The sequence below is a fragment of the Myxine glutinosa genome, chromosome 2, assembly GCF_964187855.1.
Source record: "Myxine glutinosa chromosome 2, kmMyxGlut1.1, whole genome shotgun sequence".
NCBI classification, from domain to species: domain Eukaryota; kingdom Metazoa; phylum Chordata; class Myxini; order Myxiniformes; family Myxinidae; genus Myxine; species Myxine glutinosa.
Window position 1 is genome coordinate 167,159,055 of NC_136262.1, and position 144,179 is coordinate 167,303,233.

Genomic DNA, 144,179 nt, shown 5'->3' on the forward strand with positions numbered 1-144,179 from the left:
TCCGGGATAGAATTCCCTAACATTCCCAAAATTCCCAAATTTGGAATTTCCTAACATTCCCAATTTTTTTCAAAAATTGGAATTTTTTTTGGTGTGAAGGTTAGCAGGTGCTAACTGATAGTCACCATGGTGTTTGACGCAGAAAAGTTTGCGGTGTCCCATAATGAGGCACAGCTCCATGCGTTAACAAGATCGGAACTCATGATATTGGCAAAATATTTTAACTTGGAGTTCCGAGTTAGTATGAAGAAAGCAGAGATGCAGACATTGGTGGTGGAGTCTCTAGTGGGACAAGGAACATGGAAAGAGGTAGCCTTGGATTGGTTACCAGAGGAAAAAGGAAATGTGGAGCTCCGGAAAATGGAAATGCAACTGCAGAGCCAGGAAAGGTTAGAAGAGAGAAGAGCCGAGGAAAGGAGAGCTGAAAAGGAAAGAGCAGAACAGGAACGAGAACTCCAGGAGAGAAGAGCAGAGGAAAGGAGAGCTGAAGAAGAAAGGAGAGCAGAGGAAAGGAGAGCCGAAAGGGAGTTAAAGGAACGTGACATGGAGTATCAGAAGGAACTTAAACTCAAGGAGCTGGAATTACTGGGGGAACGGAGAGAAGTAGTATCCATGCCGGCTAGTTCGAGAAATAGTCAGAACTCTTGGGATGTTGGTAGGCATGTGAGGCTGGTTCCACCCTTCAATGAAAAGGAGGTAGCCAAGTTTTTTTTTTACACTTTGAGAAGGTGGCTCAAATGTTAAAATGGCCTGTGGGGTCCTGGACTATGTTAGTGCAAAGTGTTCTGGTGGGTAAAGCTCAAGATATCTATTCGGCTTTACCGATTGACCAATGTGCAGATTATGAGATAGTGAAGAAAGCCATTCTCCAAGCCTATGAATTGGTCCCTGAAGCTTATCGGCAAAAATTCAGGAATGGCAGGAAGAGGGAGAGTGAGACCCATGTGGAGTTTGCCAGAATGAAGGAAACCATGTTTGATAGGTGGTGTGACTCGAAGGAGATTGGGAAAGACTTCAACCTTTTGCGACAATTGATCTTGGTGGAGGAATTCAAACAGTGTGTTCACGTGGACATTAAAGTACATTTGGATGAAAAAAAAGTACCGGAGTTGTATGAGGCAGCAACTGTGGCAGATGACTATGCCTTGACACACAGGATGGGGTTCCACAAACCTAACTTCCCACCTAGAGTTAGCCAGGGGACTTACGGCAAATCAGGTTTGGAGAACAAATTTTCATGGAGGCGGCCTAGAGAGGACTGTGGGGACAAATCTGATACCACAACTTTTAGGGATCAGAAGACTGCAGTTCCAAGACATACCTATCTTCCGGGGGGCCCGAGGCACACGAAGAGTTTTTCCTCCGGGCCTACTTGCACTTTTTGCAAGAAACCTGGGCATTGATGTCCCAATGTTACCCCCTGAAAAGGAAAAATCAGGAGCGGAGTCAAACTAGTGCAACTCCGAATGCATTGGCCAATGCGAGAAATCGTTCTTGGAGGACAGTGCCTTGTGAAGGTTCCCGTGCCAAAGTTACTGCATCACAGAACGACCTTGTCCAAGAGGGTTACAAACCTTTTATTTCCGAGGGGTTTGTGTCACTGGATGGGGACTTAACTAACCAGAGACCTGTTAGGGTATTGAGGGACACAGGAGCACATCAATCTTTGATGCTTGAGGGCATTTTGCCATTGTCAAAGAAGATGGCAACTGGTGTTAGTGTTCTTTTACAGGGGGTTGGTGGCTATGTTAAAGCTCCTCTTCATGTCATCCATTTAGAGTCTGAGTTTTTGTCAGGACCGGTCACCGTAGGTTTACAAGCCACTCTTCCTGTAGAGGGAATCTCTTTTATTATCGGGAATGATTTGGCCGGTGGTCGAGTTTCTGGTAAGCCAATGTTGGTTGAAAAGCCCAGTATGGAAAATAACACCGCAAAGTTAGAGCAGGAGATTCCAGGTATCTTTACATCCTGTGCAGTGACTCATGCTATGGGTAGGAAGCGCTCTGAAGAGAAGGAGAAGGAAGGCAATGTGGATTTGGGTTCCTTAGAGGTATTGGAGGAAAATTCTGAAATAGGTAATAGGAAAGGGAGTGACATCAAGGAACATAAGGAAAAGGTGTCATCTGGAACAAAAGAGGAAATGGAGTGTCCGTTGGAGACATCTGGGAACGAGGTTGAACAAATGGTGCTGGTCCGAAAAAGACTTGTTGAAGAACAACACAGAGATTCGGAGCTCCCGAGTTTGATTGATAAAGCCGTTACAGAGGAAGAGGCTATGAAGATACCTGTTGGTTACTTCATGAAAGGGGAAATACTCATGAGAAAATGGAGACCACCGGAGGTGCCAGCAAATGATGAGTGGAGAGTTAATTACCAAATTGTGGTGCCACCGCCGCTTGGAGTGAACAAGACGTGTGACAGAATATTGGTACATTTTTTCTGGCCAGGATTGCAACGTGATGTGGCGGAGTTCTGTAAATCTTGCCGCTCTTGCCAGCTGGTGGGAAAACCTAATCAGGAAGTCCCATCCGCACCTTTAAAACCAATTCCAGCTTTTGAAGAGCCATTCTGCCGAGTCATTATTGACTGTGTAGGCACTTTACCTAAAACTAAGGCTGGACATCAGTATTTGCTGGACCATCATGTGCGCTTCCACAAGGTTCCCAGAGGCAGTGCCTCTTAGAAAAATTACTGCGGCAGTTATTGCGAAGGCCTTGATTAAATTTTTCACTTTGGTTGGCCTAGCTAAGGTCATCCAGTCTGATCAGGGGTCAAATTTCATGTCAATGCTTTTTCAGCAAGTGGTACACCTGTTGGGAGTGGAGCAAGTAAGATCGAGTACTTACCATCCCGAGAGCCAAGGGGCCTTGGAAAGGTTTCACCAGACATTGAAGAATATGATCAGAACGTATTGTTTTGAATATGACAAGGATTGGGATGAAGGAATACCCTTATTGTTGTTTGCTATGAGGGAATCTGTTCACGAGCCATTGGGATTCAGTCCTTTTGAACTTGTGTTTGGACACGCAGTTCGAGGACCATTGAAATTGGTGAAAGAACAGTGGCTACAGGAGGAGTCACAGTCAACAGTGGCGGAGTATGTGTCAACGGTTAGGCCCAAATTGGCAAAGGCTGGTGAAGTTGCGAGAAGAAACTTGAAAGTGACACAGGATAAAATGAAAGTGAGACATGACAAGATATCTCAGATAAGAAATTTCAGTCTTGAGGACCGAGTGTTCATGTTGCTTCCTGTTCTAGGTCAGCCACTACAGGTTAGGTATTTTGGTCCCTATGCAATCGAAAGGAGGGTTAATGAAACAGATTACGTGGTGACAACTCCCGACCGATGGAAAAAGCGGCAGCTGTGTCATGTCAAACGACTGAAGAAATATTATGAGAGGAAGCCTGTGAAAAAAATGGTTCCTGTCTCACCTGTCGTACCTGTAGTCGGGGTGCAAGATAATCCAGAGTTAAAAGTCTTCACTGATCACATCCCCTTAACCTTCATTCAAAAAATGAAAAATAAAAATCAGAGGTTGATGAGATGGAGTTTGGCTTTGCAGGAGTTCAATTTGGAAATTGAGCATGTAAAGGGCAGGGACAATGTCGTTGCTGATGCTTTATCCAGAGTGAACTAACTTTCAAAATTCCTGTAGGTTGTTTGGAAGTTTTGTTGCTTTATTCTGGGGAATATTAATTCTTGTTGCTCACGTGAATTGATCCTTTGGGTGTGAGTTTTACTTTTGTTTGTTAAAAGGGTTTTTGTATGAAAAGAAAGTTTTCACTATGTTCAAACTTTCTTTCTTGAGGGGGGGAAGTGTTACGGATTCGTCACTTCCGTTGTTGTGGTTTTCATCCACTGTAAACATTTTTGGTTCCATGTACTATTATTGTTATCGTTTAAGTGAAATGGAGATAACTGTTTTCAAAAGGTAAAAAAAATTAATGTTTTAAAAGAAACCGGAAACGGGATCGAGAGAAAACCGGATGAAGAAGAAAAGGAAAAAAGAGGCGGAGCAAGTGAGGTCGAGAAGAAGCCGAGCTGCTTTGTGGTCTTGAGCAAACGCTGGCGAACGGGGGTCACGAGTGAACTTTGGGTTTCCTGGGAAAGGGATTCCTGCGACAGAGTGGTTATCGCTGTGACAGATAAACCTGCGTGACAGGTTTTGCGGTTGATTCCGAAGAGAATCGTTGGAGTGCAGTTACGCCTCGATTACAGGCCCATCGGCCATTTTGCCTCACTCCCGATTTCGCATCGCTCCAGGCTTTTCACCTCGCTTCAACCATTTCACCGCATCCAGACGTTAACCTGGTTTGCGTGTGTGACATGGATTTTGAGTGGGAATTTGCGGTTCGCTGTTTGGGAGCCGTTGAACGTCAATACCCGAAGGTGTGATTTCCCAGTCGCCTCTTGAGGGCACCTTTGCCCATCTTTGGCAGTGTGACTGTCAACCAAATGGGATTCTGGTCTCGATACGACATCGTTCTGACGATCACCGGAGCGTGGATCGACTTTGGCTTGAAGCCGGGACAGAGACATTGGGAATGTTCTTTTCGCTCACTTGGAGCACAGTGAGTTATATTGTACGAAACTGATGGTACCATCATAGGAATGATATATTGGTTGTACAATTGATTAATATTGTTCTTGTGCTGTTATTCTTGTGTGACCTTAACACAATATTTGTTTGTTGGTAACAATTGGTGTGGTTTCACCATTGATCTTTGACACACAGAATAACACACCTTTCTCCCGTGACTCCTTTCGGGGCAGTACACCGTGACCGGGGTTTGGGGAGGAGCACGTAACAGGAGTATTCATAAATATGTAGTGGGTTGGGCGGTGAATTGGAAGTAGGTCAGCGTAAAACTTTCGTGACCCCCCCCCCCCCCCACCCCAGGGGGGGTACCAGGGGCAAGCTTTTTCTCCCCCACCCATCAGCAAAACTTTATTGCCCAACCCGCTCACCTAACTTAGTCAAGAGTATCCCTCACCTTTTCCCCTGACGACTTGTCGTAAATAAGACACTGTTTTAGTAATCTAATTTATCAATTATAATACATAAATAATCATAAAATACGTGTCAGACGGAGGACACGGCAGGAAAAGTTCGATGCAAAACAATCACTAACTTCCCCAATGACAAAAAGACGAACACATGCTAACCTTTCTCGTGTATCTGTTGTACAATAATCTGTTGTGCACAACATTATTCCACTTCCCTATGAAATGATACATTGGAGCTCTTCCCTGTGGCATTTGTGCAACCAAATGCAGCACATTGAGGCATATTTTCAGCGTGAGACTTATGCAGAGCTGTCTGTGTCAAAAATTTCGAAACAGCTGACAATCGGCCCTCCAAGATGACCGTCTCATCACCTCCGGCTGCTTCAATAGAGAGGCTTCATTGGCTCTCCAGATTCTATTTATAACTCCGTGGGCAGCTCTAGCTGGGCAGAAATTGAAGCCTGGTGTTGGCTTAGCGGCTAGGGTGCCAGCTTAGGATCCGAGGATCCTGGGTTCGAATCCCGGTCGATCGCTGAATTAACGCCAGGGGGGTTGACTCAGCCTGTCATCCTTCAGAGGTCGGCAAATTGAATACCAGTTCACTGGTAAATCCCTGTTTGTCGTAAAAGGCGACCAACAGGGTTGGCGGCAGGAATGTGTCGTAAAAGGCGACCAACAGGGTTGGCGGCATGAATGTGTCGTAAAAGGCGACCAACAGGGTTGGCGGCATGAAGGGCATCCGGCCGTAAAACATTGCTTCAAAAAGGGGACCACGGTGCCCGAAAAAGGCCAACCCCCGCTTTGTGGGGGAAAATGGCCTCTAAAGGTGGTTAACTTGAAAATTGAAGAGGATTTGCATATCTGGTCACTAAATTCAACCCTCAACTATTTTTGAGGTCAACATAGGCCAAAAGGTCAACATAGGCAAGATTTCTAAAATCCTCAATTTTCATCCGATTGACTTGGAATTTTAAGAGGATTTGCATATTTGGACCCTGAATTCAACCACTAGGTATTTTTGAGGTGAAGATAGGCCAAAAGGTCAACATAGGCCAAATTCTAAAATCCTCAATTTTCATCCCATTAACTTGTAATTTGAAGAGGATTTGCTGACCTGGTCATTAAATTCAACCACCAAGTATTTTTGAGGTCAACATAGGCAACATCAAAAGGTACAACATCGGCCAAGTTTATAAAATCCTCTATTTTCATTTGATTGGCTTGAAATTTTAAGAGGATTTGCATACCAGGTTACTGAATTCAAACACCCAATATTTTTTAGGTGATCATCGGCCAACAACTTATTTTAGGGATTTCGCAAGCATCGTGCTATGCACGACATATTTCTTGTTTGTTTGTTTGTGAACAAGATATCTCAAAAAGTTGTAGACAGAGGCAGAGGGTTAGCGTGTGACAAGGACGAAATCATTAGATTTTGGTGAAGATCCGGATTCGAATCCGGCTAGTAGAATTTTTAAAGTGATTCTTCACCATTGGGAGATAGTGCCAAAAACGATACACAGCAGGATATCTCAAAAAGTTATGGACGGATTTGGACGAAACTTGGTGGACCGGTTGTGTGTGTGACAAGGACTAATCTATTCGATTTTAGTGAAGATCTGAATATGGATTCGGATACGAGAATTATTTAATTTTTAAGTGATTCTTCACCATTGGGAAATAGGGACACAAACGATACATAGCAGGATATCTCAAAAAGTTGTGGACGGATTTGGGCGAAACTTGGTGGATGAGGTGGTTAGATGACAAGAACAAGCCGATTCAATTTCGGTGACGTTCAGGATCCGGATCAGGTCTAGCATTGGGATACAAAACAAACTGTACAGGCTGGCGGATGTATGTGCTCCACCGAGTGCCAATGCCATTCTAATACACAATGTCGTACCTGCAAGAAAGCAGGTATCATCATCTTTCATCAGTCGCACCTCAGACACAAAAAGTGTTGAGAGGACCAGGTTAGACCTCACTATTTGTGTAAACCTTTGAGTCCACAGTTTCTACAGTTTGGAGACTGTTTTTGCCAGCCAGAAAAAGATGGATAAGTCTTTGTTCTTGTTCTTTTTCATCCTCGCTTGCTGTTTTGACATCAACTATGCCATCAAAGTTTGTTCATTTAGTGGGCTGAATCGCAAAAGAAATACAACGAGCTGTCCTGACGCTGAAACGACCCTGCTCGATGTAAGTAAAAACCTATCTAAGGGCTTTGGATGGAGGTTTTAAAAGGGAAGATGATTTTTTCGTTGCAAAATTAAAGACAGTTCCATTAAAACTGTCTTTATTTGCGGACGGATTTGGATTTGTCACGTGGTCAAATTCTATCATTATCCACACATTTTAGTCAAATTAGTGATATTATAAGGCTGTACATTTATTTTAATGGTTTCGAATGTAAAATCATATGAAGGAGTTTCTCTTAATGCGATTTCAACGAGTTAGTCTAGTAGGAAGACTAGGTCCCCCTGCACCCCCCGGAGATATACTTCTAATCAGTGTTTCTAGATTGGAAAAAATGTGTAGAAAATGACTAGCTATGGCCCCAAGCTGAAAAAATGTCCCACATACCATTTTTATGCAAATTACTGCTGCAAATTTTATGCAAAATTATGCAAATTTTATGCAAATTTTTGATGAGGAGTAGAGTTGAGGGGTCTTTGAGGGCTTCATCGAGGTGCTCTCGGTTGCAAGACTGGGTCATTCTGAGAAGCACAGCAGGGTCAGAGATCATGATGTTCTCCTCCTCAGTGAATCTCTCCATCAACAGCCTCTCCATTGCCTCACACACTGTTTTGAGGCAAAAGAGGGACTTTGCGTAGGCCTTTCCACTGAGAACACCTTTGAGAGATCCACTTGTTACTAGTTGTGCCTCAAAGAGAATCTCTGCATATCCAGAACCACGCATCTTGTGTCCAGTGAGCATCCCGATGTAGTTCATGGATGTGTGGAAGGGTCCAATCGTTACTACATGACTAGCAAATTCATTTGGCCAGCGCCAGATGATGGGAAGGGCTTTCATGCAGACACCCAGATCAAATGTATTCAGGACCCATCTCTGACCCACCTCAGCAGTTGCTGCCTCGGAACGCTTCAGTAGCTCACGAACAACTGCGTTGTCTGTGATCGGTCTGTGCCTGGTGCCTGCATGGCATGGCAATGGCCTGCAGCCTGTGCCTGGGCTAGGGGGTTTCACCTCTGCAACTGGTTCTCCCCCACCCAGCAAATCAACAGTCGACTACTGCACGCCTATCCACCAACCGATCACAGACAACGCAGTTGTTCGTGAGCTACTGAAGCGTTCCGAGGCAGCAACTGCTGAGGTGGGTCAGAGATGGGTCCTGAATACATTTGATCTGGGTGTCTGCATGAAAGCCCTTCCCATCATCTGGCGCTGGCCAAATGAATTTGCTAGTCATGTAGTAACGATTGGACCCTTCCACACATCCATGAACTACATCGGGATGCTCACTGGACACAAGATGCGTGGTTCTGGATATGCAGAGATTCTCTTTGAGGCACAACTAGTAACAAGTGGATCTCTCAAAGGTGTTCTCAGTGGAAAGGCCTACGCAAAGTCCCTCTTTTGCCTCAAAACAGTGTGTGAGGCAATGGAGAGGCTGTTGATGGAGAGATTCACTGAGGAGGAGAACATCATGATCTCTGACCCTGCTGTGCTTCTCAGAATGACCCAGTCTTGCAACCGAGAGCACCTCGATGAAGCCCTCAAAGACCCCTCAACTCTACTCCTCATCAAAAATTTGCATAAAATTTGCATAATTTTGCATAAAATTTGCAGCAGTAATTTGCATAAAAATGGTATGTGGGACATTTTTTCAGCTTGGGGCCATAGCTAGTCATTTTCTACACATTTTTTCCAATCTAGAAACACTGATTAGAAGTATATCTCCGGGGGGTGCAGGGGGACCTAGTCTTCCTACTAGACTAAGTGTTACATCACGATTTACCAAATGTGTGTCACCTCAAGAGGGTGCTCTGATCCCTCTGGAGGAGTAAAGACAACTTCTGAAGAGTTGCTTCACCAAAATTGAATCGATTCTTCCTTGTCACACACACAACCGGTCCACCAGGTTTCGTCCAAATCCGTCCATAACATTTTCAGATATCCTGCTATGTATCGTTTTTGGCCCGATCTCCCAAGGGTGAAGAATCACTTTAAAAATTCTATAACCAGAATAACCAGAATATCATATGATCCTGTGGTCTTAAAATATCACGTTTATTAATAATACTTGCAACTTCCTAGAGTACCAGGCGGATATTACAGAATATTAATTAATAATTATAATGGGCAATGAATGCAGCACAAGAAGGTGTGAATATATATTTGTGAATATAGTTTTACTTGGAATGTGGTACCTTGGATAGGACAAGGAGATTTATTACCACCCTGAATCCAATATGTTAACGCGACAGCAACCTCCGAAGGTCCCGGCTGAAATAGAAATCTCCAGCAACATCTAGTGCAGGAACCACATTGGAAAAAGTGCCTTATTTAGTGTTTCCGTTCACGCATCAGTGTATATACCTGAAACCTATATAGTTTGGTAGAGGGGTCCTATGGGCAGTAGCTCTGCCCGGTTTTAATTCTAGATAGGTGTGCATTACCGATTTATAAGCATTTTGCTGATTCATTTGTGTACACCATTTCCACCACTTACTGAATTTGGTATAACTTATCTACATGGACATATATACAGCATGGGTAGCTTTGTATGGTATCAAATTGACCGGAAAGACATACTGCACACATAGAGTACGACCATAAGGCCTTATCCTAGGTGTTCATTCTTCAAGCCACCAAAAACTTCAAAATTTTGTCAAAATTCCGTTTCAGTTTAGGTTCTAGTCCCCCATCATTTTGTTCATAACCCCAAAAGTATATGACCGATTTATATGTTTGATGCACCAAAATCATCCCCATTTATTACCCTTCAAAATAAGATCACATAATCAAGAAATGTATACCATTAATAAACTCTCAGTGAAGCAAAACTAAGGCTACCCCCTTATTTTTCATGAAAACGAAAATGTCCATATGGCATACATATATCATGTATATACATATGTTTTCAGATCTGGCGCCCGGTTCATTCCAGACTATCACATACTAACCTGTGTATTCATTTTACTTATTCTTTAGAATCTAATTACATTTTTTATCAGCGGCAAAAGGTGAATAAATTTTCTTTTAATTGTAAATCAATGACCTAGATATGTTTATTATTATACTTTTCGTTTGTATTGCAGTACGTTGAAACCGGTGTCCTGCTGCTCTGCTGCTGATGAATCCTACTCTCGAGTAACCATGGCGTCTAACACGGAACAGGAGGAGATTATTGAGCCTACAGCGGTGATGCCTGTTAAAAGGCGCAAGTTGCAGACGAATTGGTTAAAATGCCTATTCTGCCAAGGTACTGACGGTTTGTCTAACGCTAGTCATCAGGGCGTTGCGAAAGTATGTTCAGCCCTTCAAGATAGAATTCAGATTGAAACCACTGACATTACAGAACGACTGCAATCAGAAGCAACAGCAACAAATCTCAGTGGTAAACAGGCAAAATGGCACAAAAACTGTTATGCTTCATTCACAAACCAAACCAACATTGACCTTGTCAAGAAACGCTACGTGGAAGCCACTGCTGCAGTAGATGCGGGTGATGCGAGTTCAAGCACAAAACCACTGACACGCACAGTAATACGTAAGGTTGACTGGAAGCAGTGTATTTATTGCCAGAGTCGTAAGCGTGAAAAAGTACACCAAGTCCAGTCAGATGAAATAGCTGCAAGCATCCACAGTCAGGCAAAGAATGATCAAAACCTCAAATGCAAAATTGGGGAAAATGATTTGATAGCGTACGAAGCACATTACCATTCCTCTTGCAAACACAAAGCAGACAAAATCATCCGTTCTATTCACCCCAGTGAAATCACGAAAAATTGAACGAAAATTGTTCTGCATGCTGTTGATGCGAATGCACACAAGTTTCGTCGGGTTGTCATATGCACTAGAGATACGGACATCCTCCTTCTGATGATTCATCATGATGTTGCCCAAGACGTATGGGTAAGCAGTGGGACCGCCAAAGAAAAACATTACATTCCAGTGAGCCTTGTACGTGCAAGTCTGGAGCAGGAAGTAATCAGCAATATTCTGGGATTTCATGCTCTGACAGGATCAGACTCAACCAGTCAGTTCTGCGGCCATGGAAAACGCACTGCATTGGAAAACATACTTGAAGAATCCAAAACTACTCAAGAATCTTGGCCGCAACCCCAATGTTGACACGACAGGTATCGAGCTCTTTGTCATCAAGTTGTACAGTTCAACTACAACTGCGACTTCTATCAATGATCTTCGCGTCGAACTGTTCCATCGAATTAATGACCCAGAAAAGTTACCTCCCACTCATGATTCTCTGTTGCTGCACATTCAAAGATGCAATTACCAAGCCATGGTGTGGTACAGTGCAGTTGTGTCCAAACCTGATCTATTCCAACCAGAGGAATGCGGATGGGAATTAGACGAAACAGGATTATCACCAAAACTGATGACCCTGCCACCTGTTCCTTCAGCGTGCACAGAACTGTTGACATGTGGGTGCAAAACAAAATGTACATCCCTTCGTTGTACATGCCGGAAGTTCAACCTGTTATGTAGTGCTGCTTGCGGATGCCGACAAGAGTGCCTCAATAGTCATCACTTGTCAGACGAGGACAATTCCTATGAAGACTGAGTACAATTAAGTGGCTTTTATATCACGCATTATTTGACTACATTAGATAAATGTGTTTATTTTCTTGTTTTGGTTAATGATATAACGAGACTACTGGGAGTGAAATTTGGTTTTAATCTGACGTGTCATACCACATAATGAAAGCTAAGCAAATAACATGTCGATTTCATAATCGAGATTAAAATATACTAGTGTAAAGCTAAGTAAGTTCTATAATGGCAGTACTTTTGATTCATGTATTTATCTTCTTAGCTAAACATATAAAGTTTAAATGTGTGGGATTCAAGTTACTATGGTATTGTGTAATATTTAGTTACAATCACTGTCACAAATCAAGTACATGATCCTCAACCTTTGCATATCAGTTTATTAGAAAACTAGCCGAAACCCGTGGAACATCCACGGAAGGGAGGATGTGGTGTATGGATAGAGTGTACCAATATGGATGGCATAGGGGATTTGCTTGTCCGAGTAAGAGTTAGGAAGAAAGATGAGAATGAAGAGTGCGTATATGAACAACGTATTTATTGCAATCTACTTAAATGACAACGCTACAATATACTTTTGAAAATATCACGTACCGTCTCGAAGTCAATGGCATCCTTTTATCTCTTCTTATACAACTCTGATTTCTACCTTATCGTGAACAGGGTAAAGCCTACTTTGATAATCATGAACGGTGGCAGATGCAGGAGTTGGTGAAACGAAAGGGGGGGAGGGGGGGGGGCTGATCATGACCTACCCTACGCCAATATGACTCGGCCAGCTGATTCAGAGACAACGCAGGAATTGCAAAGTTACCATCATATTGAGTCAACTTACACACTGGTCTTTGAGGAACAATAAGCTGCGCTATTCACGGTGCTTAAGTTAATCCTTCAAATCATTTAAAAACAACCCAACGTTGACGAAGCATGGCATACGAGGCCCGTTCAAAAAGTTCACGGAACGACGTACTCTCAAAGGTCTGAGGCCAAAATGTTTGTTTTTTCCCCCCTTACAAAACGGAAACAACAACTGGATAGGTAGGGCCGAGGCCTACGCCGACGTTTCGTCACTCGGCGAAGTACACTTTGTTTTAAGCTTTCAGAAGTTGAAGCCTTGGTATTTATTGCTTTATATGATACTGATGGGCTGCTCCTCGGTTTCACTTCGTTGTAATCACAGTATATGGAAGAAATTATGGTAAACCCACCTGATGAGGTTAGTGTACACCGCGATCGACGACACCGGCACAAATGGCGGAATGCATGCTCAGGATTGTCCACTCAGTGGACGGCTTGGTATCGCCTTCGACTGTCCAATCAGCGGACGGCTTGCTGCACCTTCACCCAGCAGACGCCAATACGATGGAGTCGTAAGATGGCGTCGTATCGGCCGTTAATCGGATGCTTTTGGGCCCAAACGTCGGCTAATTCAGATTTTTCGAGTATGGCTGTAGGTGATAAACAAAGAGCACGGTTCGTAGATCGTAAATCCATTAGTGCCGTGGGCATCGGGTGACTGGGTGCAGCGTAAAAGGGATAACAAAGTCGAGTCCTTACGGTATTATTATATAGATTGTTTGTTACATAATCGAGATTAATATAATATTGTAAGGCTAGGTAAGCCTTATAGTTGCATTTATTTAATATTCTATTGTAAGGCTATGTAAGTCTTTTAGTTACATTATATTATATCAGTTTAGTATAGGAGTGTTAAATTTGCACCATAATATACTTTACAGTTACAAGATTAATAATTTTACTACTGTAAAGCCATGTAAGCCTTATAATTACATTATAACAGTTTATTATAACATAGTTGTTCCTTATGGTGGAGCGGAAGTATCTCACCTTCGAATCATACTTGTTAAATAAGGATTGTTTGAGAGTATTAAATGTCATTTTATGGCCTGCAACAACAACAATCTGTTTTGTTTAATTATTTGCAATAATTTTTTGGTTTATTTCTTGTTTTCATGATTCAGACAAGGTCCAGTATCCTTCCTAATTTAATGTTAGCAACCGACATAAATATTAATACACATTTTTGGACATTTTTGTTTCCATCAAAATTAAGGGGGTAGCCTTAGTTTTGCTTCACTGAGAGTTTATTAATGGTATACATTTCTTGATTATGTGATCTTATTTTGAAGGGTAATCAATGGGGATGATTTTGGTGTATCAAACATATAAATCGGTCATATACTTTTGGGGTTATGAACAAAATGATGGGGGACTAGAACCTAAACTGAAACGGAATTTTAACAAAATTTTGAAGTTTTTGGTGGCTTGAAGAATGAACAGCTAGGATAAGGCCTTATGGTCGTACTCTATGTGTGCAGTATGTCTTTCCGGTCAATTTGATACCATACAAAGCTACCCATGCTGTATATAGGTCCATGTAAATACGTTATACCAAATTCAGTAAGTGGTGGAAATGGTGTACACAAATGAATCAGCAAAATGCTTATAAATCGGTAATGCACACCTATCTAGAATTAAAACCGGGCATATCTACTGCCCATAGGACCCCTCTACGAAACTATATAGGTTTCAGGTATATACACTGATGCGTGAACGGAACTCACAAAATGGATATCTGGTTCCTGCACTAATCTGCTAAATCTATCAAAAGAGCACAACTATTCATGGTTTCTATCCTCAAGAGAAACACTTCTCATATACAGTACAACTCTACTAATACTACTTATTTGATGGCCCGAATTATCAGCGCTGGAAATCTTTTGGCCCAAGTCTTTCAGGAATTGCAGCATGGCCAGGCATGAGATTCGACTGAAGGTGGCATGAATTTGGAGTTTGTTGAGGATAGCAGGTATGACGCACCTGCGATTTGCGAAAGACAACGTGGAATCTGGAGCATCCACCAGCCAGTGCAAGAAGACAGGCAGTTCCTCCACTTAACGTCCAACCAATAGACCGCGCACACACTCATGCATCACTTCCATGAGAAACACCATAGTAACTGTTTTATAGCCGAGTCAAGGTTCAAACTCAGGCTAGATAGCTCAAGGGCACGTGAACATATCTTTCTTTAAACGACCCTGCCAGCCCCAATCCTCCTATATAAAGATGGCCATATTCAGTCATATTCAAATAAAGTATTATTTCAAACACACACACACACACACACACACACACACACACATATATATATATATATATATATATATATATATATATATATATATATATATATATATATATATATATATATATATATATATATTGTTGCGGATATGGGATTTGCATCCACCCATATCCGCTTGTAAATATTCCCCTATTTCCTCAATACTTCCCAACTCTCCCCAATCCCCCATTCCCTAGTCCCATTTTCTGTAAAAAACACTCTGTAGACCCGACCTCCCCCTATTTCCCCCATTAAATGTCGTGCCCAGGTTCACCGCATCTCATGTAAGACAACTATAGGACATCTTGCTAGTTATTCTTAGTCTATGTCAGTTAAGGACTCGTTTCCATTAATTCTGACCCTTCGTTGCACCAGAATGTGATTGTATGGCAACGTTAGGAAGTTTAGGACCTCCCAATACCTCCCCGCAGCTCTTCCTCATGGTTCAGCAACAACAACAACAACAACAGCAATGGCAGCGGCGTGCACAGGGAGTGCGCGTCCTCACTCCGGCTTGGTTGGTAGGGGGTGTTGGGAGGGCACGAGGCCTTCCCAACGAGCCGCCATCGAACATGTGCTCGACGGGGTTACCAAATAGGGGCTCCCTGTCAGCTCCTCGTCAAGGGCGGAGCCTGGTAACCCCCGCACCCAATGGAAGCGGCGGACTGGCCCCAGGGGGGCGGAGCCAACCAGCCGAGGGCGTGTCACTCCCCGCTGAGCATGCGCAGGAAGAGGGAGGTGACGTGAGATGCGCGCTGAGCTTGGAGCAAGCAAGACGTACCCTCCGAGCGCTGTGAGGCCTCCCCGCATCTCTGGACTGGACCGTGCTTTATCCTGTCCCCGAGCCAAGGTGCACCTTGTGCTATCGACTACCTGTCCCTTCCTGCCATCAATCCCTGTGTAAGTCAGCCTTGTTCCGTTTGTCTGTGGTCTGTCTGGGTTAAGATAAGACGGTATTTAAGTGCCTATCTCTTCTGTGTCTTTACCTCACTACCGTGTAATCTACCCCCTTTTCTCCACCACTGTAATTATACCCTCCTCCGGAGGTCTTGAGAACTGTACCCTTGCGTCGTTTCATCTATCCCAGTCGTTGAGTCCTTTCCATCATTGATTTAGCATAGCGCGATTTGGTCAACGTCTGGGTGGAATCGGGGTCTAGTCGGGGAACAACCGCTCGGTCAAAAATAACATTCAAACCGCGTCCGTAACAATATATATATATATATATATATATATATATATATATATATATATATATATATATATATATACATACATACATATATATATTGTTGCGGATCTCCAACGTCGGCTCTCCCCTTATCAAGGGGGGGTTAATCCCCTTGTCCTTTTATCTGGCCGACGCCGAGTCCTGGAAGTTATACGCTCCTTCCGGTCGGTATTAGGTAGGGTTATCGGTCGACTTAGTCCGAATACCTAATTACTAACACCGACCGTGAAGCAGGGAAATAACTCCCGCCCGAACCACGGCGTTAGTGGACATGCCGAGCGAAGCGAGCCGCGATTCGGGCCGTTAACAGGGACTAAACCCGATTATGGCGGTTCCGATCGTGCCACGTTTACCCAATGAGAGAAAAGATGGATGCGATCGAATAAGAGGAAACCCAGAAAATAGGAATAACAAATATTGGTTTATTAATTATGTACAAAGAAAGAAGAGGAAATGAAAGAATGGAATGTACAAGGAAGAGGAAGAAGCAGTTACACAGGGCAGCCTTAAACAGTCTTATTCTTAATACCGCAGGACAAACGGGCCCGTCTCAGACACTCACATGGGGATTGTAGATGGTTGATGGTCACCAACGCGTCCAGGCTCCAGCCCGGCTCCGGTCCAGGCTCCGGTCCAACGGAGGAAACCCGGCAGGCAACTTCGCGTGTAGTTGGAACGCGACCGGACAATTATATCACTGGGGGGGTGGGGGGGGGGGCAAGCCGGTACGCTGCCTACGTAATATGCGTACTATTCGCGCCAAACGCCCCTCTCCAATGTCCTCTTAATCAGCGCGCTTCCTTGCAGTCCTCACAGTCCTCCCTTATGAGCGCTCTCCCAACCAGTTCTCTTGCAATCACGACAGTCCTCTACGCGCAGTCCTTTCACAAATGTGCGCTCCGTACAAGTCCTCCAAACAGCGCCAGCGAGTGAGTTATTTTGCAATGCACGTTTCCCAGTAAGTCCTGTGAAAGGGATTTGCGTTCGCGCTTATATAAGTCAAGCAGCGATCGCTACGCGAGCCCAAAAGCCACGCCTCCCAGGCGATCCTACCTCAGCCCTGGTTGGCTGGGCATCGCTTACCGGCCACGCCCTGATGGTGAGTTGACGTGGCCACACCTTCTTCCTGGCGTTCCGCCCCCTTTTTTGGGCATTACCTCGTGGCTTATGGTGGCGTTGAGCAAACTCATGGGCAGCTAAGGCTGCGGCTGCTGGCCGAGGAGCGTACCAATTGGGAGGGGCATGGGCAGACTGGAGGGCGCGTAATGGCATCGCTTGGAGAGGGAGGCTGCAAAAATGAACAGAATGGGGCCTACTCCTTATTTGATTGACACAACGCAGATTCAACTATTGGAAATACTGCCTTATCTAAACATATACTAATGAAATAACTGAAGTCCTATGATGACCTACGTGTTGCTTGTGGCCTTCCTATGGGGTGCAACCTTTAACCCTTTAATGATGTCATATTTATAAGTGTGGGTTCTTAAAACCGCAACACTGCACCCCCCCCCCCCTTTCCCTAGGCTCGTCCCGAGCCGAATCAATTGGACTACCTTTTAATTAGTGTGACACATAGGTGTGGTTGCCCTCTACTTTTACCCCTACTATCCTGAGTGCGACAGTTTTAACACTAGATATGTCCCCCCTGCTGCGTTGCGTCCTATCTAACTGACTCACACCCACAATTAACCGAATTACGGAATTATTCTCAAACTAAACCTTTAAGCCTGCGGGGAGCATTATTTACAGGACTACTATTATTTACACTACAACCCAGGACCTGTCTTTTGTGGGAAAAAGCAGAAAGAATTTGATAAGAGGAAAATGCCATTGCAATGCACTGCACCGATACACCATACCCATATGTACTTATAAATGCACCATCATGAAAAAAATGCACCAAAAAGCACAAGCACCAAAATGAAAATGCACTGAAACAAACATGTCAAAGTTATGAATGATGTCTTCTGGGCTTCTCTGCTGGGTCGATGTATCTTGGCTTGATCTTCTTGCTTGATGTTCATTAAGAAAAAGGGCACACACCACGTCCGCTTTTTTATTTATGGCCAGCAGGGCCAACTCAGGTGGTTCACTGCTGGGCATTGATGCAACTTAAAACAGTGCTCTGCAAGCCAGATACTGCTGGCAACAATGGCCTGTCCCAGCAGAGGTGCCAGGCCACAGAACGTGTGGTCCATAAGTGCCAGGCCACAGAACGTGTGGTCCATAAGTGCCAGGCCACAGAAAGTGTGGTCCATAGGGTGTACCGGTGCAGGCAGGCATGCAGGCAGCAAGGGTGCAGGCAGCAAAATTCAGGGCACCTGCACACTCCCCTCGGACAAAAGACCATGGTCCATGAGTGGGGAGGCAGACAAAGCATAGGTTAGCGGGGGCAAGGGCGCAAGGGTACACAACAAAACAAGGCAATGCGACATGAAGGGCATGGGAGAGCGAGCTGAGAAAAGCTCGACCCTAGCCGTAGGTCACCCCCCATGTCCATCTACAATGCCCTTGCCCATCCCCGTATTTCCATAATTTACAAATTTACAAATTCGTCTCTACATTTTGTCTTTCCCATCCCCTCTAATTCCAAATTCGTCACCAATCCCTCACAAGAAGGAAGGGATGGAATCAACACAATGTCTCCCCCACGTCAAGATGCGTCTTTACCTTCCAAACATCTGCAAAAACCTGGTGTGGAGTCCTATCACCTCGGTGAGTGGATGCGGATGGTCTGAAGAGAATTTCTCCTATCTATCCTTCTAATTGACATCAACACAGTTAAACTACCCGGGGGCTTGCCCTGCCAATCCATTGGCCATCTTTGCACTATGTGGTTCTATAAACCAATTCCCATTGACCATCCCTGTGGTGCTCACCAATTTGGGGTCTCACTCCCCCGATTTTTCTATACTGTGCCCTTGCACAATTTCAGGGCTGGTGTCGTGTGGCTCTCCTAGCAGTTCCTACTTACCTGCGCACCTCCGCCACTGAACGTCGCCACCCGAGCTTGCCTAGCTCCTTCACACTACCCTAACCTACCTGGGGAAGGCCCTCCCTGGTGCTTACCCCCTCGATGCCCTCTCTGGCATTGGGCTACCCGGGTCCTTCTTCTGGATCCTCGGGCCCCGATGAACTCTACACAACACTACCTGGCTCCCAGAGCATACCTGCGGCCTCACCTGGCCGACAGACTACCAGTGGCAGAGTGCTCAATAACCACACGTACTAACAGGCTCACACGCCCAGCCATTCCACTTTACTCATGCACCCAACCAAAAACACTACTTTCCACTACCTGCACCATAGATGCCAATATCCAACCAATTTACCTCCTCCCTCTACCTACTTCTAAACTACCCTCCCCGGGTATTCGTGAAGGGGTCTATCCTTTCCCCATTCACTCCTTCGCACCATACACTCCACGCCACGTATCCACCCTACTCACTCCACACCATCCATTCCAGACCATTTATTCACTTGCACCCTATGCAAGGCAATCACTCGATACACAATGACACATCCTCAATACTCTGCTCATACACTTTCACGCACGCACACACACACACACACACACACACACACACACACACACACACACACACACACACACACACATCTTTCTCGAGCATTGCCTCGTGCGCTCAAGTTTTCCCATGCTCAATTCCTCATTTCAACATGCTCACCAGCAAGACTCTCATTCAATTCCTCATTTCATCCTAAACTTCAAGCTCATACACACAGCATCATTTAATCTAACTACTCCCCTAATACTGGTGCTTCCCCTGTCATCCCTTATACTACTGCACATCCCTCGTCATTATCATCCAACTACTCTACTCTACGTCCCCACTACTTGTACAATGTCACTACTTAACTCTCAAGTCTCCTAAAGTCATTTCTAGATCCTAAACATTATCCAAGCCCTCCCTGGCTAGTTTGCACTGCCAAAACCCCATAAACTACTGTTCATGTGCCCAAAGGGATGTGAGGGATGGTAGAGCTACCATCCCTCGACATAAATATTTCTATTTGTCCACTACACTGAGCCTCTCGTGCGGGAATACATTTTCACTGCTCGGCTTCGGAAAGCCGGCAATGCGTGCGGATGGTTGGTCTACTGTAGGTTGGGTCCGTCTGGAATTTTCGACTCTGGGGAGGAGGCATACTCGGGCCGAGGTTCCAAGGTCCATCCCGGTGCAGAGCCTTTTGGTCTCCGCCCCGATGACCCAACCTCACCCGGTCGGAACACCGCCCCCACCAGGGGGCGAAGGTCCGACCTGGCCTTTCTCCCCCGGAATCGTGCCGGTCACCGCTACGACGCGGCACCAACCATACAGGGCGGAGCCCGGCCCGAATCATGCATGGCGGTCCTTGCGAGACCGCCGCGGCAACGATCCCCGCCGGCCCCCGCAGCACACAAAGCGCACCACGCCCCGAGAGCTCGCGCGTCGGCTACCCGTCAGCCTAACCGCTGCCCCGGTCAGCGTCGATGCTCAAATCGCATTTTCACATCCACACGCGACTCTTCCCATACTCACAAAATCCCATACACTCCGTTACTACACACTCTCGCGCACATTCTTGCGCACTCATTCTACTCACACACTCCGTTACACACCTTTCTTCCACGCACTCCTCCCGTGCACTCTCCCCCGTTACGTACTCCGTAACCACCCCGGGTGTGCACTCTTGCATCCACCCACTCAGCACACCCCTACCCACAGGTGTGAAAATCCCCTGTCACACACCCGATCACACGCTCTGGTGTGCATCCCCACACATGCTCCACAACCAACTCAGGTGTGCATCCTCGCACACTCTCTCCATCCATCTCACTCTCTGTAACACACTCACTCTCACTATCACACTCTGGATTACCCTCGCACTTCGGTGCACATTTTTTCCTCACACGAGCGCCATTCTCTTTCATACACCTCTCCACCGACCTTCCACAAGCGCCCGGGTGACGTCTGGATCCCAAGCGCGTGAAAAATCCTTTCGCGCCATACACCACCCTCCTCACCTTGGCGCTTCCTCTTCTTTGCTCCTCCACCACCTGCAAACTTTCCATTTGGTTATGCAGCACGACATCACGATGTGAATCCAAACTTTGCATGCATTCCATCACTTCCTCCGATTTAATTCCCAACTCTGCCGTCTCTCCAATTTCAATTTCGACTATTTCTTCGATTTTATTTTCTTTATTCAGCTCGATGACCGCTGGCGCTAATAAAATAAAATCTTCTAATTCGGTGGTTGTCAGCTTCTCTATACCCCGAGTTGCGATTTCTACCCCGGTCCACCCAGCCGTGCTTTGCTCCACTTCACTTTTCCCGTGCTCCTCAAGCCGCGCTACCCCGTCGCATACCATTGTGCCTTTCCCGCTCGACATGCTGTCTATGTTCTCCCCAAATTTTTGTATGCGGTCACCCATTCTGTTCCCAAATTTTCTTAGCCTGTCTCTCAATCCCCCAATTTGGTTTTCCAATTGCTTCCCCATTCTATTTTCCATTTGCTTACGATCGGCCCTCATTTCTCCCATCTCCTTACTCAATCCCTCAATTTTGTTTCCCATTTCCATTTGTATGACTGCCTGTAACTGTGACATGAGGGCCTGCATATCCATCCCTCCCGCTTGCACAGCGGGCGCAGCCCTCGTCGCCTTGTGCGAGGTGCCGCCATTTTGTGTGCCTGCAACCCCCACTGCCGCACCTTCTTCAATTTCCTCCTCCATTACTCCCAATTGTTCCTCCCTGGGGTCCTGGGTTAATTCTAACCCTTCCTCTACCTCCTCATTTACCCCCACCGGCATCCGATCGCCTTGGCTATCCATGGCACGATTTAAATTGGGTTTTCTATTAAAATTTCGGCCGCTCGTAATTTTGACCAAATTTATCCACAGATAAGAAAATTTGGTTCGGGTCCAAATCCCACTCCCCGACACCAATTGTTGCGGCCAATAGCACAATTGGTGTCCAAAATTTGGTACACTAAATTTAGTCCCAGGTTCCGAATCCCCACTCCTGACTACCAATTGTTGCGGATCTCCGACGTCGGCTCTCCCCTTATCAAGGAGGGGTTAATCCCCTTGTCCTTTTATCTGGCCGACGCCGAGTCCTGGAAGTTATACGCTCCTTCCGGTCGGCATTAGGTAGGGTTATGGGTCGACTTAGTCTGAATACCTAATTACTAACACCAACCATGAAGCAGGGAAATAACTCCCGCCTGAACCACGGCGTTAGTGGACATGCCAAGCGAAGCGAGCCGCGATTCGGGCCGTTAACAGGGACGAAACCCGATTATGGCGGTTCCGATCGTGCCACGTTTACCCAATGAGAGAAAATACGGATGCGATCGAATAAGAGGAAACCCAGAAAATAGGAAGAACAAAGATTGGTTTATTAATTATGTACAAAGAAAGAAGAGGAAAGGAAAGAAGGGAATGTACAAGGAAGAGGAAGAAGCAGTTACACAGGGCAGCCTTAAACAGTCTTATTCTTAATACCCTAGGACAAACGGGCCCATCTCAGCCACTCACATGGGGATTGTAGATGGTTGATGGTCACCAACGCGTCCAGGCTCCAGCCCGGCTCCGGTCCAGGCTCCGGTCCAACGGACGAAACCCAGCAAGCAGCTTCGCATGTAGTTGGAACGCGACCGGACAATTATATCATGCGGGGGGGGGGGGGGGGGGGAAGCCGGTACGCTGCGTATGTAATATGCGTAATATTCGCGCCAAACGCCCCCTCTCCAATGTCCTCTTAATCAGTGCGCTTCCTTGCAGTCCTCACAGTCCTCCCTTAGGAGCGCTCTCCCAACCAGTTCTCTACGCGCAGTCCTTTCACAAATGTGCGCTCCGTATAAGTCCTCCAAACAGCGCCAGCGAATGAGTTCTTTTGCAACGCACGTTTCCCAGTAAGTCCTGTGAAAGGGCTTTGCGTTCGCGCTTATATAAGTCAAGCAGCGATCGCTACGCGAGCTCAAAAGCCACGCCTCTCAGGCGATCCTACCTCAGCCCTGGTTGGCTGGGCGTCGCTTACCGGCCACGCCCTGATGGTGATTTGACGTGGCCACACCTTCTTCCTGGCGTTCCGCCCCCTTTTTCGGGCCTCACCTCGTGGCTTATGGCGGCATTGAGCAAACTCACGGGCAGCTAAGGCTGCGGCTGCTGGCCGAGGAGCGTATCAATTGGGAGGGGCATGGGCAGACTGGAGGGCGCGTAATGGCGTCGCTTGGAGAGGGAGGCTGCAAAAATGAACAGAACGGGGCCTACTCCTTATTTGATTGACACAACGCAGATTCAACTATTGGAAACACGGCCTTATCTAAACATATACTAATGAAATAACTAAAGTCCTATGATGACCTACGTGTTGCTTGTGGCCTACCTATGGGGTGCAACTTTTAACCCTTTAATGATGTCATATTTATAAGTGTGGGTTCTCAAAACCGGAAGAATATATACTAGCTTGGCTCGGCTCACTGCGCTCACCTCCTCAACTGACGTGACTGAGGAACGGGCTTGTTTTAGCTGAGGATAATGACTGTACCTGAGTTGCTGTGTTGTCATGATTTACACCAATCATAATACAAACAATTATTTTGCACAAATGTATTTGTTGTGTTTACATTTTTTATAGGCAATTAATATAGGCAAAAATTACATTTTTATAGGCAATTTAGGTTGAAGATTTAGGTTGAATGTTTTTTTTCCCAAGAAAGAACCCCTCAGCACATACCTAGGGGAGGGGTAGGTGCAGACTGGAAATTTGGGATGATTACACCTCACCACCACGTAATTCAAAACACCTCACCACCAAGTAATTCAAAACACCTCACCACCAAGTAATTTAAAACACCTCACAGCCATAAAACACGTAATAAAAACACTTCACCACCACGAAATGAAAAACATCTCACCACCACGAAATTGAAAACACCTCACAGCCATAAAACACGTAATAAAAACAGCTCACCACCACGAAATTAAAAACATCTTACAGCCATAAAACACGTAATAAAAACACCTCACAGCCACGAAATTAAAAACACCTCACCACCACGTCATTTAAAAACACCTCACCACAAAGTAATTTTAAAAACCTCACCACCAAGTAATTCAAAACACCTCACCACCATGTAATTGTAATACCTCTCCACCACCTAATTCTAAACACCTCACCACCACATAATTCAAAATACCTCACCACCACGTGATTCAAAACCACCACAACGTTATTAAAAACCCTTCACAACCACGGAAACAAAAGTTTGAGGCAGTCGTTAAGTGACAACACAGACACTGCCCAGATGAGTAGATATGTAGATAAATGACTGTACCCAAGTTGGCGTTTTGTCATGGTTTAAACCAATCATAATTCAAACAATTATTTTGCACAAATGTATTTGTAATATACGTGATATCACATTTTATAAACAATTGAGGTTGAAAACCTAAGTTGAAAAAAAACATTTTTTCCCGAAAAAATTCCAAAAAAAAAAAATAATAATAATAATTGGAAATTAAAAAAAGAAAATACCCTTAGGACATAACGACGGGAGAGATATGTACATATCAGAAGTTTGGTACGATTTCACAGAAGTTTGAGAAAGTAGTTACAAGACAAGACAGGACAACACAACACAGGACAGGACAGACACTGCACGTATATATATATATATATATATATATACTGTATATATATATATATATATATATATATATATATATATATATATATATATATATATATATATATATATATATATATATATATATATATATTTATATATATATATTTATATATATATATATATATATATATATATATATATATATATATATATATATATATATATTATTTGTATACAAGATCGAGGCTCGTGAAAGAGCGAATATTAATCACACAAAAAGTCAAACCGACACATAAAACACAAAATAAGGGGAGCAGTAGACAAGATGGGGAGAGAGGGGGAAGGACACAAACACAACATTTGAGAGCAGGGACATCGAGAGAACTGTGGGAGGGAGAGGGCTTGGGGGGAGGTGGGAGAGGTATAAAACATATGGACACTGCAAGGACTTCCAGGAAAGAAGTTGGAATTTCAAAAAAGTGTATCTCGGGTGAATTAGCGGGTGTAGAAAAGATCAAGATTTTGGATGGGGGAAGATAAGAGATGGTGGTGAACAGCTGTTTTAAAGACCTGGAGGGAGGAGTGGGATTGAAGGGAGTGGGGGAGTTTGTAATAACATTGTAATAGTAGATTGAGAAAACAAGTTGCGTGATGAACAAGCATTCTGAGTATTGTGCTGCAATACATGTCCCCTACCAAAGTTCAAAGTGCCATATCTTTGTCAAAAATGGTCGAATATGCAAATTATGCACGGTTGATGCTGGTTTTCAAACTTTATCTGAGGTATGCTGAGCCACATGTGTGTCACGCCTCGCCTCGTTGATAAGCCCGCAAGGTCGCTTTGTGGAGCGGCCTGCACGTATTGCACTGTGTGAATTATATAATTACCAACTCACGGTCTGAGGTACTTGTGATTCAAGAGATATCCATTTTTTTAATATTTTCGTTTAATTAACGATATCTGCCAAACCACGTACCCTATCGCAAATTCCAAAAGGACATTTTAGTAGACTGACATGCTGAACAGATCTGTGAAGTTTCCCCTCGATTGGATCAAAAATGACGGAGCTCGGTTTTAAAGGTTCATGCTTAAAAACGTCATAACTCTGAAACCATGTGACGTATGATGTCATGCTCGCTGACTTTTTTGTTCGTCATGGGTATGCGATTCTGCCTGTAAAGTTTGGCCTCGATCTCTTCAGCCGTTGCAGAGAAAAAGGGGTTTTCTTTTTTTCACGAAAAACAATATGGCGGCCAAACCACGTGACCGGTGACGTCATAATTAACACTAAAATATTCTACAGACCGAGTCCCTCATATGGTGAAAATTTGATCTCAATCGGTCCTATTATTGCAGAGAAAATCTTTTTTAAAGGAAATTAAAACTTAAAATGGCACTGAGTTAAGGATCATCAGAATTATCAGAATTCCCAAAGTTCAAAGTGCCATAACTTTGTCAAAAATGATCGAAACGTCGTGAAGTTCGAACTTGACCTGTAAGGTCTCATGAGGAATCCATGTACCAAGTTTGAAATCATTAGCATTAAGCGTTTAGAAAAAACATGCGGAAAACTGTTCTTTGCGTGACGGACTGATGGACTGACGGACTGACTGACAGACTGACGGACGAAGGGACGGCGTGCAAACCTATAGTCCCCTCCGGTGTACACCGGTAGGGGACTAACAAGCATTCTGAGTATTGCGCTGCCATACATGTACCCTACTGGCAGTCTGTCGTCCGGAAAACTGTTTGAATTATATAATTACCAACTCACGGTCTGAGGTAACTCGGCTAAAAAAATATCCAATTTGCACCAAATAAAGTTTATGAATGGTTGCACACACTCCTACTTCTCACTAAAAGTGGAAACAGAATGTAAATTGGAGTTAAAATAAGCCCGCAAGGTCGCTCCGTGGATCAGCCTGCACGTATCGCACTATGTGTGAATTATATAATTAGCAACTCACTCAAAGTGCCATAACTTTGTCAAAAATGATTGAAACGTCGTGAAGTTCGAACTTGATCTGTAACTTATCATGACGAAACCATGTACCAAGTCTGAAATCATTAGTATTAAGAGTTTAGAAAAAAGGCCGGAAAACTATTCTTTGCATGACGGACTGACAGACTGACAGACTAACAGACGAAGGGATGGAGTGCAAACCTATAGTCCCCTCTGGTGTACACCGGTAGGGGACTAATAAGGGATGAGTAGTGTTACGGATCCGTCACTTCCGCCTTTGTTGTTATTATATACTTATAAGATTTTTAGTTTCAGGTAATTTTGTAGTTAAGATTTTTGTGTGAAATAGAGATGACTTTAGTAAAAGGTAAAAAGAAATGTTTGTGGAGAAAAAAAAATGCCGCAAAGAACCGGAAGGTGGAGGAGGAGGAGGGTGGGGAGGGGGAGGAGGAGGAGGAGGAGGAGAACGGCCATGATAGAGATACAGCCGGTTGGAGAAATCAAGCGCCTCCATTACGGGCCGATACGCCAATTTAGCCTCGAAGAAGAAGGGGCTGTCCACTTGGTGCATCTTGTTTTGCCGTTGGGATTTCCATATCGACCTCATCATGTTGATTACCATTGGTTTACCTATCGGCTCAATTCCCATATCGACCTCTCACCTCGTAACTCCTCATCCACAGTCGCGCCAATATCTGCCTATTGATTAGCCGTTCTGCACGACCTCGATCTCCAACCAGCGTGGGGATCCATGCACGGACTTTGGGGAATGTTACATTCTACTCACGTTTGGCGTACATGAGTTCATTGCTTTGAGAGCATTGGGGAATGATGGTACCATCATATGTATTGTTCATTTGATGCAAGTGACATTTTCATTGTACTTTCTTTAATAGTGTTATTGTTGTGTATGTGAGAGTTCTTAATACAATTACTTGTTTTGTTCTACAATTGCATTTGTGTGGTTTTACCCTGGTTTATTAGCTAACGCAAAATAACAAATCTTTCTGCCGTGTTCCTGCTTCAGACTCTGAGGTGCACCGTAACCAGGGTTTGGGGAGGTGATACGTAAAAGTAGGGATCCAAAGTTTGGGGGATAAACCCCCTGGGAGCCCCAATGATCCAAATTTGAAAAATCGAAACCCGATCGATTGTGTGGGATATTGTCTTGTATTCACATGTCAAGTTTCAGAACAATCAGCCAGGTGATAAGGGAGGAGTAGCAAAAATCTCACAAAATTAATGGATGGACGGACAACCGGACGGACAGACATCAACAAATCACGACCGATTTTACAAGTTCATCTCTCCGAGAATGAGATGAGATGACCTAATAAATGGAAGGTTTTATGAAATGAAGGGTCGTTGATTGTAAATGAAAAGTGTAAATGGCCTAAAGGGCAAAGGTCTGAAAAGGTGTAATGGTCTAATGGTCTGAAAATGTCTGAACAGCTATAAGGTGCCCTAAACGGTATTAAAAGGTCAAAGGTGTCTCAAGGGTATTTTTATATACATAGTCGAGGCTCATGGAAGAGCCAGCACACTGAACGCATCCAGACATAACAGACAAAACAGGCCGCAAAACGTGGAAAGATGGACACAGGAAGAACACAGAAGGAAACTCCAAGGAGGGAAAACTGGAAAATTGGAAAGAGGAGCAATTTGGGTGGGGTTAACGATGTTAGAAAAGATCATGGTTTTTGGATTGGGGACGATACAAATGTACAACTACCTCTAACATAGACAGCTACACACAATTGGTACAAACAAAAATATCAAAAGATGTCGTGATGGAAATCCGTAAAATAATCTTGGTGTTTTATTGTGGTGTCATTCCTTCCTTGTCATTCCTTCCAACCTTATTCGGTTTTTGTTTTTTTGGTGGATTCCATCCCAAAATGCTTTTTTATTGCTTAAAATATTTTTGCTGACTTGTTGTATACTGAAACAGAAAAACTCACAGTCATCTTGGAGAACTTCCCCATCTCTCCCACACCCTTTACCAAATCCAAGTCGAGTTACGCAAGATCTTTTTTTTAGAGAGATTTTTGCTTGCTATCAGTTATGATGGTACTATTTATTGAAATGTTTCCAATCTATTATACAGGCCAATTATATGTGTATCACATATATATATATATAGAGATATATATATATATATAGAGATATATATATAGAGATATATATATAGAGAGAGATATATATATATATATATATATATATATATACACACAGGGTGAGCCAGAAATATGGTCATTTTTAAAATTCGTGTGAAGGAAAGAAAAATTGTATTTCAAAATAAATTCATTCATGGAAGTACTAACATGCATTTTCATTTTTTTCTGATTTCGTTTTATTTTTTGCAGGCAGAACTCTCGAGTGACCACGTGGAACTGGTCAGGTGAAGAACGTGCTTTAGCTATCAAAGCTTTTTACAAGAATAATGATAGTGCAACTGCTGCACAACGTCAATTCAAACTCCATTTCAATGTTCGACGTCATGGAAATGTGCCATCTGTTCTTGCTATTAAGTTATGGGTTCAGAAGTTTGAGAGGTCCGGTTCAACTTTAAAAGAGAAACCGCCGGGAGCACCCAAATCAGTAAGAACGGCACAAAACATTGAGCGTGTAAGGGAGTCAGTTTTGAGAAGTCCGCATTGCTGCAGCAGAAAGCATGAATCAGCCTTAAGAATTTCTCACACGTCACGACGCTGCATATTGCATAAGGATTTAAACTCTTATCCCTATAAAATTCAAACTGTCCAGGAATTAAGCCAATATGATGAGATTGCCTACAATAATTTTTGTGAGGGAATGCTTGGCCATGTTGCAGAATGTCATGAATAATTGGCATCCAAGATTGGAGGAATGTGTCAGACGAAATGGTGCGCATCTCCTCGTTATTTTTTCCACAAATAAATGACATGTTATGTACTTCACTTTCTTGTAAGAATTTGTTTTGAAATACAACTTTTTATTACCTTTACACGAGTGTTAAAAATGACCATAATTCTGGCTCACCCGTATGTATACATACATATATATACATACATATATATACATACATATATATATACACACATGAACAGGATTATAAATAATTAATTGACATATGTGGGAAAATTACACACCCAGACCAGGAATCAAACCCAGGTCCTCTGGAAAACCGTACCAGTGCTCTGCCAGCTGAGCTATCTGGCCGACTCACTGAGCATGCAATTTTCCCACACATATGATTGCCACTCTCTTTCCGGATCTTCCAGGGCTTCAAGATCTTCCAGGGCACTCGCTGCCAACCATAGGAGCACCAACGGCCTGATCACGAAGGGGTCTTCCTCCAATGGGGGGGACAAATCCATGTCCGCTATTACAAACACCACTGGGGGCGTAATAACACAATTAAATAAATGAACAGGATTATAATTAATTGATTGACATATTCCTGGTCAGGGCATGTAATTTTCCCACATATGTCAATTCATTATTTATAATCATGTTAATTTATATATATATGTATATATATATATATATATATATATATATATAGCATCACACTATTATCTCACTCAATTATAAGCAATATTACCCTTTCTTCTGCACCCCCACACTACCCGAACACTTCCCCACACTTGACAGTGATGTCACCAAGAGAAGATTTTACAGGTTTGTGTTCCACTTGCAGCATCAAGCACTGAAATCATGCAAAATGTAGAGATGAAAATTCTTTGTATGCTATTTTAAAAGCATTATCTTCATAAAAGAATGAGCAAGATCTTCTATGCTTCACTCATATGAAAAGTTGTTTATGTAAATAAAATATAGTCTATTATATGAAGCTTGGTGTTGGCTTAGCGGTTAGGGTGCCGGCTTGGGATACCTACGATACCTGGGTTCGTAATCCAGGTCAATTACTGAATTAACACCAGGAGGGTTGACTCGGCCTGTTCATCCTTCTGAGGTCAGCAAATGGAGCACCAGTTCACTGGTAATTCCCTGTGTCGCAAGAGGCGACCTACAAGGTTGGTGGCAGGAAGGGCATCTGGCCATAAAACATTGCTTCAAAAAAGGGGACCGCATTGCCCGAAAAAGGCCAACCCCTGCTCTGTGGGGAAAAATGGCTTCTAAAGGTGGTTCTTCTTCTTCTTCTTTCTATTATATTTGTATGGCATTGTTCATCATATTTGGACAGGAAAGATAAAATTCTCTGAATAAGCCTTTGCCATTGTAGAAAATAATGCAAAAAGTCGATAGTAATGAACTTATTCTGAGATAGCTGTTTGTGCGAGCGGTTAAAGATTTGTTTCTTTCTCCACTGGCTTGTCTGGGTTTGATTACTTTGGTTTGGCAAGCGTGGGAAATACGCCAAACCTCTCAACATGACTTGAAGGAGGTCTTTATCCTGAAGTGGACCAAAATAAGCTCATTTATAACTATCTAAATAGGCACAGCTTCACTGATAATTATGAAGCACTTTATCAACAACCCAAGGTTCAGTGTGAACTCCCTTTTTCAAAAGTAACAAGTCCATAAGATAGGTAACGTTACACCTGCAAACCAAGGTACTGCACAATCAGACTAAAATATGAGTTTTGATAATCAGGCACATAACATATGTCAGTTGTTCCAGTGGATCACAAAGCCTGATACCATCTTTGTGGACTTTTTCCCTGAATGATGCCTCATGAAGGGATTTGAACAATATTGTATGACGAGGGAAACAGTAGATAATAGGCAAATCAACACTGTGTAGGTGTTACAGCCAAGGTTCTTTGAGTGGTCAATTTATAAGTTCTGGGAGTCAGTCGAGTGTGCTCCAACACTTCATTTTATTCACAGGAACAACCAACAAAGCAGCAATTGATTCACCAACACTAGTGAGACACTGTACAGTGTACAAAGCAAAAGGAGACCTGCTTTCTCTTCCTCCAACCCTCCTTTTACCATCTTCTAACCTCTTCTTACATGCAGCAATCAGGAAATCTGTTCCACCTAGAATCCACTCATTAACATTAAAGGGTTCCTTGCTGTTGGAAATCCTTCTGTTAGAAAATCACTCAATATTCTTATTTCTTACAGAGGTCATTCATTAATACTTGTTACATTTTACTTTATTCTATACGAGCAAATACCACCCGTCGCTTTGCTGACGGAAATACGAAGAGAGGAGGGGACGAGAGAGAGAGAGAGAGAGAGAGAGAGAGAGAGAGAGAGAGAGAGAGAGAGAGACACAGAGACTTTTGAAGTCCTTTTATTATCAAAATAATACAAAAAAATGTATTTATATCTTTACACCAATCATAAATACATGAAAAAGCAATGAAACGAAAAGGTTACAGAAGTATCATGGCACACAATTTGCCAAAATAAACCATTAACTTTATACAACCCACAAAAATATTACCAGTTGGTTCTCACGAACCTCACACAACCCTTCATGACACCAAGTATTGGTGAATTCATCAAGATTGTTTGCATCCTTATAGAAACAAAACTCTAGTTTAAGTCTTGCTGACACGAGGGCATTGAAAAACAACATTACATTGCATTCCCCGGCAGGTTTACCGTTCAATTTCTCCCTTCTTGAGAGATATATTGCCAGCTTGGCTGTTGCGACAAGAAACCTCATTAACATATTTTCCTTGCTTGACTTGGCATTAAAGCCGAAAATAAAAGAACGCAACGAGAAAACAACCTTCATTCTGTGTGCCACAAGATTAAACCACCGAAACAAAGGAACCAATCTCACACAATTAATGAAGGCGTGGAACACGTCCTCCGTACATATGCAGAATGGGCAACGTGTGGATGTAGGAGAGAAATGGTTGATTAACTTATTGGAGGGGACTATCCAGTGGATCAGTCTCCATTGGAGATCACCAGATCTTTTACTTATGAGCTTGCTATACATGGAGTTCCATACAGGTTCAGAGGGGGGTCCCACAGGCAACAGTCTCTTCCACCGGATTATTCCATTTAGCGGCGTATCCCCCAGCAGTAACTTGACACATGACTTGTATAGCTCTTTACTGCTAGTCTCTTGAAAGGGGCTTATCCCCATGCTAACCGGGGGTAAGTCTTCCAACTTGAAGTGCACCAGTAACCCAGGAAAAACCCACTCATCGTGCAATGGTTCGAGCTCGTGGGACCAGCATACTCTCAGCCATACCCCTATTCGTATCACCTCTCTCAACACTTTTGCAGTCACTCTTTCGGACCGAATTCCTGCTAGCTCGGCTACTTCTCGAGCTGATTTCCACCCGCAACCTGAAACTTGCCGGAGGTGCCATACTTTTGTGATGCCGGCAATTATGAAATGCTGGCAGAGGTCCCTACTTTTGGGTATGTTTGGGAAAAGCCGATTGCAGAACAAAGGCTCTTGTGCAAACATATGGATGTCGTAGTTGTCTTCTTGACGGCACACTGTGAGGTTCTGCCAAGCATTCAACACACTCTGATAAAAAAACAGGAAGAGGAGATGTGTCAACTTGTTGAAGCAGGACCAAGAAACATTCGCGGCCATATCCCATTCCACCAGCTTGCCGCAAAATGTGGGTGGCCAAAACATGGTTTGGTAATTGTTCTTTCACCAAAAGTTTTTGCACAGTGCATAGCTGAAAGGCCATTATGCGGCTCCTGATGTCGACCATACTCTGGCCACCCTCGGCCAATGGACGGCATACAACGTTTGGCCGTAACCAGTGATGCCCTCCCCAAAAGAACTCCAACAGTTGCCTTTGCACTTCCTTCACCAAGCCTTCTGGTGGTTGCAGGCAGATGAATCTGTGCCACAAGAAGGAGGCGACGAGGTTCTTGACTACCAAAACTCGGCCCTTATACGAAAGGTGAGGCAGGGCTCTCCTCCATCTACTCAATCTCTTTTTTACGCGTTCAGCGACACCTTCCCAGTTTTTCTGGCCGTACTGTGGGGATCCAAGGAACACTCCAAGATAGCGAACACCTCCATCCACCCACTTTAAACTTGCAGGAAGGTGTATTGGCGGGTCTTGCGCCATTCTAGATGCACTGTCCCTGACAGAGGGAACCCATAGCGCTTTGCTCTTTTCCCAGTTGCACTTCAACGAGGAAGCTAAACCAAACAAATGTAGGCACTTAGCCAGAGCTGCAATGTCGTTATTGTTTTTAACAATGATTGCAACATCATCAGCATACGCCGATACGACAACTGGAGGATGATCAGGAGATATACTCATTCCAGAAACGTTATTCCTTAGTAACACGAGAAGTGATTCCATTACAAGGGTGAACAGTAAGCCGGAGACAGGGCAACCTTGCCTTACCCCCCTTTGAACCTGTATGGGAGAACAAAGCTCATTGTTCACCTTAACTAAACTGAATATATTGTTGTACAATAAAGCAATATAAGTTCTGAAATTATCTCCAAATCCACAGGCTTCAAGCACATGATTCAAAAAGACATGATCAATGCTATCAAAAGCCTTTTCTAAATCAAGAAAAATTATACCAAAGTCATTCTGCACACAGTTGCCATCTATGAGATCTCTAATGAAAAATATGTTATCATACATATACACAAAGAATTAAGTTAAGCACCCCCCCCGTTTTTTTACAACCTCGCACATTACAAGTTTGTTGTCGTCAAAACAGTGTAATATACCCATGATATTGCTATATTTTCTGGAGAAGTGATATTATGGTCACATAAAAACATAACAATCATGCCGTTTTCAATATTTTATTCTGAATAATTTAAGGTGAAATTTTTTGGGAATTTTAGGCATATTTTCACCTCAATTTAAGTATGGAGCTATAGGTCCATCACGGACAGTGTGGATGACGTTTATGTTTTCTAACGTACAGTCATTGTTCTGAGAAGACCTCTAGCGATCTTTGCGTCAATAACGTGTGTAGGACCCACGTGATCGGATCACTGACTCAACCCTACGTCTCATAGACCCTGTAAGCCGTCGTATGCGTTGCTGTGGCAGGTTGTTCCATTCCCGATGTAATGCACGTTCCAATTCATCCAGATTGGCTATTGGAGGGACCATCTTCGCAATTTGTCGTCCCAACATGTCCCAAACGTGCTCGAGGGGGTTCAGGTCAGGACTGTACGCAGGCCAGGGGATGGTTGTCACAGCACCTTGCTCCAGCAAGGCTCGGACGCGTCTCGCACGGTGAGGCCTGGCGTTGTCATCCATGAAGATGGGTCTGCTGGCGAGGGTGTGGTCATCGAAGTGCGGGATTACGGTGGTATTCAGGATTTCCTCGGCATATCGCTCTCCGTTGAGGTTACCTCGCACAGTTATCAGGTCCAACTTACAGTCATGGGAGAAGCATCCCCAGACCATAATCGAGCCACCACCAAAGGGTACCGTTGGTTGAATGTTTTTAGGTGCATACGCGGTGTTTTTGTGGCGCCACACCCGAACACGCCCATCTGTCACGTACAGCAAGAACCGGCTTTCATCCGACCAATGAACTCGCCTCCAAGACCGGATGTTCCATCCACGTCACGCTAGGCACCATGCCAAACGCTCCCTCCGATGTCGTTCGAGTAGCCTTGGACGCTTGATCACTCGTCTTGACCTTAAACCGGCCGATTTCAGGCGGTTCCTCACGGTACGGTGACATAGCCTTCTGTTGGGCAGCCAGTTGTCCTTCAGGAAATGGCTCGAGGCGAAGGGATATCGTCGCACCAGTCTCAAAAGCGCTCTATCTTGGCGGACTGTTGTCATGCGAGGTCTTCCAGACCTTGAGCGGTCCTTCACCGCATCCGTTTCCTGGTGTTTCTGCACCAACCGACTGATCACCGAATGGTGGTAACCAAACGTTCGAGCTACAGCTTTTCTGGACATTCCGGACTCGATCATGCCTATTATCCGCCATCGTTCTCCGTCTGACAACCGTCTACGAGCCACCATTACGAGAAAATGACCATGTAACCCCCACACGAGCTCAGGCGTGACTTGCAATAACCCGTGATGATAGTGCATTTACAGAAAATCACGACCACGTGGATGATAACACGTGCTGCACGAGCGATGGGCGTCACAGATGAGTGCACTCATCTGCATTTCATCAATGGATAATTGCTAATGTCATACCAATCATTATTTGATCTCACATACCTTAGAATATATGCCAATGTATACATATACACAAAGAATATATATTAGGGGGTGCTTACCTTAATTCGTTGTGTAGGGGTGCTTAACTTAATTCTTTGTGTATAGATCTACCTGGAATACAATAACTCTGATCAGGGTGAACCAAATCGCAAATTACCCTTTTAGCTCGATTCGCCAGAACTTTTGAAAGGATTTTATAATCAGTGCATAGTAGAGAAACAGGTCTCCAATTCTTCATTTGTCGCAAATCACCAGCCTTTGGAAGAAGGGACATCACCGCTCTTCTCAAACTTAAAGGCAATTCTCCATGAGTCAGTGATGATTCAAGAACATGCATCAGTTCTGGACCTAATAGTTCCCAAAATTCCACATAAAATTCAGCCGGCAGACCATCGATTCCAGGGGCTCTTCCCGAGTCCATTCCAGCCAGGGCTTGCGTTAACTCCTCGAGCGTAATTGGCGAGTCCATATCCAGCCGCTGGGACTCGGTTAACGAGGATAGGTGAGAGGTTAAAAGTCTCATTGTTTCATCACAAACTACCTGTTTTGAAAACAGTTTGGAAAAGAAGTCTTGAACACATAACCGTCTGTCTCTGGGATTTACAACGACAGCTCCGCCAGGATTAATTACAGAAAAAATGTTCTTGGGTGCTTTACTGACAGAGTCCAGACGAAAAAAAGCTTTACTAGGGGTATCTAAAACCTTTAAGTTCTTAACCCTTAGTCTGAGCAACAACCCTGCTGCTTTCTCCTGGATTAACTCTCTCAGCTGAGTCTTCTTTTCTAGTAATAACTGGAAGTTTCTTGAATTATTATTTTTAGCAAGTTTACCTTCGAGCTGTACAATGTCAGCTTCCAAACAAGTCATTGTTATATTCTTAACATTTGTAATGTTTGCTCTAAACTGTTGACAAAACACCCGAATCTGGGCTTTCGTATTGTCCCACCAAAGATTAACTGAAGAAAAAGAGGGCTTTCTTTGGATTTGATTAGCCCAGAAAACTTGGAAGGCTTCTTTAAATAGACCATCTTCTAGAAGACTGGTATTAAATTTCCAGTATGCACTTTTATTTATTGACTGAGGAAAAAGAAACCCCATGGTTACTAAATGATGGTCTGAGAATATTGACGGAAAATAATCTGGAGAGACTATAGCGTTTCTAAAAGGTGAGTTTATATACCATCGGTCGAGTCTCGCAAAGGACACTCTTCCTCTGGTGATGCGGCTCCAGGTGAACTGAGGTTCATTGGGGAAAAGTACCCTCCATACATCTAGCAAACCCACCCGAGAAAGGAAAAGGGATAAATCAATACATGATTCGGGATGAGGTTCTGCCGAGTTCCTGTCCATTACAGGTTCAAAGGTACAGTTGAAATCACCCCCGATACACACACATTGGTTTAGATCAACTGTATGCAGGTGATTAATCACAGACGCAAAGAAAGCTTTCCGTTCTGTGCTCTCACTTGGTGCGTACACATTGAATAATGTGAAATGGAAATTATTAACCTCCAGTTCAAGAGAGCTGAATCGGCCTTTAACAATCTCCTGGAAGAGGATTGACTCAGGTACTAGCCCTGGTCGAAGTACGAAAGCAACACCTGCCGAAAGGGAAGACAGGTTGCTAAAAAAGCACTGTCCCCCAAAAACGCGACACCAATCATATTCTACGTTTTGGGTGATGTGCGTTTCCTGCAGTAAAAGTACATCGACATTTTTGCGCCGAAACAAACTTTGCACTTGAGCTTGGCGGTTTGGGTTTGCACCTCCACCGTTAATGTTCAAGGTGCCAAAGGTAATTTGCTTCATTCCTTATCAAAAGGTTTGATTGGGTGTTGCGAAATCTCAAGACCGGCTTTTGTAATAAATTTCCTGAGTCGGTGAAATTGTGACCTTGTTAGTGGAAATTCTTTGCCCTTTCTTGTTATTTCCTTTGCTGATTGAATGAATGAACCTAAATCAGGAAATGTATCCCTGATAACTACATTTCGCTGTCTGTAGGTTTCATTCAGAAAGGAGAGTACGAGTTGAGGAGATATCATTGGCTGACTCAATTGAGACTGAGACAACTCGGGCACCTCGTCATCCTCATCAGATTCTGACAAGTCTGACAAGGTCCCTCCAGGATCGAGGATGTCGGCCTCTGTGGTCACTATGGGAATTGTCAGTATCTCTGGGGATTCGCTGGAGAGCTCCACTGTGCAATCCACGATGCCATGGTGATATTTGTGCTCGTCAGAAGTTGAAGCCTCGGTTTCATCCTCTTGTGGAGCACAATCTACCGAATCGATGAGCGACTCGGTAACACAGTTTTGAATCTGCATCGGTGGAGCAGCACTGTGGAGGGATGAGTCAGTCACTGTCTGCTCGTTCACAGTGACTGATGTCAATGATCGTAATGGTTCGTTCGAGGGTTTATCAACGTATTCAGCGTTGCAACTTATTTCACCCATATAGCAATTTGCGTCCACAGAGTTTGTACACAAACTTTCAGACATATTATCCTCAATTGCAGCACCCGATTCACCATCCTTTTTTTCAAACCCGATGGAAGCATGAGGAACACATTGAGGTGTGTGTTCAGCTACACTGGCCTTCTCCAATACCACCTTTTTTGGATTACTGGTAGAAAAATTATCAACCGACGCCCTTCGTTTTTTAGAACCAATAATAGGGTCCTCCTCCATTCCTTCACTACATGAGGGAATCGCAGCAAAGGTTGTGCGAGTTGGGGTCGCTTCGGTTTCTGTGACAGGAACAGGAAGTGAAGTGCGATCGTTTTCTAGACTCGGGATATGCCCAATGCCCATCGATGCTGCTATTGTTCGTCTCACTGCAGGAGGGAACAGCAGGAACCGGAAAACTCACAGGATTAACTCCAGTCGGTTTAATAGGAACACGAGTATTATCATTTTTACAATCGGTGTATGCGTGGCCATTTTCCCCACACTTTGAACACGAAACCTTGGGACAAAAACGTTTAACGTGACCAAAGGCTCCACAGTGAAAGCACGTTAGTGAGGCTGACGAGGCATACATTTGATACTCCCGATCGTCGGATTTTACTTTAAATGAAATATTTAACCCTGTATCATCACCACGATCCGGAAGTACCATGTAAACTTGGCGACGGAAACTCATAACGTGTTTTATCCTCTCGTCTCGGCTCTTCAGAGGGATCATGGACATTCTCGACACAGCTGTTCCATAACGAGAAAGGACTGACATTAGTTTGTCGTTTGATATAAATGGTGGTACGTTTGATACTGTGGCGGACACAAAAGCCCACTGGCGTGGTGACATCATTCCACGCACCAAGTGGGCGGTGGCCACGCCCGAGGGGTAGGCGTGGCCTGATGATATACACCGGGCGCCCAGCCCGGAGCGGGACAGTGTTACAGTGAGCTCTTACAATAAAGACGTTTATATGTTACCGCTTGTCCGCTTCCTCCTTGCTCACAAGCAGCGCGCGTAACGCCGCGCTTTACTGGTGACCCTCGACGTTGGATCTGCCGGAGCGATCCTTCCACACGCGACGCCATCGCCATGGGCCGACTTCGTCAAACTTCCGGAATTTTGGGAGGCTCAGGCCGAAGTCTGGTTCGTCCAGGCCGAAGCCCAATTTCAGCTTCGGCGCCTCACCGGCGATGACACGCGCTATTGCCACGTCGTCGCCTCCCTCGGGCCCGGCACGGCCGCTCGAGTTGTGTCCGTCCTTCGCCACCCACCGAAAGGCCACAAGTACAAGGCACTCAAGCGGCTACTCCTAGCCACGTTCGGCCTCACGGACGACGCACGGGCCGACCGCCTCCTGGATCTCCCCGAGCTCGGTGAGACGCGCCCGTCGGTCCGAATGGACCATATGCTGTCACTGTTGGGCGACGAAGCCCCCGGTTCGCTATTCCGGGTGCTTTTCCGGCGCCAACTTCCAGCGCAGGTTCGCCTCGCGTTGGCTGGGACCGAGCTAACGGAACCCCGAGCATTGGCAGCCGAGGCGGACAGGTACTTCGCCGCTTCGGACACGCGGGCGAGCGTCGGCATGGCCGTCACGGCCCTCGAGGCTGATGTTCAGCAGCATGTTCCACAGCATCAGCTTCTACAGCATACGCAGCATGCTGATACGCACCTCGTGAACGCCGCCACGCTCCGCCCACCGCCGCGGCGAAAACCGCCACCGCGGGGAAACCCGCCAACTCCACCGGCCTGGCGGAGCCAGCCGCGCTCCTCCAGCTCCACCACCTGGTGCTGGTTCCACGCCAAGTTCGGCCACGAAACTCGGCGGTGTCATCCGCCGTGCTCCTTCAACGGGGCGGGAAACGCCCGGGCCGGCGCTCAATAGTGGCGATGAGCGCCGGCCGTTCGAGCAGCCTGCTGTTCATAATGGACACCTTCTCCGGGCGCCGTTACCTGTGCGACACGGGAGCGCAGGTGAGTGTCATTCCCGCCGGCACGTCAGACAAGCACGCCGCGGGTGGGGGCCCCGCACTGCTTGCCGCGAACGGGACGCCCATCCGTACGAACGGAAAACGCTGCCTCTCTCTGCGGTTTGGAGGGCAGGTTTTCCGATGGACGTTCGTCACCGCCGACGTGCCCATGGCACTGCTTGGCGCGGACTTCCTGTGCGCTAATGGGCTCCTGGTCGACGTCAAGCGCAGACGTCTTGTCCAGGCCGAGACGTTCAGCTCGCTCGCTTGTGCGTTGCCCAGCTCAACGAGCGGCTTGCCAAGCGGCTTGCCGAACGGTTCGGTTCTGGCCACGTTGGTCTGTACGCTTCTGGCAGCAGACGCATTCACCCGCCTCCTCGCCGGCTTCCCGGCCATCACGCGGCCCACCTTCTCGGCGGGGGCCGTCAAGCACGGGGTGGCCCATCACATCCCCACCGTCGGGCCACCGGTCTACGCCCGGGCACGCCGCCTCGAGCCGACGAAGCTGGCGGTGGCAAAAGCGGTGTTCGCTACCCTGGAGCGACTCAGCATCGTTCGGCGCTCAGAGAGCGCTTGGGCGTCGCCGCTGCACATCGTGCCGAAGCCCGGCGGGGGATGGCGACCGTGCGGGGACTATCGCCGTCTCAATGACGCCACGACTCCCGACCGCTACCCCGTCCCCCACATTCAGGACTTTTCCGCTCGTTTGGCGGGCAGGTCCTTCTTCTCGAAGGTGGACCTCATACGCGGCTACCATCAGGTCCCCGTCAGGCCGGAGGACGTCCCGAAGACGGCGGTCATCACGCCATTCGGACTCTTCGAGTTCCTGCGCATGCCCTTCGGTCTGAAGAATGCGGCTCAGGCATTCCAGCGACTGATGGACAGCGTCCTGTGCGACTTGGATTTTGTCTACGTCTATCTGGACGATATCCTCGTCGCCAGCGCGTCCCGCGAACAGCACCTACGTCACCTCCGCACGCTCTTCGAACGCCTGGGCCAGCATGGCCTGATTGTGAACCCCACAAAGTGCCGGTTCGGCGCCGCCACAATCGATTTTCTGGGGCACCGTGTCACCAGGCACGGAGCCGTCCCCCTGCCGGCCAAGGTGGAGGCGGTGAAGGGGTTTTCCACGCCCCCGCACGATCAGAGGGCTGCAGGAGTTCCTGGGCATGGTGAACTTTTACCATCGGTTCCTGCCCCGTATCGCCCAGCTCCTGCGCCCCCTGCACGAAGCTCTCCGAGGTAAGCCGGGCAAAGGCGACGTTACCTGGACCGAGCAGATGGACACGGCGTTCACGGGCGTGAAGCTCGCCTTGGCTAACGCCACCATGCTCGCGCACACGGCGCCCGATGCACCGATCGCCCTCACCACCGATGCCTCGGACTATGCCGTGGGCGCGGTGCACGAGCAATGGGTGCGTGGAGCTTGGCAACCGCTGGCGTTCTTTAGCCGGCAGCTTCGCCCGCCCGAACGCCGTTACAGTACCTTTGACCGCGAGTTGCTCGGACTTCACTTGGCGGTCAGGCACTTCCGCCATCTGCTCGAGGGCCGTGCGTTCACTGCCTTCGTCGACCACAAGCCGCTGATCTTCGCGATGGGCAAGGTCACCGAGCCGTAGTCGGCCCGGCAGCAGCGTCACCTCTCGGCCGTGTCCGAGTACACGACGGACATCCAGCACGTCGCGGGGAAGGACAACCCGGTGGCGGATTGCCTTTCCCGGGCCGTCGCCCACGCAGTCCACCTCGGCATCGACTGTGCCCGGATGGCAGCGGACCAGGCCGCTGACCCCGACATCCAGGCCTTGCGGACCGCCGTCACGGGCCTCCGCGTCACCGAGGTGCCGTTCGACGGCGCGGGCGCGGCCCTCTTGTGCGACGTCTCCCTCGGGCGTCCTCGCCCCATCGTGCCCGCAGGCTGGCAGCGCCAGGTGTTTGACGCCATTCACGGCCTGTCCCACCCGGGCGCGAGGGCCTCCCAAAGGCTGATCGCCAACAAGTTCGTCTGGCATGGCCTCCGGAAGGCCGTCCGCGGCTGGGCCAGGACGTGCCTCGCGTGCCAGCGCGCCAAGGTGCACCGGCACACCCAGGCCCCGTTGGCCCCGTCACGGTGCCGGAACGCCGGTTTGACCACGTCCACGTGGACCTGGTGGGACCTCTGCCCCCCTCGCGGGGTTTCACCTACGTCCTCACCATGGTGGACCGCACCACCCGGTGGCCGGAGGCCGTGCCCTTGGCGTCGACAACGGCGGCCGATGTCACGCAGGCTTTCATCGCCACCTGGGTCGCCCGGTTCGGCGCCCCCTCAGACATCTCATCCGACCGCGGCCCCCAGTTCACCTCGGAGCTCTGGGGGGCGGTTGCGCAGGGGCTCGGGGTCCGGCTGCACCGAACCACGGCCTACCACCCCCAGGCTAACGGCCTGTGTGAGCGATTTCACCGCTCATTGAAGGCCGCGCTCCGGGCCACCCTCCGCGACGGCGGCTGGGTCGACAGGCTCCCCTGGGTCCTGCTGGGCCTCCGGACGGCGCCCAAGGAGGACCTGCGCGCATCCGCGGCGGAGTTGGTCTTCGGGCAACCGCTGCGGGTGCCGGGCGAGTTCCTCCCCGACTCCACGGCACCATGGTCCGCGGCACAGCAGCGCTCCGCTCTGCAAGAGACCGCCCAGAGGTTCGCCCCGGTGCCAACGGCATGCCACGGGCACCCACCGACGCACGTCGCCCCGGAGCTTCGCACGGCGGAGTACGTCTTCGTCCGCCACGATGCCCATCGGACACCACTGCGGCCCCCGTACGACGGGCCTTTCCGCGTGCTGGAGACCGGGGCGAAGCACTTCACCCTGGACATCGGCGGTACTCCTGACCGCGTTTCGGTAGACCGCCTCAAGCTGGCCCACCTCGATGTGGACCATCCACCGCCAGTGGCCCGACCCCCACGTCGGGGCCGCCCTCCTGCGGGCGGACCCCCGGCACCGCCCAGCCCCGCCGCCACGCCGCCCCCCGGTCCTGCACCCATCCCAGGGGCAGCCAGGGGCATCCCACCTGGCATCCCTGCACCCCGGACGCCGCCGATCGCCAGGGGGCGCTTCGGCCGGGTCATTCGTCTGCCCCGCAAACTGGCCCTCCAGGTGCGCGGGAATTCTGGGGGGGCGCGTGTGGCGGACACAAAAGCCCACTGGCGTGGTGACATCATTCCGCGCACCAAGTGGGCGGTGGCCACGCCCGAGGGGTAGGCGTGGCCTGATGATATACACCGGGCGCCCAGCCCGGAGCGGGACAGTGTTACAGTGAGCTCTTACAATAAAGACGTTTATATGTTACCGCTTGTCCGCTTCCTCCTTGCTCACAAGCAGCGCGCGTAACGCCGCGCTTTAGTACAACGATTTTCATCGCTGGAGTATCCATGGGGGACGCTAACATAAAAACACCACCTTCTGTGGTTAAACCTGCACTCACGACGTCGTGAACAAAGTTTTCTTCGGACAGGAAAATAACAACTTTTTGATTCATTCGTGAGGCAGCTCGGACATGCTCGCACCCGATTATTATCCCCACTGCGAGTACCACATCCTCAGTGAGGACTCCTTCTGGTGGAACACACACAAATGCATGCTTCCTCGTTAGGCTATCGAACGCCTCTAACCGAGAGCGTGCATTCGCCATACCAGCGAATTCAACACCCCCCACTTGTCCGAACCGGACAAGAAGGTATCAAACCTAAATAATCGAACTAAAGTAAGTAATAAACGTGCATTATAAGCACAAAAATGGCTTACAAAATGCCGTCGAAGCCAGTAGGCCGCACCCAAAATGGGCCCGCTCTCAATCCTCTCTCTCTCGCAGACAAAGGTGTAGAACGGATGAAAACAAAATGCCAAAGTACACAGGATAGGAAGGAGAGGGAGGGGGGGGGCAGGGGAGGGCAGGAGAGGAGGAAAACTCACAAAGAACTCACTACACCACAGAGCAGTTGCTCACAGCCGCCATGACGCCACGCCCACCACAAACGGCCTGGAGAGAGAGAGAGAGAGAGAGAGAGAGAGAGAGAGAGAGAGAGAGAGAAGCAAGAAAGTGGAGAGCAAGGAAGGATGGTTGGGGGGAGGAGAGCAGGGGGAGAGTGACACCTCATCACACATTGCTATACACTCCAAAAGGGAGGGGTGTGTGGAGGTGAATGGGAGCGAGAGGAAGATAGAGGGAAGGGAGGCTGAGAGGCATGGGAGGGAGTGCTGCACTTCATTATGAGAGGACAGAGGGAAGGGGTGAGGGGCAGGGGGGGGGGAGGAAAACACAGAGAAAGGTGAGGGGGAGGGGGAGTTATCAAAATGCTGCTTCTGCTGTCTCAACAATGGATGGAGGTCCTCCATGTCAAACTGGAAATTAGAGCTGTCTCCCTTGACATATCACATGCCTTCGATACGGTCTGGCACCCAACTCTGCTCACAAAACTCTCCTCCTATGGTATTCATGGAAATCTCCACGCATGGCTTGCGGACTTCCTCTCTGATCGTAGTCAACGTGTGGCCCTGAATGGGCTTCTCTCATCTCCCTTTCCTGTTCAGGCTGGAGTTCCCCAAAGCAATGTTCTGGGCCCTGTGCTTTTTCTGGTCTTCATCAATGATCTCTCTGACTCTTGAAAATCCTCTCTATCTCTTTGCTGATGACTCCACTCTCTGCCACTCCATTCATCATCCCTCAGATCGGCAGTCTGCAGCCTCCTCACTCTCTGCAGACCTGGACAAAATCACAGACTGGTCAAACAAGTGGAACATGTCTTTCAGTCCTGACAAATCTCACACTCTCACCATGTCTCTCCGAAAGGCCCGACTGGACAAACCTCCCATTTACTATCTGAACAAGTTTTGCCACTCAAGCTTTTGGGTCTCACTACCTGCCATGATCTTTCCTGTGAAAACCACATTTCCAAGCTGGCCTACATAGCCAGTCACCGACTGGGCATCCTCTGTCGTGCGAAGTCCTTCCTTGGCACACCTGAGCTCCTCACCACATACAAGGCCTTCATCCGCAGCGCAATAAAATACTGCTCTCCCCTCTGGGCTGGTCCTCCTGCCTCACACCTAGCTCGGCTTCACGCTGTTGAAACCAAAACTTTCAGAATCATTGGACTCTCCCGGGATGAAGCTAACTCCAAGGGCCTTTCACTCACTCACCGCAGGGAGGATGGTGGTCTTTCTGTCTTCTACCGACCCCTCTCCGCTCTAGCTCACCCAGGTCTATCTGTGCTCTGTCCACCAAATATTCCAACAGGAAGCACAATATCTGCAAGCAAAACCTCTTGTGGTGAAACTGCCAAAATCAAGACTCTCTGCTCACCTTCACTCTTTCGTTACTCTTTTCTCCTGCTTCTGGAACAAAGTCCCTCACTGTCTTCAATCCCACTCCTCCCTCCAGGTCTTTAAAACAGCTGTTCACCACCATCTCTTATCTTCTCCAATCCAAAACCTTCATCTTTTCTACCCCCGTTAATTCACCCTAGATCCACTTTTTTGAAATGCCAACTTCTTTCCTTGAAGTCCTAGCACTATCCATGTGTTTTATAGCTCTCCTACCCCCCATCCTCCCTTCCCCTGCCTCCTCCCCCCAAGCCCCCTCCCTCCCACAGATCTCCCGGTATCCCTGTTCTCTTCTGTTGTACTTGTGTGCTTCCGTCTCTCTCCTCATCTTGTCTCCCGTTCCCTTGTTCATATGTTTTTTTGTGTTACAGACTTCGCATTTAATATGGAATATTTTTTTTTTTTTTCACTTGGGTTTACTTTCTGAACTCGGTATATCAATCTGGTGAGTTTCTTTTATGCTTCGGTGATTTCTTTGTTAAAAGAACCATGTCACTGATTGTCTGTCACAGCAAGAAGTCAATAACAGGATTACATCACAGGTGGCGTGACAAAATGTACGGACAGATACATTTGACGATTGGCTTCACAATGGGGTATATAAGGGTTGTTGCGTTCTGTATTAGTGGAAAACAACTGCTGCACATCTACAAAAGTTATTGCCGCTTCCCCTGGAGATGGTCCGTCAACTCGACAATGCTGTTTGTCATTTAGTGGTGGCTTTACGAAATACTGGCATTAAACAGCGTGCTATTGCTCGGCAGTATGGCATCACTCAAGGTCAGGTGTTAAAGATCCTGAAACGAAATGCTCAGAGGGGTGTCTTTACTCCAATACCGAGACCAGGACGTCCCCGCAGAAAAACAAGGAGGGATGATCGCCAGCTGCACCGGTTAGTCCGCAATGGCCGTACCAAGTCAGCTAATCGGCTTAGGGCTTAGTGGCAGCAACTGACAAATGTGCCTGTATCCAGAAGGCTAGTCAACCAACGACTGGTTCAAGCAGGCTATCGTGCCAGGCATCCCCCTGAGAAAGCCACGTCTGACCATACAACACCGCCAGCGCCGATTGCAGTGGGCCAGAGAGCACCGTCAATGGCAGCCAGGACACTGGAATCACGTGATCTTCAGTGACGATTCTAGATTTCTGGTCTATCGTCAAGATGGCCACATCCGAGTGCGCAGACAAGTGCCTGAAGCCTACAACGAAGATTGTATAGTGCCAAGAGTCCAAGCTGGAGGTGGTGGGGTGACTGTTTGGGCTGCTTTTCATGCAGGGGGCAAAACTGACATGGTTGTTCTGAATGGAAACCTGAACCAGTTCAAGCACAGGGCCATTCTGGAAGAAACATTGCTTCCATTTGTTCGTGCAGCCTTTGGAGGAAACTTTGTCTTCCAAGATGACAATGCATGGCCTCATCGTGCTCACATGATCCAACACTTTCTTGCTGACCTTGGTGTAGAGCATATGGAGTGGCCTGCCATGTCCACGGATATGAATCCGATAGAGAACTTGTGGGCAGAATTAATGCGTCAAATCGACAACTTGGACCAGCAGCCTGCCTCTGTGCGTGAATTGCAGCAGGCTATTGTCACTGCATGGCAAGTGATTCCTGTCCAAACCTTGGCCAATCTCGTGAACAGCATGCCTCGACGTGTACGTGCTCTCCTGAATGCTCGTGGGGGTTACATGAAGTACTGAACTGTAATTTTACTGTCCGTAATCCCAGTCGTAATTTAACTTTTGTTTTTGTTAAAAAAAATTTTGGCTAATGTGCAAAATAAAGAGATACTTCTGGAAAACGCACAGAAGTTTAACACAGTACTGTCCGTGAATTGAGTTCGATATCAGTTTACATCACTTTCAAGGATCAATTTATTTGCTTCGAAATGTCAAATGTGGTTTATGTTTCTTTTAAAGGTCACATTAACAAAATCTAGAATAATTTCAACATAATTCCAATGAACTGTTGGTTCTCAGTTATCTTGAAAAGTAAGTTCACCCCCACAAAAAAAATAAATCCATATTAAATGCCAAGTCTGTAGTTTGTCTTTTTGTGATTAATGTTAGCTCTTACACGAGCTTCGATCTTGTATACAAAAAAATATAAATAATCAAATAAAACCTCGGAACTGATCTTATGGGGGCCAATACAGCTTATCTTGCACAGTTGCTCCCACCACCAATCACAAAGGGGGCACCAAGGCCCACTGGACGGCCAATCCAATTATTATTGACCGTGATGCAGCTGGGGTGCAAAAAACACACATGGAATGGCCATGTCAGAACACTGGCCTGGCTCCGATTCAGTTCAGAAAAGAAGGAACATCAGGCAAGACTTCCTTACCATATCTGAGCTCTAATTTCAAGAATGCCCATCCCCCTAAGCAGGCTATGCACCAGACAACTTAATTCTAAACATAGATTAATACAATAAATTATGCTAAACCATATAAAATTATGCTAAAGTGTGCGGGTCATATTAAACTCCTGTCTCTGACCACCCACATCCTCCAAACCCATTACCCCAACACCTTTTACCCCATGGTCGTCGCTGGTTCAGCTGATTTACCAAGGACTTGAATCATGCAAGTCGGATGCCTTTTGCTGAGATCGCAAATTCAAAATCACAATTACGTTTGAAGGAATAATTTCATCATTCATTTGTCCAAACATAAGGGCTCAGATAAATATTTTCTGCAAAAAAAAATATCAGCCTATCCTTGAATCTAGCAATTTTAACTTCATTGGATTCGTCCCATTCCCTCTCCAAAACTGCTGAAGCAATATCCCAGGGAAAGAAATGCACGAGGTGGTTTGTCATTGGGGGTGCTTTGTAGTGATAGTTCGGGCAGGACTTTGGAAATTCTTCTGAGTGCAAGTGACAATCACCTTTCTTTCTGAAAGACACCCGTGATGTCGTACATATTGTTACGGTTTTGAGGAACCCCTCACTTGTAAATAATTCTTGTAAATAATTCTCTTCATTTAATAAGGTCGCACCCATAGTTAGTCCACAAGCAACACGTAGGACACCATAGGAACTTCTCAGTTATTTCCTTAGTCTGTGTTTAGTTAAGGCTGTGTTCCCAATAGTTGAATCTGCGTTGCATTAATTAAATAAGATAGTAAAGCGCGGCGTTACGCGCGCTGCTTGTGAGCAAGGAGGAAGCGGACAAGCGGTAACATATAAACGTCTTTATTGTAAGACTACACTGTAACACTAAACTCCTCCGGGCTGGTCGCCCGGGGTATATCATGAGGCCACGCCTACCCCTCGGGCGTGGCCACTTCGGTGCGTGGAATGATGTCACCACGCCAGTGGGCTTTTGTGTCCGCCACACGCGCCCCCCCAGAATTCCCGCGCACCTGGAGGGCCAGTTTGCGGGGCAGACGAATGACCCGGCCGAAGCGCCCCCTGGCGATCGGCGGCGTCCGGGGTGCAGGGATACCAGGTGGGATGCCCCTGGCTGCCCCTGGGATGGGTGCAGGACCGGGGGGCGCCGTGGCGGCGGGGCTGGGCGGTGCCGGGGGTCCGCCCGCAGGAGGGCGGCCCCGACGTGGGGGTCGGGCCACTGGCGGTGGATGGTCCACATCGAGGTGGGCCGGCTTGAGGCGGTCTACCGAAACGCGGTCAGGAGTACCGCCGATGTCCAGGGTGAAGTGCTTCGCCCCGGTCTCCAGCACGCGGAAAGGCCCGTCGTACGGGGGCCGCAGTGGTGTCCGATGGGCATCGTGGCGGACGAAGACGTACTCCGCCGTGCGAAGCTCCGGGGCGACGTGCGTCGGTGGGTGCCCGTGGCATGCCGTTGGCACCGGGGCGAACCTCTGGGCGGTCTCTTGCAGAGCGGAGCGCTGCTGTGCCGCGGACCATGGTGCCGTGGAGTCGGGGAGGAACTCGCCCGGCACCCGCAGCGGTTGCCCGAAGACCAACTCCGCCGCGGATGCGCGCAGGTCCTCCTTGGGCGCCGTCCGGAGGCCCAGCAGGACCCAGGGGAGCCTGTCGACCCAGCCGCCGTCGCGGAGGGTGGCCCGGAGCGCGGCCTTCAATGAGCGGTGAAATCGCTCACACAGGCCGTTAGCCTGGGGGTGGTAGGCCGTGGTTCGGTGCAGCCGGACCCCGAGCCCCTGCGCAACCGCCCCCCAGAGCTCCGAGGTGAACTGGGGGCCGCGGTCGGATGAGATGTCTGAGGGGGCGCCGAACCGGGCGACCCAGGTGGCGATGAAAGCCTGCGCGACATCGGCCGCCGTTGTCGACGCCAAGGGCACGGCCTCCGGCCACCGGGTGGTGCGGTCCACCATGGTGAGGACGTAGGTGAAACCCCGCGAGGGGGGCAGAGGTCCCACCAGGTCCACGTGGACGTGGTCAAACCGGCGTTCCGGCACCGTGAACGGGGCCAACGGGGCCTGGGTGTGCCGGTGCACCTTGGCGCGCTGGCACGCGAGGCACGTCCTGGCCCAGCCGCGGACGGCCTTCCGGAGGCCATGCCAGACGAACTTGTCGGCGATCAGCCTTTGGGAGGCCCTCGCGCCCGGGTGGGACAGGCCGTGGATGGCGTCAAACACCTGGCGCTGCCAGCCCGCGGGCACAATGGGGCGAGGACGCCCGAGGGCCACCGGGTTGTCCTTCCCCGCGACGTGCTGGATGTCCGTCGTGTACTCGGACACGGCCGAGAGGTGACGCTGCTGCCGGGCCGACCACGGCTCGGTGACCTTGCCCATCGCGAAGATCAGCGGCTTGTGGTCGACGAAGGCAGTGAACGCCCGGCCCTCGAGCAGATGGCGGAAGTGCCTGACCGCCAAGTGAAGTCCGAGCAACTCGCGGTCGAAGGTACTGTAACGGCGTTCGGGCGGGCGAAGCTGCCGGCTAAAGAACGCCAGCGGTTGCCAAGCTCCACGCACCCATTGCTCGTGCACCGCGCCCACCGCGTAGTCCGAGGCATCGGTGGTGAGGGCGATCGGTGCATCGGGCGCCGGGTGCGCGAGCATGGTGGCGTTAGCCAAGGCGAGCTTCGCGCCCGTGAACGCCGTGTCCATCTGCTCGGTCCAGGTAACGTCGCCTTTGCCCGGCTTACCTCGGAGAGCTTCGTGCAGGGGGCGCAGGAGATGGGCGATACGGGGCAGGAACCGATGGTAAAAGTTCACCATGCCCAGGAACTCCTGCAGCCCTCTGATCGTGCGGGGGCGCGGAAACCCCTTCACCGCCTCCACCTTGGCCGGCAGGGGGACGGCGCCGTGCCTGGTGACACGGTGCCCCAGAAAATCGATTGTGGCGGCGCCGAACCGGCACTTTGCGGGGTTCACAATCAGGCCATGCTGGCCCAGGCGTTCGAAGAGCGTGCGGAGGTGGCGTAGGTGCTCTTCGCGGGACGCGCTGGCAACGAGGATATCGTCCAGGTAGACGTAGACAAAATCCAAGTCGCGCAGGATGCTGTCCATCAGTCGCTGGAACGCCTGAGCCGCATTCTTCAGACCGAAGGGCATGCGCAGGAACTCGAAGAGACCGAATGGCGTGATGACCGCCGTCTTCGGGACGTCCCCCGGCCTGACGGGGACCTGATGGTAGCCGCGTATGAGGTCCACCTTCGAGAAGAAGGACCTGCCCGCCAAACGGGCGGAAAAGTCCTGAATGTGGGGGACGGGGTAGCGGTCGGGAGTCGTGGCGTCATTGAGACGGCGATAGTCCCCGCACGGCCGCCATCCCCCGCCGGGCTTCGGCACGATGTGCAGCGGCGACGCCCAAGCGCTCTCTGAGCGCCGAACGATGCCGAGTCGCTCCAGGGTAGCGAACTCCGCTTTTGCCACCGCCAGCTTCGTCGGCTCGAGGCGGCGTGCCCGGGCGTAGACCGGTGGCCCGACGGTGGGGATGTGATGGGCCACCCCGTGCTTGACGGCCCCCGCCGAGAAGGTGGGCCGCGTGAGGGCCGGGAAGCCGGCGAGGAGGCGGGTGAATGCGTCCGCTGCCGGAAGCGTACAGACCAACGTGGCCGGAACCGAATCGTTCGGCAAGCCGCTTGGCAAGCCGCTCGTTGAGCTGGGCAACGCACATGCGAGCGAGCTGAACGTCTCGGCCTGGACAAGCCGTCTGCGCTTGACGTCGACCAGGAGCCCATTAGCGCACAGGAAGTCCGCGCCAAGCAGTGCCATGGGCACGTCGGCGGTGACGAACGTCCATCGGAAAACCTGCCCTCCAAACCGCAGAGAGAGGCAGCGTTTTCCGTACGTACGGATGGGCGTCCCGTTCGCGGCAAGCAGCGCGGGGCCCCCACCCGCGGCGTGCTTGTCTGACGTGCCGGCGGGAATGACACTCACCTGTGCTCCCGTGTCGCACAGGTAACGGCGCCCGGAGAAGGTGTCCGTTATGAACAGCAGGCTGCTCGAACGGCCGGCGCTCATCGCCACAATTGAGCGCCGGCCCGGGCGTTTCCCGACCCGTTGAAGGAGCACGGCGGATGACACCGCCGAGCTTCGTGGCCGAACTTGGCGTGGAACCAGCACCAGGTGGTGGAGCTGGAGGAGTGCGGCTGGCTCCGCCAGGCCGGTGGAGTCGACGGGTTTCCCCGCGGTGGCGCTTTTCGCCGCGGCGGTGGGCGGGGCGTGGCGGCGTTCACGAGGTGCGTATCAGCATGCTGCTGAACCACAGCGTGCTGTAGAAGATGATGCTGTGGAACATCAGCGTGCTGTAGAAGATGATGCTGTGGAACATCAGCGTGCTGTAGAAGATGATGCTGTGGAACATCAGCGTGCTGTAGAAGATGATGCTGTGGAACATCAGCGTCGAAGGCCGTGACGGCCACGCCAACGCTCGCCCGCGTGTCCGAAGCGGCGAAGTACTTGTCCGCCTCGGCCGCCAATGCTCGGGGTTCCATTAGCCCGGTCCCGGCCAACGCGAGGCGAACCTGCGCTGGAAGTTGGCGACGGAAAAGCGCCCGGAATAGCGAACCGGGGGCTTCGTCGCCCAACAGTGACAGCATATGGTCCATTCGGACCGACGGGCGCGTCTCACCGAGCTCGGGGAGATCCAGGAGGCGGTCGGCCCGTGCGTCATCCGTGAGGCTGAACGTGGCTAGGAGTAGCCGCTTGAGTGCCTCGTACTTGTGGCCGTCCGGTGGGTGGCGAAGGACGGACACAACTCGAGCGGCCGTGCCGGGCCCGAGGGAGGCGACGACGTGGCAGTAGCGCGTGTCATCGCCGGTGAGGTGCCGAAGCTGAAATTGGGCTTCGGCCTGGACGAACCAGACTTCGGCCTGAGCCTCCCAAAATTCCGGAAGTTTGACGAAGGCGGCCATGGCGATGGCGTCGCGTGTGGAAGGATCGCTCCGGCAGATCCAACGTCGAGGGTCACCAGTAAAGCGCGGCGTTACGCGCGCTGCTTGTGAGCAAGGAGGAAGCGGACAAGCGGTAACATATAAACGTCTTTATTGTAAGACTACACTGTAACACTAAACTCCTCCGGGCTGGTCGCCCGGGGTATATCATGAGGCCACGCCTACCCCTCGGGCGTGGCCACCGCCCACTCGGTGCGTGGAATGATGTCACCACGCCAGTGGGCTTTTGTGTCCGCCACAATAGGTCCTTTTCGGTTCCGTTCATTTTGCGGCTTGCCTCTCCAAATTGTGGTACGCGCCTCTGCTCACCCAGCAGCGTTCGCTGCCTGGCTCAAAACGCCATTACGCACGTGGTCAAGCTTGGAGAGGAAGGGGGCGGAGCGCCAAGAATGAGGCGTGGCCCTGTCGACAAACCAACCAGGGCTGAGGTGAGCTTACTGGTGGGCGTGGCACGGCTTGATCTCAAAGCGCACGATATAAGCGCAGGCGCCGAGCCCTTTCACGGACTGCGCAGGGAGCCACCAATGATGACCGACTGAGCAGATTGCATCATTGATTATGTTCTGCACAGAGGTCGGCGAGCGATCGATGGTATTGGACTGTGCAAGGGCCGATCGATTTTATTGAACTGCGCGGACGAACTGCGCGAGAGAAGGCGCTATGAAGAGAGAGAGAGAGAGAGAGAGAGGGAGAGAGAGAGAGAGAGGCAGCAGGTGCACATATTACGTACGCAGCAGTCCAGCCCACGTATATGAAAAGGTCCGGTCGTGCGCCAACGACACGCGGAGCTGCCGGCCGTTCTTCGCCATAGACCCGGAGCCTGGACGGGATCCCATCGCATGACCCATCCGCTTGGACCTTCTCCTCCTACCACTACCCTCCCGTGTAAGTCTGTCTGTTCGTCCTGGGGTTAAGTAAGATTGTATAGTTAAGGTTGCCCTGTGTCTGCTTCTTCTTTTTCTTGTACATTATTTCCCTTTCGTTTCCTCTTTCTTGGGTTATTGTACATAATTAATAAATCATATTTGTTCTTTCTTTACTTTGGTTTCCTCATATTCGATCGTCTTCTTCCTTTCTTCCAATTGAGTACCTGTGGCACGATTTCGGAACCGCTTTAATCGGGTTTAGTCTATTGTTAATGGCTCGGGCTTCGGATTGCTAAACCGCTCGGCAATTTCCATCTTGTCCACGGTCCGAGCGGGAATTATCTCCCTGCTTTGCGGTCGGATTGGCACTCAGGTATTTGGGACTCCATTGACCAATCACCCTGCCAATCTCGACCAGAAAGGAGCATTATAATTTCCAGGATTGGGGGATGGCCAGCTTAAAAGACAAGGGGATTAACCCCCCCTTGATAAGGGGAGCCCCGACCCCCGAATCCGCAACAATTGGTGTCAGGAGTGGGATTGGACCCGAACCAAATTTTAATATCATCTGAAAAATTTGGTCGAAATTACGAGCGGCCGAAATTTTATTTAAGATCCAACTTGAATCGTGCCATGGATGATCAAGGCGATCGGATGCCGGTGGGGGAAAATGAGGGGTTAGAGGCAACCCAGGACCCCAGGGAAGAAGTGGGAGAGTTGGAGGAGGAGAATAATGAAGGTGTGGTAGAGGAGGTCACAGGCGCACTAAATGACGGCGCCTCGCACATGGCGGCAGGGGCCGCACCTGCTGCGCTAATGGGGGTGGGTGACATGCAAGCCCTCATGGCGCAATTTATGGCGCAAATTCAGGCGTCCATCAACCTGCGGAGGGACAAAGCAAGGCGTGAAGGGGACAAATCCAGCAGGGAAATGAATAAATTGGGAAGCCAAATTGGGGCATTAGAGAACCAAATTGGGGGGTTGAGACAGGAAATGGGAGACCAAATTGGGGGGTTGAGACAGGAAATGGGAGACCAAATAGGGGGGCTAGAATGTAAATTGGGAGGATTAGAGGACGTGGGTGGCCAGATGGAAGAAATTAATGAGGGGTTGGCGAGGGACAAAGCCAGGTATGAGACAAGGGAAGCTGAGAGGGAGAGAAACCGCAGGTTGAGCGAGGAGGTCGCAATTGTACGCGACGAGGTAGCGCGACTCGAGGGACGAAGTGAGCGAAGTTGAGAAAAGCGAAGTCACGTGGACGGGTATAGAAATCGTGACCCAGGTTATGGGGAAGCCGGCGACCGCCGAAGTAGAAAAGAAAATTTTATTAGAGCCAGCGGTCGTCGAGGGAAAGGAAAATGAATTACAGACTTGGCATTTAATATGGAATATTTTTTTTATTCTTGACTTGGGTTTACTTTCTGAACTCAGTATATCAATCTTGTGAGTTTCTTTTATGCTTCGGTGATTTCTTTGTCAAAAGAACCATGTCACTGATTGTCTTTCGCAGCAAGAAGTCAATAACAGGATAATATCACAGGTGGCGTGACAAAATGTAAGGACAGGTACATTTGACTATTGGCTTCACAATCAGGTATATAAGGGTTGTTGCATTCTGTATTAGTGGAAATCAACTGCTGCACGTCTACAAAAGTTATTGCCGCTTCCTCTGGAGATGGTCCGTCAACTCGACAATGCTGTTTGTCATGGAGTGATGGCTTTACGAAATTCCGGCATGAAACAGCATGCTATTGCTTGGCAGTATGGCATCACTCAAGGTCAGGTGTCAAAGATCCTGAAACGAAATGCTCAGAGGGGTGTCCCTACTCCAATACCGAGGCCAGGACGTCCCCGCAGAATCACAAGGAGAGATGATCGCCAGCTGCACCGGTTAGTCTGCAATGGCCGTACCAAGTCAGCTAATCGGCTTAGGGCTGAGTGGCAGCAACTGACAAATGTGCCTGTATCCAGAAGGCTGGTCAACCAACGACTGGTTCAAGCAGGCTATCGTGCCAGGCATCCCCTGAGAAAGCCATGCCTGACCAGACAACACAGCCAGCGCCGATTGCAGTGGGCCAGATAGCACCGTCAATGGCAGCCAGGACACTGGAATCACGTGATGAGCCTAGATTTCTGGTCTATCGTCAAGATGGCTGCGTCCGTGTGTGCAGACAAGTGCATGAAGCCTACAACGAAGATTGTATAGTGCCAAGAGTCCAAGCTGGAGGTGGTGGGGTGACCGTTTGGGCTGCTTTTCATGCAGGGGGCAAAACTGACCTGGTTGTTCTGAATGGAAACCTGAACCAGTTCAAGTACAGGGCCATTCTGGAAGAAACATTGCTTCCATTTGCTCGTGCAGCCTTTCGAGGAAACTGTGTCTTCCAAGATGACAATGCACGGCCTCATCGTGCTCGCATGATCCAACACTTTCTTGTTGACTGTGGTGTCGAGCATATGGAGTGACATGCCATGTTCCCGGATATGAATCCGATAGAGAACTTTTGGGCAGAATTAACGCATCAAATCGACAACTTGAACCAGCAGCCTACCTCTGTGCGTGAATTGCAGCAGGCTATTGTCACTGCATAGCAAGCGATTCCTGTCCAAACCTTGGCAAATCTCGTGAACAGCATGCTTCGACGTGTACGTGCTCTCCTGAATGCTCGTGGGGATTACACAAAGTACTGAACTGTAATTTTACTGTCCGTAATCCCAGTCATAATTTAACTTTTGTTTTTGTTGAAATTTTTTTTGGCTCATGTGTAAAATAAAGAAATACTTCTGGAAAGCGTACAGAAGTTTAACACAGTACTGTCCGAGAATTGAGTTCGATATCAGTTTACATCACTTTCAAGGATCAATTTATTTGATTCGAAATGTCAAATGTGGTTTTTCTTTCTTTTAAAGGTCACATTAACAAAATCTAGAATAATTTCAACATAATTCCAATGAACTTTTGGTTCTAAGTCATCTTGAAAAGTAAGTTCACCCCCACAAAAAAAACAATCCATATTAAATGCCAAGTCTGTAATTATAATGGAAATGGAAATTGGAGAGACGGCGGACTTAGAAGAGCAATCGCGGGAGGAAGGAATGGAAATTGTACAAAGTCTGTGCTCACATCATGATGCCGTGCTTAACCTGAATAAAGATTTGCAGGTGGTCGAGCGAGGAAGAAGAAGCGCCAAGGTGAGTCGGGCTGTATATGGCGCGAAAAGTTTTGCGGAAAAGTGTTTAGCACAAAAAGAATTTTCGCGTGCTTGGGATCCCAGCGTAACCCGGGCGTTTGTGGGAGGTCCGTGGTGCGCTGTGTGAGTGGAAATGGCGCGTGTGTGCGAATGGCGCCAGAGTGCGAGTGTGTTACCGTGTGCGAGGAAGAGTGCACGACAGAGTATGGGAGTGAAACCGAGAGCGAGGGAGAATGCACAAGGGAGTGTATGTGTGAGGGTGAGAGTGATACAGAGTGTGAGTTGGTTGTGGCGAGTGTGCGAGAATGCACACCTGAGTTGGTTGTGGAGCGTGTGATTGGGTGTGCGATAGGGGATTGCACACCCGTGGGTAGGTGTGCGCTGAATGGGTGGATGCAAGAGTGCACCCCCATGAGTGGTACGGAGTACGTACCGGGAGAGTGTGCACAAGACGGTGTGTGAGAGAGGTGTGTTCTGAAGTGTGTGATAACAGAGTGTGCGAGGAGAATGGATGCGCGAGAGGAATGCGTGGGATGTACGAAAGGCGTTGGCGCGCGAGAATGTGTGAGTAACAAAAGGAACGCATGGTGTGAGCATGCAATGGGAGCATCGACGTTAACCGGGGCAGCAGTTAGGCCGATGTTTAGCCGACGCGAGCTCTCGGGGCGTGGTGTGCTTTGTGTGCTGCGGGGACCGGCGGAGGTCATAGCCACAGCGGTTTCTCAAGAACCGCCGTGCGCGATCCGTGCCAGGCTCCGCCCCGTACGGTCGATTCCACGCGATCCGTGCCAGGCTCCGCCCCGTACGGTCGATTCCACGCTTTGCCAGGCAAGGCGACCGGCCCGGTTCGAGGGGAGTTAGGAGGGGTCGGAGCAGCGCCCCCTTGTGGTGGCGGCGCTCCGGCCGGGCAAGGCTGGGCCATCGCGCTTGGGAGCGAAAGGCCTTGCGTAGGGATGGTGCTTGGAGTCTTGGCCCGACAAAACCTCCTCCCCTGAATCATAACTGCCGGATGGACCCAACCTGCAGAAGACAGACCACCGTATGCATTGCTCGGTTTTTCCAAGTTGTTCGGTTTTCCAAACCGAGCTGTAAAAAATGCATTTCCTGCACCGAGAGACTCAGAGTAATGGACGGATGATAGTGGTAGCAGTGATGATGGGAAATAGTGTCCGATGTGGAGGGATGGTGGCTCTGCCATCCGTCGCATCCATCTTTTGGGCACATGAGCAGTAGTTTATGGGGATTAGCTGTACAAACTAGCCCGGGAGGGTTAGGTTAATGTATAGGGATTTAGAAAATGACAATAGGTAACACAAGATTTAAGTAGTGACAATTGTACCTGTAGTGGGGACGTAGAGTAGGGTAGATGGTTGATAACGACGTGGGATGTGCAATAGTATAAGGCGTCACAGGAAAGCACTAAGTTAGAGGGAAAACCAGGTAGATTAAATGATGCAGTGTGTTTGTAGTGAGAGTGATGAAATGAGGAATTGCGAATGTAAGTTCACGGTAGTGCTGGTGATGAAATGAGGAATTGCGTATGGAAGTTCTTTGTGGTGAGCTTGTTGAAATGAGGCATTGCTCGTGAGAATGATGTGTGTGTGTAGAAAGTGCATGAGCAGAGTATTGAGGATGTGTGTGATTGTGCATTGGGTGATGGCTTGCATGGTGGCAAGTGAGAATGGTTGAATGGAATAGATGGGATGGAATAAATGGAGTATGGAATGAATGGTGTGGAGTGGAAGTGTGGAATACGTGGAGTGGAGTGTATGGTGCGAAGGAGTGGATGGGGAAAGGATGGACCCCTTCACGAGTACCCGGGGAGGGTAGTTTAAAAGTACGTAGAGGGTGTAGGTAAATTGTGGTTGGATATTGACATCTGCGGTGCGAGAGTAGCAGAGTACTGCTTGGATGGGTGCATTAGTGGAGTGAAATGGCTGGGCGTGTGGCCTGTTAGTGAGAATGGTTGGTTGGGCACTCCGCCACTGTCGGCCAGGTGAGGCCGCAGGTAGGTTCTGGGAGACAGTTCAGAGTTAGTGTTCAATGGGGCCCGAGGATCTGGTGGACGGACCTGGGTAGCCCAGTGCCAGAGAGGGCACCGAGGGGGTAAGCGCCATGGAAGGCCTTCCCCAGGTAGGTTAGGGCGAGAAGCAGGTAAGCTCGGGTGGCGACGTGCAGTGGCGGGGGTGTGCAGGTGAGCGGACCTGCTGGTGAGCCACACGACCCAGCCCAAAAATTGTGTGAGGGCACAAGGAGTAGAATCGGGGGAGTGAGACCCCAAATTGGTGACACCACAGTATGTTCAATGGGAATTGGTTTTTAGAACCGCATGGAGTAAAGTGGCCAATGGTTTGGCAGGGAAAGACCCCAGGTAGAGTAAACAGAGTTAATGTCATTTAGAAGTGTAGCTAGGGGAAAATCTCTTTGCACCATCCGCATCCACTCACCAAGGTGATAAGACTCCACACCAGAATTTTGTGCAAATGTTTGGAATGGTGAAACGCATCTTGACGTGGGTGAGACATTGGTCGTTGTTCCATCTCTTCCTCCTTAGGAGGGATTGATGACAAATTTGGTTTAGGGGAGATATGGGGAAGACAAGACGATAGCGACGGATTTGTAAGTTGTGTAGATACAGGGAGGGGCAAGGGGTAGTGTAGGTGACATGGGGGGTGACGAACGGTAGGGACGAGCTTTCTCAGCTCGCTCTCCCGCGCCCTTCATGCCGCATTGCTTTGTATTGATGTGTACCCTTGCGCCCTTGCCCACTGATTTGCTTGTCCTCCTTCCCCCACTCATGGATTTGTTTGTTTTGGGCCCAGGGGAAGTGCGCAGGTGGCCGCAGTTGTGTGCCCGCACTTTCGCTGCCTCCGGCCTGCACTGATGCACCATATGGACCACACTGGCACCACTTATGGACCACACGTTCTGTGGCCTAGCACCACTTATGGACCACACGTTCTGTGGCCTGGCGTCTCTGCTGGGACCGACCATTGCTGCAGCATCTTGCTTGCGGACCACAGTTAAGGTGGCACCTATGCCATGCAGGTGGACCACCTCAGTTGGCCTTGCTGGCCGTAATTTAAAAAAGTGGACGCGATGTGTGCCCTTTCTGATTATTAATAGGCAGCAAGCAAGAAAGCAGCCAGAACCAGCGGCCCAGCAGCCGGCCCAGCTGAGAAGACATCGGACACCATGATTATTATTACTGTTTGAAATGTGTTTGGTGCATTTTCATTCCTGGTGCATTTTTTGTGTTTTGGTGCTTTATAGTGCTTTTGGTGCATTTGGCTGATTGGTGCTTATGGTATGGTGTATCAGTGCAGTGCAGTGAGTTTCCTCTTATCAAAAACATCTGCTTTTGTTTCCCAAAAAGACAGGTCCTGGGTGTAGTTTGTAAATAATTCATTACTAGTCTTTGTAAATAATGCTCCCCACCGGCTTCCATGTGTAGTTTTGAAATTAATTCCGCAATTCGGTTAGTCTGTTAGAATGAGTCTGTTAGGTATAATGCAACGCAGCAGGCGGGACATACTTAATTGTTAAAACTGTCGCACTCAGGATGAGGTTAAAAGTAGAGGGTTACTACACCTAAGTGTCACATTAAGTTAAAGTTTTGTTGGCATGGGTCGTGCCTGGAGAAAAGAAGGGTACAGTGTTACGGTTTTGAGAACCCCTCACTTGTAAATAATTCTTGTAAATAATTCTCTTCATTTAATAAGGTCGCACCAACTGTTAGTCCACAAGCAACACGTAGGAACTTCTCAGTTATTTCCTTAGTCTGTGTTTAGTTAAGGCTGTGTTCCCAATAGTTGAATCTGTGTTGCATTAATTAAATAAGTTAGGTCCTTTTCGGTTCCGTTCATTTTGCGGCTTGCCTCTCCAAATTGTGGTACGCGCCTCTGCTCGCCCAGCAGCATTCGCTGCCTGGCTCAAAACGCCATTACGCACACGGTCAAGCTTGGAGAGGAGGGGGCGGAGCGCCAAGAACGAGGCGTGGCCCTGTCGACAAACCAACCAGGGCTGAGGTGAGCTTACTTGTGGGCGTGGCGCGGCTTGATCTCAAAGCGCACGATATAAGCGCAGGCGCCAAGCCCTTTCACGGACTGCGCAGGGAGCCACCATTGATGACGGACTGAGTAGATTGCATCATTGATTACGTTCTGCGCGGAGGTCGGCGAGCGATCGATGGTATTGGACTGCGCAAGGGGCGATCGATTGTATTGAACTGCGTGGACGAACTGCGCGAGAGAAGGCGCTTTATGAACATTGGGAAAGAGAGAGAGAGAGGCAGCAGGTGCACATATTATGTATGCAGCAGTCCAGCCCGCGCATATGAAAAGGTCCGGTCGTGCGCCAACGACACGCGGAGCTGCCGGCCGTTCTTCACCACGGACCCGGAGCCTGGATGGGATCCCATCGCCTGACCCATCCGCTTGGACCTACTCCTCCTACCACTACCCTCCCGTGTAAGTCTGTCTGTTCGTCCTGGGGTTACGTAAGATTGTATAGTTAAGGTTGCCCTGTGTCTGCTTCCTCTTCTTCTTGTACATTCTTTCCCTTTCGTTTCCTCTTTCTTGGGTTATTGTACATAATTAATAAATCATATTTGTTCTTTCTTTACTTTGGTTTCCTCTTATTCGATCGTCTTCATGCTTTCTTCCAATTGAGTACCTGTGGCACGATTTCGGAACCGCTTTAATCGGGTTTAGTCTATTGTTAATGGCTCGGGCTTCGGATTGCTAAACCGCTCGGCAATTTCCATCTTGTCCGTGGTCCGAGCGGGAATTATCTCCCTGCTTTGTGGTTGGATTGGCACTCAGGTATTTGGGACTCCATTGACCAATCACCCAGGCCAATCTCGACCGGAAAGGAGCGTTATAATTCCCAGGATTGGGGGACGGCCAGCTTAAAAGACAAGGGGATTAACCCCCCCTTAATAAGGGGAGCGCTGACCCCCGAATCCGCAACAATATGTACACATATATGTTCTTTGAACAGACAGATCACCAAGTTAACAAGCATTACGCCTAGGTCCCCCGTCGGTGAAGTGATGCGAGTTGACAAAGTGGAAGACGCAAGGCGGCCATCTTGGATTTTGACGTGGCGACCCAATTTTCAATAGCGTTCTCCCTTATGTGTAGATACACCCACACACCAGATTAGAAGTTAGTACTTCGCTTATTTTTCAAGATATTCCGCTCACAAGGTTCAGACATACATGGCGGCGGCCATCTTGGATTTTGACGTGGCGACCCAATTTTCAATAGCGTTCTTCCTTATGCCTAGATACACCCAGGGGCGCCACCAGGGATTTTGGGCCCCATGAAAATATATGACAATGGGCCCCTATGAAGCACGAGCGCACATTTATTACCCGACATTTTTGCCAGGAGGTTGAAACAGTGCTTGAAACAAAGTGGAAGACATGGCGGCGGCCATCTTGGATTTTGACGTGGCGACCTAATTTTCAATAGGGTTCTTTCTTCCATATGCCTAGTTGCACCCACAGACCAAATTAGAATTCGGTCCTTCGCTTACGCACGCACGTCCGCACGCACGCACCACGGACGCACGCACGCACGGACGGACGGACGCACACACGGACGGAGGGGAAAACCATAGTCCCCCTTTCGCTCCGTGGTGCGACGGGGGACAATAAATGTTCCCTCGGACAGGTCGGACACTCCTTGACGCAATGATCTGCCTGTGAAGCGCTCAGGTGACAGGTTATGGTGAGGTGAGGTCAGGGATTCAACCCAAACTGGACAGTTGAAAGGTGAGCGTGCTCCCTCGGAGATATTATCGATGAACTTCATAATGGTTTCCTGGGTAGGTTGAGATTCAAGAACACGAGAATATTCTTTAAAAAAAAATAATTCTCATTTCATATATTTGTACAAAATGTACAACGTTGTACACGATGTACTGAAAATTTGCCACGAACAGTCATGCATGTAATGGGTATAAAATGGCCTGTGAGATTATCGAATTTAATAAGTTTGTGTAGATTTATTAGACATACCACTGGAACCTTCATTTGCCCGGAACGCCTGCAATGCAGAGAGCGGGTTCAAAAAGGCGGATGGAACCGGCTCGGGGCGGACGCACTTTCATGGACTGGTGGCGGAGTTTTAACCCGAGCGTGCCTGGCTCGCTCAGTCTGGGGACACCTGCGCAATTGAGAAACAGCAAAGGATGTGCAGCATTTTGGAAATCCAAATGATACATCAAATTGTACTGTATTGCAACCTAATGGGTCTCCATTTTACATCCATATTGTCACATTGTGCTCGCATATTGATAAAATGAATACTTGTACTATTCATAATAAACAGAGGAAAATGTTACAGGATTATAACTGCCTATGGTTGACGAAGTCAGCATTCCATCCTCAAAAAAGGAGCTTTTTGCAATTCTGCTTTTGCTTGGACATCTTTAAATTGATGCGCAAACTCACACCAAATAATCACTGTATTTATAGTGAAGACTGAAGGGATAGTTTAAGGTTAGGGTTAGGGTTAGGGTCATTAGGGTTAGGGTTGTTATGGTTGTTCGGATTCGGGTTAGGGTTGTTAGGATTAGGGTTAGGGTTGTTAGGATGATGGTTAGGGTTGTTAGGATTAGGGTTAGGGTTGTTAGGATTAGGGTTAGGGTTGTTAGGATTAGGGCTGTTAGGGTGAGGGTTGTTAGGGTTAGGGTTGTTAGGATTAGGGTTAGGGTTGTTAGGATGATGGTTAGGGTTGTTAGGATTAGGGTTAGGGTTGTTAGGATTAGGGTTAGGGTTGTTAGGGTTAGGGTTGTTAGGATTAGGGCTGTTAGGGTGAGCGTTGTTAGGGTTAGGGTTGTTAGGATTAGGACTAGGGTTGTTAGAATTAGGGCTGTTAGGATTTAGGTTATGGTTGTTAGGGTTAGGGTTAAGGTTATTAGGATTAGGGTTAGTGTTATTAGGGTTAGGGTTGTTATGGTTGTTCGGATTAGGGTTAGGGTTGTTAGGATTAGGGTTAAGGTTGTTAGGATTAGGGTTGTTAGTGTTAGGACTAGCGTTGTTAGTGTTAGGACTAGCGTTGTTAGTGTTAGCACTAGGGTTGTTAGTGTTAGGACTAGGGTTGTTCGGATTAGCGTTAGGGTTATTAGGACTAGGGTTAGGGTTGTTAGGGTTAGGGTTGTTAGGATTAGGACTAGGACTAGGGTTGTTAGAATTTGGGCTGTTAGGATTAGGGTTAGGGTTGTTAGGATTAGGGTTAGGGTTATTAGGATTAGGGTTAGTGTTATTAGGGTTAGGGTTGTTAGGATTAGAGTTAAGGTTGTTAGGATTAGGGTTAAGGTTGTTAGGATTAGGGTTAAGGTTGTTAGGATTAGGGTTATTAGTGTTAGGACTAGGGTTGTTAGTGTTTGGACTGGGGTTGTTCGGATTAGGGTTGTTTGGGTTAGGGTTGCTCGGGTTGTTGGGGTGTCAATCCACTTTATACTGTCAATCACTATATTTAATCCAACTTGCCTGTGTTTGTTTCATGATATACTAGAGGATGCATAGAGAGAGTTTGGAATGAAAAACACAGACATGTAAATCCTAAAGATCCAGTGGCACCTCCAGAGTTTCCGTCAACCCCCATACCTCCCTCATCTCCTTCCTCCCTCCCCACCCCCACACCCTCACCTTCTATAACAGCCAATCCACCCATGTAGGCAGGAGCAGTCACAGTCGCAGCCATCGTCTAGCGGACCGCGTCCTCGATCCATCGGCAATTCGCCCTTCACCCGCATTCTCGATCTTCTGTCCCCGCATGCCAGCACTCCCAGGGAATCGCCTATCCGTGGCCCCATGAGAAGTGGCTGCTGGCTCTACATACAAAGCGCGACCCGCCGACTACGCAGGGCTGCGTGTTCCATGTGGCACTCGGTGGGCTGCGAGACACGGCTGGATGCGGACGGGAACGTGCCCCACCTGCGGGCCTGGAAACAACGACAGGACCTTCTGATAATCCGCGAGTTTGAGGCCGGGGACGAGCAGCCGGTACGGAACATCTTCCGCCAGGGCATCCTCGAGCGAGCGCCCAATGCCGCGATTCGTGCCCTTCGACACCAACCGCGCGTCCTCCTCCTCTACGGACTCATCACGGGTAGTGCGCCGCACGCATGCTCCGTCAATCTGACCCTTCAACATGCTGCAACTTAATTGATAATATGCAAATGCTGGAATGATTGAACAATACATCAAAGTGTGTAATGATGGAGCACAAGTCGATGGGATAGAGAATCTCGTGATGCCGACATATTGGGACTGAGTCCGGGGTGGGGATGATATATTCCCCAAAAGGGTCATGACCCCTGCTGGTAAAAAAAAAAAGAATTATCATTTAATTATGAAGTAATTTTTGGCAATTACTACGTTCACAAGATTGATTTGTGTTATGAATAAAATAATTAATCAAATTACAAGAATAATTCATTTTTAGTATTGTTATTGCACGGCAGATTTATATATTTTAATCAAAATTGTTTATGTTTGTTTTATCTCGATATAACTGAACCTTTTATTCTTTGGACTACTTTTTTTTTTTATTGTGTACATAGTCGAGGCTTGTGGAAGAGCGAGTAGGTAGGGCGACTATAATACACTGAATGGAACAGGACGAAACATGATAGAGGGAACAGCAGAGAGAAAGGGGAAAACACCAACAGCAGAGAAAAGGGGGAAAACACCAACAGCAGAGAAAAGGGGGAAAACACCAACAGCAGAGAGATGGGGGTAAACTCACCAACAGCAGAGAGATGGGGGTAAACTCACCAACAGCAGAGAGATGGGGGTAAACTCACCAACAGCAGAGAGATGGGGGTAAACTCACCAACAGCAGAGAGATGGGGGTAAACCCACCAACAGCAGAGAGATGGGGGTAAACTCACCAACACCAGAGAGATGGGGGTAAACTCACCAACAGCAGAGAGATGGGGGTAAACTCACCAACAGCAGAGAGATTGGGGTAAACTCACCAACACCAGAGAGATGGGGGTAAACTCACCAACAGCAGAGAGATGGGGGTAAACTCACCAACAGCAGAGAAATGGGGGTAAACTCACCAACAGCAGAGAGATGGGGGTAAACTCACCAACAGCAGAGAGATGGGGGTAAACTCACCAACAGCAGAGAGATTGGGGTAAACTCACCAACACCAGAGAGATGGGGGTAAACTCACCAACAGCAGAGAGATGGGGGTAAACCCACCAACAGCAGAGAGATTGGGGTAAACTCACCAACAGCAGAGAGAAGAGGGAAAACAACAACAGCAGAGAGAAGAGGGAAAACACCAACAGCAGAGAGAAGAGGGAAAACACCAACAGCAGAAAGAAGAGGGAAAACACCAACAGCAGAGAGATGGGGGTAAACACCAACAGCAGAGAGAAGAGGGAAAACACCAACAGCAGAGAGAAGAGGGAAAACACCAACAGCAGAGAGAAGAGGGAAAACACCAACAGCAGAGAGATGGGGGTAAACTCACCAACAGCAGAGAGAAGAGGGAAAACACCAACAGCAGAGAGATGGGGGTAAACCCACCAACAGCAGAGAGATGGGGGTAAACCCACCAACAGCAGAGAGATTGGGGTAAACTCACCAACAGCAGAGAGACGTGGGTAAACTCACCAACAGCAGAGAGATTGGGGTAAACTCACCAACAGCAGAGAGATGGGGGTAAACTCACCAACAGCAGAGAGATTGGGGTAAACCCACCAACAGCAGAGAGAAGGGGGAAAACACCAACAGCAGAGAGAAGGGGGAAAACACAAAAAGCAGAGAGAAGGGGGAAAACACCAACAGCAGAGAGATGTGGGTAAACTCACCAACAGCAGAGAGAAGGGGGTAAACTCACGAACAGCAGAGAGATGGGGGTAAACTCACCAACAGCAGAGAGAAGGGGGAAAACACCAACAGCAGAGAGATGGGGGTAAACTCACCAACAGCAGAGAGAAGGGGGAAAACACCAACAGCAGAGAGAAGGGGGTAAACTCACGAACAGCAGAGAGATGGGGGTAAACTCACCAACAGCAGAGAGATGGGGGTAAACTCACCAACAGCAGAGAGATTGGGGTAACTCACCAACAGCAAAGAGATGGGGATAAACTCACCAACAGCAGAGAGATGGGGATAAACTCACAAACAGCAGAGAGATGGGGGTAAACTCACGAACAGCAGAGAGATTGGGGTAAACTCACGAACAGCAGAGAGATTGGGGTAAACTCACAAACAGCAGAGAGATGGGAGAAAACACCAAAAGCATAGAGAAGGGGGAAAACACCAACAGCAGAGAGAAGAGGGAAAACACCAAAAGCATAGAGAACGGGGAAAACACCAACAGCAGAGAGATGGTGGTGAACTCACCAACAGCAGAGAGATGGGGGTAAACTCACCAACATCAGAGAGATGGGGGTAAACTCACGAACAGCAGAGAGATGGGGGTAAACTCATCAACAGCAGAGAGATGGGGGTAAACTCATCAACAGCAGAGAGAAGGGGGAAAACACCAACAGCAGAGAGAAGGGGGAAAACATCAACAGCAGAGAGATGGTGGTGAACTCACCAACAGCAGAGAGATGGGGGTAAACTCACCAACAGCAGAGAGATGGGGGTAAACTCACGAACAGCAGAGAGATGGGGGTAAACTCATCAACAGCAGAGAGATGGGGGTAAACTCACCAACAGCAGAGAGATGGGGGTAAACTTACGAACAGCAGAGAGATGGGGGTAAACTCATCAACAGCAGAGAGAAGGGGGAAAACACCAACAGCAGAGAGAAGGGGGAAAACACCAACAGCAGAGAGATGGTGGTAAACTCACCAACAGCAGAGAGATGGGGGTAAACTCACCAACAGCAGAGAGATGGGGGTAATCTCACCAACAGCAGAGAGATGGGGGTAAACTCACGAACAGCAGAGAGATTGGGGTAAACTCATCAACAGAAGAGAGAAGGGGGAAAACACCAAAAGCATAGAGAAGGGGTAAACTCACCAACAGCAGAGAGATTGGGGTAAACTCACGAACAGCAGAGAGATGGGGGTAAACTCACCAACAGCAGAGAGATGGGGGGAAACACCAACAATTTACTCATCAAATCATTCCCTTTCAAAAAAAATTCAATCTCTTACAGTCATTCCTTTCCACATTCTCGAAACTAACCTTTATTCCACCCCTCCTCTATCGTTTTCAAACGGATCTCAGACTTGAAAATCACAATAAACCCAGTTTGTAATAAATGTTCGTTTTTCATAAATCATCCACTTTCAAAACTCCCCCATCACACCTCCCTCCTCACCTCCAAGATCCCCCTCACCCCTCATTTTACCCTACCCCTCCCTTCCCGTGTCCTGTACCCGAGCCCCCCCTCCCTCTTCCTTAACGGTATGGACCTCAAACATCCGGGGCCTTTGCTCAAACCTGATTGATCTCTCCATACAGGTTGCTTCTGACAAACCAGACGTAATCTGCTTAACAGAAACTTTACTCCTTCAAGATGTCTCTGATTCCTTAATATCTCTTCCTGGTTACTCCCTCCTCCGGTATGATAGACCTGAGCCTTGTTGTGGTGGTGGGGTTGCTATCTTCATCAAAAACTCTCTTCCTCACTCTCCTTGCACTGCCCTCTCTCCTCCTCACCCCCAGGAGTACCTCTGGCGACGGCTTCCTCTCAGCTCCCACCTTTTGTTCATATGTGTTCGGTACCGTCCCCCAAACAGTGATGACTCCATCTACATCTCGCTGTCTGAGAATATGGACCAACTTCTATCTACCCATCCCAACTCTCTCTTCCTCATATGTGGTGATTTCAACTGTCACCATGCCAGTTGGCTGGGTGTGGGTACCTCTCTCACCAGCCATGGCTCTTCAGCAAAGGACTTCTGCGACTCACTGGGACTGACACAATCTGTCAATTTCCCAACCCGGATCTCAGTCATCGGAGCATCTTCTCTTCTAGACTTGGTTATGACAAACTTCCCTGCTAATGTCTGCTGCTCTTCTTCTGCTCCAATCGGTTCTTCTGATAATTTCCTTGTAAAAGTGAACATCTCACTGGCCATTCTCAGAGAGCCTCCTCAGCGCCGACGAGTCTGGCATTTTACTCAGGCTTGCTGGCATGGTCTTCAAGCAGCCATCAATCATCTGGACTGGTCTCCCATCTATACTCCCTCTGACATCAACTCTTCCTGGGAATTCTTCCAAAGTAAACTGCTCTCTCTCATGCACAGATTTATCCCTTCTCGTCTTCAGTTGTCTTACCCTTCCCCCCGTCCATGGTACACTGAAGCTTGTGGTGAGGCAGTTGCCATGAAGCAACTTGATTTCACCTCAGGGAAGGCTAATCCAACTGAAGGGAATCTCTGTTCCTTTCACAAAGCCCAGAACAAGTGTGTGACTACCCTCAGGAGAGCCAGGAAACAATATCTCTCTACTCTCAAGAGTGAACTCTCAAACCTGTCTCGCTCCTCCAGTTTCTGGTGTTTGTTCCCCTTCCATCCCCTCCCTTACCTCAAACGGCCACACAGCTGACACCGCATGTGAAAAAGCCGAATGCCTCACCTCTGTTTGCCTCAAAATCTTGTGTCCTGAACCCATCTCTCTCTGTGCCCACCTTTCCCAGTCGAACCCAGCTGCTTCTGGACTCTGCGTCCTTCTCTACTGACAAGGTGGAGAACTTTTGTCAAACCTCGACTCTGATTCTGCAACTGGACCACACGGCATCAGCCCACGGGTCCTAAAATCTTGCTCTGCCGCTCTATCTCAACCCTCTCTCTATTCTCTTCACCCTCTCTTTGCTCAAGGTCACCTGCCATCTCATTGGAAATCAGCCAACATTACCGCTTTACACAAAAAAGGTGCAAAAACAGATTCTTGCAACTACAGACCAATCAGCCTGCTCACAATAATCAGCAAAGTCATGGAATTAATCATTGCTTCTGACATCAAATCCTTCCTCTTCTTCAATGGTTTGATCTCGGATCATCAATTTGGATTCAGACCAGGTCACTCTACTCTGGACATGCTGATTCTGCTGTCTCAACAATGGATGGAGGTCCTTAATGCCAAACAGAAAATCAGAGTTCTCTCCCTCGACATATCACGTGCCTTTGATACGGTCTGGCACCCCGCTCTGCTCATCGAACTCTCCTCCTATGGTATCCTTGGAAATCTCCACGCATGGCTTGCGGACTTCCTCTCTGGTTGTACTCAACGTGTGGCCCTGAATGGATTTCTCTAATCTCCCCTTCCTGTTCAGGATGGAGTTCCCCAAGGCAGTGTTCTGGGCCCTGTGCTTTTTCTGATCTTCATCAATGATCTCTCCGACTCTCTGGAAAATCCTCTCTATCTCATTGCTGATGACTCCACTCTTTGCCGCTCCATTCCTCATCCCTCCGATCGGCAGTCTGCAGCCTCCTCACTCTCTGCAGACCTGGACAAAATCACAGACTGGTCAAACAAGTGAAATATGTCTTAAAATCCTGACAAATCTCACACTCTTATGATGTCTCTCCGAAAAGACCGACTGGACAACCCTCCCATCTACTTTCTGAACAATCCTCTCCAAGAAGTTCTGTCACTCAAGCTTTTGGGTCTCACTATTGTTACGTGCTCCTCCCCAAACCCCGGTCACGGTGTACCTCCGAGCCCCAAGAGGAGCCACGGCAGAAAGATATGTTATTCTGTGTGTCAAAGAACAATGGTGAAACCACACCAATTGTTACCAACAAACAAGTATTGTATTAAGGTCACAAAAGAATAACAGCACAAAAACAATAGTAATCAAATAATTGTACAACCAATATATCATTCCTATGATGGTTCCATCAGTTTCATACAATATAACTCACTGTGCTCCAAGTGAGCGAAAAGAACATTCCCAATGTCTCTGTCCCAGCTTCAAGCCAAAGTCAATCCATGCTCCAGTGATGGTCAGAACGATGTTATATTGAGACCAGAATCTCGTTCGGTTAACAGTCACACTGCCAAAGATGGGCAAAGGTGTCCTCAATAGGCGACTGGGAAATCACACCTTCGGGTATGGATGTTCAACGGCTCCCCACACGGCGAACCGCAAATTCCCAATCTAAATCCACGTTACACATGCAAACCAGGCTAATGGCTGGATGCGTTGAAATGGTTGGAGGGAGGTGAAAAACCTGGAGCGATGCGAAATCAGGCGCGAGGCAAAATGGCCAACGGTCCGTTCTCGAGACGTAATGGCACTCCAATGATTCTCTTCGGAATCAATCCCAAAACCTGTCACGCAGGTTTATCTGTCACAGCGATAACAACTCTGTCGCAGGAATCCCTTTCCCAGGAAACCCCAAAGTTCGCTAGTGACCCCCGTTCACCAGCGTTTGCTCCAGACCTCCAATCAGCTCGGCTCCTTCTCCGAGCTCACTCGCTCCGCCTCTTCTTCCTCTGCTTCTTTGTCCTCTTCTTCGTCCGGTTCCCGATCCGGTTTCCGGTTTCTTTTTAAAACATTAATTTTTTTTACCTTTTGATAACAGTTATCTCCAATTCTCTTAAACGATAACAATAATAGTACATGGAACCAAAAATGTTTACAGTGGATGAGAACCACAACAACGGAAGTGACGAATCCGTAACACTTTCCCCCCCCTCAAGAAAGAAAGTTGGAACATAGTAAAAACTTTCTTTGCATGCAAAAACTCTTTTAACAAACAAAAGTAAAACTCACCCCGAAATGATCAAATCACGTGAGCAACAATAATTAATATTCCCCAAAAATAAAGCAACAAAACTTCCAAACAACCTACAGGAATTTTCAAAGTTAGTTCACTCTGGATAAAGCATCAGCAACGACATTGTCCCTGCCCTTTACATGTTCAATTCCCAAGTTGAACTCCTGTAAAGCCAAACTCCATCTCATCAACCTCTGATTTTTATTTTTCATTTTTTGAATGAAGGTTAAGGGGTTGTGATCAGTGAAGACTTTTATAGGAAAGGTAGTAGTTCCCAGATACACCTCATAATGCTGAAGCGCTAGCAGGAGAGCAAGGGTCTCTTTTTCCACGGTGGTATAATTTGCCTGATGTTTGTTAAACTTTTTCGAATAGTAGCACACCGGGTGATCCACGCCATCACCATCTTCCTGTAATAGAACTGCCCCAGCCCCCACCTCACTTGCATCAATGGCCAACTTGAAAGGTGCTTGAAAATCCAGGGCTGCTAGGACAGGAGAGCTCATTAATATTGCTTTGACGTGGGCAAAGGCGGCCTGACATTTGTCATCCCAAACAAACTTGGTCTCTTTCCTCAGCAAATTCGTTAAAGGGGCTACCACATCGGAAAAATTCCTGCAGAACCGCCGGTACCAACCAGCCATACCCAATAATCTCATAAGCTCCTTCTTCCCTTTTGGAATTTGGAAGCAATCAATGGCTTCTATCTTGGCTGTCACCGGTTGCACCTGACCCTGACTGACCACATGGCCTAGGAACACCACCTGTGCTTTTACAAACTCGCTCTTAGATAAGTTGATGGTCAACCCTGCCTCGGTCAGTTTCTTGAAAAATGCATGAATTTGTTTAATATGATCTTCCATGGTCATGGTGTGGATGATGACATCATCCAGATAAGCCTCCACCCCCTCAAGGTCTGCAATGAGCTTATTAATCAGCCGTTGAAATGTAGCAGGCCCGTTTTTCAATCCAAAGGGAAGAACCTTGTACTGATACAACCCATTTGGTGTGACTAAAGCTGAGACTTCCTTGGCTCTATCAATAAGAGGAATCTGCCAATACCCTTTCAGCAAGTCAAATTTAGTTACAAATTTAGCTGGGCCTATTCTATCAATACAGTCATCATTCCTCGGGATGGGATATGAGTCGGTCTTGGTCACTGCATTAACCCGTTTTAAATCTGTACAACAGTGAAAACTGCCATCGGGTTTTGGAACCAACACACATGGTGAGCTCCATTCACTGCTGCTTGGTTCGATGATGTCATTCTCCAACATATACTGAACCTCCTTCCTAAGATACTCCATCTTCACAGGGTTCATCCGATAGGGGTGTTGCTTCACAGGAGTGGCTTCCCCCACCTCAATATCATGATATACCAAGTCAGTATGACCAGGTACATCTGTGAACAAATGTGCAAACTCAAAAATTAGGCTGGATAGTTGTCCTTGTTGTTCGCTCGTCAAATAACCTAATTTCTCATCTAAATGACTCAACACTTCCGTGTTCGTCAATCTGGGACAAGCCTGGTCATCATTGTTATCAAACTTCACACCGGCGTCAACCTCTGGATTCTCTTGCACCCCGACTACAGGCACGACAGGTGAGACAGGAACCATTTTTTTCACAGGCTTCCTCTCATAATATTTCTTCAGTCGGTTGACATGACACAGCTGCCGCTTTTTCCATTGGTCGGGAGTTGTCACCACGTAATCTGTTTCATTAACCCTCCTTTCGATTGCATAGGGACCAAAATACCTAACCTGTAGTGGCTGACCTAGAACAGGAAGCAACATGAACACTCGGTCCTCAAGACTGAAATTTCTTATCTGAGATATCTTGTCATGTCTCACTTTCATTTTATCCTGTGTCACTTCAAGTGTCTTCTCGCAACTTCACAAGCCTTTGCCAATCTGTGCCTAACCGTTGACACATACTCCGCCACTGTTGACTGTGACTCCTCCTGTAGCCACTGTTCTTTCACCAATTTCAATGGTCCTCGAACTGCGTGTCCAAACACAAGTTCAAAAGGACTGAATCCCAATGACTCCTGAACAGACTCCCTCGTAGCAAACAACAATAAGGGTATTCCCTCATCCCAATCCTTGTCACATTCAAAACAATAAGTTCTGATCATATTCTTCAATGTCTGGTGAAACCTTTCCAAGGCCCCTTGGCTCTCGGGATGGTAAGTGCTTGATCTTACTTGCTCCACTCCCAACAGGTGTATCACTTGCTGAAAAAGCGTAGACATGAAATTGGAACCCTTATCAGACTGGATGACCTTAGGTAGGCCAACCAAAGTGAAAAATTTAATCAAGGCCTTCGCAATAACTGCCACAGTAATTTTTCTAAGAGGCACTGCCTCTGGGAACCTTGTGGAAGCGCACATAATGGTCAGCAAATACTGATGTCCAGCCTTAGTTTTAGTTAAAGGGCCTACACAGTCAATAATGACTCGGCTGAATGGCTCTTCAAAAGCTGGAATTGGTTTTAAAGGTGCGGATGGGACTTTCTGATTAGGTTTTCCCACCAGCTGGCAAGAGTGTCAAGATTTACAGAACTCCGCCACATCACGTCGCAATCCTGGCCAGAAAAAATGTACCAAAATTCTGTCACACGTCTTGTTCACTCCAAGGTGCCCGGCCAAAGGTGTCTCATGCGCCAAACTCAATATCTCCTTCCGGTACGGCGGTGGCACCACAATTTGGTTATGAACTTTCCACTCATCGTTTGCTGGCACCTGCGGTGGTCTCCATTTTCTCATTAGTATTTCCCCTTTCATGAAGTAACCAACAGGTATCTTCATAGCCTCTTCCTCTGTAACGGCTTTATCAATCAAACTCCGGAGCTCGGAATCTCCGTGTTGTTCTTCAACAAGTCTCTTTCGGACCAGCACCGTTTGTTCAACCTCGTTCCCAGATGTCTCCGACGGACACTCCATTTCCTCTTTGGTTCCAGATGCCACCTTTTCCTTAAGTTCCTTGATGTCACTCCCTTTCCTATTACCTCTTTCAGAATTTTCCTCCAATACCTCTAAGGAACCCAAATCCACATCGCCTTCCTTCTCCTTCTCTTCATAGCGCTTCCTACCCATAGCACGAGTCACTGCACAGGATGGAAAGATACCCGGAATCTCCTGCTCTAACTGTGCTGTGTTATTATCCATACTAGGCTTTTCAACCAACATTGGATTACCAGAAACTCGACCACCGGCCAAATCATTCCCGATAATAAAAGAGATTCCCTCTACAGGAAGAGTGGCTTGTAACCCCACAGTGACCGGTCCTGACACCAACTCAGACTCTAAATGGATGACATGAAGAGGAGCTTTAACATAGCCACCAACCCCCTGTAAAAGAACACTAACACCAGTTGCCGTCTTCTCTGACAATGGCAAAATGCCCTCAAGCATCAAAGATTCATGTGCTCCTGTGTCCCTCAATACCCTAACAGGTCTCTGGTTAGTGAAGTCCCCATCCAGTGACACAAACCCCTCTGAAATAAAAGGTTTGTAACCCTCTTGAACAAGGTCGTTCTGTGATGCCGTAACTTTGGCATGGGAACCTTCACAAGGCACTGTCCACCAAGGACGATTTCTCGCATTGGCCAATGCATTCGGAGTTGTACTAGTCTGACTCCGCTCCTGATTTTTCCTTTTCAGGGCGTAACATTGGGACATCAAATGCCCAGGTTTCTTGCAAAAAGCGCAAGTCGGCCTGAAGGAGAAACTCGTGGTCTGCCTCGGGCCCCCCGGAAGATAGGTATGTCTTGGAACTGCAGTCTTCTGATCCCTAAAAGTCGCGGTATCAGATTTGTCAGCGTAGTCCTCTCTAGGCCGCCTCCATGAAAATTTGTTCTCCGAACCTGATTTAACATAACTCCCCTGGCTAACTCTAGGCGGGAAGTTAGGTTTGTGGAACCCCATCCTGTGTGTCAAGGCATAGTCATCTGTCACGGTTGCTGCTTCATACAACTCTGGTACTTTCTTCTCATCCAGATGTACTTTAATGTCCACGTGGACACACTGTTTGAATTCCTCCACCAAGATCAATTGTCGCAACAGGTTGAACTCTTTCCCAATCTCCTTCGAGTCACACCACCTATCAAACATGGTTTCCTTCATTCTGGCAAACTCCACATGGGTCGCACTCTCCCTCTTCCTGGCATTCCTGAATTTTTGCCGTTAAGCTTCAGGGACCAATTCATAGGCTTTGAGAATGGCGTTCTTCACTATCTCATAATCTGCACATTGGTCAATCGGTAAAGCCGAATAGATATCTTGAGCTTTACCCACCAGAACACTTTGCACTAACATAGTCCAGGACCCCACAGGCCATTTTAGCATTTGAGCCACCTTCTCAAAATGTAAAAAAAACTTGGCTACCTCCTTTTCATTGAAGGGTGGAACCAGCCTCACATGCCTACCAACATTCCAAGAGTTCTGACTAGTTGTCGAAATAGCTGGCATGGCTACTACTTCTCTCCATTCCCCCAGTAATTCCAGCTCCTTGAGTTAAAGTTCCTTCTGATACTCCATGTCACGTTCCTTTAACTCCCGTTCGGCTCTCCTTTCCTCTGCTCTTTCCTCTGCTCTTCTTTCTTCTTCGGCCCTCCTTTCCTCGGCTCTTCTCTCCTCGAGTTCTCATTCCCGTTCTGCTCTTTCCTTTTCCGCTTTCCATTCCAACTCTTTTAACCTTTCCTGGCTCTGCCGTTGCATCTCCATTTTCCAGAGCTCCACATTTCCTTTTTCCTCTGGTAACCAATCCAAGGCTACCTCTTCCCATGTTCCTTGTCCCACTAGAGATTCCACCACCAATGTCTGAATCTCTGCTTTCTTCATACTAACTCGGACCTCCAAGTTAAAACATTTGGCCAATATCATGAGTTCCGATCTTTTTAACGCCTGGAACTGTGCCTCATTAGGGGACGCCGCAAACTCTTCTGCATCAAACACCATGGTGACTCTATCAGTTAGCATCTGTTAACTTTCACACAAAAAAAATCCAATTTTTTTGAAAAATTTGGGAATGTTGGAAAATTCCAAATTTGGGAATTTTGGGAATGTTGGGGAATTCTATCCCGGACGAGCCCCCAATTTATGTTACGTGCCCCTCCCCAAACCCCGGTCAAGGTGTACCTCCGAGCCCCGAGAGGAGTCACGGCAGAACGATATGTTATTCTGTGTGTCAAAGATCAATGGTGAAACCACACCAATTGTTACCAACAAACAAGAATTGTATTAAGGTCACACAAGAATAACAGCACAAAAACAACAGTAATCAATTGCACAATCAATATATCATTCCTATGATGGTACCATCAGTTTCGTACAATATAACTCACTGTGCTCCAAGTGAGCGAAAAGAACATTCCCAATGTCTCTGTTCCAGCTTCAAGCCAAAGTCAATCCACGCTCCAATGATCGTCAGAACGATGTTATATCGAGACCAGAATCCCGTTCGGTTGACAGTCACACTGCCAAAGATGGGCAAAGGTGACCTCAAGAGGCGACTGGGAAATCACACCTTCGGGTATGGATGTTCAATGGCTCCCCACATGGCGAGCTGCAAATTCCCACTCAAAATCCACGTTACACATGCAAACCAGGCTAATGGCTGGATGCGTTAAAATGGTTTGAGTGAGGTGAAAAACATGGAGCAATGCGAAATCAGGCGAGAGGCAAAATGGCCAACGGTCCGTTCTCGAGACGTAATGGCACTCCAATGATTCTCTTCCGAATCAACCGCAAAACCTGTCACGCAGGTTTATCTGTCACAGCGATAACAACTCTGTCGCAGGAATCCCTTTCCCAGGAAACCCCAAAGTTCGCGAGTGACCCCCGTTCGCCAGCGTTTGCTCCAGACCTCCAAGTAGCTCGGCTCCTTCTCCGACGTCACTCACTCCGCCTCTTCTTCCTCTTCTTCTTTGTCCTCTTCTTCGTCCGGTTCCCGATCCGGTTTCCGGTTTCTTTTTAAAACATTAATTTTTTTTACCTTTTTAAAACAGTTATCTCCAATTCACTTAAATGATAACAATAATAGTACATGGAACCAAAAATGTTTACAGTGGATGGGAACCACAACAATGGAAGTGACGAATCCGTAACACTATCTGCCACGATCTTTTTTTTTTTTTTTTTTTTTTTTTGTTGTTGTATACAAGATCGAGGCTCGTGAAAGAGCGAACATTAATCACACAGAAAGACAAACCGACACATAAAACATATAACATCGGGAGCGGTAGACAAGATGGGGAGAGAGGGGGAAGGACACAAACACAACATTTGAGAGCAGGGACCGAGAGACATGGAGACATCGAGAGATCTGAGAGAGGGCGAGGGCTTTGGGGGGGGGGCATGGGAAGGGGGCGGTGGGAGAGGTATAAAACATATGGACACTGCCAGGACTTCCAGGAAAGAAGTTGGAATTTCAAACAAGGTGGATCTGGGGTGAATTAGCGGGGGTAGAAAAGATCAAGGTTTTGGATGGGGGAAGAAAAGAGATGGTGGTGAACAGCTGTTTTAAAGACCTGGAGGGAGGAGTGGGATTGAAGGGAGTGAGGGAGTTTGTTCCAGAGGCGGGAGAAAAGAGGAATGAAAGAGTGAAGGTGAGCAGAGAGCCGAGATTTCGGCAGTTTAACCATCAGAGGGTTGCTGGCAGATCTTGTGCGACCTGTAGGAATATTTGGGGGACAGAGCACAGAGAGAGCTGGGGGTGCAAGGCCGGAGAGGAGTCGGTAGAAGACAGAAAGACCACCTACCTGCCTGCGGTGAGTGAGTGAAAGGCCCTCAGAGATAGCTTCATCGCGGGAGATTCCAATAATTCTGAAAGCTTTGGTTTCAACAGCGTGAAGCCGAGCTAGGTGTGAGGCAGGAGCACCGGCCCATAGGGGAGAACAGTATTCCATTGAGCTGCGGATGAAAGCCTTGTATGTGGTGAGGAGCTCAGGTGTGCCGAGGAAGGACTTCGCACGACGGAGGATGCCCAGTCGGCGACTGGCTTTGGAGGCCAGCTTGGAAATGTGGTTTTCCCAAGAAAGATCATGGCAGATAGTGAGACCCAAAATCTTGAGCAACAGAACTTCTTGGAGAGGATTGTTGAGAAAGTAGATGGGAGGGTTGTCCAGTCGATCTTTTCGGAGAGACATAGTAAGAGTGTGAGATTTGTCAGGATTGAAAGACATGTTCCACTTGTTTGACCAGTCTGTGATTTTGTCCAGGTCTTCAGAGAGTGAGGAGGCAGCAGACTGCCGATCTGAGGGAAGAGGAATGGAGCGGCAGAGAGTGGAGTCATCAGCAAAGAGATAGAGAGGATTTTCGAGAGAGTCAGAGAGATCATTGATGAAGACCAGAAAAAGCACGGGGCCCAGAACACTGCCTTGGGGAACTCTAGCCTGAACAGGAAGAGGAGATGAGAGAAACCCATTCAGGGCCACATGTTGACGACGACTAGAGAGGAAGTCCGCCAGCCATGCGTGGAGATTTCCATGGATACCAAAGGAGGAGAGTTTGGTGAGCAGAGCGGGGTGCCAGACCGTGTCGAAGGCACGTGATATGTCGAGGGAGACAGCTCTAATTTCCTGTTTGGCATTGAGGACCTCCATCCATTGTTGAGACAGCAGAAGCAGCATGTCCAGAGTAGAGTGACCTGGTCTGAAACCAAATTGATGATCAGAGATCAAGCCATTGGAGAAGAGGAAAGATTTCATATCCGAAGCAATGATGGATTCCATGACTTTGCTGATAATTGGGAGAAGGCTGATTGGTCTGTACTTGCTAGGATCTGTTTTTGCACCTTTTTTGTGCAAAGCGGTGATGTGGGCTGATTTCCAAGCAGATGGCAGTTGACCTTGAGCAAAAGAGAGGGTGAAGAGAACAGAGAGAGGGTGAGATAGAGCAGCAGAGCAGGATTTTAGGACCCGTGGGCTGATGCCGTCGGGTCCAGTTGCAGAATCAGAGTCGAGGGTTGACAGAAACTTTACCACCTTGTCAGGAGGAAAGGACACGGAGTCCAGGAGCAGCAGGGTACGACTGGGTATGGTGGGTACAGAGAGGGATGGGTTTGGGACACAAGATTTAGAGGCAAACACAGAGTTGAGGCATTCAGCTTTTTCACATGCGGAGTCAGCTGTGTAGCCGTTTGAGGTACGGGAGGGGATGGAGGGGGAACAAACACCAGAAACGGATTTGACCAGACGCCACCAGGATTTGGAAGAGGGAGACAGATAAGAGAGTTCGGTCTTGAGAACGGAGAGATATTGTTTCCTGGCTCTCCTGAGGGTGGACACACACTTGTTTCGGGCTTTGTGAAAGGAAATGAGATTTCCTTCCGTTGGATTTGCTTTCCAGGAGACGAAGGCAAGTTGTTTCTGGGCAACAGCCTCACCACAAGATTCCGTGTACCATGGACGGGAGGAAGGGTATGACAACTGAAGACGAGATGGGATAAATCTGTGCATGAGAGAGAGCAATTTACTTTGGAAGAATTCCCAGGATGAGTTGATGTCAGAGGTGGTAGAGATGGGAGACCAGTCCAGATGATTGATGGCTGCTTGAAGACCATGCCAGTTGGCCTGAGTGAAATGCCAGACTCGTCGACGCTGAGCAGGCTCCCTGAGGATGGTCAGAGAGATGTCCACTTTAACAAGGACATGATCAGATGATCCGATCGGAGCAGAAGAAGAGCAGCAGACATTTTCAGGGAAGTTAGTCATAACCAAGTCCAGAAGAGAAGATGTTCCGTTGACTGAGATCCAGGTCGGGAAATTGACAGATTGTGTCAGTCCCAGTGAGTTGCAGAAGTCCTTTGCTGAAGAGCCATGGCTGGTGAGAGAGGTACCCACACCCAGCCAACTGGCATGGTGACAATTGAAATCACCACATATGAGGAAGAGAGAGTTGGGATGAGTAGATAGAAGTTGGTCCATATCATCAGACAGCGAGATGTAGATGGAGTCATCACTGTTTGGTGGACGGTACAACACACATATGAACAAGAGGTGGGAGCGAAGGGGAAGCCGTAGCCAGAGGTATTCCTGGGGGTGAGGTGGAGAGAGTGCAGTGCAGGGCGAGTGAGGAAGAGAGTTTTTGATAAAGATAGCAACCCCGCCTCCAGGACGAGGCTCAGGTCTATCATACCGGAGGAGGGAGTAGCCCGGGAGAGATACTATGGAATCAGAGACATCATAAAGGAGGAAAGTTTCTGTTAAGCAGATCACGTCTGGTTTGACAGAAGCAACCTGTATGGAGAGATCAGTTAAGTTTGAACGAAGGCCCCGGATGTTTGAGGTCCATACCGTTAATGAAGAGGAAGGGGGAGCATCAGATACAGAACAGGGGGGAGGAGGGGTAGGGTAAGATGTGGAAGAGGTGGAAGAGATAGGGAGAGCTGTTGAAGGTGTGTCAGAGATTTCAGAATAGCTCGGAGAAAGGGAAGGATGGGGCGGACAAAAGGTTTGATGGTGATTGGGTGAGCCACAATGAGGTGTTATTTGAGGAGGGGGAAGAGCGAGGCAGAAGGTTGGGGGAGATGGAGGTGAGAGTTTGAAGGGGGAAGAAGCGGGGAGGACGCTTTGAGGAGGGGGAGTGAGAGGGGGGAAATTGAGAAGCAATGAGGGTGGGGAGATTTGAAGGGGAGGGGTGAGGGGGGAGTTTGGGAGGGAAGGGACAAGGGGAGGGATTTGAAAGGGATGGGATATGGGGGAGATTTGGAGGGGAGGGGTGAGGCAGGAGTCTAGGAGGGGAGGGGCGAGGGGGCGTCTTGGCGGGGAGGGGTGAGGGGGTAGTTTAGGAGGGAGGGGGCAAGGGGGGAGATTTGAAAGGGATGGGTGATGGGGAAGATTTGGAGGGGAGGGGTGATGGGGAAGATTTGGAGGGGAGGGGTTATGGGGAAGATTTGGAGGGGAGGGGTGAGATTGGATTTTTGAAAGTGTACGATTTATGGGAAACGAACATTTATTGCAAAATGAGTTTCTTGTGACCTTCGAGTTAAAAATACGTTTAAGGACGCTGGATGGAGGATGGAGTCCAGGAGAGTTTAGGGAATGTAGAAAAAAGGCACTATAGGAGATGGATATTTTTTTTGGGATGAATTGATTTGGTGAGCAAGTCGAAAGCAGCCTTTTAAAGAAGAAGAAGAAAAAGGTGTTATAAAATATGACGGAATACATAACTTGAGGGGAAAGTGTAAACATTGAAGGTTAATGAGTGAAAACTATCTGGGGAAATGGGGGAGAAACACGTGGTCGAAGAACGAACGAACGAATAAGAATGAATAAACGAATGAGAACAGAGAAGGAAATGTTTTTTTTTTTGTTTGTTTGTTTTTTTTTGAGTTGAGATTTACACAAGGAAGTAGGCTATGGGTGAAAAGCCTGGGAATACAGAGAACGAAAGTTATTGGATCACAAACGACGGACCGCTGAGAGAAAAACAAAGCCTCAAGGTTGTACAGTGCACACTGTACAAGGCCTCAAGACACGACACGGCAAACAGACGATCAATTTATGAAAGATAAACACCGAGAAACAACCAAAGTTGCACACAATAACTTCACACACCGAAAGATAAATACAGTTTCGACAAAATACAATTGTGAACAGACTTAACTTCGAAAAACGTGGAGACCGTGTGGAGCTTCGAAAATCCCTCCCACCGTCTCCGAGATCTCGCGAGATCCTGATCCTTTCCTGGGAAAACCACATTTCCAAGCTGGCCTCCAAAGCCAGTCGCCGACTGGTCACCCTCCATCGTGCGAAGTCCTTCCTTGGCACACCTGAGTCCTCACCACAAACAAGGCTTTAATCCGCAGCTCAATGGAATACTGTTCTCAATGGAATACTGCTGCTGCCTCACACCGAGTTCGGCTTCACGCCGTTGAAACCAAAACTTTCAGAATCATTGGAATCTCCCGCAATGAAGCTAAATCCGAGGGCCTTGCACTCACGGCTCTCTCTCTCAGGCAGGTTGGTGGTCTTTCTGTCTTCTACCGACTCCTCTCCGGCCTCGATCCCCCAGCTCCGTCTGTGCTCTGTCCCCCAAATATTCCTACAGGTCGCACAAGATCTGCCTCCAACCCTCTTATGGTTAACCTGCCAAAATCAGGACTCTCTATTCACCTTCACACTTTCATTCCTCTTCTCTCCCACCTCTGAAACAAACTCCCCCACTCCCTTCAATCCCACTCCTCCCTCCAGGTCTTTAAAACAGCTGTTCACCACCATCTCTTATCTTCCCCCATCCAAAACCTTGATCTTTTCTACCCCCGTTATTTCACCGCAGAACCACTTTTTTGAAATACCAACTTCTTTCCTGGAAGACCTAGCAGTGTCCATGTGTTTTATACCTCTCCCACCCCCCCTCCTTCCCGTGCCTCCTCCTTCCAAGCCCTCTCCCTCCCACAGATCTCCCGATGTCCCTGCTCTCAAATGTTTTACTTGTGTGCTTCCCTATTAGACCATGGGCCGTACCTAATTTTTCTGCTTAGTTTTTGAATTTCATAGTCTCCTCATGGTGACTACTTTAAACCTTACTTAATATATTCCTCATATGTGCCTGAACCCAAAATCAAATGTTCCCAAGCTTGAAAATTGAGTGCTACTGAGAATTTCACAAAAAAACAAAGAAATACATAGAAATGGTTGCTAAGGTAATTTTACCCTAGCAACGGTGACACATAGGCATTTTCTGTGGGTTTAGAGCACAGAAATGTAACAAATGGGCAGAAGAAATACTTGTAAAAGACTCCATTTATATAAACACATCCATAACATTATGTTAAATGTTGATATGAGGGTCTTTGTAGTGTCTTACACAATGAATTACGGGAGACATCAATGGTTAAATTAGTACAGTTCATAGCGGGTAGTAAACTAATTTGGAACACCACTGCCATCATCTTTTCACCAAACAGAATAGTTTAAAATGCAAACATCTCACAACCATGTGTTTAAATGAAGAAAAAACATACCCCTTATTAGTCCCCTACCGGTGTACACCGGAGGGGACTATAGGTTTGTACGCCGTCCCTCCGTCCGTCAGTCCGTCAGTCCGTCAGTCCGTCAGTCTGTCAGTCTGTCAGTCCGTCACGCAAAGAACAGTTTTCCGGACTTTTTTGTCTAAACGCTTAATGCTAATGATTTCAAACTTGGTACGTGGTTTCCTCATGATAAGTTACAGATCAAGTTCGAACCTCACGACGTTTCGATCATTTTTGACAAAGTTATGGCACTTTGAACTTTGGGAATTCTGATAATTCTGATGATCCTTAACTCAGTGCCATTTTAAGTTTTAATTTCCTTTAAAAAAGATTTTCTCTGCAATAAATAATTGGACCGATTGAGATCAAATTTTCACCATAGTAGGGACTCGGTCTGTAGAATATTTTAATCGTAATTATGACGTCACAGGTCACGTGGTTCGGGCGCCATATTGTTTTTCGTGAAAACATGAAAACTCCTTTTTCTCTGCAACGGCTGAACAGATCGAGGCCAAACATTGCAGGCAGCATCGCATACCGATAACGAACAAAAAAGTGAGCGAGCATGATGTCATGCGTCACATGGTTTCAGAGTTATGACGTTTTTAATCATGAACCTTTAAAACCGAGCCTCTCCCTCATTTTTGATCCAATCGAGGGGAAACTACACAGATCTGTTCCGCATGTCAGTCTACTAAAATGTCCTTTTGGAATTTGCGATAGCTCACGTGGTTTGGCAGATATCGTTAATTAAACGAAAATATTTTTAAAATGGATATCTCTTGAATCGCTTTATTGATCGACGTGAAACTTCATACTATAGTAGAAGTCATGAAGAGTAACAAGTCTGCAAAATTTCAAAATGATTGGATGTACGGTCTGGAAGCTAGAAGTTGTTATTGTGTGAAGAAGAAGAGGCGTCAACTATGCGGATTTAATTATTTATCACATGTACAGACTGAAAGCATCGTTGAACACGACCTGTCGCGGTCATTTTAACCTCAAATAAAATTCTAATTTAAGATTTGTCAATAGCTGAGGTATATTAACACGAATAAAACAGATTTGGTCAAATTCTGACTTTTTTAACTCGATCACATTTGACAGAGTTGTGACAAGCTGAGGAAGAAGAAACCTCACATTGGCTTCTCCAATGTGCCATAAAAAGATGGATATCTCTTGAATCGCTAGTACCTCAGACCGTGAGTTGGTAATAATTTATATAATTTACACAGTGCAATACGTGCAGGCCGCTCCACGGAGCGACCTTGCGGGCTTATCAACGAGGCGAGGCGTGACACACACGTGTCTCAGCATACCTCAGATCAGGTTTGAAAACCAGCATCAACCGTACATAAATTTGCATATTCGATCATTTTTGACAAAGTTATGGCACTTTGAACTTTGGTAGGGGACATGTATTGCAGCGCAATACTCAGAATGCTTGTTTATTTTATATCTCTGTTCATCCAGTTTAATGTTTGCTTGAAAAACTTACATCCAGTCCCATCCTCGCTTGTGCTCATACTTTATTACAAAATATTTCCCTCTTTTTACAGTGTTTTCAATTACTAAATTTTGTTTCTCCTATTTCATACTTCGTACACAGGCACTTTATTTTCCCCTCCACTCCCCCCTCTCTTTCTCTTTCTCTTTCTTTTGTCCTTTCTCTCCGTCACTCTCCTCTCACATCTAAGTATTCGTACATGTAATGTTACAAACGAATTGCGTACAGTGCAATGAGTAACTTCTGTCTTGGTTGGTGTCTTTCATACAAGCTGAAGACATTATAAAAATCATCAATTCATGATAATGTCAATCACTGAAAAGAAGCATACATCATAATATTATGTTAAAACCTGCAAAATATTTATAATGATGTGGCATTATATATTTCTCAGAACATTTAAAAGCAAGGTTTAGGTTGTAACTGGTCATCATTTACGCAATGAAGCAATCTTTGTCAATTTCATTAAGTCATGATGAAATGAATTCAGTAATGATCTTCAAGTCTTATAGTCAGGGCCCTTAGGGATATTTTGGGGCCGTTTGGTTCAAATTCTTCCAAAAGCACCAAATTTGGCCCAGATGTTGCCCATGCCATACTCTTTCGATTTTTGACGGGCGCCAAGACGGGCGTCACCCCCCCCCCTCCCCGGGGGCCCCATATTGGCGAAATACTAAATGGCCGCCACCCGGATTAGAGGAAAATCAGTGAAATAACCAAAAGGGTTGGAATCATGTATGATACCACTTTTCAGGGGTTTTCGAGGTCGAGGAATCCAATTATGATGTTATTTTGATGATTCGAGGTCAAGGTCAATCCTCAAGGTCATCTTAAAAGTCATTTTTGAGTCAAACATGTCGGTTTTTGAGTTTTTTGTCAAGATTTACGCGAGGTTCACCATTTTATGTTTCTGGGTTGGGTAATCGAACTCTGACCTTATTTTTGACAATTAGAGGAAATATTTACATGTCTATTTCCTAATTTTCAGGCATATGCAGTTCATCGGTCTAATTACAAAGGTACGGATTTTGATGTTTTATGAACTGTATGCCATATCCTTGTGTTTAATTTTTGTGCGATCATGATCCGCATGTGTACATGATTGTATACATGTCATAAATATGACGTCATAGGTCATGTGACCTGGCGGCCATATTGGATTTATATGAAAACCTTAAAAATGGATCCCTGCCTTCATTTTTCGATCGATTCATTTTGAACTTTGACCACTGTTACGTGGTCCCCTCGGTGAATACCTGGTCTCGGTGACCCCCGGACCGTGAGAGGAACTCCGCCAGCAAGCTGTACTATATATGCGCTTTCGCCACGCAATCCATATGAATTTCACCCAGGAGACAACTGATGTTCACGGATATATTTCCAATGGTAATGATACCATACAATTTCAATGACACAACCACGGAGATTTTCCCCGAGCAATCAACAATACACAATCATCACCAATTCCCAATTCACAATCAATTCCCTAGGATTAAGATGGCCATCTTATATATGTGTGTCCCGGTGAGTACTCACACCCCCTTTCGGTCTCTGCTCCTCACAATGTCTCTGGGCCCCTCCTGACCAAGATACTGGTCGGCGTCTCCGCACTCTGGCGGTTGAACGAACCCCGGGTGGACGTTTCTCCACCGGGCAGGTATCGTACCAGGCACCGTGGCTGCAGCCCCTCGTGGCCACGCGGAGCGGGTACGGTAGAGCAAGCCAAACCCCACGCCGCTTGCAAGGCGCGTTAGGCCCCAACGTGCGACCCGCACGCGTCTGTTTAGACGGTGCCGCGAACGATACCAGACGCGGGGTCGATGCACGGCCCCACGTCACTTGACGTCTCCACCGGGCAGGTACACGTCCCGGTGATTCCTCTCGCCAGACAGGCTTCGGAACGCCGCTTGTCCACGCAGCGCAAGGTCGATCCCGCCTTTTGGTCGGAGCGGGGCGAGGAAGAATAATACTCGTCCTTTTTTCCTCGTGTCTTTTCCTCTTCCGTTTCCGGCCACTCCCTCAGAAGGGCTCCTGACCCTCCAACCACAACAACTACACAACAACTTAATATACTACACACGGATAAGCAAAGACCTGAATGGTAATTCACATACATTCACATAAATATGTAACACTCCCCCCCTTCAAGAAAGAAAGTTTGAACCCAGCGAAAACTTTCTTTGCCGGCCAATTTGGAGAAACAAACCAGATAACTCAACCCCCCCCACATTATCCGTTCCCCCCGGGCACAGTTATCACTTAAAAATAAAGCAACCAAAATTTCACCACAACCCCTCCAGATTACTCCCTCTGGACTAAGTACCAACAACGACATTGTCCCTGCCAAATCAAACTCCATCTCATGACCCTCTGACTTTGACCGTCAGTTTCTTGGGAATGAAGGTTAAGGGGTTGATCCAAGATCCAAAGTTAAGCAACTCGATAGCACTTTTTCCGGGAGGCCAAGCCGAGTATTCACTACATGGATGCCTTTAGGAACGCGGAGTTCACGGTTAGTCCGTGCAGGAAAGTTCTCTACATGGGCGCCTTGAGGAACGTGGAGTTCACGGTTAGTCCGTGCATGAAAGTTCACTACATGGACGCCTTTAGGAACGGCGTTCACGGTTAATTCGTGTAGGAATCTTGGCTCGGCGGCTCCGCCGCCTTCAGTGCTTCAACTTCTCAGAACTTCCCTAATAATTAGGGTGGGACCACTGGTCCCTGTAGTCCCATGAATAGCGGTCTCCTTCTCGGCCACTACCAAAACTACCGCCCAGTTGTCCTCTCCTGTAGACCTCTCGATGCCTACGAAATGCCTTCCCTACTGTTATGGTCCGACCCTCCAAATCCTTGCCATTCCAATTCTTCTCTGCCTCTCTGGCGTCTTTTGTGCTGGCAAACGTGACAAAGCCGAACCCTCTTGACTGTTGCGTTTCCCAGTCTCTTACCAACCGCACTTCCACCAGCGGCCCATATCTGTTGAAGACAGAGGTCAGAACTTCTTCCTCTGTTTTGAAGTTCAGTCCCCCTACAAATAACTTGGCACTTTGGTCGCCATCCCGAGCTGGTGTGATGTTATTTTCCCTGCTGGGCTCTTTACCAACCCTCAGGTTACCATAAACTTGACCCCCGGCCAAATCATTCCCGATAACCACAGATACACCCTCTACAGGAAGCGTGGCTTGTAAACCGACGGTGACCGGTCCTGACACCAAATCGGACTCCAACTGGATGACCTGAAGGGGAGCACTAACACCGCCCCCGATCCCCTGTAAACGAACACTATCCCCCGTTGCCGTCTCCTCGGACCATGGCAAAATGCCTTCAAGCATTAAAGATTGATGGGCCCCTGTGTCCCTCAATATCCTAACCGGTCTCCGGTTAGTCGAGGCTCCATCCAGTGACACAAACCCCTCTGAAATAAATGGTTGGTAACCCTTTTGATGGCGATTTCTTACGCTAGCCATCGCATTCGGAGTTGTAATAGTCGGACTCCGCTCTGGGTTGTCCCTTTTCATGAGGTAACAACTGGACATCAAGTGTCCAGGTTTCTTGCAAAACGCGCAAGTAGGCCCGGAGGAAAAACTCGGGGTCTGCCTCGGGCCCCCCGAACTATAAGTTTGTCTTGGGCCCGCATCCCTCTGATTTCGAACCGGTGGGGTATCATAGTTGTCCCCATAATCATCTCGAGGCCGCCGCCATGTATGGTCGTTCTCCGCACCTGCTGTTCCCCACCTCCCCTGCGGAGATCTAGGCGAGGAGTTAGGTTCGTGGACCCCTATTCGGTGGGTTAAGGCATAATCATCTGCCATGGTGGCTGCGTCCCACAACTTTGGTACCTTCTTTTCCTGCAGGTACACTTTGATGTCCTCGTGGACACACTGCTGGAATTCCTCCACCAGGATCAAGTCCCGCAATGTCTCGAAGTCTTTCCCGACTCCTTTTGACTCACACCACCGATCAAACATGTTTTCTTTCACTCTGGCAAACTCCACATGGGTCTCACTCTCCCTCTTCCTGGCATTCCTGAATTTTTGCCTGTAAGCTTCCGGAACCAACTCATAGGCCTTGAGGATGTGCTTCTTCAGTACCTCATAATCTGCACATTGGTCCATTGGTAGCGCCGAATAAATTTCCTGAGCTTTCCCCACCAGCACACTTTGCACGAGTATGGTCCAGGCCTCCTCCGGCCAGTTTAATTGTCGAGCCACTTTCTCAAAGTGTGGGAAAAATTTCGCGACTTCTTTTTCACTGAACGGTGGAACCAGCCTCACATGTCTGCCCACATCCCAGGTTTTCTGGTTAGGTGTCGACCCCGTCAGCAAGGGTGGTGCCTCTTCCCGTTCTCTCATTAACTCCAGCTCCTTGAATTTGATTTCTTGCTGAAGCTCCATGTCACGTTCCTTTAATTCCCTTTCCGCTTTTCTCTCCTCTGCTTTGAGGTCCCTTGCAGCTCTCCTCTCCTCTGCTTTTCTCCCTTCTAACCTTTCCTGGAGTTCTCGTTCCACTCTCCTTTCCTCTGCTTGTTTCTCTTCTCTCCTCGCTTCTGCTTTCCTTTCTTCTTCTGCTCTTTCCTTTTCTGCTTTCCTTTCTTCTTCTGCTAACCTTTCCTGGAGTTCTCGTTCCACTCTCCTTTCCTCTGCTTGCTTCTCTTCTCTCCTCTCTTCTGCTTTCCTTTCTTCTTCTGCTCTTTCCTTTTCTGCTTTCCTTTCTTCTTCTGCTCTTTCCTTTTCTGCTTTCCTTTCTTCTTCTGCTCTTTCCTTTTCTGCTTTCCTTTCTTCTTCTTTAATCCGTTCCTGGCTCCGTAATTGCAACTCCAGTTTCCGGAGCTCAACGTCTTCTGGTTCTTCGGGTAGCCACTCCCAGGCTAACTCGTCCCATGTTCCTAATCCCACCATAGATTGTATCACCGTGGCCTGCAACTCTGCCTTCCTCAAATTAGTTCGGACCTCCAAGTTAAAATGTTTGGCCAATTTCAAGAGGTCCGACTTTAGCAACGCTCGGAACTGTGCCTCACTCGGGGTTACCCCAAAGTTCTGTGCCACAAACGCCATGGTGCCTATCGTTAACACCTGTTAACCTTCACCCAAGACTTTACCCCAATTTCTCAAAAAAATTTTTACCAATTAATAATTAATTAATAAATTTTAATTAATAAAAAATATTATTATTTTATTATTTTATACAATTTTAAATCCCGGACGTAGACCCAATTGCGAAACCGCAAATCGTAATTTGGACGAGCCCCCAATTCTGTTACGTGGTCCCCTCGGTGAATACCTGGTCTCGGTGACCCCCGGACCGTGAGAGGAACTCCGCCAGCAAGCTGTACTATATATGCGCTTTCGCCACGCAATCCATATGAATTTCACCCAGGAGACAACTGATGTTCACGGATATATTTCCAATGGTAATGATACCATACAATTTCAATGACACAACCACGGAGATTTTCCCCGAGCAATCAACAATACACAATCATCACCAATTCCCAATTCACAATCAATTCCCTAGGATTAAGATGGCCATCTTATATATGTGTGTCCCGGTGAGTACTCACACCCCCTTTCGGTCTCTGCTCCTCACAATGTCTCTGGGCCCCTCCTGACCAAGATACTGGTCGGCGTCTCCGCACTCGGGCGGTTGAACGAACCCCGGGTGGACGTTTCTCCACCGGGCAGGTATCGTACCAGGCACCGTGGCTGCAGCCCCTCGTGGCCACGCGGAGCGGGTACGGTAGAGCAAGCCAAACCCCACGCCGCTTGCAAGGCGCGTTAGGCCCCAACGTGCGACCCGCACGCGTCTGTTTAGACGGTGCCGCGAACGATACCAGACGCGGGGTCGATGCACGGCCTCACGTCACTTGACATCTCCACCGGGCAGGTACACGTCCCGGTGATTCCTCTCGCCAGACAGGCTTCGGAACGCCGCTTGTCCACGCAGCGCAAGGTCGATCCCGCCTTTTGGTCGGAGCGGGGCGAGGAAGAATAATACTCGTCCTTTTTTCCTCGTGTCTTTTCCTCTTCCGTTTCCGGTCACTTCCGTTTCCGGCCACTCCCTCAGAAGGGCTCCTGACCCTCCAACCACAACAACTACACAACAACTTAATATACTACACACGGATAAGCAAAGACCTGAATGGTAATTCACATACATTCACATAAATATGTAACACCACTTATAGTACGCCATGTGATTGGATGCATATTCTAATTATGACGTCATAGGTCCTGTGACATGGCGGGATGGACCGGTATGGTGCCCGGATCATACCGCCCTTGGCGCCCGTCAAAAATCGAAAGAGTATGGCATGGGCAACATCTGCGCCAAATTTGATGCTTTTGGAAGAATTTGAACCAAAATATCCCTAAGGGCCCTGACTATTACCCTTTAAAGCAATTTTTAACACACGGTCCTGTTATCTAACATCACAATAAACTTTCAAGATATGTGTTTAAAGTTAATAAGACATCAACAAAATGAACTATTGTCAGGTCGACCTTTTATGGCTGTTTACCACATTCCTATCTAAATATTTGTAGTTTCAAACAAACATCGTACTTGTATGGAAATAAAAGTGTACATATATACATGTACATGCAGCCACATATCTCATTTCAAATGTGCAAATTTCTTCAAAAATCGTAAGGATGTTTCAATTTTGTTTCTATTTCTTAGACACATGAGCATTAAATTTTAAGATTCAAGTGACAACTTGAATTGTCACTGAATTGTCAGTGACAATGACAACTTTAAGATTCAATATTGGAGTGGGTGGCTGAAGGGATCTCTTTCTCGATCTTGCTAGAGAATGCTGTTCTGGTTCTTCTGCAGCAGGCTGGTTTCCATGCTGAATAATTATTCCATTGGTATTATGATTAGTGCCCTTTCCCGACAAAGTCTCCTCCCCAAAATCGTTATTGTCCCAAACTAATGTCGTATGTATGTGGGGTTTGATGTTCGGTGGGATGTACTCCTCTCCTCGTTTGAGCTGCAACTCAGCAAGGGCTGTATCGTGTTCTAGGACTGCTGAATTTGAGGTACAATGTCCCAGGCCATTCAACAGCCCAATTAAATGAGCTGAACCGGTAAGATGACGCACAGACATTGCCAAAGCTGAATGTTTTGGCATTAATCGCATATAAGCGATTATCACAATAATATCACATATAAGAATATATTTACTTACATTGGTCACTGCTTTGAGGCACGAGTGCAGGCTTCTTCCTCGCTCTCTCGATCTTGCACTTGTCAGTGTATCGCATGTAGCACTTGCGATGATACCCGGCTTGACAGGGAACGGCATCGAGTATTTCTGGTGCTCTAACCAGCTCCAATCCAAAAGTATTGATTGCATTTTGTGCAATTTCAGCTTCTCTGGTATCTGTAGATTTCCACTGATGAACACTTGTGATGAATTTTTGCCAACTAACTTCCGAAAACAAAGTAATCTTTTCTCTTGCACCAGTAATAATGTGCATGCAACATGCCATTGCTATGCCCAGGTAGCTCAGCTGCATGGGTCAAGGGCTTCCTTTCATTCCAAGATTGATGATATCCTGACACACAGATACAATTTTTTTTACTGCTGGAATCATCTACATTTACACGCGAATCGTGTGGGGGGAAATCACTTGTGATGCCTGTAGTCCATGCCAGGAAATTGAACAGCTCATCTGGAACTATGTTGTGTGCTGCTTGTAGAGTCAATTCCTTGGAACTTGGTGGCCACTTCAGTGGAGGGGTGGTATCACATTTGTCTTTAATGGAATTCTTCAGTGCCAGAGCAGCGTGGTACAGGGGTCTACATTTCATCTGAGTTGTAATCCTGCTGGTTGTAGCACCCATTCTGACATCAGTGTCTGTATCGTCAGCACTTTCCGATGAGTCGTTCACTGCTTCTCCTGCAATCTCTGCTGTGGAAAGATCCTCAACAAACACAAGATCACTTTCATTACTTTTTGATGACTTGACAAATTTGAGGAATGGATATGACTGTAGTAATCTTCTTTTAAGGCTGTATGCTGTAGGATGGGATTTTCATGCCCTCCTCTTCTTCTACACACTTCTTGAACAAGTAATTTAACTTTGTTAACCTCAACATTTCTCTATTTTTGACAATTCTCTCTTCAACAACTCTTTGGCAAAAACATTTATACCCCTTGTCATACAAAAAAACCTCTTGGGGGTTTTTCACATAGTTTTTGCTTAGAAATCTAGTGTAAGACTTAAAACAGCTCTTATGATACCTAGCTTCTCGGGCTACTAGATCTTTCCCTCTGATGTTAATGAGGAGGGCCTCATCTTTCCTCATCTCAGCTGCAGTGACCAGCTTACCAGCTGTTATAGTCTCACAATGAACCAACTGTTCCTTTCTTCTTTTTCTGCTGTGTGGTTCTACAATGTTCTTGTCTTTCTTGCAAATGAGGCAGCATACTGGCAGTAGATGGGAGGATCTTGAGCCCGCCGCCCTGGAATGGGACGTCTTTGACCGCAGAAGTCTGATCTTGGGAGCCACTTCGTCTTGTCCCTGGTCATGTTCAGCAGATGCATCAGCTGCATTAAAGAAAGGGGACCAGTAGGGAGAGCGTTGGGAAAACAAGAAAAATATGAGGAATGAGAAACAAAAAGAAATACACAGTTTACAACTTTACACACCCTTCAAAAATAATTAAATCATTTTTAGTTGTATGATAGGAAATTCTGACATCTATAGGTCTAGATTATCTAAGGCAAACAAGCGTCCTGTATCCAGATAATATTGTCAGTATGAATAATGAGGTGTTCAGGATGGTCCGTGGAGCTACCTAACATGACTCGTGACAAAATTCATATTTCATTGCAGTCAGACATATAGGTGACAGTTACCAGCCTCCGTAAACATTATATGGGTTACCAGCCACCTGAAAATTTGTTCAGCTTGTTCTTTTATTCCTGCATGTATGATGTCAACAATATGTGATATAAACTTCTCTATAAATACAAATTGATATGACTTATTGTTGACTTCATACATGGAGGAATAAGAGAACAAGCTGAACAAATTTTCAGGTGGCTGGTAACCCATAGAATGTTCACGATACGGTGGCTGGTAACTGTAAACTCTACTCTCTAGCTTAACTTATGCCGTACCTAGTTAGCCATGAAATTTAAACGTAACAGGAACTAAAATTAAAATCTACAGGGTATATCCCATAAATCTTGGTAGGAACCAAAATATTTCTGAAAGAGAATTTTAAAAATTAGCACAGAAGTAAGTGGGGCAGCAAAACAAAATAATCTAGGCTAGCAGTAGCACTGACTTAACTGTACAATCAAAATAAACACTACACAGATCTCAGTACATGGGGCATGTGGGTGGATCGTGCTTTTGCATTTTGTAGACCAAACAAACCAACACTCAAAGTGGTGATATAATGCTGGATAAGCTCATTTTATTGAAAATATAACATAATCACATATGAGAATATATTTACTTACATTGATCACTGCCTTGAGGCACGAGTGCAGGCTTCTTCCTCGCTCTCTCGATCTTGCACTTGTCGGTGTATCGCATGCAGCACTTGCGATGATACCCGGCTTGACAGGGAACGGCATCGAGTATTTCTGGTGCTCTAACCAGCTCCAATCCAAAAGTATTGATTGCATTTTGTGCAATTTCAGCTTCTCTGGTATCTGTAGATTTCCACTGATGAACACTTGTGATGAATTTTTGCCAACTAACTTCCGAAAACAAAGTAATCTTTTCTCTTGCACCAGTAATAATGTGCATGCAACATGCCATTGCTATGCCCAGGTAGCTCAGCTGCATGGGTCAAGGGCTGTGATTGGCCAATTCTGTGACACTTGCAGATACAGCATCTGTGATTGGTCTGTTAAGGCATTCAGTATGACATCATCATGCTAGATTCTGGCTGGGGGAGTGTATATTTTTGCATGCAAATTTCTCAAAAATGCTCAGTTTTTAGTGATGGGAACATTAAAAATAGTAATTAATGACCTAATATCTATTGCTCTTGCAAATATCCAGTAGCCCTCAAGTGGGGACTACGGAAAAGTGGATTTTGGAGTCTTGGCCCATGGTCTAACACAGCTATTTGATCTTCATTTCAATAATATTGATGATAAAGGTGATATAATATAACAAATATCATGAACCATTTACATTTTGTACTCCATTGTATAATTTAAATAAACATAAATGCAAATTTCGCATGTGGAAAAAGTAAGTACACCCCTACATTTATCACTTCTTCAAATACCTAAAATTAGAATCAGGTGCACCAGCTCAGGTGAAAATGATTAGAAAATCGTTAGAGAGGATCTTGGAGGAACCTGTCTTATTTAAACCTCAGACATTTAGTTTGGTTTGCTCTTTGTTGTTGAAGTGTGCGGCGTCACCATGCCTAGATCAAAAGAGCTCTCTGAGGCCTTCAGAAAGAAGGTTATAGATGCCTACGAGTATGAGAAGGGATTTAAAAAGATCTCCAAACAATTTGAAATCAATCATTCGACTGTCTGGAAGATCATCTACAAGTGGAGAAGATTCCAAACAACTGCCAACTTGTTCAGGCCAGGCCGCCCCAGTAAGTTCAGTCTGAGAGCAGACCGCAAGATCCTGAAAGAGGTCTCTAAGAACCCCAGAATGTCATCACGGGACCTACAGGTAGCTCTTGCCACTGTTGATGTCAAAGTGCACGAGTCTACCATTAGAAAGAGGCTACACAAATTTGATCTACATGGGAGGTGTACCAAGAGGAAACCTTTGCTGTCCAGAAAGAACATCAGGGCAAGACTAAAGTTTGCCAATGAACACCTTGGCAAAGTCCAGCACTTCTGGAACAATGTGCTCTGGACAGATGAGTCAAAGGTAGAGCTATTTGGCCGCAGTACCAGAAGACATGTTTGGCGAAAACGAAAGACAGCATTTGACCACAAGAACCTGATACCAACTGTAAAGCATGGTGGTGGAAATATTATGGTTTGGGGCAGCTTTGCTGCATCAGGGCCTGGGCAGCTCACCATCATAGAATCCACTATGAATTCTTCATTGTACCAGAGGGTGCTTGAGGATAATTTGAGGCCATCTGTCGGAAAGTTGAAGCTCAACCGAAGGTGGACCTTGCAACATGACAATGACCCTAAACATACCAGTAAATCCACCAAGGAATGGCTGAAAAGAAAGAAATGGAGGGTTCTGGAATGGCCGAGTCAAAGCCCGGATCTATATCCCATCGAGATGTTGTGGGGGGATTTGAAATGAGCTGTGCATGCAAGAAACCCCTCAAACATCGCACAGCTAAAGAATTCTGCATGGAGGAGTCAGCAAAAATTTCTCCCAGTCGATGTCAGAGACTGGTAGACAGTTATAAGAAACGCCTACTTGAGGTTGTTTCTGCCAAAGGGGGCAATACCACCTATTAGAGCCAAGGGTGTACTTACTTTTTCCACATGCGAAATTTGCATTTATGTTTATTTAAATTATACAATGGACTACAAAATGTAAATGTTTCATGATATTTGTTATATTATATCACCTTTATCTATCAATATTGTTGAAATGAAGATCAAATAGCTGTATGTTGAAATATGTTGAAAAAGTCAAAACTTTACATGGGATGTACTTACTTTTTCACGTGACTGTAAACACACACACACACACACACACACACACACACACACACACACACACACACACACACCAGGAGTGACCTGGTTGCGACCTGGAGGAAAGGCTTGACATGATCACTAATTTCTACCCTCGCTAATCCGTCTCCCCACCAACCCTACAAATTTCAAGGTTTTCCCTCCAGAGAGTTTCTTTCTGTATCAATCCTTTCCCACCCCTTATTCCTCCCCACACCCATTGTTGTCCAAGTCCCCCTCCATATTGTCCTTGAACTCTGCTGTTGGTTCCCCTGCTCCCTTCCCTCCCATCTCCACTGTTCATTTTGGCCTATTATCTCTTGGTCCGTTCAGTGCACTAGCTCTTCCATGAGCCTCGACTCTGTATGCTGAAAAAGGTTTATCCTCATCATGCAATGTGTGAAATTTCTAGGTTGTCTGCATCTCGTTGCATGCAATCTGTGGCACTTTGACGGGTTGAAAGTCATTTACTATCTGTGAGACCAATCCTCCCAATGCGTCTAGATCTTTCCGCTACCTCACTTGATCTTCCTGCCCACTAATGGGGTGGTACAAAAGGCAATCGTCAGCGAAGAGCTAGGTCCCTTGACTGATTATCTCCCCGATGTCATTGATGTACATCAGGAACATAAGGGGCCCCGAGAACAGTCCACTGGTGGACGCCTGATGTAAATGGTATTAGTTGGGATGTTTCTCCATCAACAACATCACGTTGACTTCTCTTGGTTAGCCAGGCGTACAGTGCCTATAGAAAGTCTACACCCCTTTTCAAAATTGTCACCTTTTGTTGCCTTATAACCTGGAATTAAAGTGCATCAAACCAGTCATTTTCCACTTTTATTTACATTTCATAACCCACAACTTCCAAGTGAAAAACAAATTCTACAAATTTCAGAAAATTAATTAAAAATACAAAATTAGAATATCTTGGTTGGATAAGTGTCCACCCCTTTATAGTAGAAATTGTAAATTAGCTCAGGTATAACCAATCACCTTCAAAATCACACATCAAGTTAATTGGCCTCCACCTGTGTTAAATTGTAGTGATTCTGATTCTTTCAGAATAAAATCAGCTGTTCCTGTAGGTTTCCTCTGCTGGGTAGTGCATTTCACAGTAAAGACTCAACCATGAGCACCATGAAGCTTTCAAAAGACCTCCGGAATAAAGTTGTGGAAAGGCATAGATCAGGGGATGGGTATAAAAATATTGTTACATTTATGGGAGGGGTTAGTGATTACCTTAGAAGACATAGAACTGTATAGAATAGTATGGACCGTGTGCGAGTAGGAAGCGATGTGTTAGCTTGAAGATTGTGTTTGAACATGCATGATATGGAGGGTCGTATTCGTGATAAGATAGAGAGGGTCTAAGGTTAAGCGTGTGTTAAACCTCTTGTAAACCTCCACCAGGCGTGATGGGTGACATCTCTGTAGAACACAGTTCGCACCAGCCCAGAAGAACGAAGCAGAAAGCCATGGGATTCTGTCAGGCAAGGAGAGAGGGGGTGGAGCTATGATCGTCTGAGAGAAGGGGGTGGAGCCCAACACCCGGAGGGGTGCAGAGTTGTGAAGAGAGGCAAAGAAGGAGCTGTCAAAAAGGGGCAACACTTAAAGTTAAAGTGGACATCTCTCTGGCCATTCTCAGAGAGCCTCCTCAGCGTCGCCAGGTCTGGCATTTCACTCAGGCCGACTGGCACGGTCTTCAAGCAGCCATCAATCATCTGGACTGGTCTCCCATCTCCACTGCCTCTGACATCAATTCTTCCTGGGAATTCTTCCAAAGCAAACTGCTCTCTCTCATGCACAGATTTATCCCATCTCGTCTTCAGTTGTCTTACCCTTCCTCCTGTCCATGGTACATTGGTACACTGAATCTTGTGGTGAGGCAGTTGCCCTGAAACAACTTGCCTTTGCCTCTTGGAAGGCTAATCCAGCTGAAGGCAATCTCAGTTCCTTCCACCAAGCTCGGAACAAGTGTGTGTCTACCCTCAGGAGTGCCAGGAAGCACTATCTCTCCACACTCAAGAATGAACTCTCAAACCTGTCTCCTTCCTCCAAATCCTGGTGGCGTCTGGTCAAATCCGTTTCTGGTGTTTGTTCCCCCTCCATCCCCTCCCTTACCTCAAATGGCTACACAGTTGACACCGCACGTGACAAAGCCGAATGCCTCAACTCTGTGTTTGCCTCAAAATCTTGTGTCCCAAACCCATCTCTCTCTGTTCCCACCTTACCCAGTCGAACCCAACTACTCCTGGACTCTGTGTCCTTCTCTCCTGACAAGGTGGAGGAGTTTTTGTCAAACCTCGACTCTGATTCTGCAATTGGACCAGACGGCATCAGCCCACGGGTCCTAAAATCCTGCTCTGCCACTCTATCTCACCCTCTCTCTGTTCTTTTCACCGTCTCTTTTGCTCAAGGTCATCTGCCAGCATCCTGGAAATCAGCAAACATTACCGCTTTACACAAAAAAGGTGCAAAAACAGATCCTTGCAACTACAGACCAATCAGCCTGCTCCCAATTATCAGCAAAGTCATGGAATCCATCATTGCCTTGGATATCAAATCCTTCCTCTTCTCCAATGGCTTGATCTCCGATCATCAATTTGGATTCAGACCAGGTCATTCTACTCTGGACATGCTGCTTCTGCTGTCTCAAAATTGGATGGAGGTCCTCAATGCCAAACAGGAAATCAGAGCAGTCTCCCTTGACATATCACGTGCCTTCGACACGGTCTGGCACCCAGCTCTGCTCACCAAACTCTCCTCCTATGGTATCCATGAAAATCTCCATGCATGGCTTGCGGACTTCCTCTCTGGTCGTAGACAACGTGTGGCCCTGAATAGATTTCTCTCATCTCCCCTTCCTTTTCTACCCCCACTAATTCACCTCAGATCCACCTTGTTCGAAATTCCAACTTCTTTCCTGGAAGTCCTGGCAGTGTCCATATGTTTTATACCTCTCCCCCCACCCCCCTTCCCATGCCTCCCCCCCCCCCAAAGCCCTCTCCCTCCCACAGATCTCTCGATGTCCCTGCTCTCAGATGTTGTGTTTGTGTTCCTCCCCCTCTCGCCCCATCTTGCCTACCGCTCCCCATGTTATATGTTTTATGTGTCGGTTTGTCTTTCTGTGTGATTAATGTTAGCTCTTTCACGAGCCTCGATCTTGTATACAAAAAAAACAAACAAAAAAAAACAGGATTTACACTAGATCTGAGGAGAAGAGGAAGGAGCTGATAACAGTGGGCAGGGATTATTGAGAGACCTGAGGAGAAGGGGAAGGCGCCAGGAGGAGCGGGAAAAGGGTGCTGAGGAGCTCACATTTGAGTGAGGAGAATTAACAGAGCATGAAGGAGCTCGCGTTTTTGGAGAGGAGAACTGTGGTGTTCTGAGGAGATCGTTCTTGTTAAGGAGGAGAGCTTTAAGAAGGTCATCCTGCCTGCCTGCTTTGGCCCTGGTGTTGTTCTCATCTTCCCTCCCTTTCCAGTTGCTCATCCTGCTTGTCACCTCGCCGTTTCATCCTGCTGTCTCATCACCTTGCCCATCTCATCGCTTGCTCCATGCCCATTCCTCCCATCCCCCACTGCCACCAAAGACAAGTCGCCCAGTTGTGTCCCTCACCCCATCTGTGCTTGTGACTGGATAGAGAGGCACCTTAGTTTATTATAGGATTTATTTTGTATATAGTTGTGATTACCTCATTGCATATAGTTGTTATTGATTTCATTTTCTCTATTTGTGTTTCGGGAATAAACCCGTTCGATTTTAAAAGCTGTTAGTTCCTCGTAATTCTCCACAGCCTGTGTGCACAAGCATAATAGTCTTCATAATTTGGAACGCCTCAGAGATAAAGCTCGTTTCGGTCCATCCGTTCATGGGGTGGTGTTAACCAGCCTGTAAACACGACAATATTTCAAAGGCCTTGAATAACCCTTGGAACACAGACAATCATTAAGAAGGCGAATGGTACCACCAAGACCCTGCCTATATCAGGCCGTCGCTCCAAAGTGGATGACCGAGCAAAGAAGAGACTGGTCAAACAGGCCAGCAAGAGGTCAATGACAATTTTGAAAGAGCTACAGGCCTTTATGGCAAAGACTGGTCACTGAGTGCATGTGACAACAATATCCCAAACACTCCACATTCTGGCCTGTATGGTAGGGGGGCAAGAAGGAAGCCATTACTCAAAAAAGCCCACCCTGAGTCCCGTTTGAGGTATGCAAAAAAAACGACTCCAGAGATTCTGAAACCACGTGGCAAAATTTTGTGGTCTGACGAAACCAAGAAGGAACCTTTTGGCCTAAATGCAAAACGTTACATTTGGTGCAAACCCAACACAGCACATCACCCAATGAACACCATCTCTACTGTGAAGCATGGTGGTGGCAGCATCATGCTATGGAGATGTTTCTTATCAGCAGGGACTGCGGCACTTGTCAGGAAAGAAGTGACAATGGATCAAGCAAAATACAGAAAAATCCAAGAGCAAAACCTGCTGAAATTGAGACGGAAGTCCACCTTTCAGCATGACAACGACCCGAAGCACGTAGATAAAGACACACTGGAGTGGCTGAGGAACAAAAAGCTAAATGACCTTGAGTTGGCCCAGTCAGAGCCCCGACCTAAATCCAATCGAAAATCTGTGGCATCACTTGAAGATTGCTGTCCATCAACGCTCCCCACGCAACTTGACTGAGATTTAACAATTTTGTACAGAAGAATTGGGAAAATATTTCCCAATCAAGGTGTGCAAAGTTGGTAGAGATCTATCCCAACAGACTCACAGCTGTAATTGCTGTCAAAGGTGCTTCCACCGAGTATTAACTCGGGGCGGTGGACACTTATCCAACCAAGATAATCTAGTTTTGTATTTTTAATTAATATTCTGATTTGTAGAATTTGTTTTTCACTTGGAAGTTGTGGGTTACGATGTGTAAATAAAGGTGGAAAAAGTCTGGTTTAATGCAATTTAATTCCAGACTAACAAGGCAACAAAAGGTGAAGATTTTGAAAGGGGGTAGAGACTTTCTATATGCACTGTGTATCCATTGCAAGTTTTCACCTCATATCACATAGGGTTGATTTTACTCAAGAGTTTTTGATGTGCCACAGAATCACATGCTTTACTAAAATCCAGAACTTTCTGCATATTAATTTGTGCTCTGGATTATTGCCTCCGCCACCAAAGGTGGATGGAGGTTATGTTTTCACCCCTGTCTGTTTGTCCGTTTGTCCATCTGTTTGTTTGTTTGTGAACAAGATGTCTCAAGAAGTTGTGGACGGATTCGGACGAAATTTAGCAGAGATGTAGCGTATGTGACAAGGACCAAATTATTAGATTTTGGTGAAGATCCGGATTCGGATCGGGATACTAGAATTTTTAAATGATTCTTTACCATTGGGAGAGAGGGCCAAAAACGATACACAGCAAGATATCTCAAAGTTATGGATGGATTTGGACGAAACTTGTTGGACAGGTTGTTTGTGTGACAAGGACGAATCGATTCGATTTTGGTGAAGATCTGAATATGGATTCGGATATGAGAATTGTTTAATTTTAAGTGATTCTTCACCATTGAGAAATGGGGCCAAAAATGATACATAGCGGGATATCTCATAAAGTAATGAAAGCATTTGGACAAAACTTGTTGGACAGGTTGTGTGTGTGATAAGGAAGAATCGATTCAATTTTGGTGAAGATTTGGATCCGGATCCGGCTCGTATAATTTTTAAGTGATTTTCACCATTGAGTGATATGGCCAACCAAGCAAAGGTTTGCTCTCTACCGAGTGCCGTTCTAGTTACCCTGCGCTCGCGAAGCGAAATGCGGGGTTAAGCAATCGTGTACGTACGTGTGCCGTGTGCCGTACGTGTGTGTAACGTACGTGTCTGCATTTTAAAAATTCATTTTCTCGGCAACCGTTGGTCCGATTGACACGAAATTTTACCATAGAAGCGCCTCGGCCTGTATAATTTTTGTATTCATAATTATGACGTCATAAGTCACGTGGTACGGACGCCATTTTGGAAAAACGGTACACTTCTATAATCTCCCAAACCGCTCAATGGAAAAAATTTCAACATGGCTCATTGTCAAGTACTCACCATGTGGAATAAGATATGTTGATGGTGATGTCATCGGTGCCTTAATTATGACGTCATAATTCGACAAGTGCAACGCTTGATTTGATCAGTATGAATAAGACAAAAATTCCTCTGCAACTGTTAGTCCGATGGACACGAAATTTTCAGAATATGTGCAGCTCCTGTATAATTTTTTTATATAATTATAACGTCATAGGACACGTGGTACAGACGCCATCTTGGGAAAAATCGAAAAAAGTTGCACCTCTATATCTCCGAAACCGCTCGATGGAAAAAAATTGAAACATGGCTCATTGTAAAGAATTCCATATGGGGAATAGGTGTTGTTAACGATGACGTCATTGTGCCATAATTATGACGTCATAATTCGACAGGGACAACGCTTAGTCTGATCAGTTTGAAATGTATTGAGCGTGATCTATGCAACAATTATATTAGAGAATATAAATTTATGATGTCATCGTTCACGTGGTCTGGCAGCCATATTGGATCAAAAAAAAAATGTTCAAAAACAGAGGAGTTGGCTCGCAACAAGTTGACTGTGCAGGGTAAATATTCTATGAATACCGTCTAGTTGGTTAAGGTAATGCTTAATCTCGTCCACAGTGGTGGTTTGTATGCAGCCCGTCTGGGGGCGTGGCTGTGCCGCTGATGCAGTGCCCCCCTTCACCAGTAAGCCAGTAAATACCAGTTACCAAATACCAGTACCCGTTGGGCAGTAAATACCAAATACCAGTACCAGTTACCAGTAAATTTAGTTTACCTCAGTAGGAATTTCAATGAGTTTACCTCAACATTTATTTCATCTTGCTTTATTTTCAATAAATTATTTGATTGTTGAATTTATTGTGGTGTTTGCATGTTTTGTGGTTTCGGAATAAACCCGTGTTTTTTCGTTCAGATAAACCCCTCACAGCCTTCCATCTCATGTGCATGGTAACCGCCATATTTGGCTGCCACCTCAGGAGTTAAAGCTGGTTCGCTTATCCGTCATCAGGCGGTCTTAATCGCAGGTGATGCAACAATACTTTAATTGAAGAGGGTAGTATAGTCTGCAAATAATGTAAGTACTGTATTACATTTTTTTCACTTCAGGCATAGTCAGCCGGTTCGTGAATGACTTGGGTAAAAAAAGGCGAATGGCAAACGATGAACCAATAAATCCGTATTCCTGTGCCACCAGTCAAACGTCAAGCATTGACAGCACATTCTCTATATTTTCATTCCAAACAGCATCATTCGTCGTTCCAATCACAAATTAATACTATGATATTGATATATCAAAATATAATGTTAAATCACGATTGTATTGAGTTATCAAACCAGCGAACCATTATCATCTGTTCACTTCCGCATTCAGGAGCAAGGTCTGTGTCAATCGCATTTCAAAATCATAATTGTATTGAGGAATCTCTGAAACCTCATACTGACCTCATGACACCCGCTGAGACCCCAACACGTTCCACAGAAGGTTATTATATTGTTACGGTTTATAGAACCTTCACTAGTAAATTTTAGTAAACTAGGGCATGCCCGTACTATATATAAGCTAGGACGTGCCCGTACGTGGGTGCCCGTTCCTTGCCAAAAAAAAAAAAAAAAAAAAATTTGTGTAGGGGTGTGTGTGTGTAAACATCCTAGGGTGTGCCCGTACGTGGGTGCAAAAAAACATGCGTGCAAACAACAACAACAAAAAAAAACTTTGAAACCACGTGGCAGTAACGACCACAGAACCCCCCCCCCCTCTATTTACATGAATGGTTTGGTCCATTCGCAACGACCACAGAACCCCCCCCTCTATTTACATGCAATGGTTTGGTCCATTCGCAACGCCAAAGCGAACGGCGAACGGCTAAATCGCCATAGCTCGGTAAGTACTTGTCCGATTAATTTCAAACCTTGAAAAGGCACATCCTCGGGTCCCCAGCAATATACCTGGCAAGTTTAAAGTATATCGGACCCGTGGTTGTCGAGAAACAGCGGTCACAGACAAACAAACAAACGTACAAACGTACAAACGTACAAACGTACAAACAAACACACAGAGATTACTGGAATTATAGATAGATGTTTCCCTGATAAATGTTCCCCTGTAAATATCCACATCAATTGGCTTGTTAAAGATCGCACCCTAGTTAGTCCATGTACAACACGTAGCAAACCATAGGACCTCTCCGTAGTTATTTCATTATTATGTGTTTCAGTTAAGGATCTGTTCCCAATAGTTGAATCTGCGTTGCATTAATCAAATAAGATAGGCCCCTTTCAATTTCCCCAATCGCCTCACCCACGTCTCCGCAAAGTAACGGTCGAGCCCCCAATCGCCTCACCCACGTCTCCGCAAAGTAACGGTCGAGCAGCATTCGCTGCTCCTGGCCTTGATGCGGTTGTTGGCCCCAAACCGCCATTAGCCATGTGGTCAAGCGAGGAAGGAGGGGGCGCAGCCGCCAGAACAAGGTGTGGCACGTCGACGCATCGGCAGAGGTGGAGTCAGCGAGACCTTTGCCAGCCAAACAGCGCCGTGGTGAGCCAACCGGTAGGCATGTCATCCGAGCCGGCGGCTTGAGTCCAACACGAACTATAAAAGCGGCTGAAAGGGACTGCTTTAGAGAGTCGGGTGAGAAGGTACGCTTGAGAGACGCGTGAGAAGGTACACCAAGTGTTCAGTGAGAAGGAGATGAACGAGAGCCGACTTGGGTTGGAGACGACGCGTGGTGAGGTCTGGCTGAGAGAGACGAAGCTGCGCGGAGCCCTTTGACAAGCTGCTTCGGAAAGCCCTACCGCGTGAACGAATACGTGAAGCTGCCGCTGGCTGTTCACTTCCAGCCCGGAGCGTGGACCTGGAGCCAACCTCGACGCTGCGCACCGGCCCGGACCGTCCTACCCTGTCACCTGCATGGACCCTTCTCCTTCTTCCAGTCATTCCTGTATGCTGTAAACGTCTTCTTGTTATCAAGTTTGCAGAACGATAATTTCCCACAATAGTTGACATCCTTCTCCAGCTTGGCCTTCGATTTTTCGCTGCGGTAGCTTGGATTGGGGAATTCTGTATGTGCCAGACTTGAGATGTACTCCTGACTGAACTCACTCAGCTTGACAATCTTTTTGTCACATATAATGTCTTTGTCAATCTTCTCACACACGTCCGAGTATGCTGTCCTATGCGCTAACTCAAGATTTTCTTGTTGTGCTCGCTTTTCGTCATCAGTACTCCTCCATTGCTTTGGATCCGCAATGTACTTGGCTCGACAGCTCTTGTGGTACTGTGCCTCACATGCAAACAAGTCATGGCCCCTGATCCTAGTCAACAGTTTTTCGTCCGCTTTCCGCTCAGCTGATTCCAGAACTCTTCTCCATCCATCAAACTCAAATTTAGATGCTCCCTCGATTGACCAGCTGCCTTTCACTTTGATTTTTCTTGCGTCCTTCAGAGTTACAGAAAATACAATCAGCCTTGAAGAGAACGTTAGCACTCTCAGTTGACGATCGCCGACTTCTTCTGGATGTTCCAGGCATGTCTGCAGGAACCTTCATGCGTTTAAGATTCATGGTGAATCTCTGGTAACATTCACGATGATATCCATCATAGTCTGTATATGTATCAGGAATGAGATCACACACCTGTTGCATCTGTGTATGGCATCAACTGGTGGCTCAATCTAACGGATCGTACTTCTTTCAGTTTGTCCAGTCTTTTATCACCATCTTTCATGCTGACGAACAACTGCAGTGGCTTACAGTTTGATCCTGGAACATGGACTACGCATCTTGGTTCGGAGGTGGAGGCTTTACAACTGCCATCGCGTTTTCTCTTCGATGGCGGGCTATCCTCGTCAGTTGGATTCCGAGTATCAGCAGAATCTTGCAACATTGTCTGGTTGTATTTAGTAGATTACACTGTGGCTTGGATCTGCAATAAACAAAACAATACGACATTCACAATTGGTGCACATCTGGCATGAAGGAATACATTTCATAATGAGGAAGAATTATCACATTTAAGAACTTGTGTAATGAAAATATATCTTAAATAAATTTCAATGATCTGTATCACAATATTGGAATCAGCTGAAATATGGTGGAATATTAGTTCAAATATGCTTAAATAATATGGTTAATCATTCTCAGTTCTGCAAGTGAAGCTTAACTAACCTTGTCTGTCCCTGCGATTCTTGGACGCCAAGTCCAAAAACTTAAGCTGGAAGTGAAACCCAGCGAAACTGTTCCAACATGAAGAATGAAATGCTGAAATAAAACTTACCTAATAATTAATAAAGGGAAAGTAAATTAATACACATATCATTATGTGACGCGCCGGATATCTACAAGGGGTGTGTGTATATGTACCCCAATAACTCATATTACATATGTCTCAAACTTACAAATGACCCCATAACTCACCAAAATATGAAAATGTGCCCACGGATCACGACGCGAAGCGAAATTGGTCACGTTTTGAGGGTACCCCCGTACATTGGCCCCAAATGACAAGTTCATCCCAACTTATGCAATGTTAACATTTGATTTCATGTTCAGGATACTCTAGGCCTAGGGCATCAGAAAAATATAGGGTCGGAGGTCTGTGGGGGGCGGGGGGTGCACGGCCAGCTATAGTAGCCCATGGCCTAAATCATTGGCCGCATCATTCTGAGTAAACATTGATCCATAATGCTATTATGTTATAAAGAGCTTTTAAGAAAGAGGAACGTTTTATTTAGTGAACATTCGGTTTAGAGATATTGAAAGGAACAAGGGATAAGGAAATGAGTAATAGAGCACTGAGTTAAGAGTTTGGATTTTTAACTCAACTGGACTATGTCCAACTGAGTTTTTGTCAACACCCAGTGTCTGTCGTCCGTCGTCCGTCTGTCGTCTGTCTGTCTGTCTGTCTGTCTGTCTGTCTGTCGCCTGCAAACAATTCGACGTCTACTCTCTAAAAGTCACAAATATTGAATAAATTTGATGAAACTTGTTATGCAGCATCTTTGAGACATAAACTAGTTTGGGATTGCATTTGGGCGTTGCACACCCAAAAATGGTCGCGGCAGGGCGGCCATATTGAAAAATCCATTTTTGTCAATCTGGTACTTCCTAATGTAGCTAGAAGGCTGAAACTTGGTGTGTAGACAGTATGTAACAAACCTAAACACATATAATAAATTCAAGTCTGAAATCTGAGAAAAGTAATTGTAGTTTAACTTTTCATGCCTCACTTAAAACTCAATTTTTTCTAGTTTCCTGTTTAAACGTGAGATACCTTCAACGTTACTGTACCTCTTTAACACATATAAACTATATAGTTTGTGGTTCTATTATGCATATTCTAACCATATTGATATAGACCAGTTGAGTTCAGGTTCCCTGGAACCTCTAGTTTTCTGATGTTGTTGTTGTTGTTGGCGGTTAATTTTTCTGAGTGAAGGAGAGATATTTTGTTTGTATTTTTGAGGGAGGGGAAATGCATTGAGCTGAGGGATCAGAGGTAACACTACCTTGGATAAAAGGAGTTAAAACGAGGCAAAAATGGAGGCAAAGCACACCTGACTATCACCAGTAGGCCCAAAAATTACCTCGGGATGCAAATTCAACGATTCAACACAGCAGCATATGCTTTGGGACATACATTTTTTTATGAAAAACATGAACAACAAAACAGAAATAAAAATAAAACAGTAAAACACAAAGTATCTGGTCGGGGGAAGTTAGCTTAAATGAACTGGAACTGGCAAGAGGCAATCGGTCGTCCACGTGCACCGAACCCCGAACCGGGAGGATGTCTTTCACTGTTCCTGTACCAAATCTAAATCCTCCCATATATATCATTTTGAACTCTTAATAAACCCTGCAATCTAGCTCTTCACAATCACATCGGGAGCCCTATAAAAGCCCCTATAAGAACCTTACTATCCATAGCATATTTAATCCCGAATCGCACATAATCCTATACATTAATTCCCTCCATTATGTCAACGCTTTCTCTCGATACCTTCTCTTTTACCCAGATTGATTGCTACACGAACCCAGATTTACCCAGATTGACACCAACTTCTATGTTCTATCACCTCTAATACATCTTGTAACTTTCTAATCCCATCCTCCAATCTCTGTCCTCGTCAAATCATGTTCACTTACTATAACTACATCGCACTTCTCGCTATCAAATTTTGCTTCAAGCTCCTCCATCTTAAGTTATTTAAATTCCAAGCAAATGACCTTTAGAGGCCATATTTCCCTGCAGAGCAGGTGTTGGCCTTTTTCGGGAACCGTGGTTCCCTTTTTTGAGGCAATGTTTGATGGCCGGATGCCCTTCCTGCTGCCAACCCGTTAGTCGCCTCTTGCGACACACAGGGAATTACCAGTGAACTGGTACTCAATTTGCCGACCTCAGAAGGAGGACAGGCTGAGTCAACCCCACTGGTGTTAATTCAGCGATCGACCGGGATTCAAACCCAGGATCATAGGATCCCAAGCCGGCACCCTAAAACCTCACCTCCACTCATTTGTTCCTCTATTCTCTCACCTGTGAAATCAACCTCCCTAGTCTGTTCAGTCCCATTCTTCCTTCAAGGGTTTCAAGGCAACTGTTCACCACTACCTGAGATCACCACCCATCCATACTCATGATCTCTTCTGCCCGAAACAAACCCATTCCCACACACTCCCTTTTTCATGTTATTGTGATTTTCCCCTCTCACCTCTTTTCATTTGTTATTCGTCAATCTATTTGCTCCAAAAACGATTTCCATTACTTCCTCAGTGCAAATCTTTGCTACACACACCATTCTTGCAACCATAGGTTGACATCAATTGACATCCACTGCCAAATTCTATTCATTTTCCTATTCTCATAAGAATACCTTCCAGTGGTGACAATATTGATTATTCCCTCCTTTGCTTCCATCTAGGTATGTCATTCTTGACGAACACGTTTCAATATTTGTGTGTTGTTTTTGTCGCAAAATGATTGTATAACAGATTTGACATTGCTGTTGATAATTTTGTTAATGATAATTTCACATGACATGTTAATGACAATTATTAATGTCAATGACAATTAAATGACAATAACATGCCCATAATGTTAAATGTATTCATCACCGCTCAATAACAAATGCTTTATATCATTCCCTTTTTAATTATATTAATGAACAGGATTAAATAATTAAATTGATATATGTGGAAAAATTACGTGCCCAGGCCAGGAATCAAACCCAGGTCCTCTGGAAAACCATACCAGTGCTCTGCCATCTGAGCTATGGAGGATGACTAAACATGCAATTTTCCCACACATTTTTCTGTTAATTAATCGAATTGCTTCACTACGCCCCCAGTGGTGTTTATAATAGCGTACATTAATTTGTCCCTCCATTGGAGGAAGACCCTCTCATGATCAGGCCGTTGGTGCTCCTATGGTTGGCAGCGAGTGCCCCGGAAGCATTGACGGAAAGAGAGTGGCAATCATATGTGTGGAAACATTGCATGCTCAGCCAGGGTCGCCCAGATAGCTCAGATGGCAGAGCACTGGTACGGTTTTCCAGAGGACCTGGGTTTGATTCCTGGTCTGGGCGCGTAATTTTTCCACATATATATCAATTTAATTATTTATTAAATTAAAATGATTAATTTAATTCACCCCTGATCCACTTTTTTGAAATACCGACTTCTTTCCTGGAAGTCCTAGCTGTGTCCATGTGTTTTTTTTAACCTCTCCTACCCCCCAATCCCTTTCCCACGCCTCCTCCCCCCCCCAAGCCCTCTCCCTCCCACAGATCTCCCAATGTCCCTGCTCTCAAATGTTGTACTTGTGTGCTTCCCCCTCTCTCCCCATCTTGTCTCCCACTCCCTTTATTTTGTACTAGCAGAAGTACCCGGCATTGCCGGGTGGGGGAGGGGAGAGGAGGGGGAAGAGGAGGGGAGGGGAGAGGGGGGGAGGGAAGGAGAGGGGGGGAGGGGAGGAGAGGGGAGAAGGGGGGGGGGGGAAGTACCCGGCATTCCGTGTATAAACGTGAGGGAGAAGAGGGGGGAGGGGAGGGGGAGGGAGTGAGGGGAGGAGAGGGGGGAGGGGGAGGGGGGAGGGGAGGGGGGGGAGAGGGAGGGGGAGGGGGTGGGGAGGGGGAGGAGGAGGAGGGAGGGGAGGGGGAGGGGGGAGGGCGCGCGAATCGTCGAATCAGCGCGCTGCTCTGCCACCGATTCAGATTCCGTGTATAATATTCCTCGCTGAAAGAAAATATGGATCTAAAGATGAAAGAAAAAAAACCTATGTGGTGTGAATGGCAATGTTCCTCGCTGAAATGTGAAAAACGCAATCGCACAGCAAGGAACATCACGTGATCGCTCTGAGCGGTCGATTGCAACTCTGCGTCGTGTCGTGGGCGTGGCCAACGTGGCCTCATGCTCCCAGGTGATTGGCTAACTCGAGCTCGAGAGAGCCATAATGCACTACGTTATGGCAAAAAATATGGATCTAAAGATGAAAGAAAAAAAAACCTATGTGGTGTGAATGGCAATGTTCCTCGCTGAAATGTGAAAAAACGCAATCGCTTTTCACTCTGAAATACGTGCGAATGCGTAACTGAGTTAATGGCGGCAAGGAACATCACGTGATCGCTCTGAGCGAATCAGTGCGCTGCTCTGCCATTCCGGTCATAATATTCCTCGCTGAAATGCGCTGAGGTAAAAATATGGTAAAAAAATATTATGAAATAAATTTTTAGGTCGGCCATGTTCTTCCCAGGCTCAATGGCCATGTCTGTGCCAAATATCAAGTACGTGAGCCTCTCCGTTTAGGAGTCTCGGTAACATTACACACACACACACACATAAACTGTGTTTTATATATATAATATGTGTCTTATATGTCTTATGTGTCTTGTGTTTCCGTTATTTTTTTGGCATTCATATTCGCTCTTACACGAGCCTCGATCTTGTATACAAAAAATAAATAAATAAATAAAAAGGTGGTGTAAAGGATGCAGCATCAGCGGCGGTAAACTTCCAATTCAATGGGTTTGTTTTTTCTTACAGCCTCTACAATTTGCATTCTATTTCAATTGTTTTATATATTTGAACACTATGGGATCAGCTTGTTTGCACTTCCAAAACCCTCCAGTTTAGTAGTGCTTGGGCAAAAGGAATTTATGCATGCCATCTCGACCAATCAAATTTGCCATGCACTCCAAGGGAGGTAAGAGGGTCGGGGAGGAGTAGTGAGATTCAGACAAAAATGCAACACATAGCAATGCAACCACAGAACTAACCTTGTCCAAAAGATGTTTGTTTAACTGCATCTTTTTCTCAAAGATCGTTCCAAACTTGTGAGTTTCTCTGAGAAGAGTTGGCAGGGGGTTCAGCCCTAGATTGTTCCGCTTGACCGATCAGCTTTATATGGTTGCCACTTGCCATCGCACGTCTTATACAAAGTTCATGAACAAAGCTAATATAGATAATGCTCAGAAATGCAAAGCAAGAGTTGAAAAACCCTTCCCAAGTTATTTTTCTCAAGACTGCACAGGTAAGGTGTTTTATAAACGTTCTAGAGCTTTCTAGAAACCCAACACAAGCAAATTAGAGATGGATTATATTTGATTTGTATCTCTTTGTTATTCGTGTTCATCCAGTGGGCTGTCTGGCACTGACTGGTTCTACTCTACTGACCCTCTGTGTTCCTTGTATACTCCTTGGGCTCCGCTATCACTACAGTCAGCATGCCATCTTGAACTACGTACGCACTATCCTTGATACAGACCTGGCAGATATTCCGAAGCATTACATGAAGAGTCCTGGTAGGTATTTTTCTCTTTTGCTCCCTATTTCTTTCTTTCGCTTTCACTAACATTATTGGCACAATCATTTTTTACCATTGTGGCTATTTTGTTCTCCTGAGTCATGTAGCATCCATTTTATATCCATTGAGGTTTGTGCTTGAAATGGCTTTAAGCGAAGAAGTTTAATTCACCCTTGTTTTTTAACTTCTGAAAACCCTTCTCAGGCTGTTGTTTCTGGGTTGCTGTCCTGGACATCACTGTGGTAGGGATGGTAGCAGTTCGAGATCTCAACGATGGATCTGCAGAGCTCTGCCGCATGTCCGTGGATCCACGATTTCGTGGCCGTGGCATTGCCAAAGCACTGGGACATCGGGTCATCGAGTTTGCTGTGGCCCATGGCTTTTCAGCAATTGTCCTGAGCACCACAGCAGTGAAACGCAACGCACATCACCTTTATCGTTCTCTTGGTTTTGTAGAAGAGAATTCTGATAGTAGAAGCACCTGCGCCCTCAACTCCTCAGGACTACAACGCATGTTTTTTCAGCTCCGTCATTACCATTACCGGCTGCAACTGACTGAGGAATGAAGAAAGCTACGAGCAAACTGCACGTTACATTTCAATCATGCATCAATCATTCCAACTTCTGTTACCTGTCCAATTGCCCAACAACACCCTCAAAGCAGCTTCTTGCTCAAGTTCCTTCTCTTCCTTTATCTCACCCTTGTTGTCCGTTCATCTCACACAGGCTTTGCCTCTCATTCTCCCAGACCTTATTATATTCTCACCTTTGCTTGACTAGCACTTCCCTTGTGTTTATAGATTACCCAACCAAACCTGTTGGTCAGTATATTATCAGCTGCACTACATTTCTGACATTATGCCTTATGCACCATCTGCCCCTTTTCTGTACAAGATTGAGGATGAAGGAAGAGAAAGGTACAGAGAGTAAAAAGGCAATATACTCGTACATTACCAGGGAAGTAGTAGGGGAAGTAGGAAAACATTTCAACAAAACCGAGAGAACGATCTGAAACAGAGGAGATAGAGGAGGGGTGTGAACATATAAATCTGCAAGTAATGGGGATTGGATAGGTAGGATTAATGAGGGTAGAAAAGATTACGAGAAGGAATGGAGGATTACATGACATAGCCTGCTTGAAGACCTGGAGGGAAGAATGGGTTGGAGCATCCTCAGGTAGATTAAATATTTAAAAAGTGAAGGTGTGCAGTCAGCCTGCATTTTGGGAGTTTAACCAGGAGGGGATTCTTGTAATAACATGTGCATCCTGGAGTAGGTGGGGGCAAATCATGGGGCTGAGAAAGCAGAGGAAGCTAGCTAGACTGGAGGCAGAAAAAAATGCCACTGACCTGTATGTGATGTGATAGCAAAAGGCCTTAAAGTACTTCGGCCTCATAACTGGAGATGCCAATGCCAATGCCAATTGAAGATGCCAATTCCACAGATTTTATTAAAGACGGGTGATGCTGGGGTGCCAGCCCAAATAAAACAGCAGTACTCTATTGAGCTATGGAAAAAGGCCTTAAAGCCTCTGAATAGTTATGATTTATCAATAAATTATTTGGAAGGGTGAAAGATTCCACGTCCGCAGCTGGCTTCAGAGGTCAGGTTTGCAATACGGTTGACCCAAAGAGGTTATTGCTGATGCTGAGTCCAATAAATTCAAGACTAAACCTATTCTAGTGGCTGCCAATGAAATTAGACCGGTGTGTTCTTTTGATAATCCTTCTGCAGTGACAGGGTGTGACTGATACATGGCAGGATTGAAAGATACTGTATAATCAATTGCAGATCCGCAGAAAGTGATCCAGCTGCTGTATGATTGTCAATTGGATATAGAGTATTGTGCAAAATAATTTGGAATCATCTGCAAAAAAAAGAAAGAAAGATTTTTACACATCATATGCAGACGAAGAACAACACTGACCACAACCCTGCAACGGTAGAGAAGAGAGTTCAATTTATAGCATCGCGATGACTGCACAAATGGAGGAAGTCAGAAAGCCAGGTATTGAGGTGGTCTTGTATGTTCCTGGCAGAAGGCTTGGCAAGCATTGTAGGATGTCAGACTTTGTCGAATGGACCAGGGAAATGACCTCTTGTTTGAGATTTAGGACCTCTGACCATTGCTGAGAGAGAAGCAGTGCTTGCATGGCCAGAGTTGAGTGACTTGGATGGAATACAAACTTGGGGTTAGAGATTAGATGCTTGAAAAGAGGAAAGAATTGACATTGACAGCGATAATGGGTTCCTTGCCTTTGTTTGTAAATGAAAGGAAGCCTACAGATTTTGGCACTACAGACTTGCCCGCAAAAAATCAGATTTTACGCCACCATCTTATGGCCTGTGTAGTTGTTATGATATATTTTTTCACTCTTTTTGTGAATGGGAATGATGTTAGCTGATGTACAGGGGATTCAGGAGGTGGGTAAAGGAGGACATGCTGAGGTGAGCAGATAGAGGAGAAGCAATAGTGCTGGAGCAGGACTTGAAAACATGGGCATTGATGCCTTCTTTGGCTGATGGGACCATTGGCTGATGGGGAGTTGAGCCTGGACAGAATTTACTCTACCTTCAAGTGTGAAAGACAGCATCAACTAGAAAGCATCCCAAAATGAAAAGCCCGTCCACATCCGCTTTGTACTCTAACTAAACTTGACGAAAGCAACAGTAAATTAACTAAAAAGTAACTAGAAAGTAAATTATATTAATTCTGTCACGTACTCTCAAAATAAAGGTTTGTTGAAAATTTGATGACAAAAGTTCAAAAATGTTGACAGACACACTGAATCACAAATGGTAAATAAATAAAGAAACACGGAACTGATAAAAAAAAAACACCGCTGCCTCGTGCTGCGCAGCGGTGGCCGAGCTAATACGGGTTAATTGTACCTACTATGACTTTGTCCTTTGACATTTTGACCCAATTATTAATTAGTTTTCTCTTTATTCTCATAATAAAGGTGTAATGAAAATTTGATGTCAAAAGCTCAAATGGTTAAAAAAAAGTTATGGCCTGCGCAAACACAAACCCACACGATTGCAAAACACCGTCTCCAGCTGAGCGGGGTACAGACCAACAAGGCAGTGGGTATAGGGGCCAGAGTGGGAACAGATTAGGAGTGGTTGGGTACACAAACACTGAGTTGAGATGTTCTGCCTTTTGTTAAGCACAGACTAAGGTAAGCAAGGGAATGGAGAAAAAGCAAACAACAGAGACAGATTTGACAAGACACCACCAGGAATTTGACGAAGGAGACTTGATAGACCAATCAGCGTGGCTTTATTCCTGCAAGAGCTTCATTCAGGAAGCAACAAGCCAAGGGCAGGAATGCCATATGCTAGACTTGGACTGGAATCATCCCATCATTCAATTTAACCCATCACAATTAATCAGAATTCTTCGTTGCGTTAAATAGTGCAAATAATCCGGTTGATGGTGATATTCCGCCATAAACGTTTGCTGTATCAAGTCCCCATTGCATCAGGCAGCATGGATTGCTCCAAATAATTTCCACATTCAAATGGGACAGTTCAAATCTTCCAGTTAACTCCACATTTTATCAAATATGTCATTTACCCTTACGTCCACACTCGTTCCCCCAACTACATCTTAGCTCACCACAGAGTATATGTTTAGTTGAAAAGGGCTGTATGTGCTGGCTTCTCTCTACCAATTTAATTACTTAATGTCCTGTTTTTTATTTTGTAAATATTGTTTTAAAATTGTCATACACTTAGGTGAATTGCAAAGAGATGGGTTGGCTATGCTGGGTGTATTCTTCATTTTCATTCTGTTTAATCTGCCTGATTTAACACACAAGTAACAAAAATCTGAAAATTAACGATCCACTAAAAGGAAATATTCCTTTTGTTACTTTGTATTCTAATAGCACTTATCATTGACTCCTATGACTTAAAAGATTTACTTTTATTTTCTTAGCATCCAAAAATTCACATGTAAACATTATGGTGATTCGCTCCTTCCAGCACAAAAAGTCTATTTCACCACTTCAATTTAATTGTTACCTCAGCTTGGGAAATCTCCAACAGTCCAAACTAGTAAACAAATACATTCTGGATCAATTTGTCCAATATTTTTCAGGATCTCACTGAAATCCTGCTTGTATAATCACATAAGGACATACACACCGAAGTTTGGCACAGGATGAGGCCACAAACTCTAGTATCGTCACCATCCACACACACGCTAATCTCCCCATAGCATGGTATTAAAGCGCGGCGTTACGCGCGCTGCTTGTGAGCAAGGAGGAAGCGGACAAGCGGTAACATATAAACGTCTTTATTGTAAGACTACACTGTAACACTGAACTCCAACTCCTCCGGGCTGGTCGCCCGGTGTATGGTATGAGGCCATGCCTACCCCTCGGGCGTGGCCACCGCCCACTTGGTGCGTGGAATGATGTCACCACGCCAGTGGGCTTTTGTGTCCGCCAAACGCGCCCCCCCAGAATTCCCGCGCACCTGGAGGGCCAGTTTGCGGGGCAGACGAATGACCCGGCCGAAGCGCCCCCTGGCGATCGGCGGCGTCCGGGGTGCAGGGATACCAGGTGGGATGCCCCTGGCTGCCCCTGGGATGGGTGCAGGACCGGGGGGCGCCGTGGCGGCGGGGCTGGGCGGTGCCGGGGGTCCGCCCGCAGGAGGGCGGCCCCGACGTGGGGGTCGGGCCACTGGCGGTGGATGGTCCACATCGAGGTGGGCCGGCTTGAGGCGGTCTACCGAAACGCGGTCAGGAGTACCGCCGATGTCCAGGGTGAAGTGCTTCGCCCCGGTCTCCAGCACGCGGAAAGGCCCGTCGTACGGGGGCCGCAGTGGTGTCCGATGGGCATCGTGGCGGACGAAGACGTACTCCGCCGTGCGAAGCTCCGGGGCGACGTGCGTCGGTGGGTGCCCGTGGCATGCCGTTGGCACCGGGGCGAACCTCTGGGCGGTCTCTTGCAGAGCGGAGCGCTGCTGTGCCGCGGACCATGGTGCCGTGGAGTCGGGGAGGAACTCGCCCGGCACCCGCAGCGGTTGCCCGAAGACCAACTCCGCCGCGGATGCGCGCAGGTCCTCCTTGGGCGCCGTCCGGAGGCCCAGCAGGACCCAGGGGAGCCTGTCGACCCAGCCGCCGTCGCGGAGGGTGGCCCTGAGCGCGGCCTTCAATGAGCGGTGAAATCGCTCACACAGGCCGTTAGCCTGGGGGTGGTAGGCCGTGGTTCGGTGCAGCCGGACCCCGAGCCCCTGCACAACCGCCCCCCAGAGCTCCGAGGTGAACTGGGGGCCGCGGTCGGATGAGATGTCTGAGGGGGCGCCGAACCGGGCGACCCAGGTGGCGATGAAAGCCTGCGCGACATCGGCCGCCGTTGTCGACGCCAAGGGCACGGCCTCCGGCCACCGGATGGTGCGGTCCACCATGGTGAGGACGTAGGTGAAACCCCGCGAGGGGGGCAGAGGTCCCACCAGGTCCACGTGGACGTGGTCAAACCAGCGTTCCGGCACCGTGAACGGGGCCAACGGGGCCTGGGTGTGCCGGTGCACCTTGGCGCGCTGGCACGCGAGGCACGTCCTGGCCCAGCTGCGGACGGCCTTCCGGAGGCTATGCCAGACGAACGTGTCGGCGATCAGCCTTGGGAGGCCCTCGCGCCCGGGTGGGACAGGCCGTGGATGGCGTCAAACACCTGGCGCTGCCAGCCCGCGGGCACAATGGGGCGAGGACGCCCGAGGGAGACGTCGCACAAGAGGGCCGCGCCCGCGCCGTCGAACGGCACCTCGGTGACGCGGAGGCCCGTGACGGCGGTCCGCAAGGCCTGGACGTCGGGGTCAGCGGCCTGGTCCGCTGCCATCCGGGCATAGTCGATGCCGAGGTGGACTGCGTGGGCGACGGGCCGGGAAAGGCAATCCGCCACCGGGTTGTCCTTCCCCGCGACGTGCTGGATGTCCGTCGTGTACTCGGACACGGCCGAGAGGTGACGCTGCTGCCGGGCCGACCACGGCTCGGTGACCTTGCCCATCGCGAAGATCAGCGGCTTGTGGTCGACGAAGGCAGTGAACGCCCGGCCCTCGAGCAGATGGCGGAAGTGCCTGACCGCCAAGTGAAGTCCGAGCAACTCGCGGTCGAAGGTACTGTAACGGTGTTCGGGCGGGCGAAGCTGCCGGCTAAAGAACGCCAGCAGTTGCCAAGCTCCACGCACCCATTGCTCGTGCACCGCGCCCACCGCGTAGTCCGAGGCATCGGTGGTGAGGGCGATCAGTGCATCGGGCGCCGGGTGCGCGAGCATGGTGGCGTTAGCCAAGGCGAGCTTCGCGCCCGTGAACGCCGTGTCCATCTGCTCGGTTCAGGTAACGTCGCCTTTGCCCGGCTTACCTCGGAGAGCTTCGTGCAGGGGGCGCAGGAGCTGGGCGATACGGAGCAGGAACCGATGGTAAAAGTTCACCATGCCCAGGAACTCCTGCAGCCCTCTGATCGTGCGGGGGCGCGGAAACCCCTTCACCGCCTCCACCTTGGCCGGCAGGGGGACGGCTCCGTGCCTGGTGACACGGTGCCCCAGAAAATCGATTGTGGCGGCGCCGAACCGGCACTTTGCGGGGTTCACAATCAGGCCATGCTGGCCCAGGCGTTCGAAGAGCGTGCGGAGGTGGCGTAGGTGCTCTTCGCGGGACGCGCTGGCGACGAGGATATCGTCCAGGTAGACGTAGACAAAATCCAAGTCGCGCAGGACGCTGTCCATCAGTCGCTGGAACGCCTGAGCCGCATTCTTCAGACCGAAGGGCATGCGCAGGAACTCGAAGAGTCCGAATGGCGTGATGACCGCCGTCTTCGGGACGTCCTCCGGCCTGACGGGGACCTGATGGTAGCCGCGTATGAGGTCCACCTTCGAGAAGAAGGACCTGCCCGCCAAACGGGTGGAAAAGTCCTGAATGTGGGGGACGGGGTAGCGGTCGGGAGTCGTGGCGTCATTGAGACGGCGATAGTCCCCGCACGGTCGCCATCCCCCGCCGGGCTTCGGCACGATGTGCAGCGGCGACGCCCAAGCGCTCTCTGAGCGCCGAACGATGCCGAGTCGCTCCAGGGTAGCGAACGCCGCTTTTGCCACCGCCAGCTTCGTCGGCTCGAGGCGGCGTGCCCGGGCGTAGACCGGTGGCCCGACGGTGGGGATGTGATGGGCCACCCCGTGCTTGACGGCCCCCGCCGAGAAGGTGGGCCGCGTGAGGGCCGGGAAGCTGGCGAGGAGGTGGGTGAATGCGTCCGCTGCCGGAAGCGTACAGACCAACGTGGCCGGAACCGAATCGTTCGGCAAGCCGCTTGGCAAGCCGCTCGTTGAGCTGGGCAACGCACAAGCGAGCGAGCTGAACGACTCGACCTGGACAAGCCGTCTGTGCTTGACGTCGACCAGGAGCCCATTAGCGCACAGGAAGTCCGCGCCAAGCAGTGCCATGGGCACGTCGGCGGTGACGAACGTCCATCGGAAAACCTGCCCTCCAAACCGCAGAGAGAGGCAGCGTTTTCCGTACGTACGGATGGGCGTCCCGCTCGCGGCAAGCAGCGCGGGGCCCCCACCCGCGGCGTGCTTGTCTGACGTGCCGGCGGGAATGACACTTACCTGTGCTCCCGTGTCGCACAGGTAACGGCGCCCGGAGAAGGTGTCCGTTATGAACAGCAGGCTGCTCGAACGGCCGGCGCTCATCGCCACAATTGAGCGCCGGCCCGGGCGTTTCCCGACCCGTTGAAGGAGCACGTCGGATGACACCACCGAGCTTCGTGGCCGAACTTGGCGTGGAACCAGCACCAGGTGGTGGAGCTGGAGGAGCGCGGCTGGCTCCGCCAGGCCGGTGGAGTCGACGGGTTTCCCCGCGGTGGCGGTTTTCGCCGCGGCGGTGGGCGGGGCGTGGCGGCGTTCACGAGGTGCATATCAGCATGCTGCTGAACATCAGCGTGCTGTAGAAGATGATGCTGTGGAACATGCTGCTGAACATCAGCGTCGAAGGCCGTGACGGCCACGCCAACGCTCGCCCGCGTGTCCGAAACGGCGAAGTACTTGTCCGCCTCGGCCGCCAATGCTCGGGGTTCCGTTAGCCCGGTCCCGGCCAACGCGAGGCGAACCTGCGCTGGAAGTTGGCGACGGAAAAGCGCCCGGAATAGCGAACCGGGGGCTTCGTCGCCCAACAGTGACAGCATATGGTCCATTCGGACCGACGGGCGCGTCTCACCGAGCTCGGGGAGATCCAGGAGGCGGTCGGCCCGTGCGTCGTCCGTGAGGCTGAACGTGGCTAGGAGTAGCCGCTTGAGTGCCTCGTACTTGTGGCCGTCCGGTGGGTGGCGAAGGACGGACACAACTCGAGCGGCCGTGCCGGGCCCGAGGGAGGCGACGACGTGGCAGTAGCGCGTGTCATTGCCGGTGAGGTGCCGAAGCTGAAATTGGGCTTCGGCCTGGACGAACCAGACTTCGGCCTGAGCCTCCCAAAATTCCGGAAGTTTGACGAAGTCGGCCATGGCGATGGCGTCGCGTGTGGAAGGATCGCTCCGGCAGATCCAACGTCGAGGGTCACCAGTAAAGCGCGGCGTTACGCGCGCTGCTTGTGAGCAAGGAGGAAGCGGACAAGCGGTAACATATAAACGTCTTTATTGTAAGACTACACTGTAACACTGAACTCCTCCGGGCTGGTCGCCCGGTGTATGGTATGAGGCCACGCCTACCCCTCGGGCGTGGCCACCGCCCACTTGGTGCGTGGAATGATGTCACCACGCCAGTGGGCTTTTGTGTCCGCCACAGTATCTTCAATACATCGAGGTACTTGTATATAAATCCCATTTGCATAACCACAACCTTTATCCAGATAAATGTGAACACAAATCAACGAGACCAACTAGAACGGTAGAGCGTATACCTCCGTCAGGCTGAACAGTTTACGTTTTCTATTCCACTGATAGGCAGGATCTGGATCCGGACATGAAGCAAAATTTTATCGCCTTGTTCTTGTCACTTAGCCAACTCATTCCCCAAGTTTCGTCAAAATACATCCACAACTTTTTGAAATATACAACAACACACAACAGGCATTTTAAGGCCATTTTCCCTGCTAGAGTGGTGGTTAGCCTTGCGGGCCCCATGACAATCTTCTCCATTTTGCCCTATTTTCTGCATCTCAGCTTGTTAACCCACTTGCCCGCATTTCTTCTTCCACCTTCTTTAGCCAAGTCTTTCTCGGTCTTCCCCATCCTCTACTTCCTTCTACATTCATTTCCATCACTCTTCTCAACCAATCACTTTCATCCTTCCTCAACACATGACCAAACCATCTGAACCTGTTTCTCTTCACAGCATCCATCACAGACTCTATTCCCATCATCTTTCGCAATTCATCATTTGTCTTCCTCTCTCTCAACGATACTCCGCACATCCACCGAACCATTCGCATTTCCACCCTTTCCAGCCTTCGTTGCTGCTCTACGTTCATTACCCATGACTCGCTCACATAAATCATAACACTTCTCACACATGCAGCATACACCTTTCCCTTCAGCTTCAACGACACTCCCCTCCTCGTCAGCACGCCTCTCAGTTCCCGAAACTTCTTCCATGCACTTCTCACTCAGGCAACCGTTGCCGAGTCTGATCCACCTTCTCCATTCAGCATGTCTCCTATGTAGCAAAATGTTTTCACACCTTCCAGCTTCACGCCGTCTCCAAGATCCAACTCAACATTTCCTCCATCTGCAGCTCCCTCTATGCACACCTTACATTTGAATGTAGCTGCCACACTGGTTAATGACCCTCTCAGACCACTACATTTTTGATGAACCCACTCATCGCACATTGTACATTGAATGGAGTTCACTCCGACACCCTTCCTGCATTCAGCACACGGCCACTTCCCAGTTCTTTCCACCTCACCACATGCTTTACCACTTGCCACATTGCAACTTTTTGAAATATCTTGCTGTATATTGTATTTGGCCTGATATCTCAATGGTGAAGAATAACTTAAAACTTAACTCAATAACAAAACAACTAATAACTAATAAGAACTTAATAACTTAACTCAAAACTTAAAGTATAAAATTCACACATCCACATCTGGATTTTTACCTAAACCTAATCAATTCGTCCTCCTAATCAAAATCTAATCAATCCCACACCCAAGCTGTCCACCAAGTTTCGTGTGAATCCGTCCATCACTCCTGTTCATACCAAGCTCATACAATCTTTTTGAGACAGTCAAACAAAAAAGGGTGAAAACAACCTTCGTCCATCTTTGGTGGTGCATGTAATAAATCCTGGTTTGACTTCTAAGTTGCACACTCAATTCAATATCCCCATAACCATAACTGAGAACCAGAGGGCCTACTTACTTTCTTCATCGTTTTCCATGTGGTGAAGAAGTATCAGATGAACTGAGAAAAATCAGAGGAGAGCCTGAGAAGAATTGATGACAAATTAAGGCATATTCTTGACAATTGCAAGAGGTTATGGAAAAATAATTCTTACAAAGCCAGATGTCTCATGACCATTAAAGTACAACTAGAAGTTGTTCCATCACACAGACAAACATTTACACTCAGGGCTGTTTGAATAGAGGTAAAAACAAAATTCCCTCCAATCAAAAGCAGTTCATTATTTTATAGTAGCTTTTGATTTGAAAATAATGCTCGGCCATTCTGGTGATATCAATCTTAATAATTGATTGGTGCCAGTGTGGGAATAAACAAAGATGGAAATAGATCAAAGATAACCTGCATAACATGGCTGTATTTCATGTGTCATGGGTTCAATTTAGTTTTGATGTGGGGAATTTGCTTGGCCAAGGAATCTGAAGAGTCAGAATAAGATGCCAAACATTTTTGTAAACATATCAGAAGTTGAGAAAGAAACAAATCATCAGCATTTATACTCGACTCACCTACTAGTCACACTAGTCCAGTCAACTATCCAAGCCAAGCAACCAAGACATTGGGTGTATTTCTTAAATATACTGTTTGATCTGATTAGTGACTTGTGAAACTCATTGTTAAAAAAAATCTATATATGCTTGTTTTTAATGTTGGAATAATTTTCCTCCATGATGAATGTTACCAATATTCACATACTCAGCATTTCAAGGAGCTAATGCAAGTGTCATATCATGTAACTTTCAAGAATGGCTGACATGTTGAAAAAAGTACAATGTTCATCCTCACAGTGGCCTGTTTTATAGTGAGCTTTGAATGGTGCGAGATGCAACAAGAGCACAGGAACTGGAAATCTGATGTGTTAACTATAACACGTCCCGTTTTCTACGACACTTCTTGGAGTTTTAACTCCATATCTAGTATTTACACATCGATACAAGAAAAAAGATGTAAAAAAAAACAAAAAAACACAGGGCTTAAATTTGCATCTACCTACTTGATCGCCTTTTTAGGAGTCTTTCATCAAGCGTATCCGCTTGCGCGATTAAGGAGCCGTGTATGAAAAGTTACCATGAGCAATAAAATGGAAGATGCTTAATTTACAGGATAATTCATGGAAATTTATTTGTTCACCTTTATGATGATGTTCCCTCCCCAACTCAAACTTGCTCAACCTTGTACCTGCTGACGATTTTGCACTAGTCCGGACACTCAGTTTTCTTGGAAAATATCTGTAAGTAATAGTGTACACCTTCCCAGGTGGAAACCGTTTCGGGAACTGAGTGGCGGGCTGATGAGGAGGGGAGTGTCGTTGAAGCTGAAGGGAAAGGTGTATGCTGCATGTGTGAGAAGTGTTTTGATTTATGGGAGCGAGACATGGGTAATGAACGTAGAGCAGCAACGAAGGCTGGAAAGGGTGGAAATGCGAATGGTTCGGTGGATGTGCGGAGTATCGTTGAGAGAGAGGAAGACAAATGATGAATTGCGAAAGATGATGGGAATAGAGCCTGTGATGGATGCTGTGAAGAGGAACAGGTTGAGTTGGTTTGGTCATGTGTTGAGGAAGGATGAAAGTGACTGGTTGAGAAGAGTGATGGAAATGAATGTAGAAGGAAGTAGAGGACGGGGAAGACCGAGAAAGACTTGGCTAAAGATGGTCGAAGAAGAAATGCGGGCAATGGGGTTAACAAGGAGATATGCAGAAAATAGGGCAAGATGGAGAAGATTGTCATGGGGACCGCAAGGCTAACCCCCACTCTTGCAGGGAAAATGGCCTTAAAATGCATGTTGTTGTTGTTGTTGTTGTTCCCAGGTGGAAACCACTGTGTTCCGATCACCTACAAGGTTTTACATTATCTGAAATGACCAAGAAACATGGATTAACTGGAAAAATACGTGTATTAAATTTTGTAAAAGCATTACTGTTTATTGATTTATAAAGATTATGGCAATTTTTGAGCCACTTAAAACGGACTCATCGACTGCACTGCAACTCCGGCATTTCCCAGCATTATAATATTTATTTTTCATGGGGTGTATTGCAATGTTTCCAGCATTACAAATGAATGGCAGGAAGCAGTGCACATCCTCTACATAAAATATTGCTCACTCATAATTAACTGCATGAACTACAAGATGAGGCATGACAAACCAATTAAAAACCTAAACAACTTATGTGCAAGGATGTTCAAGCGAAGTAATTTCTGCCGTGAATCTTGCTTGCCATGTATGTGTATGTCATGATCGCAATACGAACAAGTGGAAATGAAAAAAAAACTTTTAAACTATTATTAGTGCCTCGGTGTATTTTATACGGGTTCCTCATATACCTCCTTGCAGGACACCTATGGCACCTGCTGGTAACATCTGTATATGTAACAAGAAGAAGAAGACCACTCCTTTTTGCATCTTCAGATGCATAGGGATGCAGTAGCAGTTTCCTCGGCTGGTGGGCACAATCCTGGTCCGGTCGCCACTCTAACACAGAATACTCATATGGCGCATTCTTCCCAATAAGCTGATGCTCAGTTTGCCAACCTTGCAAGGATGACAGGCTGAGTCAACCCAACTGGTGTTAATCAATGGCATGATAGGGTCTGGAACTCAAGACCCTAAGATCTTCAGCCAGCCACATCAACCGTAAAGCCAACACCAGGCCTATATGTAACAAGGTGTAGGTTTAAAGAGCAAAAGGAAAGTGGAGAACAAAATGTAATTCAACAGATCACTTGTTTTATAAACTACAGGATGATTGAAAAGTAACTCCCTATTTTAAAATATTTAGAAATTATTTATTTATTGTAATATCTTTCTCAAATTTTTAGTGTTTGTTCCTTAATGTATGAGAATTTAATCTGTGTTGGTTTATTTTCAGATTATGTTTTGTTTGAAATTCGGAAGCCCTACAAACATGGCTGGACGTCTTACCCTGCAGGAGCGTGCCCAGCTAGCGGCACGTTACGAAGTTTGGAAATCCGTTGTTCAAGTGCAAAGATGGTGGAGGACCATTAAAGGAGCATATGCTCAAGTTGAGGCAAAGACGATCAAGAATTGTCATGCAAAACTCATGGCTACAGGATCTGTATCTGATACTCGAAGAAGCGGTCGCCCTTCCAAGTCCAGTGACCCGGAGACAGTGCAAGCAGTTCAAGAAATGTTTACACATAGCCCAAGAAAGTCAATTCGACAAGCAGCAAGGGAAAGTGGGCTCTCCTTTCACACAGTACGAACTGTGCTCAAAAAGGAGCTTAAATGGCATGCTTGGAAGCCGCACTACTGTCAAGCACTCTCTGCTGAAGACTGCGACATTCGCATGGAGTTTGGGGAGGTGATGCTGGCTTGGTATGAAGATTGGTCTGATCTCTTTAAAAATATCCTCTGGTCTGATGAAGCGGTATTTCACATCGGTGGGTTTGTGAACCGTCACAACTGCTATTACTGGGCAGGAGAAGATCCTCGTGTTATTTCTGCAAAAACGCAATATCGGCCCAAGGTAACGGTGTGGTGTGGAATGACCACACCATGTTTGTAGGGATTCCGAATTTCAAACAAAAAATAATCTGAAAAAAAACCAACACAGATTAAATTCTCATACATTAAGGAACAAACACTAAAAATTTGAGAAAGATATTACAATAAATAAATACTTTCTAAATATTTTAAAATAGGGAGTTACTTTTCAATCACCCTGTATATTTGAGCCGAGTTGCTTGGTTGGTTGGAGCAATTCCAAATATGAACGCAACAGGAGACAGGGCATGCATTGGAGAGCGATCTAGGAATCAAAAAGAAAGGAGGGGAAAAGAGGAAGCGGTGTGGGAGAAACTCTTTTTCGTATGCCCAGTCAAGGATTATAGAAGATCTAATACACTGAACAGATCAGGACGAACGGACAAAAAACAGGACACAAACCATGCATGGAGAAAGAAATTCCGAAAAACTGGAAAATTAGAAGGAGGGATTTGGATTTGGTCATTGAGAGTAGAAAAGATCATGTTTTGCATTGGGGATGATCAGAGATGGCAGTGAACAGCTGTCTTGAAGACCTGGAGGAAAGAATGAGATTGAATAGGATGTGGAAGTTCATTCCATCGGCGGGAAAAAAGAGGAACAAACAAGCATTCTGAGTATTGCGCTGCAATACATGTCCCTACCGGCAGGAAAACTGTTGGGGAAATTACCAAAGTTCAAAGTGCCATAACTTTGTCAAAAATGATCGAAACGTCATGAAGTTCGAACTTGATCTGTAACTTATCATGAGGAAACCATGTACCAAGTTCGAAATCATTAGCATTAAGAGTTTAGAAAAAAAAAGTCCGGAAAACTGTTCTTTGCGTGACGGACGGACAGATGGACAGACGGACAGACTGACAGACGGAGGGACGGAGTGCAAACCTATAGTCCCCTCCGGTGTACACCGGTAGGGGACTAATAAGTGGAGGTGAGCAGTGATTATGGATTTAGGTACTTTCACCAGAAGGGGGTTGATGGTAGGCTGCGTGTGCCCTGCAGAAATCTGGCGTTGGGAGTGGGGGAGCACGGAAAGAGTAGAGGGTGCCAGACCAGAAAGGAGGTGGTAGAAGACAGATAGACCACTCACTTGTCTGCCACGAGAAAGTAATAGGCCCATATAAGATCAGATTCATTGGTTTTCACTTTCCACAGTTTCCACAGCGTTCAGCTGAGCAAGGTGTGAGGCAGGGGCACCAGCTCAGGAAGAGCAGTACTCCATCAAGCTGTGGATGAAGGCCTTGTTGGTGGATAGGAGTTTATGTGTGCCAAGGAATGCGCCCATTGGTTTCCGCTGTGTCTCAAGAGCCCGCGACACGCCCATCATTGCTTGGGGCTTCAAGAGTTTACTTATTGATGGTTTTGGGTCTGTTCATTTCAGTAGAGGGTCAGATCACATCAACTTTCCCTCTTCAGGGGGGACTTTGATGGGCTTGCAGAGCCGGTTATTGGCAATTCCCTTTAGGAGGGAAACAAATAGACAGATTACATAGGGGTGTAGAAAGAGTAATCAAAAATTGCAGACCCTCGTCAGGACTTGTCCCTTGAGGATAATGAACAGACAGCAGGCAGTAGAAACGGGTTACGCATTTCCTCTCTTGCACAAATGCACGATGGTCTCTCCCAAAGCTCTCCTCAGAGCGCGACCCTTACTCTCTCACACTCCAATACTCCTCTCTCACATGCTTCAAGCACACCAAACCCACGTGATGCGTCTCCTCCTTTCACTCCCTGGATGGCAGCCTAAGGGGACACCTATGACTCCGCCCACTATCTCCCCAGCCCGGCAGAGCCCCACTACAATCTGCCTCGCTCTCCTCTTTGCTCTTCTATGCCGCACCGTGCACCCAGTGGATTACAAGAGGTTTTACGCACATTGGTTTTAACCGTAAACCCTCGCTATTTATTACAACGCACCAACCTCTGTGTGGTGCACATTCAAAAAAGACAATCCTTAAGCTGAAATGTCCCTGCTTATTGCATCGTGATTGGCTAACTATTCGAACATGGACCATACTACTCTCTACACTTCGATCTGTACTAAAGGAATGTCTAACCCCCCCCCCCTCCCTACAAATGTAACACATTTACATTCATGTTTTCAGCACATGTGTAGGATTACATACATTTAAATGTACATTTTGAGCATATGTGTAGGATTACATATTTGTACATGTACGTTTTCAGCACATGTGTAGGATGATATACATTGACATGAACGTTTTCAGCACGTGTAATATTACATACATTTACATGTGTGTTTTCAACATGTGTAGGATTACATTTACATGCATGTTTTCAGCATTTACATGCATTTTCATGCATGTCAGCACATGTGTATAAATTGATTTCGATGGAGTGCTTCAGTCCTTAATTAGCCACTTGGCAACCCCTATCCAAGCTGATTACCTCCGTTGTGTCCCCGCCTGTCTCTGTTTGTGTGTTGTTGTCTGTGAACAGGATATCTTAAACAGCTATTGACGGATTTGGACGAAACTTGGTGAACGGGTTGGGTGTGTGACGACGACGAATAGATAAAATTTTGGTGAAGATCTCGATCCGGATACGAGAATTTTTTTTTTAATTTCAAGTGATTCTTCACCGTTGAGTGATAACGCCAGTAGGATGTGTTTAACGTGATGTGGACGCAATAAACGAATCACAATACCACTGGAGATGAGACGGTGGGGAGTATTTAATGGGGGCACAAAAGCACAGCCAACAAGAGGCGGCACAAACCCCGGAACACACGCCGCCAGAAGCCCCACCCACAGTGGGTCATTCATATGCAATGGTGTGACCTCTTTCTTTTTATCTCCCTTTCGCATTAAATTTCTTGTTGTATAAATTAATAATGTTACAAAGGGATGGACAAAGATACCAAGGCTGAATGAATGCAAACAGCGATCTCAACACAGGAGGTCTCAAACAAATACAGGGGAGCAAAGGACAATAACATTAATATAAAGAATATAACCCCATCTGTGTGAAAGCAATCCAAACAGGCATTGGCATCAACAAACCATGAACATACAGGGCCTAACGTTAGGACTGTAATGAAATCGTCATCCAAATTACGACACTGATGTTATTCGCCTCATGGCCGCTACGCGACCCTTTCTCGGTTCCTATATATATATATCAGCGCGGACAGACGATGTAGATCCGTCACCACGATGTAACCCTAGCGATGTACCTCTAGAGCTTCTCTGGGCTTCCCTTAGAAAGGTAACGTGTCTGCAATATGTATCAAAGCTTTTATAGTCATACAGCCTGTCCGCACCTGTATTCACCTGTATGTATTATTAATACCATGTTTATTGGTTTCTCTCTAGATGATGTTGAGAACGAATTACGATTAAACCTACTTTGGGTTGCTGTTGTATCTTGATTTTCACAACACTTAATCGTAATTCCTCTCCTGACATCGCTCCTGCACTGCTCTCCTCGGAGAAGAATGCCCAGCGGAGGACCCGTCGAGCTAGCTCCAGCAACGGAGCTCCGACTACTCTCGCTGCCGGCCTGCCTCGAAAGACGGGACGTCGCAAGCCTTTTCGCGGGACCGCGTCGACAAAAAGCGACCTGCTCTCATGAGACCCGAACGCCAGAGCAGGCGTGACGGACTCCGGCTCGATGCCTGGAGCACGATGCTACTGGGCAACGTCCCGCGGTTGAGACCCCGTCGGAACGACGGACCCGCTTGGAGCCGCCGGCCTACCCGTCCGATCGCAGCTCGGAAGCACTAACGGCTCCGTCCGAGGGATTCATCCTAGATATGCGTGCCTCGGCCCGAGTTGAGATTCCTACGCGAGTGATCACGTCTCCCATGTCGGCTATGCCTCCACACGGACGGCACACTCCGACCACTCGCTACTCAGTGGCCCATCTACTCCGAGTCACATCTCTCTCTCACGACCGGCTCCACTCCGACCACTCGCTACTCTGTGGCCCATCTCCTCCGCGCGAACGCGCGCTGCTCGTCGGAATCACGCCGTGCCTCTCACGACCGGCTCACCCCGACCACTCGATACTCGGTGGAACCACCTCCTCCACGCGAATCGACGTGCACTGCTCCCATCGCGTGCTACTACTCTGGGAGGCCCGCGATCCCATCCTGATTCCGATCACCTCCTACACGTGGCACCCTTCGCGTGGCACCGCACCGTCGCTGGAAGGAATCACTACAAATGCACGACGCGCCAGTTGCGCGCGCCGCCTCTTCACTGGATGGACCCCTTTGCATGCGGTTCCTCTCGCGGGCACTCTGTGAGGCCGGCGATTCTGATCGCGGCCGTCGCAATCCCACCTGCAATAGCAGCTGCTCCCCCGAGGCCGGCGACTCCGCTGCCCGGATTCGCCTCAATGGAGGCTCGCTTGGCACCATGCGACGACTCGTCGCAGCACGGATGAGTTTCTATGGACGTCGAGCGGGACCTTCATAGCCTTTCACGACACACGGGCATATGCTTCTAATGGTTGATCGTATACCTGACTACCATGTGTATTCTATAAGTGATCGTTCTTCTTCGTCCTTTGTTTTACTTGATCAAACGGCGTATGCGTTAACCACCTGCGACCATTGTAAAAATGCTGTGCATGGAATGTATGTGGACCGAATGCTTTCATTCTTTTTTTTTACACCCCGCGTTTCACCCAATTATTTAATTCGATAAGCTGTTGGATTGCGTTATATTGCGTTTATGTAGTGTTGGTGTAGAGCAGGCTTGTCGGACTGAAAGGCCTCCTCTTCATCCTTCATGCTCGATGCACCTCATATGAGATGCTACTTCAGGGCGTTGTATGTGATCGCTCCTTAGACCCGACAGCCAGGCAGGCGGGGCGCTGCTTCGTGGCGTGCGGTCTGTCGCTGCCGGGCTTGCTCGCCATCTCGACTCGGCGTGCTCGCCCCTCGGCTCGGCGGGCTCGCCCGCTCTGGATCAACGGGAACGGGCCGAGACGCGGCTTTCGGTTTCCCTCGTACGCGGTGCGCCCTAGATGATGCTTTCGCCGTCGGCCGGGTTCGTGTGCCGTGTGCCGATCTCGGGCTCGCTCGGGTGCTGCTGCGCGCGAGACGTTGGATTTCGGTGTGCTGCTTTGCTCCGTCTGGGGATGCCGCTCGGCTGGAGCTCGCCGTCAAACCCGCCCGACCTACTTGATGACGTCATCGACTGTATCACGCGTACGCTTTACAGCATCTTAGACGCGTTCGCTTCGCGGCGTCATTTGCGTAATGGCGTGCTTCCCGCGGTCTCATCGGGGATTCGTTACCTTTCTATGTACTAATTGTCCTTTACGTAACGACGTGTACAACGTACCGCGGCGCTCCCTCAGGGTCACCGCGGTGGGAGTACACGGTGACCTCGTGACATTGAGCGTCGCGCCCGACTCCCTCGTCGCTTGCGCATGTAACGAGGACACCGTACTGCGTGCTCGTCCTTGACTCTGGGCTCGTTGTTATCGGACAGAGCTCTTGCCTCGTACAGTTCGAGACTGCGAGACGCCTCGTCTGATTCCATTTCCCTATGCCCCAGTCTGACTGTGACTCAGCCTGACCCAGACTGTGAAGGTCGTCTGTCTTCGGTATGCAGCGCACTGCAGCCACCTCTTTAACAGATGTTTTGTCTACCTCGTTATTCTTGCGGTTTGTGGATAGTATGTCCTAGGGATATGACCATGTTGCTAATCTGCCGCGCTCCCGTGAGGTCGCGCTGGTCTCACTGGGTACACCGTGACCCATGGCCCCTGCGACCTTTTGTTTTCTCGACATGGCCCATCCCTGTGATCGGGCCACCTCGACTCTTGTGGGGACCCGGGAGGTTCTTGTTGCTCGCCCGGGTGGCGACTCCCTCCTCGCCCCTTGGGGGTTAGTTATGCGATGCGCCAATTGATTAGACAATATTTTGTGATAATCTTTTATTGATTTTAAATATACAATTAATCAATCAAATAGAGTACACCTCTCCCTCCCAATGCAGCCTCAATGAGCTGCACTGCGGTATTGCGTCCGTGGATGGACGATCCAACCGCGGTCCGGCTGGATCCGTGCCATGCCACGTTGGCGTTACCTGGATGGATCGGTCGGACATCCGGGATGGCCAATCCATCCGGGCCTTCTCTGTGCCATTGCGTCCGTGGATGGTCGATCCATCCGCGGTCCGGCTGGATCCGTGCCATGCAACGATGGCGTCAACTGGATGGATCGGTCGGACATCCGGGATGGCCAATCCATCCGGGCCTTCTCTGTGCCATTGCGTCCGTGGATGGTCGATCCATCCGCGGTCCGGCTGGATCCGTGCCATGCAACGATGGCGTCAACTGGATGGATCGGTCGGACATCCGGGATGGCCAATCCATCCGGGTCTTTTGGCGTGACAATCATGGCAATCAATCATAACAATCCGGGACGACGCTGGGACAAACATGGTTTGTCCAGCCGGAACTCTCTCGGTCTGCCGATCTTCTCCGATCCGCGTGACAATCATGACAATCAATCATAACGATCCGGGACGACGCTGGGACAAACATGGTTTGTCCAGCCGGGACTCTCTCGGTCTGCCGATCTTCTCCGATCCTCCGCGCGCGGTGCAGATGGACAAGCTTGCCATATGCATCCCGGCGGTCCTGCGCGCTTCGCTGGAGAGGCGCGTTTCGACCGTTTGTGCGTCGTCGTAATCGGCCATGCCGGTCGTCCAGGCAGCCTTCAGAGGCCGCTCGTGACTCGTGCGATCGCTGCCAACGGTAGATTCGCGTGCCGCTACATGCGCTTGTACTGCGTATGTACCCTTGGGAGCCAGGGCGGGTACAGACCTACTGTAATGGTCTTCTTACTTACTGTTATGGTTTACTGAATTACACATCTGCCACACCGACATCTGCCTGTAATGCGTTGCTTTGCGTCGTATGGCCAGTCGCTCTTCGTCATGGCACACCTTATGTAATGAGTTGCGAATCTCAAAGGTACACCTTATCCATCTAGCTACTGAGCCGTTTCTCACTGTTCAACGAGGTACACTTATCTACTCAGACTACCCCACAGGAAGACTACTACTACCCACGGCTCAACGTCTTCTCCCTGGGATGACCACTGCATGCTCGGTCCGATATCTTCTTGACTCGGACTTCCTCCAGATGTAACACATCGCCATGTCATGTGACCAGATCCTCAGTTCTGATTGGTATACGTTTGAGGGGACATACATACATACATACATACATACAGATGGACCAGCACTGTTCTTGACGGCATTGCCCAATGGGCTACGCCATAAACATTAAAGTACCATACATAATAATAGTTTTCTATTCGATTGCAGAGGTAGATGTATACATACAATTCATCCATCATCTCTAATTATCATGCGGGCTATATCTATAGCTGGAGATTGATTGCTAACCGGGCTAACTGGCTGAAATGCAGTAACCCTGCCATCGGGATTGATGGCCCCTTGGACGTTCGACCGGCAGTGACATCTTTCCAATGTATTTCGTTCTTTGCATTCCTATGTATTCCTCTGTATGTGTCTGCTGTTCTTCACCGCCGAGTTTGGATCTAAGCGCGGGGAGACTGTAATGAAATCGTCATCCAAATTACGACACTGATGTTATTCGCCTCATGGCCGCTACGCGACCCTTTCTCGGTTCCTATATATATATATCAGCGCGGACAGACGATGTAGATCCGTCACCACGATGTAACCCTAGCGATGTACCTCTAGAGCTTCTCTGGGCTTCCCTTAGAAAGGTAACGTGTCTGCAATATGTATCAAAGCTTTTATAGTCATACAGCCTGTCCGCACCTGTATTCACCTGTATGTATTATTAATACCATGTTTATTGGTTTCTCTCTAGATGATGTTGAGAACGAATTACGATTAAACCTACTTTGGGTTGCTGTTGTATCTTGATTTTCACAACAAGGACATACAAAAGCAATTCACATTAGGGTGCATCAAACGCCCCATGATTTTCAAAAAGTTGTTGTATTTTAATGTCTATTCCCTCAAATGTTACACTTGTTGGTAGAAGTATGTATGCAAAAAATAGATGAAATCAGAGGTGGTCCTGGGTGGCCACCGGCCACTTTTATATATTTAGGGCCATTTAGGGCCACAGCTAAACTACTTTACAAGATAATGTAAAATTAACTACAAGATAATGTAAAATTAACCATTATACCTATATACAAAAGTAAAGTCCTACTTTTACTAAATGCCTAATATCAAACAGTTAAAACAACCTTACATGTCAATGTAAAATTAACCAAAATCGTTCTTCATATTACAAAGTTGTAGTACAGTGTTGTAGTATTGTACTTTCATTGATTAAAAGTTTGAAAATGTATTAAGCACAACGCCAATGTCACTACTCCAACTTTGCTCGTTTCCGCAAATTTGGCCTCGCTTTGCGGTCACATTCAACCACTTGAAGAAGATTTTGGAAGTGGTCTTCTCTTCTTGCAGTTGAGACAAAATCAGTTGCGAGCTTTACTGCTCTCTCCTCCGCAGGGTCATTCACAACATTAAGCCCATCCACAATGGACTTGGCTGCCTTGAAGTGCTCATTGTTCTGCCAAGTGTCAACATCCTCTGTTAGGAAGGTCATATCTAGGTGAAGAAGGTTTACTGTAAACCACGAGTCCTCGTTCACAAGATCAGCCAGGGTTGTCGCTTCTGTAATTTTTGGAAATGACGGTTTGCCATATCCAGAACCGTAGCGGTGTTTTGGAGTGCTTGGCATTTCATCTGGTTGTATGGCCAGTAACACATCTGCAAGGGCACGACGATCCTTTTGAGGAATTGCATTGCTGAACAGTGCCAAAACAACCAGTTCTGGGGTTAAATACCACAAATGTCTATCAAAGGCTTTCACAGCGCTGACTGAAATGGTTGAGTTGACAGCTTTATAGTTGAGCAGAGTCTTGTAAAAGCACAAATCAAACCATGGGGCATTTGAAGCAGACTGACATATGAGCCACCAATCACAATAAATATAAACAACAAAAACAACAAACTCCTTCAGTTTTTTCTGTTGATGTTGTGTTGTTACAGTTCCTCGAGGTAGTAGAGAAATTTGCTCTTCAAGTAGGCATATTTTGATGGAATAAAGAATCTTTGACATCCACCTTGCTTTATGCATGGCCCCTGGTCTGTGGAGTGTTCCTTGTTTTGTGACATCATCATCGAGGACTACCTGGCAGAGTTGTGCCATTTCCTTGTAGTCTTCCCTACAGTATGAAGCGCTTGTGCGGATTGTGCTTAAAACCTTGTTTTTGCAGGATAAAAGCAGCTGTTGTGCATAGTCATTGTACATGGAAATGTCAATTTTGGTTAAACTTTCATTCTTTGCATGCGATATGCGTTCCCAATTCTTCTGGAATTTTTGGAACAAAGATACTTCTGGAGACTTTGATGCCTCAATTTTGAGAACGTCAAACACATGATCCAGGATTACCTCTCCAACATGATGGCGACATGCACACCACAGAAGAGCACGGTCCAGTTTTGATTGAATGGTAACACAGGCAGCTGTAACGTGTCCAGTGTTTGATGCTGTTGTGTCAAAACATAAGTTGACAACTGATTGTTTGCACTTCCATGAATGTAGATACGTGTAAGTGTGCTCGGCAATGATGTCACCTGATGACCTATCACTTCCAGGAGGATATCTAGCCACCCCCAGTAGCTTTACATCAGTGGCATTCCCAACCAACACTGGCAATCTTTCTTCCTTGACATTCTTGTTTGTGAGCGTTGGTATCTGCTTGCCATCCCAGTGAAGTGTTGCAGCTGTTGGGGCGATCCAATTTTCTTGAATATCTTTGGCGATAGCACTTGTTATTGATCGTCGAGCCTTATCAGCAGTTGAGTACGACTTGGCCACACGACGTGGATCACCTCCTGCCTCTTGAATTACAGCTTTGGTGAGCGCAACCTGTTGAACAGGAGTTATGTTTAGTCGAGTAGCAACAGACACAACTGAATGTCTTTTCAGAATATCATGAGGAATAAAGGCAGATGTACCTGCATATGTTGATCTGTGGTGACTACGCTTCCTTTGAAACTCTGGAATCGCCTCTTCTTCAGTTTCTTCCAAGCTATCTGCAGAGTCACTATCATCAGAGCATACAGAACTAATTGTCATCTCTTGTACACTGGATGATTCATGACGTTCTCGTCTTGAAGCTTCCGCTAAGAGGCGTTTTTCTTTTCTATGATCTTTATCAACTTTCTTCTTGTCAACACCACCAAATGAGGCTACTCTGTCAGATTTCATTGACTCTAAAAATACTCTATCTTCCTCATTCTTAATGTTTGTCATTGCATCTTTTGTCCATACACCAAAGGTCTTATCAAGACGTTCATTCATGGTTTGCAACTTAGCCAAAGTGCTTGGAGATTCTCGGCGAGAAACAGGTATTTGACGCAATTTGTTATTGTCATTAAGAAGGTCAAGTATTAGTTTGCAGCATTGATGGTCTGAAAGCATAGGAATATTTGCTTTAGTGTAGAATTTTTTCAGCTGGATAAGGACGATGCTGGCAGATTTCCATTTCAGTGGCTGAGTTTGTTTGCCTTCACATATTTCTTTCTGGATGTACCACATCACGCATCGAAGAACCTGCCGGCAAGTTGGGAGGCGGACTCCTGTCAATGTACCATCTGCTTCTGTAAAAGCATTGCCAAGACCAAAAATGGCACTTGCTAATCTGGTCTTCTTATCTGCCATCTGAAAGAAAATAAAGGATATTATTAGACTACTAGTATGGGACCCACGATTAGACCTCCGATTTCATTCATGTAAAAATACAAACTAATTATCAAACCATCGTTTTTTGCATAAAATTGTTATATTTGTATTCCTCTCATCAAGACCTTCAATTTGATACCAAACATGACTAGGTTTGGGTGTAAAATAACAAAATCAAACATTTTTACATAGTGCGGCCCCGAAAATGGCCCTAAATATATAAAAGTGGCCGGTGGCCACCCAGGACCACCTCTGATTTCATTTATTTTTTGCATACATACTTCTACCAACAAGTGTAACATTTGAGAGAATAGACATTAAAATCCAAGAACCTAAGGGCGTTTGATGCACCCTAATTCACATGAGTGGATGACATTGGAATACAGGGGCGGATCCAGGAATTTCAAGACGGGGTGGAGGGAGGGGGGTGGGGTGGGGGTTAAGGGGGATCTGAAGGTTCTCCCCCAGGAAATTAAAAAAAATTGATCGTCAGAAACGGCATTTCGTGCGTTCTTGGAAGTTTCTGCAGTTCTTTGCGTTCTTCCCTGGTCCAACAGTTCAACAGATTCGCGATGACTATGGTCAGATGGAGGAACTGGGGAAACGACTTGCCCAGCTGTTCCTTCTGCTATAAATTGATGAAGTGTGTGTGTGTGTGTGTGTGTGTGTGTGTGTGTGTGTGTGTGTGTGTGTGTGTGTGTGTGTGTGTGTGTGAATGCGTGCGGCATGTTTTTGTGTAGTTCCACTGGAGCTTTCTGATAAGGAATTTCTGATTTGTGTAGTTCTCGCGAAATCATTGTTATGATCTCCTGAGTTAATTAGGCTAATTAAGTACAAAGAATCCAGAAGAATTCCCATGTTTCTAAACGCACGCCATGTTAAGGTGTATAGAGCAGCTTAATAGGTGCTGGTCAAAGCCTGGCACCGCCACGCGCTGAGGTTGTGAAGCTCAAGGCAGGAGGTTCTCCCCACAAAAGAGATCAGATCGGACAGCGGAATGTGAATTATTTTATTAATCGTAAATTTTGCTATTTTGGAATAGACGCTTGTGTTTGTGCTTGTGTTTCTGAATGAAAATGTCACACACGTCATGTGGGGATATGGTGACGTCACGGTGTATGTTCATGAGGGCCAGAGATGCCATCCGACTTTCACCTATGGAATTTCTTAGGTAGGTCTTCAGACGACGCAGGGAAGAAAATGAGCGTTCGGCCTCACAGGAGCCCACAGGGAGGGTGCATCCAATATGGAGTAGGACTTTGATGGATGGAAATTCGTCTCCATCTACTGCGCAGAAACAATCCATGAATGTGCTTGGAGCGTGTTGTTGGGCTTCCTTCTCCAAAACATCTGCAGTCTCTAAGCTCATTTATCAGTCCTGCGGGATGTTCCATGTCGTTTTTCCAGCGCAATACCTTCTGATGTAGGGCTGGAATGTCGCAGGTATCGGCGATTATTGCAGATGGCATCAGCAGAAACAGATCACAACCTTCCCGATTTTCAGCACAGAATCCGGTGTCCATTTCCTGGCATTTCCTGGTCGAGAAATGGAATGCACATGTTTCTGAGGTAGAAGAGCAAGGGAGTGTTGGCGGCAGCGTTCGGACGATGGATTTGTCGTTTTACAACTCTTGGCATTGTGACGTCACCTCCTAGTTCCTACAGATTCTATCATGGGCTCAGCGTGATCGAACCACAGAGAGAATTCAGTTTCAGCATGAGACCGTAGTTGAGTGAGCGCGTCCTTCTTCTCGTCAATCATAGAGTATGCCTCCGGCACATCCATGCCGTTTCGTTGCAGAGCATGCTCCTCCTGGATCGAAGGGGGGGGGGGGGTACGCACCCCCTGCACCCCGACCCCTGGATCCGCCGCTGGAATAAGAAACGAGTATAAATTGTCCGTGTGGAAAATACAACATATGTCGGTGGATAGGATTTTATGTGTGCAAAAAATACAAAAAATATCGGTGCAACAGATGTAAGATAACCGGGGTTATTACAGGGCCATTATAGGGGTAGGCTATCCTCATGCAACTGGGATTTATTCTGCCCCCAAATTATTCACATCATTACTGAAGTATATAATCTGTAGAAGTTTTGGAAGGCGTCTCTGTTGAGTTGAGTGCCTCAGAGTGGGCACACGAGGTCCCGCCCATTCACAGCACCGAGCCCCACTCCTGCACAAGCACCGAGCACCGCTCCAAGCACAAGCACCGCTCCAAGCACCACGCAGATGGCGAGCCAACGACCTTCAGGACCTCTCAAGACCAAGAAGAAGCGCAAGAGCTTCAAGCACGTCAAGACAGCCAGAGAGCGCAAGGGCTAGAGCTCCTGAGATGTCGTGCAGCACACTTTTTATCACCTGGGCGGTGACGTCAGCCTTGGCGCGCCACCAACCAGCCTCTTCCACTGAACCTTCCAGCTCCTTCCCTCCAATCACAACCTCCTTTTTAGTTGCGTCTTCGCGCCTCCCACACTGGTTGGCTGGAGGTTCGCGCCTACCGCGCTGACCAATCACAGGCATCCTGGGCATGTTTGCTATGCAAGTTCGTGATGCGACCGGCGGCAGCCATCATCGGCGGTGTCCTGGCCTGGTTTCCCGTCCGTTTTCTTCCAAAGTCATTGTCAGGGAAGGGAATTTAATTACTGTGTGCAATAAAGGGCCTATCTAAGTGTTTACAGGTGTGCGTTGCCATAAGGGACAAAGGTTTGATTACCAGGTGTGACACACAAGGGCTGTTATCTTTAATCCCTACAACTACCTAGCACACGAACATCCTGGTATGTTCACAGGTATACTCCTTAATGCTTCAGTCACATTTGGCTCGGCGGCCGTAGGGTCTAAAAAATATACGGCCACTAGCAATTATAGGGCGGCCGCAGTATTTCCACGGTCACACAATGTAGCAGTCACATATGTTTTTATTTTTCGGGTAGCCGCACGGGGTATTTAGAAATTGTGGAGACCGAAAACGTGGGGGTGCCGTACGGTCTTTGATTTGATGTCGCATGGTGACCTTAGGGCGTCCCTGCGGCGGCCATAGAATTTTCAAGGCAGACGCAAGGTAGCCTCAAGGTGCCCGCAAGGCGACCGCAGGGGGGCCCTAAGGCGAACGTGCGGCCGCCGTAATTTATTGGGGGTTGGCAAAATTCATTTTTCATTGATAAGAGCCTACGGCAGCCGCACGAATAACGCAAGCCCACCGTACGCCCTACGTACGGTCGACGTGGAACACATCTACGTCATGGCTACGGCGAATTGTCATGTCGAATTGCTACGGCCAACCTAGAAATGAAAAAAGTTATAACTCCGCACTATAATTCCACGGCGACCCCTACGGCCTGTAAAAGATAGCCATACGCCCAAGGGCCACCCTGAGGCCACCTCAGAAACTCTGCGGCCGCCGCACGTTTCTGTCAATTTAGGGGGGGTACGGCCGCCGTATCCTAGCCGTAGAGCAAATGTGACTGAGGAGTAACCAACAAACCGGACTAAACACAGAACTTATTACAGGAAGATTCCCTATCACGACAGACGAAGCATGTTACCTATTCAGATCTATCTGACTCTAGATAGTGCTCTACCCTACCGACATAACAATATACACCAAAATCATCCATATACTACGTTCCTATCAAAATTTAAGGGCATTTCTTGTTTGGCACTGGCCCCTTGACGGACATTTTGGGAAATGGCCATATTCCAGCTTATGCTACAAATTCAGGAATTCCACCTAGTAGATTCTTGAAGCTAGGGGTCCCATACTCAAATCAACAGTCAAAGTCTATGCCTTCTGAGATGTATACGGGTTTCTATGCCAGGGCCTGGACTACATAATCCTTCAGGAAACCTAAAGGTTCCCACGGAATGTCCATGCATGCCACAGTCATCCACTAGGCGGTGTCATGCAACAACCTATGATTTCTTGCAACAACAACAACAACAACAACAATGACTTAAGAATCGAAACGTTGCAAGAACGCAATGGTAGAGACATTTCGTATTTTGCAAGTTATTTCCACAATTGAACTGTGCACTATTACCATTTTCAGATCCAAAACGAATTATTACTCCCACTAGGGAGTAATGCATTCGATCGTGTGTGTGTGTGTGTGTGTGTGTGTGTGTGTGTGTTGGTGAAGAAGATATCTGGAAAAGTTCTGAACGGATTTGGATGAAAGTTGGTGGGATGATTGCCCTTGGGATAAGGAAGAATTGATTAGTTTTTGGTGAAGCTCATGATATTATTCCGGGTCCAGGAATTTTTTGAAGGATTGTTTACCACTGGAAGATAAGGCTCAATTTTTTTTTAACATTATCTTCTATATATTCTATATTTAACATTGTGATATGAAAATAGTTTTCATATTTGTTGTAAATGTAGTTTAAACTCGTGGTTATGCGTTAGAGCGGTGTATTTTGTTAGCAGCGTCGTCTTCAAGGTTTTTTTTTTTTCCTAATAAAGACATATTCTGTCATTTTAAAACCACCAAAGTTTGGATTCGGTTTCCCCGTTTCATAAAATGTATCGTTTGATACGTATTGAAGTGTGGTGCTGCGCACACAGAACTTGCTTGCCAAAGAGGTGGGCCACAACGCGTTTGTTAAAACAAAAGAGTCTTTATTTCGAAAGCTCGAACTGCAGCACTGAGCGGGCTCGAGCTTAGAGCCCGCATATATGTGCCGAGGCCACGCCTAGTCCCCGGGCGTGGCCGATCGGTCGAAGGGCGGGGCATGTGCCATCGGTCCCCGCCTTGGGCACTCGCGCCACCCACTGGTGCGTGGAATTATTGCCCCTTGTGCCCGCCACACGCGCCCCCCCAGAATTCCCACGCACCTGAGGGGTGAGTTTGCGGGGAAGCCAGATGACCCGGCCGAAACGCCCCCTGGCGATGGGTGCAGGGCTGGGGGGTAGCGGGCCAGCGGGGCTGAGGGGTGCCGGGGGTCCGACCGCTGGGGGGCACCCTCGACGCGGAGGCAGCGCTGCCGGGCGGGGGGTGGTACGGTTCGAGGTGGGCCGGCTTGAGGCGGTCCACGGAAATGCGATCCGGGGCACCACCAATGTCGACCGTGAAAAACTTGTCACCGGTCTCCAGCACGCGGAAGGGCCCGTCATACGGGGGCCGTAGCGGTGCCCGGTGGGCATCGTGCCGGATGAACACGTACTTTGCCGTGCGAAGCTCCGGGGCGACATGGGAAGGCGGGCAACCGTGGTGTGCCGTTGGCACCGGGGCGAACCTCCGGGCAGTCTCCTGAAGGGCGGAGCGCTGTTGCGCCGCGGACCAAGGAGCCGTGGAGTCGGGGATAAATTCACCCGGTACCCGCAGTGGTTGCCCGAAGACCAGCTCCGCCGAGGACGCGCTCAGGTCGTCCTTGGGCGCCGTCCTGAGGCCCAGCAGGACCCAGCGGAGCCTGTTGACCCAGCCACCATCGCGGAGGCTGGCCCGGAGCGCGGCCTTCATGGAGCAATGAAAGCGCTCGCACAGGCCATTGGCCTTGGGGTGGTAGGCCGTGGTGTTATTGTAGTTTCACCCCGAGCCCTTGCGCCACCACAGCCCAGAGCTCCGAGGTGAACTGGGGGCCGCGGTCGGACGAGATGTCCGAGGGGGCACCGAACTGGGCAACCCAAGTGGCGATAAAGGCTTGCGCCACCTCAGCCGCAGACGTCGCCGCCAATGGGACGGCCTCCGGCCACCGCGTGGTGCGGTCGACCATGGTGAGGAGGTGGGTGAACCCTCGCGAGGGGGGCAGGGTCCCACCAAGTCGACGTGCACGTGGTTGAACCGCCGCTCGGGCACCGTAAATGGGGCCAACGGTGCCTGGGTGTGGCGGTGGACCTTTGCGTGCTGGCACGCGAGGCACGTCCTGGCCCAGTCGCGGACGTCCTTCCTGAGGCCATGCCAGACGAACTTCGCTCCGACGAGTTTCTGGGATGCCTTCGCGCCAGGGTGGGACAGGCCGTGGATGGCGTCAAACACTGGGCGCTGCCAGCCAGCGGGCATGATGGGGCGAGGCCGGCCGAGGGAGACGTCGCATAGGAGGGCCGTGCCCGCGGCGTCGAACGGCACCTCGGTGAGGCGGAGGCCCGTGACGGTGGTCCGCAAGGCCTGGACGCCGGGGTCGGCGGTCTGGGCCCCCGCCATCCGGGCAGAGTCGACCCCGAGGTGGACCGCGTGCACGACGGACCGGGAAAGGCAATCCGCCACCGGGTTGTCCTTACCCACCACGTGATGGATGTCCATCGTGTACTCAGACACGGCAGAGAGGTGGCGCTGCTGCCGTGCCGACCATGGCTCGGCGACCTTGGCCATCGCGAACACAAGGGGCTTGTGGTCAACGAAGGCCGTGAACGGGCGGCCCTCCAGCAGGTGGCGGAAGTGTCTGACCGCCAGGTGGAGCCCGAGCAGCTCGCGGGCGAAGGTGCTGTACCGGCGTTCGTGCGGGCGAAGCTGCCGGCTAAAAAACTTCAGCAGTTGCCAAGCACCACGCACCGATTGCTCGTGCACCGCGCCCACCGCGTAGTCCGACGCGTCGGTGGTGAGGGCGATCGGTGCATGGAGCGCCGGTTGCGCCAGCATGGTGGCGTCGGCCAGAGCCAGCTTTGCGCCCGTGAACGCCGTGGCCATCGGCTCCGACCATGCGATGTCACCTTTGCCCGGCTTGCCCCGAAGGGCCTCATGCAAGGGGCGGAGGAGCGGGGCGACGTGGGGCACGAAGCGGTGGTAAAAGTTTACCATGCCCAGGAACTCCTGGAGCCCCTTGATCGTGCGGGGCTGTGGGAAATC

General features: G+C 47.6%; 1 protein-coding gene across 1 annotated transcript; it reads left to right on the top strand.

Moving 5' to 3' along the window:
- Nucleotides 1–64,697: 64,697 nt before the first annotated feature.
- LOC137421088 (N-acetylaspartate synthetase-like) lies at nt 64,698–116,535 on the top strand. The gene is made up of 3 exons (XM_068106800.2): nt 64,698–65,135; nt 112,581–112,745; nt 112,952–116,535. The coding sequence occupies exons 1-3, from the start codon at nt 64,838–64,840 to the stop codon at nt 113,311–113,313; spliced, it is 825 nt and encodes a 274-aa protein (XP_067962901.1). The 5' UTR covers nt 64,698–64,837; the 3' UTR covers nt 113,314–116,535.
- Nucleotides 116,536–144,179: the final 27,644 nt, after the last annotated feature.

Bases quoted from the DNA above. Each gene is read 5' to 3' on its own strand.
- LOC137421088 (XM_068106800.2), top strand. From the start codon at position 64,838: ATGAGAAGTGGCTGCTGGCTCTACATACAAAGCGCGACCCGCCGACTA. The intron at 65,136-112,580 runs GTAGTGCGCCGC...GTGTTCATCCAG, and splicing joins CCTCTACGGACTCATCACGG to TGGGCTGTCTGGCACTGACT. The intron at 112,746-112,951 runs GTAGGTATTTTT...AACCCTTCTCAG, and splicing joins GCATTACATGAAGAGTCCTG to GCTGTTGTTTCTGGGTTGCT.